The sequence below is a fragment of the Vitis riparia genome, chromosome 18 (genome assembly GCF_004353265.1).
Source record: "Vitis riparia cultivar Riparia Gloire de Montpellier isolate 1030 chromosome 18, EGFV_Vit.rip_1.0, whole genome shotgun sequence".
NCBI classification, from domain to species: Eukaryota; Viridiplantae; Streptophyta; class Magnoliopsida; order Vitales; family Vitaceae; genus Vitis; species Vitis riparia.
In genome coordinates, this window is record NC_048448.1 from 39089296 (window position 1) to 39233474 (window position 144179).

Sequence of the window (144179 nt, forward strand, 5' to 3'; positions counted from 1 at the left end):
ATTTTCGCCTTGAAATATGTTGCTTGGTACCAAACAAATCCACAAATAATTATTAGCTTTTCTATAAATTAAGTCAATTACCCTAGTTGGAATTGGAGAACCACATGTGCACATGGATAACCGCAGACACAAACACACACACAAAGTGAGGGAACTATCCATTGATGACATCCCCACTCACATGGAAAAATAAAGCTATAAAAAATGCAACCGACCATAGTCACCAAATCTCTCTAAGTTGAAACTTTTTTCATTTCTTTAGACTTATTTTTCATTTTGGGAAAAGGGGTCAAAAGAAGGACTTCATCTTGGTGGGATCAAAAGAAGCAAGAAAGATGGTTGGTAGCTAGGCAGCCCCTTTATGTTTATTTGCTTGCTTTCAAATTCTTCTCTCCCAAACTTCTTTTTGTTTCTTTATTTTTAGAGTTCTTAATTATTAGTCATTGAGGACATTCAACCAAGAATTAGATAAGATCATATGCAGAGGTTAAGGATATGTTTGATTTTTTAAAACTATTAAGTAAAATAGTTTCTTACATTTAGTTTCAATATAAAAAATATATATATAAAATAAAAAATTTTGGATTTTTAAACTATTTAATCTTTATATAATAAAATATATTTATTTTAAATAATTTTTTTTATCTTTCTTTTTATTTTTATTTTTCCTTTCATTTTTCTTCAAACTTTTCTACCCAAATATAGACTAGTCCCATTTGTGGCGTGCTCTCATCTTAATCACTCAAAAAACTAAAGGATACTAAGGCCCCCCTAGCTCTTGCACTGAGATCTGCAATTACCAATGGTGCAGTCCATGTGTCTTCTCTCCATTTGTGAGTATGCTTGTAAGTGGGAGACAGCCAAGCGATTTGCATGGAGAAGAAGAAGAGGAAGAAGATGATGATGATGATGATGATATTGTTTCACGCATTTATATATATATATATATATGCATATTCATTCTTGGATGTGGAGGTGTTTGATCAGGTAGTGCTAGTGTGGTCCAGTCAGATTCCACAGGAAGGTACCCTGAACTTAGAAGAATGAGGACCTAGTTCATTATCATCAGACTGTGTGACATAAAGACGTAAAGTCTGCATCACATAAAAGGTCTCATGAACAATGAAAATGATCAGCATGTATATGCAGATTGTGCTATCAATATAATGCAAAAAGTTGGCTATATACTTCTGTAGTATCAGATAGACACAAAAACAATGTTCTTATCCCATCAAAATGCATCATCTCAAATCTCACTTTTCATTAATTATCCAATAATGGGCTAGGTCTAATTATTTTATACTTAAATCTCATTTATCAGACTTGTTTCTTGATGCGCTGAGATTCATTTTTTGTTTTTGTACCTCTCTTCAATAAATAAATTTAGTCATACGCTCATAAACGACCTAAATTATTTGCTCAATATGGTATTACTCAGTGCCATGAGAGATTCCTTAAAATCTAAATCTTAACCATTAAAATATATGGTGAGATCTAAATTATTGAATGAGTCTAAAAACAAATAGAACAATATATAAGTATACAAACAAATGAAACAAGGGTACAAAAAATGATATTTAGAAGTGTACTTTCGATGTCTATATATAGTCATTTGTTTTTTTACCTAGATTTCGTTTATTTATATAAGTGTACTCATTTCTTTAAATCGAGTCTCATTTTTTTTTTTTAAGTTCATTCAGATCTTAAGATTTAGCCATACATAAAAAATCTAAATTATTTGTTGAATATGATACTACTTGGTGACATGGAATTTTCATTTAGAGTTTATCTCTTCATGTCTGTGCCTAACTTGAGATATTCCAACTTCCACTTCACTACTCAAAAGTTGGGGGTTGAGGGTGTGACGACCCCTAATTGTCCTCATCTTCAGGCACCCTTTGTCCCTATAGAGAAAGGACTAGTTGATGTAACTTTCTTTCTTTCAGGCCAACTTTTGGCCTGCATAAGAGAGCTAGGGATTCCTTTCCGGAAAGTTTACTGTCCTCTACTTGGTAGACATAGTCTGATAAATGATCTACACTTTATATATGTATACTTTAGAGTGCTATGCTTTTTTCCCCTCTAAATCAACCTAGACCGACTGTAGTGCAAATTGAATTTTTACCCAATAGGAATTTCAACCTAGTGTTTGAGACATGGAAATCCATCAAGACAACTTCAACCAAAATGTCACACCTAGGAATGTTAATTGCAAATGAAGGTTTTTCTATGCCATTGAAAAACGCCTTTTGGTATTATATCCAATCAAGGATCATATTAATGATCACAAAGTTACAGGACTATTTTTAGAGGTCATATTTGGTTTTCAAAAAGTATTAAACAAAGAAAAAGAAGCGTAAAGAAAAAAATGATTTTTTTTCATATTTAATTTCACGATAAAAAAATCAAATATTATTAAAATTAATTAAAATTTTATACATTTTAAAATTATTTAATCTTTATTATGATTAAAGAAAATGAATGAAGTGGACGTGACAAAGCATATAAAAATATTGTATTGATTTTAACTCTTTTTTTTTATTTTTTTTTCTCTCTATTTTCTTTCCCTCATATATATATATTTTAATTTTTCAGAAACCAAACATAACCTTATAATTTGAGAATGATATCATTTTTCTTATCATAGACATATATAATTTTTTTCACAAATATAATTTATAAGAATGAGAAGATTAGGAAATTTGGGTCTAAAATAAATTAAGGATCAAAACATTTGGATGGCCATGTGCTTGGTGGCCGCACCCAGCTCCCACTTACTAAGAATGATTATATCAGTCTGCGCAAAAAGGTATATACGTGTGGTTGTATGCTCTAGTTAAAATATTTGCCTTATGATGCTGCATTAGCACATAAATGGAGTGATGGAATAATGGCTAAGGCAAATTCTAGTGCTATAATAAAGTCATAAAGAGAGAAGATTATGAAGATGATCATGATTAAAGCTTCTTTAATATTTTGACTATGATTTACCAATTAAAAAGAAAATAAATTAAGCATTTTGACTTGATCTTAGTCTCAACCAGATTCTGTTATCTCAAAAATCAAAAAGTGCAGACAAAATTGAGTGATTATTTGGGGGCATAAACTATACAATCCTTGAAACTAAGGTCCACAATTCATAATGCAATGACTAGGAGGCACATCTAGATACAAGTGGGTCAAGATTTGAGGTTTTGGTCACCATGATTAAGCTTGGGTTTGACTTTTTTATTCCTTTGAGGTCATTCAAAATTTGGCAAAGAAAAAAAAATTGTAGAAAATTTCAACCTTGTGACACTTGTTTAACTTCAACTCATTCTTCTTGCAATTTTGGTCATAGGAATGTAGTGAATTGCTTCAATGAATGGTATTTAGGATTTTTGAAGTTAAGTGATTTTGATAGATCAAGGGGTAGGGATGTCTATTTAAAATTGACCAAAAATTTATTTGACTCGAGATGATGAAGAGAAGGTTCATAGTTGATCCAACGTGGCAAACACTTATGATTATAATAGACTACGAGTGGTCATGTTATAATTATAATAGACAACGACATCAAATAATGTAATTTCATTAAAAAATAAAAAATATGCAAGCATACAGAAAGGGAGATCTTTGAAATTCTTATGGAAATAAGAAATACATTCCATTTTTCATTCATTGTCATGTTAGAATATAATTAAAATAAAAAATTAATTATCATAAAAATCAAATCACATTTTTTGTTTGAATTTTGACTCTCCTCTTCTACCTATTATTTTTATTTACTTCTATTCTCATTCTTAAATATATTATTATAAATGTCGACATAAAAAAGTGAAGTTGATGACAAGATAAAAGGCATACCAAATATCTAGAGGGGGTCTTAAAATTCCTATTGAATTTTCTAGGGCATGTTTGAAATGTTAGAATAATATACGGGAATTGAATGACAACTTTATTCAATTTTCCATTTGAATCACTTGTTAGAAGTTAGAATAAAAAATCTATTCTCACAAAAATTAAATCATATTTTCACATACCTAAATTTTGATTCCTCTTTCTCACGGAACAATTTTACTTCATAGATGAAAGAATTTCAAAGCAAATGAAATATATATCCTTCACCTTTCATGAGGCTACATAGGAAAGTGGGATAAGATCAGAAGTAGAAGCTTACACTTAGTGCTAAGAACTTAGAATTACCAATGCCAACAGGAAACCAAAAATGGAAATTGGCTACTGCATGCCACATATCTGACTAAAAGGGTTAGAGTGAGGAAACAATCATAGGCATATTTGAAAAACATGAAAAACAAATAATGGTGAAAATCAAAATTCATTTGGACCACATGGATGGATAATGCTTTGGAGATTTCTTGTCTGCTTAGCTGCTTTTGTGCTTTTCATTGCATGCCACGATGCAGTGACATAAAACATGGTACTTATTATTGTATTAGTTTAAGTTGACAATTTTGTTATAAAGATTACGTGTTTAAAATTACTTCATTATCACTAAGATATGTATTCGAGAGCAAGATTGAAGAATCAAGGAAGTAGAACAAATTACAGTAATCATATAGTCCTAGGTTTAATTAATTAATAATTGAATTTAATATAAAAAGAATTTTTTTAAGAAAATAAAACATAGTTCCTTATTGATTTTCACTTCTTAATTTTACTAGACATTTCATTAAAATTATTTTTCATAATCTAACTTATTTAAGGAGAGCAAATACATAGAGGAAAAAAAAAACTATTTCGCCATCATTTAACCATTGATCCTAAACTCTCAAAATCAATATTTTAACTAGAAAATGAAGAAACACAGAAGTCATTGATTTGATAATTAGTGGGTATTTCTATAGTTGATAAAAAAAAACTTTATAATTAGTGTAAGAGTATGTTTTGATCATTGCAATAAAGAATGAGAATGGAAATATTTGGATTACTTTGAGAAATAAGAATTAAAAAATAAATAAATTATTTCATGGAAGCCAAAACTTGCTCGCTAAAGCTCTGATTCCTCTCTTTTACACACTCTACAATTTACCTTCATTTTCATTGTATTTGGATCCCAAGTCCTATGTATTGAGTGCATTTATGAAAAAAAAAAAAAAGTTAATACTAAAATTTTTTCAATTAAACTCTCTCTAAACAAATCGGCCCTCAATATGAGAACTAGATCAAAGAAGCAATTGCCATATGCATGGTTGCTTAAAACCATATTAAAGCAAGCATGTGATGGTCTACTCTCCATTTTAATGCTCTTTCTTTTCCTTCTTTTCCTATATACCACTCCATGTTAATTTAGCTCTATCCGGAAGAGGATCAAAGTGGAAATAACTATAGATATATAGAGAGACCGAGAGACAGAGATAGAGAGCTTGTGAATGACTATGTTGTGTGGTTTTGCATCAACAAATGACAATAAATGCTATTATTGTATGTCCCAATAACTGCAATAGTGTCATTAGGAATTGACCCATAACCATAGCCCGGCCCTTAGAACTGTGGCCACTTCAATTTGCAGCATAAGTGGCCATTGTTTGGTGGGATATAATGGCAAGCAAGTATTATCATTCAATCTCAACCTCTCCCTCTCTTCATCTTTTCCCAAACTCGGGAAAAATTCCTCAAGAAAGAAGAAACTGTTACATCTTCATAATTTCAAATCACTATTTCTTGAAGATGACAACACTATACATACAAAGAGATCATGTATGGAACATAGAATCTCACAAGATTTTGTTTTTGGTCAGGAGATCATGTTGGAGAACATTGTTTGAAAATTTTATACATATATGTTCCTTGGTTCAAGGAGAGTGCTACATTATGTTATCATAATCCACTCTACTTGATGTTAATTTTCACTCTAGTGGGGGCTTTTAGATTGAGCTCTACCAGCATATGCTTTATTAGGATCATCATCACCATCATTGCCGTATTAGTTTATCGTATAATTAGTTAGTAGTCGCAAATAATATTTGATACAAATTTTGTCTGATAAAATATATATATATATATATATATCATGCCAATTTACTTGGACTAGAGTCCAACCGAGTTTTCAATGGACTTATAAATAAGCTCAATAAATCAAGGAAATAAACCAAGGGCAAAGCCAAAAAAATGCTCGAGAGAGGGCAAATCTAATTATTAATTTCAGGGGACCGAAAATTAAACAAAAAGTATGTATAGTCTAATGGTAACAAATGACTCTACATATACACAAAAAAATTCAATCAAGGCATTGGATGCACTCCTAAAATAAATGGATTGTAAGGTTTGAATGGATTACAACTTCGGGACCTCTAAAAATATAATTGAACGTATTTTTAAAAATGATTTTTCATTTTTCTTTTAAAAAAAATAAAATTTCTCTAAAGCCGAAAACATGTATGATAATTTTTTGACAATAATTTTTTTTAAAATATTTTTCTAAAAATAGGATGTTTTCTAAAAACATATTTTAAGTGTTTTTAGTTACTTTCATTTCTCTTTCGAGGCTGATTTGAAAAATAATTATATGAATATAGAGAATAATTGAAAATAAAGCATTATATATAGGAATTATTATTAATAAATATTTGAAAATAAAAATAACCAATTGAGAATATTTTAAGCTTTCAAACAGATTTTTATTCTAAAAAACATAAGAGAACTATTTTTGAAAACGTTATCAAACAAGCACTAAGGTTGAGATATATATCATATTAAGCTACTAATAAACCAAAAAACTCAAGCTGATAGATAGTAAACCAACTATATATATTGCATGTCAACTTACTTAAACCATAGCCCTACCAAAACTCACCATAACAGCCTTGGATGGATGATAAGTATATGATTTTCCTCAAACTGTGGCCGGTACTATATTGTGGGGTTTTGATTTGTGCCCAGTATAGTAATCATCTGCAGCTTGTGAGTGAATGGGTGGCAACTTCAGAACTAGGCCAATGTCGGTGGGCTGATTTTGAAGTGGACTCAAACTTGTTCCCAAGCCCAAGGGCTATGAATGTGTGTTGGGCTAGTGTCGGATAGCTAATTGTACAGGTCCAAGCTACAAAGGAACTGACTTCACCTTAATAATTGTGGGTCAGAAAGAATGTGTATTGGGCCGCTATGAATCACCTTAGGCCCATTTTCCATATCCAGAACTTCAAAGTTTGAGTGGCGTTTGGGTTGCTGCTTGGTCGCATATTGGCATATAGTGATTTGACTATCGCTCTTTAATTCAAAAAAAAAAAAAAAAGAAGGAAATATTGGTATATATTATTAGTTCATTCTATAATTTCTTCCCTTCCTTAATCCAAAATTCAAATAAATTATTAGAAAATCTTTCACATTCTTGTGCCGGATAAAAGAATATTGTATAAAATATTTTACATATTATTACGTTTTTTATAAGTAATTTCCTTGTAAAATAAGAAAAAAAATGTTTAAAATGTCTTTATTAATATTTTAGGATATAGAAAAGAAAAAAAAAAAATTGTTATGAAAATTAACATGTAAGATTTATATTGGATATGTGAATAAAAAAAAGTAAAAACCATGCAATAAGACTTGTTTGGTAATTATTTTTTAATAATGTTCTAAAAAATAGTTTTTTGAATAATTTTTTTAAATCATTCTCTAATGTTTTATAGAATAAAAATATATTTAAAAACATAAATGATTTTAATTTATTTTTAACATTTAAAAATATACATCTAATGTTTTATTTTTAATCATTCTATATGTTTACATAATTATTTTTTAAAACAATCCTAAGAAAAATAAATTAAAAAAATTAAAACTCATTTTATGAAAGCACCCTAAGAACAAATTTTTTTTTTTTTTTTTTTTTTGAGGAATAGAAAACTATTCCAAAAAATAGTTATCAAATGACCCTGAATATTTATTTTATTTATTGTTTTTCAAGTAAATATAACCACTTTGTTATGTCATCATGTACTTTTTTTGTACTTTTTTTTGTACTTTTTTTGTATACGTTTTCTCATTTTCACATACCATAAATCATAATTAAAATTTCAATAAAATTGACATAATATTCTCAATTATTCACTCCCAATCTTTGCCCTTTCTTCTCTCATTCCCAAGTCTTCGAATTAAGGGTCAAAATAGCCTTCCCCTCAAACATAATGTTCAAAATGGCCTCCTGTTCAAACAATTGTTCAAAATAGCCCTTTTGAGTCCACGTCAGCATACAAAATAATTTTTTATTCTTTTTATTTTTTACTTTCCCAAACTTCAGCTGCATTTTTTCTTTCCCAATCCCAAGCTTCCATCCGAGCTGCCGTCTTCCCTCGTGCTCTGCGTGTGGTTTTTTTGTTAAAAACCCTAGCCCCACCAGTGGGCCACAAGGAGACATTGGAGCTACAACTTCCATCCGAGCTGCTCTCTATTCCCAACCCGTGCTCATTTTTCCTTAAAAATCCTAGCCCCACCAGTGGGCCACTGAGGGAGAAGTTGGAGGTTGAGGTTAGTGTTAATTTTTTTCAGATCTGAGCTTTTTTTTATCATGTGTTGTTAGCATTTTTATTTTTCCCGTTGGATGCTGAGAAAAGTGGAAAACGAGAATGAAAACAGAAAGAATTTTTTTTTTTTTTTTTCCCATTTCTCAGTTTTGATTTAGGGTTCTTGAAATTTAAATCCAATGGCACAACAGCAAAGAGACCCCTAAAACGGATCCAGAAAACACAGAGAGTAAAAGAAAAGCAATTTTTTTGGTTTTCCTTGGGGGTTTTGCATGGATTTTCTCGGAAATCAAACGAGGATGAATTTTTGCGGAAATCGAATGGGGCATGGATTTTCTCAGAAATCAAACAAGGATGAATTTTCCCGGAAAATGAGGATGAATTTTTGCAGAAATTGAATGGGGCATGGATTTTCTCGGAAATCAAACAAGGATGAATTTTCCCGGAAATCGAATGGGGCATGGATTTTCTCGGAAATCAAACAAGGATGAAAATGGGGCATGGATTTTCTCGGAAATCAAACAAGGATGAATTCCCGGAAATCGAATGGGGCATGGATTTTATTGGGAATCAAAGGGGGTTGCAAAAAAAAAAAATAATAAGATGATTAGATTAGTACCTGTGAGAATTGAGAGTGGTAGAGTGTGGCTTTAGGATTGAGAGTGGCAGAGTGTGGCTTTAGGATTGAGAGTAGCAGAGTGTGGCTTTTTTAGGGATTCTCCCGCTGGATGGCAACTTCAGAAAATGGGTTCTTCATGCCCGAGTGAGAGAAGCGGGTAGCTTTTGATTTTTAGATTTAATAGAGTTAAAAAAAAAAAAAAAATCATGAGAACAATTTTATCTCATCTTAATAGAATATATTATAATTTTTAATAAAATTAAAGATTAAATAAAAAAGATATTAATAAAAATAATTTTATCATATTATTATTATGAAATTTTCCTGTGGAATTATTATTATGGGTTTGCTTTGGTATTGGTACATAAGCTTATCACTTTTCCTATGGAATTAACTGAATTTACTAAATTTATATTAATATTACTAAATTTTCCTATTGATATTAAGTAAATTACTAAATTTATAAAATATTTATATATTTGAATATTTAAATGAATAAATGAATATAAGAATTAAAGTTTGAAGGTGTAGTAGAGTCATTTTTATAAATATATCATATTTAAATACTTCACTTTTAAATAAATTTTATAAAATATAGTGTTATTTATTTTTATTTTTATATTTTCAATTGCTAATTTACTTAATATCTTGTTTTTGTTAAAAAATATTATTTAATTTCATAACAAGTCAACATAATACCACAGTTATGCGTGATGTTCATTAATTAATTATCAAATTTCAAATATTACTACTAAACTGGCTCTAACTTTTTTTAAAAACATTTTATTAAGCTAAAAGTACTCCTTATAATCAATTATTTCTTATCATTTTCAAATATTAAAAATATTAGAAACACTTCTTATTATCGTTCCACTCGCACTCTTCTAACAACATTCATTAGTATTAGCTCACGTGTGCACTCTAATCAAAAGGCTAGCATAGCAGCCCACCCTTTTGGGCCAAAATAAATAATACTTGGCCCATCTGATTGTTGGGTAAAATTGAATGCCCAATTGAGTCTTATATTTTGAGAACTTTTGGCGCGATTAATTGTAACGAATTGGCTTACATTTTACCTTTTCTAAGGTCTTGTTTGTTTAAACTGCTTTTTTCTTTATTATTATTTTCAAAGAAAATAAAAATTAGGGTCAAAAAATATGTTTGGATAGTATTTTTTTTTCATTTTCCAAATCCCAATTTAGCATTTTCAAATTTTTTTTAAGGAAAAGTGAAAATTGTTTACTTTTAAAGCCGTCCATATCTTTTGGTTCACTTTTATAAATACCCATATCATTAGATTCGTTTTTTAAAAACACCTATGGCCCTTGATTTGTGTGAAGTCTTGTTATTCTACCTAGGTATATACCTAAGAAGGGAGAGGGAGAGGGAAATTGGGAGTTGATCAATTTTAATAAATTGTAGTAAGTAATAATGCAAATGACACAATTACCAATAACAAAAGAAATGTAAATTAAAGAGAGTAAAGTAGAATAATGAAAAAACATATTTTATAGTGGCCGGTGATATCCCGACCTACATCCACTCTCTTCAAACTCTAAGTACAAGTTGGTTGGTTTGAAATTTGAAACTTTGGAATTAGAATAGTTGTTTTATTGTTTGTTTTTTATATTGATTGGAAAAGTCAAAGTAAATACTTAATAATGGATGATAAAATTATAATAGTAGGGAAAAAATAAAATAAAAAATAGGAAAAAAAAATAAAGAAGCAATCTTACAAACTTACATAGGCCCTAGGAGTCTCACTTAGACGTAAAATAATTAAGTCCTACCATGAAAATTGCAAAATTTGCACCCATAAAAAAATAAAAATAAAAATCTTTGGATCATCAATCATCATCCCCTTTTACATCCATTAGCCTTATTTATAAAGTTTTAGAACCCTTAAAACTAAAAAAAAAGTATGGAAAGCAAACCTAACCTATGTAGCAACTTGTTAGGACTATTGTTCATTTTTGAGAACTCCTAAATCTTTGAAAAATAAAAAAAAAATAAAAAAAAATAAAAAAAGACAAAAACTCCCTTTTTAGAATTAACATCCTACTTTATAGAAATACCTTCGAATAAAATTTCTAATAACAAAGACTTCAAAATTCTGAAGACTCAAACTAGAAACTTAAGAGAAAAGAGATTAATTTATAAAATAGAAAGTTTAGAAATATTGACACTTCTTTTAAGAAGAAAGTTTCAATAAAAAAACTTTTCAAATTATGAATACAATTCAAGTACCAATTTTTGACTAATAACATTAAAAAACGCCAAATCTGCAAAATTACCTAAATGCACTTTATAGAGTAATTTAGGATTTCATTTAATTCCTTTCTTTAGCAGGTATTGTCAATTCATCCACGTCACTGTTTCACTTTCTTTGTATCATTTCTTATCCTCAACCTAAATTTCAGAATATTTGTATCTTCATATTAGGTAGTTCTCGTATTGGTTGATTTTTTTTCTCATTACACATTTGATTTTGTGGGGATCCTAATCTATGGTTGATTGTGTGGTTAGGAGGTACTAGAGTTCACTATTCAAAATCTGTATATTCTAAAAATTATTCCTTAGCTTGTGGACTAGGGTGGATTTCTTGCAATTACTAAAATCTCATTTTTTATTTAAAATAACATATTTAACATATATTTATTTTAAAAAATATATTTAACAGATAATTTTGAGTTGTAAAAGAATTAACATAATTAACACATATTTATTTTAAAATTTAATTTTTAATATAAAAATATTAATTTCATTTTATCAAAAAAATATTAAAAGTTAATCTCATCCTAATTATGAAATTAGAAAAATAAATTAAACGTGTTTGTAACCCAAACACATGTAAAACATTTTATTGGATCACAAAAATAATATTAATTCATAATATCATCATACTCTTTACTTATACACTTATTTGCTTATACATTGCTTTCATTTGAGTTGAACTTGGTATTTAGACATGAAGCTTTGTTACATTCCAGTATTTATTAGGTTTATTATTGTATTTTATGAATCATTGACCATAAAGTATTATTTTTTACTTAAATAAATATAATTTTTTTATGTAATAACCTTTTGTTATTATTTATGTGAAGGCGATTATGACTGATTCCACAGTAGAAGTGCTATGTTATTGGAATGGAACAATTTTGAGGACAGAAACGGACTTGAGATATATTGGAAATAATGTAGAGATTGAGCCTATAGATGTGCCCATTCATACGACCTTTGTGGAGTTGTTGAAGATGATATATGATATCATTGGTGTTGACAGAGACGATCAATTAGTCTTGAAATGTCGTCATCCAACTGAAATGAACAAATTTCAACCATTAGTGGTGAGAAATGATCGGACAGTTGCACGTATGCTACTGGTGCCATCAAAGTATGGAATGTCTTCAGTTCAATTATTCATAGAGCAAACTCCCAACCATTATCATTTGAGTAATGAAATGGGTCATTTGACACGATTATCAACAGGTGATACTGATGTTGATGACGAAAATGAGAGAGATGAGGAAGATGATAGAGATTATGCAATCGACACAGATGAGATTCATTTACCTAATGATGATGAAAATTGTTGTCAAGCAGAAAATATTGATTTGGTGATGGTCCAACAAGTTGTGGAATGTGAAAGCACAAGATTTGTGAACCTTGAAGTTGGTGATAGGTCTAATAATCCTAAGGTTGAGTTTGAGGTTGAAAACACATCACTAGTTGCCTCTCCACATGGTACCCAATTCAATATCTCTAATGACAACCTACAGGAAACATTTGTACCCGTTTCATACCATATGCCACCTACACCACAATTTTTAAATATGGACGTGGCAATTAATTGTGTTGTAAGTGATTGGACTCCATGGAAAAAGCCAACTTTAGGAAATGTTGATGGAGAATTATCAATTGGCCAAATATTTTCCTCAAAATCAGATTTGCAACATGCTGTGAAGATGTTTTCCATAAAGGCGCACCAAGAGTTTACTGTTTATAGATCAAATGCAAGTGTGTTAGTTCTTCAATGTAAAAAAGCACCAGAGTGCCAATGGCGACTAAGGGCAATGACAGTGAAAGATACGGGTATGTTTAGAATCACAAAGTACAAAGGTCCTCATACATGTGTCAATCCATGTATTAATCAAGATCATTCACAGTTGGATTCTAGCTTTATATCTAAGTATATTGAAACATTGGTGAAGGCAGAAATGACCATTACAGTTGCTGCAATTCAAGCTGTTGTTGCGGAACAATTTGGTTACCAAATTTCTTATCAAAAAGCAATGAAGGCAAAAAGGAAAGCAATGACTCGATTATTTGGTGATTGGTACAAGTCTTATGCAGAGTTGCCTCGTTTCTTCCTTGCCTTGGAGCAGTCAAATCCTGGATGCATTATGTATTCCAAAATGGTTCCTGGAAACAATCCGAATGAAGAAATATTTCATCGTGTTTTTTGGGCATTCGCTCCATCTATTACAGGGTTTGCACACTGTCGACCAGTTCTCAGTATTGATGGGACACATTTGTATGGAAAATATAAAGGGACTTTGTTGATTGCTATGGGATGTGATGGTAATAACCAATTGTTTCCACTTGCATTTGCCATTACAGAAGGAGAGAATACAGATAGTTGGAGTTGGTTTTTGGCATGTATCCAAGTTGGAGTAACACAAAGGAAAGGGTTGTGTCTGATTTCTGATCGTCATCCTGGCATTATAGCTGCTGTCAATGAAACATATTCGGGATAGACTCAGCCAGATGCTTGTCATAGATTTTGCATGCGTCATTTAGCGAGTAATTTCAACACAAAGTTCAAAGATAAGACTTTAAAGGATCTCATGTGTAGGGCTGCTATGGAGAGTAAAGTTAAAAAATTTATTTCTCACATGGATACAATTGGCCGGATAAATGCCGAGGCTAGAAATTGGTTGGAGCAAATTCCTCTTGAAAAATGGGCACTCTCATATGATGGTGGGCGGAGATATGGGATTATGACAACTAATATGTCTGAAGTTTTTAATGGTGTCCTTAAGGGTGCTCGTAACTTACCAATAATAGCTTTAGTCCAGTTAACTTTTTATCGGGTTAACAGTTACTTCACAGTCAGGCGGGAGCATGGTGCCAATCGGCTCGCTTCAGGTGAAGAATTCACTTCACATATTGACGCCAAGATAAAGGCTAAAGTTGTTAAGGCGGGTGCACATGAGGTTCTTTTGTATGATCATGTGGCGGGACGTTTTCATGTTAAAACTAGACACTCTATTAGAAGCAGTAATAGGAAACCTCGCACATATTATGTTACCCTTCAAACGGGGTCTTGCACATGTAACAAAACACTTTTGTTAGGATTCCCATGTTCGCACATTCTTGCTGCTTGTCATTGTCGAGCAATTGATTTTCGACAATTTGTACAAGGTTATTACACCACATGTGTTTACCTATCAACATGGGCTCCCTTGTTTTATCCCATATTTGATGAGTTGGAGTGGCCTCAATATAATGGACCGATAATTGTGCCTTCAGACTCAATGAAACGGCTAACTCTTGGTCGACCAAAATCAAGTCGTTTGCATAATGAGATGGATGCAAGGGAAACTAGGACTCCACAAACATGTGGACTTTGCAAGCAATCAGGTCACAATCGGCGTTCTTGTCCTAATAGAGAAACCAATGATAGGAGGAGTTGATGTACTTCATGAACATCTTATTGTACTGTTTTTTTAAAAAAAAAATTTACTAGTATTGACCTTAATCGTTTTAAGATATATGTAGAAACTATCTTATTGAACATCTTATTGACGTTTGTTTGTTTGAAATTATTATTTTTTGTCAATTCATTCTTATTTTGCTTATATCAGGTTACATGAAAAAAATATTAATCTCTATTATTTAGGGGAGATGCTGTTCAAATTTTTAAAATTTTAATAATGAAATTAATGTTGTTAGAAATTGTTGTTTTTTTTCAATTCATTCATATTTTACTTATATCAAGTTACATTGAAAAATTTTGAATCTCTACTGTTTAGGGGAAATGCTGTTCAAATTTTTACAATTTATTTGGGATGAAATTCATGTTGTTAGATATTATTGTTTCTTGTCAATTCATTCATATTTTGTTTATATCATGTATTGATGTACATGCAGACATGGATACTCCGTTGTTTCGTGCTCGTCCTGACCCTAAGGATACATCTGTGCTTACTCTTCAGCATCGACATCGATCATCCACCATTCGTGTTGATCCAGATATGGGTAGTGTTTTGACTTGCCGACATAGGATGCTTCGAAAGTGGGTTTTGGATGATCGTGTTCGGCCATACATTATATAGTCAGGATTTTATGTCTTTCATCGAGTAGGTCATGTTAAGGTTGATTGGCCTTTAATTACTGCACTGGTAGAGAGATGGCGCCCAGAGATGCACACATTCCACATGCCAGTTGGTGAGATGACCATCACATTGCAAGACATAGCCATCTTATTCGGATTACGTGTACATGGCCATCCTGTCACTGGTTCTACAGATATTGATTGGCATGCACTTTGTGAGGAGTTATTGGGTGTTCGACCAGCAAAGACTGATATTCGTGGAGCATCCCTTACAATTCGTTTTATTACTACCCATTTCTCCCGCTTACCACCAGGGGTTGTAGATGAGGTTACGTTATAGCGCCATGCTAGAGCTTATCTTTTATTGTTAGTTAGTGGTTCATTATTTACAGATAAGAAAGGGGTTTACATCCAATTAGCAATTCTACCCATGTTAAGAGATTTTGGTGAGACTGCACAGTATAGTTGGGGGAGTGCGACACTAGCACATCTTTATCGGGAGTTATGTCGAGCTAGCTTAGATAGTGCAGAATCTATTGTAGGACCATTACATTTGTTGCAGGTATAACTACTAATCTTATTAATTATGTAATTTTGTCATAATTATGTGCACTTAAACATAATTTTATTTCATTTTTAGCTATGGTCATGGGAGCGATTACATGTGGGTCGTCCTAGTAGATCACTTCCCCATGCACCAGTGCCTATAGATGAGATATTCCCACCAGATGCACTAGGGAGTAGGTGGAGAGTTCCCTTATCTCATACAGACACTCCTCATCATGTGTTGGTCACATACAAAGATGAGTTTGATAGACAGCGATCTGATCAGGTTTGGGCTAAATATTAGTATTCTTTAACATGAACATCTTAATATTAATAATATAATTTATACTTTATTAAATACATACTCATCTATGAATATATCAGGTATTATGGCAGCCTTACACAGATGATATACTAGCGTTACTTCCAAACATTTGTTTAGCCGATCAAGATATTTGGCAGACGATGTCACCATTTATTTTTTTTGATATTGTTGAGTGGCATCGTCTTAAGCGTGTGTTGCGACAGTTTGGACTCATACAGGGTATTCCTTCGACACCCCCTATAGATTCTGACCTTCACTCCATAGATCGACGTGGTCGACCTCAGTTTGATTGGAGGTTGTATCATGAGCGCTACGTGGCATTATGGGAGGCTAGGGGGGACCACATTGTCACTGCGGCGCCTATAGGGCCTCATATGGACTACCATGCTCCGTACATGACATGGTATCGTCGTATTACATGTCGTTTTATTACACCTATGAGTGATTTTGGACCTATGCGGTACCAGGCTACTGCTTTATCTGCCCACTTATTGGTTCGTATCACTTTAATATTATGTACATATTCTGTATAATATTTATTCCAACAAATAATTATATATCATTTTATGTGACAGATTGAGACTGTGACATCTATCATATCTCGAGGAGGTCATGCATTGGAGGACTCTGATACTGATGCTTGCCGCACTAGTATTGTTGATATTATTCGTATGGCCACTGATGTTATGTGCATTATTCGAGAGGATTATCGTCTCCCACATGTAGAGCATGGAGGAGATAGGTCACCAGCTCAGTCGACAGTTGCTCGACCACCACTTGTTCGAGGTCGGTCGACATCTCAAGGGAGAGGTAGATATAGTAGTTGTCAGCCCATCACATCGTCAGTATCAGCATCATTACAGCCCCCTACCTTTTTATCCTCACGATTAGTACAATCACCCATCTCTTCAGACGTACCATCAGTGCAACACCCTACTTCTTCAGACCCACCATCAGCCCAACCCCTTACCTCTTCAGACCCACCATCAGTACAACCCCCTACCTCTTTAGACCTACCTCCATCACAACCTCTTACCTCTTCAGACCCACCATTAGTGTAGATTGACACATCTACTCAGCTAGATTTACCGCCAGTCATTCCAAGGGGTAGGCGGGGCTTACGTCGACCTAGATTGCTACCTCCACCACCACCTCTATTTCCAGCTCTAGCCCCATCACAGACAGATGTTCTTCATGTGTCACATGCAGTACCTGCTACAGTTAGAGAGGGGCGTCCAAAAAGGAAGAGAGTACCAATTACACATAGGTTCTCTCCTTGTGAAGGCATGTGAGATTATATATGTTTTTTATTTTCCACTATATTAATGTTTAGTGGATATTTTTTGTGACTTTAATTAAACTATTAAAAATTACATTTTGTAGTAGACTTTTTGTAATTAATTTCATTAACTAATTTTATAAAAAAAATCTATATATGACAACTACGGCTTAAGAGTATGTTATTATTTTGTTAAAGATAAATTTGTCATAATACAAATAAATTAATATCTTAAAAATTAACAAATTAAATATCTTAAATTAATAAATTATACAATTTTATATATTATTTATATGTTATATAAATTTATTATTTTAAGATTATTAATTTATTAATAAATAAAACATTCATTTATAATATCTTCTATTTATCAATTTATGTTTGTTGAAGTAATATTAGAATTTTAAATTTAAATATAAATAATTTATTATTTAAGTATATTTTTAAATTTCATTCATAAATTATAATTTAATAATTTTTTAATTAAATTTTAAATTTAAATAAAAATGAACTAAAGCCGCAGTTGCCAACCGCGGCTTTAGTTAAAAAATGAAGCCGCGTTTCCCAACTGCGGCTTTAGTGGAAAAATGAAGCCGCGTTTCCCAACTGCGGCTTTAGTGTAAAAATAAAGCCGCGTTTCTCAACTGCGGCTTTCACTATAATGACGAAAAAAAAATATTTTTTTTAATGATGTGGCGCCTACGTGGCATCAAAGAGGCCATTTTGAACAATAGTTTCAAACTATGCCCGTTTTCAACATTAAGTTTAAAAAATGGGTCATTTTGACCCAAAACTCCTCTCTCGACCTCTCCCCTTCTCTCGCCGGCGTCAGCTACAGGTAAATCACTGCTTTTTAGACCTTTTTTTTGTTTGTTTTTTTTTTCTGCCCTGACAGTTAGATTTCCCCACTTCTCTTGCCCCTTCAGTTTAATTTCTCATCTGGTTCGGATCATTCCGCTGTTTATTTTCTTTGATTTTTACGAGATCGAAGCTTCATTCCTTTTATTATTATTATTATTATTATCATTATTATTATTATTATTATTATTATTATTATGTAATTGGATGTTGCCTGATCTCCAGTTAGCTTGATGTAATTGGATGTTGCCCCATTAGTTTGGAATATACTTCGGATAGTGATGGATACAATATGAGGCTGGGGACTGTTTCAGAAATTTGATCCTGTCCGCCATAAGTAAACCACTCTCAATTTTTCATTCCCTCGTATGGAGGGATGCAAATGGGAGGAGTGGAATAGGGACTGTTTGGTGAATGTGATTTGGAAAGTGGGAATAGAATCGATGTGGGATGTTCCCTCTGTATGCAAGTCTATGTAGTTGAATTTCTGGGTGGATTTGATTCGGAATGCAATATGTTAAGAATGTGGTTTAGTTTGAATGAAAAGCTATATCCTTTCACTGCAGGTTGTATCAGTTTATTCCCACAGATAAAGTTTGAAATAGAATTAAAAAAGACGGTAAACTTGCTTGAAAATGAAAATTAACACAATACAGTTTAGCACAGAAATTTGGATTGAAGAGAGAGCTCAAGGGAGAAAGAGGAACAGCTGCCGGTGTTCTCCGGCCCTAAAATAGAAAATTTTGGTTTAAATAAATAGTCGAACCCTTAATCCAATGCCTGAAAATGGATCGATCCTACATAAAACTAGATTGATCTTGAAACAGGGTACAAAAACACTGCTATCCAAGTCTCCCTAAGCTTCTTAAAAAAATACCCAAGAAAACCGATAATTTGAAAGCGCAGTTGATTCAATTTCATGCATCTACAACCTCAACTACATATTTTAGTCTCTAAGCACTTTCAACATCTTGATCTTCATTGGGCAAGTAGTTCAAAGAAGGATTCAAAAGATCCGAGTTGGGAGACCGTTAAAAATTTTTGTTTGAAATTGTCAACCTTGCTAAAACACTCACAACACTAAACTTGCTTGAAAACCACATTCACATAATACAATTTGGCATCAAAAAACTCAATAGAAATTTTGTGAATAATTTGACATCATGGATATATTCATACAGTGCAAAATTCTTTTGATTTTTGCACCGGATTAACATTTTAAAGTCTTATAATGTCTAACAGGCTTAGGCCTTACCCCATCACATCAGTCTTATAATGTCTAAACCCATACTCATGAACACCTCGTGTGAATGATTGGGGAAAGATCAAAGGTAGGAGAAGATCATTTCATGCCATGAATCCACTAGATCGGACCTGTAATATGTTATATTTTATATCTCATGGTAAACAAAAAAAATCTGAACCTGTCATTATTTGCTCAGATGGATCCACAAACACAGCCGTATATGCACAGGGAATTTGGGAAATCAACAGGTTTGATGGGAATGTTGTATGCTGTAATATATCTGGCATTCGAACAAATCACTGAGTGGCTATACACGCTGCTATTGAAACAAATCAATGAGCGGCTATACACGCTGCTATTCAAACATCCGAAAAAGGTTATTGGCTGAGTGTTACAGACGAAAATGTGAGAAGCTATGCTTGCAGTTTCGGGAAGTGTTATTGGCTGGGATTGACAGACTACCCCTGAAGAAGATATACAGAGAATTTAAGAAAATGTTACTTGCTCTGGGAAGACCAAAGTGGGAGGAGCTAGACAGGGACTGTTTGGCGATCGTGCTTCAAAAAGCGGGACTGAAGTCATTAGTGTCCAGTGCTCCCTATGTCTGCAAAACATGGCATGAAGCAAGCCTTGATCCTAAGTGCTGGGAAGATCTTGCTTTTCCTGAACATATTGACTTAATGATGGAACGGCTAGCTGGCATTTCAAGGACTGCATTCATGAGGGCCATAGTTGATCATAGTGGTGGACATGCTACTTCAATTATGCTGTCCAATGACTTCTCCATAGAAGCATTGGAGTATGTCGGTAACCAGTAAGTTTTGAAATTTTTCTATGAGAGGAAAATTGAGTCTTCCTTGCAATTTATTAATTAAGCGTTGTACCATTTTCCAGGTGCCCTGCCTTGAAGTCTTTGGCTCTGCATCATCCTATGGCTCTCCAGAAAGCAGTTGTTATTTCAAACCAGATAAGCAAATGGGGAAATCTTGAAACAGTAACCCTCATGAGGGGCTGTCATATGAAGAAAATAGTACCCCAAATCAGTCTTCATTGCAAGAACTTTACTGATATGAGGGCTCCCCAATCCTACATTGGGGAAGATGAAGCATCACTCGTTGTCACCCATCTGCCAAAGATTAAGCACTTGAGTTTAAAAGGATCAACCATTGAGGGGGAGACTCTAGTGATGATAATACTGGGATGCAAAGAGCTTGCGAGTTTAGACGCCAGGGACTGCACTGGTTTTAAGGCTGATGATGCTGGGATACTGCAACTTGCTTCACATATTCCTGCATTCAAGTGTGAAGGTTCCAGGGATTTTAAGAATTACAGACACAGGCTAGTCAATGGTGTTCCACAACAAGAACTTGAAGAGGGCCATATTAATATTGAATGGGATCGCCTTTTTCATAAGTTTGGATAGCTTGATGGGCTGAGTTCAGCAGGGCTTGGTAACCAGAGCTGCCATAAGAAATTCCCACATGTATACACAAATAATGTAAGATGAACTATCCATACGCCAATGCTTTTGCCATCCTAAACTCTTCAAAACATGTCCTAAATTCTCCAAAACATGTTGCCATTGTCTGAGCCTTTTGTAGTCTACCTGTTGATATAGCTTTGGCCAATAAAGAGCGTTTATGAGTGTTTTTCTCTTCCAAGTATTTTTAGTTATAAAAAGTAATACAAGTAATTTTGTAATTTTTTGAAAATGTTTTTCTAAATATATTATTGTTGTTGTAGTAATAAGGCTGAGACTTTTTGTTGAAATCATGGCATTTGGGGGATAGGAGAAAAGCTTGCCAAAACAAGAAGCATCGTCCATGTTATTGTGTTTAGCATTATAACATGCTGGAAACAAGCTATCTAGGTTTATATACAAGACAAAAAGTATGTTTTCATATATACATTTGAAAAAAAAATATATCATAAAATAAAAACTCACGAAAAATAATTCAAATTTTATACATTTTTAAATCAAAAGTAATACCCGGATGGATGATGAAAGGTAATTAATTACCTATATCATTAAAAGGTAGTAATTGTGTAGGTAAAAGTAATGCTTTTGATATATAAAATCTTAATTATATTTAAATAAATATATTAAGTTTGGATTTTATAAATTTGGGTTTTTTTTTTTTTTTTCATACGTATTTGTGAAAATGGTGATTTTGAGCTGGTATTGGACTGGCTGCTTGTACAAGTCCAAGCAACAAAGAAAATGATCATTTTGGGCTAGCAAGATTTTGGGCTGGTATTGGACTCACAGGAGTTTGGCTTTTACCTGATCTAATAATTAATAAATTAATGTGGCTTAAGAAACAAAGGAAACAAACAAGCCATGAGTTTAGCATTTGTTTGGGCACATTTTTAAAGAGAGAATTGAAAATTTATTTTTAAGAAAAAAATATTCTATTTGGGAATGTAAATATAAAAAACAATATTCTCAATTTATCTTTTCTGCAAAGGCACTATACACTTATATAACACTTGGGACATATTTAAATTATTTTTAAAGCCACCAATTTGTAGAATAAAGTCTCAAGAATTTGCTTTTAATAAAATTTTTGTCAAATATGTTTTCTAAGTTAAAAAATTATTTTTTATTCTAAAGAATAAAAAACTATTTTTAAGAACAATTACTAAGCAAATCTCATAATCTTTTATAAAACAAGGAAGTATATCGTGATAAGTTCAGTTTTTTAGGGCTTATTTAGGAATTTTTTTCAAAAAAAAAGTTCTTAAAAATATTGAGAATAATTTTCAAAAATAATTCTTTGATTTTTTTTTTTAAATAAAAATCTATTTGAAAATTTTGAATACTCTTAACATGTTTTCTACATTTTTAAATAATTTTTTTTATCGGACTTTATTTTCAATCCTTTCCTATATTTATATGATTATTTTTAAAATAATCCTTAAAAAACAAATAAAAATAACCCAAACAATATTTAAAATATATTCTCAAAAAACAATTTAACTTCAAAACAAACTCCCAAAAATTTGTCTTTTATAAAAATGTTACAGACGTGTTTTCAAGTTTGGAATAACTTTCTATTTTTAAGATTAAAAAACTGTTTATAAAATTAATTCCCAAACATATTCTAATTTACTTAAAAGTTTAAATTATTAAATAACGAATCAACAAATCAAACTTATTTAATCTCTTATTTGCATGTGTTAGCCTAAGCAAATTATCACTACCCCACTTAGGTGTGGTGTTAGTGTTTCATGTGGAATTGAAAGATAAGAAAAATTGTTTAAAGAAAATGTGAAAGTGTGGGAAGTATTTTATATTGTTTAGTAATTAATTGACCTACAGAGGATAAGTTCAAGAATAAATTAGGAAATAAAAAATTTAAAATTAAAAAAAAAAAAAAAAAAAAAAAAAAAAAAGTCTTACTACCTTCATTTTTAAATTTTTTATTTTTAAAATTATAAAAACTTAAAAAATAATAATTTTAAAAACTATTTAAAATTTTAAGATATCAAAAAAAAAAATTACTACCTTCAATTTTAAAAATTGTAAAATAATTTATAAGAAGTTTTTTATTTTAAAAGCAAAAAAATAGAAAGTATATTCAAGTTAAGTAGTAAAATAAATAAAATTATCAAAGTTAAAAAAAATCACATGATTTGCACAGCTATCTCTCTGCATGCTTTAGTCAAGAGTCAGCAAAGTAAGAAAATGTGTGCTCCATAAAACACAAAAAGAAAACTTTCACTGACTTCAGACACTTTACTGTCTCTCTCAAAAGAGTTGCTTCAGTTGGTCATCAGCTTCAGGTAATTATTCCACTGTATCACAATTCTTCTTTCTCTTCATTCATCAAAATTTTGCTGCATTCACCCAATTTCTTTAACTTGGCTGCTTTCTTACCTTCTCTATTTTTTTTTCTTTTTCTTTTTTTTCTGTTTTTTTCTTTTTCACTGATTTTGAAATTTTGAATCCCTAGTGTTAAGATCAGTTAGATATAGATGGGGTCCAAGCATCAATCCACCAACCTGATCATCTTTAAGGATGAAAAATGAAAATCTGAAAAAATACAATATACATATTAATCAGAAAATGCCCAACAGAAATGGGTTTGAGAACCCAGGAGAGACTGGGTTAGGAATCTTTGAAATCTTCGGTTTACAAGTGGAATATGATACATAATTTCATTATTTCAAGCATAATTTCTTTATATGTTTGAAGTGTATGCATGGTTGTGTCTAAATCAATCACCTTAGGGATACGGTTGTTTTATTCTAATTTTGTGGCTGTGAATGGTAGATTATGACTGCAACTGGTGTGGCAGTGCATTGTTATTGGAACGGGCGAGTGAAAAAGGAAAAGGGCGATGTTGATTATGAAGGTGACAATGTCAACATCATGCCTGTTAAGCTCAACTATGGAACTACCTATGCTGAATTGTTGGATAAAATCTATACAATCACAGGCATTGACAGATGGGGTTTTGAGTTGAACATCATATGCAGATATCCTATATCTTCACGGGAATATAAACAGATCCCAATAAAGAATGATGAGGCTGTGGAACTGATGTTGGAGGTCCCAATCAGATCAGGGGTGTTCTGTGTAGAAATATATTTGGAGACTAATGCAGTCAATAAACCATTTCATGTTGAAGCAAATGCACCAGCAAATGTGCAAATATCTCCTTTGAGTCATTTGCTAAAAGGAGAGTGTAATGCGGTCTATTCAAACGATTGGGAGACATCATCCAAGCATTCAAATCATTCTCCTAAAAAAGACGATAATCAGGTATATCGCTAATTGTGGTTCTTATTAGTTCATTCTATATAGAACAACGTTTAATTTGTGCATACAATTTTTTCTCAGGGGAGAATAATCCCAAAAACAAATGAATTTAAAATCTGAAGGTGCCTTAGGCCTTGACTGATCACATCACTCTTGTGATCTGGTGCCTAGGCAAAATGACTTGTTCCATGAATGACTTTGGAAAATTAAGAGGTGGGGGAAGATCCTTTTATGCCATGAATCTGAGTACATAGGACCTATCATATGTTAATTTTAAGTCCATAATAAATATACAACTCTGAATTATTCATTGCTCAGATGGAGGGACGAAAGTGGGAGGAGTTAAACAGGGACTGTTTGGTGAATGTGTTTCAAAAAGTGGGAATGGAGTCAATGTTGTTGGATGTTCCCCTTGTATGCAAGTCATGGCATAAAGCGAGCCTCGATCCTAAGTGCTGGGAGTTTCTCATTTTTCCTGAATATATCCAGCCTGATGATATATGGGGGAGGGGCCCCTTTGCAGAAAGGTTTATGCTGGAATTTCAATTCTTTGTCACTGCATTCATAAAGTCTGTAATCGACCGTAGCTGTGGACATGCCACTGCACTTAGCCTCCCCATCTGCTGCACCGAAGAGGCATTCAAGTATGCTGCTAACAAGTAAGTTATCTAATGAAAATACTGACAGATACAATCTATACAGACGTGTATTTGATATAGGAGCAACTATTTATCTGCAATTTCGTTGTGATTGCCTCTAAGCATTTCCTCCTTATTCTCTAAGTAACCTTTGTGTAGCTAAGTGCCCACTGGCTTGGTTGATATCTTTCTTTCATTTGAGTATGCATAGTGATTTTGGATACTTCTTTAAAACAACCCCACTACTGGGGAATTGCAAGGGATTGAGAACAAGACTCAGGTTGGTTTTCATACCTTTAACCAGTATTCACACAGGCATCATATATGTTTCCAGGTTAATTAGGTTTTGTCTAGTGATGCCATGAAGAGAGAGCATTGGTGATCAACTACCATTTCTCGGCTTTTTACATGCATTGTATTGCCAATCAAATACAATGAGTTTTCCTTGCAGTGTAGGATTCTAACTGAACCATTATTTCCAGGTGTCCTAAACTAGAGCTTTTGGGATTGAATGCTGTTCTACTTCACAAGCATTCCAGTATTATCCCAAAATTGATATCCAGGTGGAAAAATCTGCAATCGTTGGTACTTAGGAGCAGCCATGGCATGGAGGAAATCCTCGCCCCAATTCGTCTTTTCTGCAGAAACTTCACAAGGCTATCCGCTCCAAAAACGAATGTTGGCAACAAGGAAGCATAAGCCATTGTCACCTCGCTGCCAAACCTTAGGTATTTGGTTCTAAATGGAGCATCCATTGAGCGGGAAAGTTTAGTGATGATATTGCAGGGCTGCAAACAGCTTATCAAGATAGATGTGAGGGAATGTGATGGTTTTGATGAGGATGATGCTGAGATATTGAAGCTTGCTTCTCATATTCCTTCATTCATGTGCAAAGGTTCGTTCCTTTATGACCCCTTCGATGACTATGAGCATACCCAAATTGATCACAATTACCGTGTTTATGGTTATGGTTGCTGTTATGATTATGATTGAGACTCGGTGAATCTACTTCAGTTTTGACTTGTTGATTAGCCTATAGCTGCTATGAGAAGCTCCCTTGTGTGCCTTCACATATATGTAATGTAAGACTCAAAATATGTTAATATTGTTTGAGCCTTTTGCAACGTATGTTTATAAATACCTCCTCCAACTATAGAATGTAATTAAATATATAAATTCTGTTGTGATTGTGTGCATTAAAGCGATTGGTAGTTACCTACTTACCTAAATGCAAAAATTTGTTTTTTCTTTCTCAAGTTTTATCAATGATTCCATGTCATTATGTTCACATAGAGGTGATGGACATTGAGCATCGAAGGCAAGTTTTCATGGGTTCAATGTGTTGAAAGGTAATGCAATGTGAGTTTGATTTGTGTGGATGAAGGTTGTATCAAGCAAGCATTATTTATTGTGCATATTTGATCATTAGGAGTGGGTTTTGTCGTTTTTTTCCATATCATAATCTTCTTGAAAGAGCTTTGGGAGAAAATTTATAGGGTTAGGGTTTCATTTTGTGATCATCTATCCATTGTTTGATTTGATCTTCATCCATACATTTCAAGAGATCCAATTTGGATATATAATCTTCATGATTTGGTCTAAAGCTTAGGAGTCTTGAGATGGGAATGATAGGATGGAAGAGGCATGAAATTTTTTTATTATTGACCATAAAGAGTTTGTTTGATAATGTTTTTATTCAAAGTGTTTTTAATGAAAACATTTTTTCTGAAAGTGTTTTTCTTTAAAAGTCTTTTTAACCCTCTTAAATTTTCTCTTCAACGGGCTTTTAATGTCAAAAGAGGAATTTTCACATAAAATCATTGTTAAGACAATCAAGTAGAGCAAACTCAAATGGCCGAAGTAAGAACAATTTACATGGACAAAAATTTGTTTTAATTGCATGCATGATATAAGGAATTCAAGGAATTACTTCAAATGTAGCATCCAAAAATTATTATTTACGCAACTTCAGTACCATATGCTTATTATGTAAATGACATTTGATGCATGTAATAGTTCTCGCTACTTTTCTTAGATTTTATGACCGTATTATGCAAAAAGCAAGATATGTGTTTAATACATACCATGTATCTTGTCAATAACTTTCAATCAAGAACAAATCCCACTCTTCAAATTAGGCAAGTAGGACCAACGGGATTTCTTGTAAGAGTCATTCTAAAAATAATAAATGCACCCAACTTTCATTCCAAAGTTTTCTTTTCCGATTTGGATACTACTTCGGCTACTCCCCAACATGATGATACATTGATCTAACTTACAAGACTATGAATAGGTGAAAACATGATGTGGGTTCTACATTATGGATATGCACTCTCCATACCCCATCTCACTGAAAATGCTTTAAAAGAAAAAAAATTAAAATTAATTAATTAATAAATAAATAGGTGTAGAGAGATAAAAGACCAATTATTCAATATCATCCTCCTATCTAAGGGGACAAAATCCAACACCACCTTCGTGGATATCTAGTTACTAGATGATCATTTATTGTTCTTCTCTATTTTTTTCTTTCACATTTTCTCATAAATTTTATAGAAATCAAATATGACCTAAATATTTATATTTGGCATAAGTACTTTAATATTTTGTCATAACTAAAACCATTAAATGATAAAAAAGAAAGAAAATCAAAGACAATACAATAATTTCAAGTCAAATTGTCTATTTGTAGTTTTTGGATGTCCTCACAATAATCCAATCTACTTATATACTATATGAAAAATCTATGATACCGATATGGTATCATATCAAAATTTGAATTTGAAACATTGTTTAAGTATATGATAAATCTAGATCATTGAATGATGGTATAAGTAGTGATATTAAAAATAATATGCTTTCTTAACAAATTTAGGAGTTTATATTTTTATTTTGCAATATTTTGTCAGTAGTGCTTTCATTATAAAGGCTTTGAAGGGAATATCACTTGGTATTAATAAACCCAGTAAAACCGTTTTAACAGTGTTTTTTGATAATGTATTATATAATAAAAACATGATTTTTGGAAGAATCAGTTCAAGTGATTGTCTAATAATCACTTCAAGTGATCCTCACAAATTTTAAAAGCTTGTAAAATATTTAGGTTTTATTTGGAAAGTATTTTCAAAAACAGTTCTCAAAAATAGTTTTTAAAAAATGTTTTATGATATTTTGTAAAATGGAAGTCTATTTGAAAATTTAAAATATTTTTAACTTGTTTTTATGTTTTGAAAACAACTTTTATATGTAGTGTTTTATTTTTAATCATTATTCATATTTGTATTATTATTTTTAAAACATTCCTAAAAAAAATAAGTTATTTAAAAGCATCATAATTTTTTGTTTTTTTACCACGTGTTTTCCTTTTTTTTTTTTCTATCGAGATAACTGAAAACCATTTTAATTTATGTAAGAGAGTGATTCTATGTAATAGAAATAATTCTATTTTAAAATCACTTGCAACGAGCTTTTTAGTATTGGGATTTTGATCAAAAATGTACTTTTGACAACGTTTCTTTTCATAATAGAGTCATATAACCAAAAAATTGGATTTTTAAAATAATTATCTAACTTATGATAGAGTGGTATATCTTTCAAATTTGGATTTGGGTACAAAAGGGGGTAAGGCATGCTTTTGGGCTTCAGCATGGGATATAAAGGTCCACTAATTAGCAATTTTATTTTCATTTTCAATATATTTATATTTATCTATTATTTAATTTGAAAATATCAAATATAAAAAATAAATATTATTAATTTTAAGTTTCTTCTTACATATTTTAGATTTTTTATAATTATTTTTAATTTTTATAAAATACAAATTATATATTTATAAAATCACTTATTTGACTATGATCCAACCATCAATCCAAACATTGAAATGTGAATAATAACCTTTTTAATTCAATTATCAATTCAATTTAATACCACTAATCTTCTAGATTTTTAAAACTTTAGTAAACATCTCATTTTTGTTTGGAATAAAGTTTTTTTAACCCTCTTAAATTTTCTCTTCAACAAGCTTTTAATCTCAAAAGAGGAATTTTCACATAAAATCATTGTTAAGGCAATCAAGTAGAGCAAACTCAAATAGCCGAAGTAAAACAATTTATATGGGCAAAAACTTGTTTTAATTGCATGCATGCTATAAGGAATTCAAGGAATTACTTCAAATGTAGCATCCGAAAAATATTTACGCAACTTCAATACCATAAGTTTATTAGGTATATGACATTTGACACATGTAATAAAGGATATGTGTTTGATACATACCATGTATCTTGCCAATAATTTTCAATCGAGAACAAATCCCACTCTTTAAATTAGGCAAGTAGGACCGATGGGGTTTCTTGCAAGACTCATTCTAAAAATAATGTACCCAACTTTCATTCCAAAAATGATGTGCCCAACTTTCATTCCAAAGTTTTCTTTTCAAATTTGGATACTACTTCGGCTACTCCCCAACATGATAATACATTGATCTAACTTATGGGACTATGAACATGTGAAAAAGTGATGTGGGTTCTACATTATGGATATGCACTCTCCATATCCCATCTCACTGAAAATGTTTTAAAAGAAAAAAAAATTAAAATTAAAATTAATTAATAAATAAATAAGTGTAGAGAGATAAAAGACCAATTATTCAATATCATCCTTCTATCCAAGGGGACAAAATTTAACATCACTCTCGTGGATATCTAGTCACTAGATAATCATATCAGATCATATCAAATATTCGTTCCTTTTACTGTTCTTCTTTATTTTTTTCTTTCACATTTTCTCATAAAATTTATAGAAATCAAATGTGACCTAAATATCTATATTTGACATAAGAACTTTAATATTTTGTCATAACTAAAACCATCAAAGGATAAAAAGGAAAGAAAATCAAAGATAATACAATGATTTCAAGTCAAATTTTCTGTTTGTAGTTTTTGGATGTCCTCACAATAATCCAATCTACTTATATACTATATGAAAAATCTATGATACCGATACGGTATCATATCAAAATTTGAATTTGAATTGTTTAAGTATATGATAAAATCTAAATCATTGAATGATGATATAAGTAGTGATATTAAAAATAATGTGCTTTCATAACAAATTCTCAAAAAATATAATTAATAATTTATTAAACATATTTTTAAAATTAAAAAAAATTAAAACAATTTTTAAATAGACCCTAAGTCAGCTCGACTATTAAGTTTGACATAGCATTCAGGTAATTGAACTTGAATAATTTAGAAAAATACCTACTCATAATAGGCCAATAGTCAGTCACCTCGTTAGATAAAAACTCGATTATTATTATTATGTGAGAATGATAATACCCTTTTCATAAATTTCGGATTATAAAACTTTTGAATGAATATCATGGATGAGAGGCTTAATGCTTCAAATTAGAGGACTTTTTTTTTTTTTTTTGGAAATGGGGATGTAATATGAGTAGTTAGGTTTCACTACAAGTTCAATTTTCTTCCACCACAACAACTAAGCAAAAACAATAACAAACCAAGGAAATATCAACAAAAATCCACCTAAGTGAGATAAAATATCTAGAAACAATTTCTTCTTTTTCAATAAAAATAATAATGCAAGTTTTTGTTAACTCCTTTAACACTAGAGACTATTAGAAATACATTAATATTTAAGATGAAAACCTTCTCATATTAGATATACAAAGAAGAAGAGAAGAGAAGAGAGTGGAGAGAGTACTTTACAAAATTTTTCACAAGGCCAAAGTAGAAGTTGAAGGGATTCACCCCAAATCTTCACATTCACACTTGGATTAACCCCATTGACTCGTACAAAATGCCTTAGAAAAAAAAAAGTTATGGTTTTTCTCCCTTTTTCTCTTCTTTTCTTGACCGACTCAAATAGGCTCCTTTCAATAGTAAGGAAAAAAAGAAATAAGAAGAAGAAGAAAAACGACCCTAACTAGTGTCATTATTGGACTTAAAAACCAACCATGAGAGTAGCCCAAACTGTGGGCTTTGTAATAAAAGTAACCATTGCTTTTGAAATATTTTACCAAGCTAATTCTTTTTTATCACATCAACATTCATATATTTTTATTTTTTATTTTTTATTTTTTATTTTTTATGCCAAAACCACATTCGGTAATCACGGTTTTAGCTATAATAGTCATTAGTTGAGGTTTTAAAAACCACATATGGTCATGGTGGTTTTAATCTTAAGTTAAAATGATAGTTATCAATAATAAAAATCAGTGATAAAGTGGATGATGATGTGTCAGAAGACTACTGGTCAATGATTTGAAAGGTAACGTGGATCAATAATTTTCCTTTTTCATTTTTTTTTTATTAAAAGAATGGTTTTGCCACCTTAAAAACAACATATCATTGATTGGAACTCATTAGTCGGTAGTCCAACATTTTTTTCTTTTTAATATATATATGCCAATTTAGAAATTGTCTCGAGATAATTTGGTAATTGTAAAGTAATTTTAAAATTTAAAATTATTTTAAAAACATGACTTCAAAATTCAGAACATGACCTAAAAATATCCCTTTCGATATAAATTTCTATTTGACTTTTCACAAACCATGATGACTTAAAAATAATTTTCTAATTACCAAAACTGAAAAAAAAAATTTCCAAAATTACTTTACCAAAAACCCCTAAATTAGGCAAGCACAAAGACCATTCCGGACTTTGTTGCCCAACTCATGCTAAAATATCTGTCCGAAGTTTCTTTTCAAATTTGGACTCCTTAAGATATTTTGATTATAATAATAATATATATACATTAACACACAGGTGTGAGGCTATCCACAGTTGAAAATGAGAGAGAGTCAAAGAGTGTGCGATGTCAAGTAAAATGTGTCAAAATTCATGTTAACAGCTGGCCTTTGCGCGTTCTCTTCATTGTCATTCATGCACTTCTTTTTTAGGTATGAATATCTACTCAACGTCGTATTACCAATTTCTCCTTTGTTTTATTCTTTTTCTTTTGCTTTTCTTATTCATATAATTTGGGATTTACTATGCCATGAGTCTGTCTAATGGAATTATTTATTATATTTCAAAGAAAGTGGACTTTTTGTCGGATAAATTGGTCTCAAAATATGAGAAAAAAATCAATCAATAAATTATATACACCCACTTTCGTAATTATTTTTGAAACATGTTTAATAATAAAAAAATAATAATAATTTTATATTGTTAAATATTGAAATTGGATTATTTTTAAATAATATTTTTTAGTTGTTTTTAATTATTTTTACTTATTTTATAGGGATTGTTTTAAAAAATAATTATATATAATAATTGAAAGTAAAATATTATATATAAAATTGTTTTTAAAAACCTCACTTTTAACTTACAATTATCTCAATTCTTATTTAAATTTTACTTCTTTGTATTTAAGGTTTTTTATTCAATTTTTATATTTTTATTTAGTAATCAAAATTTAATGATATATATTGAAGGCGCAAATTCAAATTTTGGTATAATAATAAATGGGTAACGGGTAACTTATCATTAAAAAAAAAAATCATATCATCAAGATGAATTAAAATAAAAATAATTTGAAAAAAAAAAGGAGAAAATTTAAGAAAAAGAAAAAGAAAGATTAAGGGTAATATAGAAATTTCAAATGGGATTGTCCTCATGTACTTTTTGAGTGTCCTTCCAAGAATCGGCCCGACCCCACACGTTGCCAGCTATTTTGCCCTTCCCAAGGACACCATCTCCTTCTCTACTTATTCTCTCATCTGGGCCATCGCTCCACAGCCTTTATGTCTTCTTCACAGCCACGCCCCTCTCCTTCTTCTCAGCTCAAACCCAAACGCCAATCCGATTCTCCCTTTCGAGGTGTCCGGAAACGCAGCTGGGGCCGGTACGTTTCAGAAATTCGCCTTCCGGGGAAGAAGACCCGGGTCTGGCTGGGATCTTTCGGGTCGCCGGAGATGGCCGCTCGGGCCTACGACGCCGCTGCGTTCTTCCTCAGGGGCGACTCGGCCTGCCTCAACTTCCCCGAATCGGCCGAGTCTCTGCCCCGCCCAGAGTCGTCTTCTAGAAGGGACATCCAGGTGGCTGCTGCAAAGGCGGCAGCGGAAAACTCTGCTGCTGGAACGGATACCAGCGCTGGGGTTCGGGACCTGAGCTTGGAGGACTGGTGTGGGTTTGAGGTTGGTGATGAAACGACGCCATTTGGAGGGCCGGTACACAGTCCTCTCAGTTTTGAGTCGTTTGAGTGCTTGTTTGATGATGTAACGACGTCGTTTGGCGATGAAGTTACGTTTACTAACTACCCCTGGTAATTTTCACAATCGAGTGGATGAAGCTGAGCTTGTGGTGGTTAATGTGTATATATATGTAAATGGAAGAGTGAGAAATGGAATGGTTTTATTTTCTATCATTTTTCGTCTTTTGGCTATGTTTGGTTCCGAAAATTTGGTTATGGAAAATTTGAAGGAAAATGCACGGGTTTCCAACATTTGGTTATGAAAAATTTGATTGGTTATGAAAAATATGAAGAAAAATGCATGGGAAGAAAATATAAAGGAAAAAGGGGATGGAAATACGAAGAAAATAGAAAGAAAAAATACATAAAAATTTGATAAATTATTTTTTTTGTTATTTTAAATTTATTTTATTTATTTTAAAATAATTTAAAAATATATAAATTTTTAATTAATTATAATTATATTTAATTTTTTTATTTTTTATTATAACATAATCAAATATAAAAAAAATAAAAAAATATATATTTTTTTTTAGCATTTTTCGAGAATCAAATCTAACCTTTAACTATAAATTCTAAGTGAATTATTAGACAAAAACGAGGAGAAAGAGAAATTTTCTTAGTGGATGAAGAACAAAGGGGAAATTTTCTCAAATTCATCAATGACTTGTCACGACAATATATAGCAAAAAATGACTTGTCATCATATCACATAACAAGACCATAAGTAGTGGATGCCTATTTTTCCAAAATTTTGATTTTTCTTCTCAAGGAATGACCAATGGACCCACCTTATCTAGATAAACCTTCCTTTGACAAGGTCGCATTCGGGGAGACAACTGAAAAATAGTAATCATTAGTAGAATTATTTTATTCACTCTCGTGGACTTGGTACACGATAAAATCATTATTAAAACAATTTAATTATAACACATCAATCCAATGTAATGTACAACTGTACAAGTAAACCATAATTTAATAAGTTTGTCATGTCCTAAAATGGTAAAAAAAAAAAAAATTATTAAAAAATATTACAATATTAATATATTTAGTCCTTGCATTAATACATCGCTCCATTGTATTAATAAAAAATAATTCAATAAATTTATTCTATTCTAAACGGAATAGTAGTACTAGATATTTATTTTTATACTCTAATAACATCTAACACATCATATTAATGTATTAATATCAACAATTCAATGCATTAAAATTATTAATTTATTTTTACATATAAAATGTATTTAAGCTCCATAAAAATAAATAAATAAATAAATAAAGCCAACCTTTTTAATAGCTTACCGCGAAAGCCATTTATAGGACTTAATGAAGTATTAATAATGCTAAATCATGGTATCTTTAAAGTCAAGCCTTCAACTTTATCTTAATTTCGAAGTGAAGGCAAAAAAGTAAACCGATATTACAAACTACACCTACATGATATTTTCTATGGGTTAAGCCTATTGAAAAAGCAAATAAACGAAATTAGATTTATTGCCACAAAAATTAAGAATATTTACACCATGTGGCTGATCAGATACTCATTTAATCCATCTCAATGGCATTCTTCATTGTAAAACCAGTTGCTTTTTTTTTTTCATCTTCATTTTTACAATTAAAAAATTATGAATAATTCAACAATCATATTGGGTAAACATTTTTTACCATCTATTTTTAAAATTTGATAGCAATTTTTTTAAAGGTACCAAAAAATTTTTATGCCCAATTTTTTATTTTTTTTTTTAAAAAAAAACAGGTCTTATACTTCTTTACCAAACAAACAACTTCCGTTCATTACCTATATTTGAAAAATATTTGAATTTGTTGTAAAATCTTCAAGAAATATTTTTTCTAAAAAAAATTCCCTTAATTACCCGGTGTGTGTCTATATATATATATATATATATATATATATAAAAGTTGTTTTCACATCTGAGAAAACAATCAAGTATATAGCTTTTAAGTATAATTTAACTGATTGGATTATTTTAAACCCTAATTTTCAAATTAAGTTTATTAAAGGAGAAAGTTTCATTCCTAATCACTCAACTCGTGGAATTTGCAGGGTTCACGAGACCATGGCCCCTAAAAAGAATACCCAAACTCCTAACCAGAAAACCCAACTCAGTCAAGCTCCTTCTCCCCATAAAATGCTATGGAGCCAATAAATTGAAGAAGAAGAAGCAATGCTTCATTCTTCTAACCCTATGCCTAACAAGATGATGACCTTGTATTATGATCATTCTGATTCAGTTAATCCAGTCAAGGCCACCTAGTACCCAACCATTTCTGGGTCCCAGACCTTCAAGCAAGTCATTAAGGCTAATCCCTCTCAAAAGTTGCACCTGAATCAATTAAAGCAATAATATCAAGAATAAATTTATTCTTAATTACTATAGTAAGGGAGACTTCCCACCTTTGGAAGATAACTTTACTAATAGTATTTAAGTATGTATTTATCTTATCATTATTGTCTTGTGAAGATTCAAGAACTTCTTCAAAGTCTTCTTTTTTAGGATTACTGTGGTAAAAACCTACCCTATTGATATAATCATGAGGGATAGGGAATTCTGAGTTTGTAGGTTGTCTTAGGTTCTTAATATCCTTCTTATACTGCCCTATTTCTTCTTGAAGATTTTTAATAGTCAGGGTATTAAGGATTTTCTCTTGTTTATCACTATGATCCTTAAAAGGGTTTTGGATAGAAGGTTCTCTGGTTAACCTAATTAGTCCATTATCCTTTGCTTTTGGACTAATATCCCTTTTAACCAAAAGGATTCTCCTATGGGAAGGCATAGGTGTTTCAGGGATAACAAGATTATCTTTAACCTTTTTGCTTATTCTATCAATGAAAGCTTGATCAATTTGAGGATTTTCCTGGAATTTCTTAGATAATTCAAAAGGCTTAAACAAAGGCTTATTATCATTCTTAACAAAAGACTTCTTAAGGTGATCCTGAGTTTCAATAATCTCCTCAACTCTGTTGACTTGATTTCTAAGGGTTATGAGAAACATATTAGTATAATTGATTTGTTCCATAATCCTTCTAACATCGGTTGCACTAGCAGTTCCTTTATCCTCTGGCTTAGTCTTAAAAGGTGAAGCTGTGACTATGGTTTCATTAATATTCTTTTCTATCTTAGCTTCAGGAGGATGGATGGATTCTATAACAGTATTGTCACTGGTTTTCCATATCTTAGCTTTTGTAGAGGTGTTATTAATACGCTTACAAGGATAATCTGGATATTCCTCTTGTTTGAAGAGTTCAAACCAAATCCAAAACTTAATATTTTTCTTTTCTTATCCTAAGTAGGCATAGAATTCTTCTTGGTAAATGGTTCTAATGACCTTAGGAACAGTGCTAACGAACCAATCATTTCTTTGCTTATTGACTTCATAATAGAAGTCATTTCTTAAAAGATCCTTGTTGATCTCAAAGTCCTCATCACTTAGGCTTATTGTGTTAATCATCTGAGAATAGGTAGGAGACATTACAAGGGACTCATCTTGTTGGGATTCCTGAGTAGACTCATTTTCCTCAGTGTAAAATGGTCTAGCCACGTTGGTGTGACTTCTGACACCTGTCAGCTTAATATTCTTAGAATTTCCTAAGTTGGAACCTTCTTCTTCCCTAGTGGTTCTAATTGGGATGGAAGAGCTTGAAGCTCTAGAGGGTTCATAAACAGAAACTCTAGGGCTGCTAGAATGTCTAAAAGAGTTTGAGAAAACCAGTTCTCCTCCTCCATCAGGATATTGAACAATTTGTTCAATACTTTTAGATCGCTATGCAATGGCTGGAACAACATTAGCAAAATGCCAATTTTCAGGAAACTCAACATCTTTCCATAAGATCTTCTTGGGGATGATGAAATCTGACTTATCAAGCATATCTGAGTGAAAGTAAGTGGTCTCACCTTTAGGACTGGTGCAAAGAGCCCCAGATCCAACGCTTGTGTTCATACTCTTATAGGCAAACCTGGTTATGATTGAAACAGGACTGTTTCCTAGTTTGATCTTAAAGTCATGGGTCTTAATATGCAGGACAACGGAATCTAAGATGTCTGCATCTCTTATTTAAACTGTGAAGTTAGGATAGCACTGGAAATAAACTGGGCCATCATTCAGTCCAGTTTGGACTGCGCCTATAATAGAATCTCGATATTCGAGATGCCTATTATCCCTTAAACACATGACAATAGAGGTGTTTAACCCTAATCTTGTCAAAGGCTTAGCTGCTACTTGAATCATACCAAAGTGTATGAAATTATAGCCATCTCTCTTATGCTTTTCAATGGATCTGTTATCTAGAAGTCTTATGACTTGGTCGTCTTGTTCTAAGCTGACTGACATTTCAGAGGTCTTGATGGTATAATCTGTGAAGAACTTAAAGGTTCCTTTCTTATAAATTTCTTGATTAGACACCTTAGGTAACTTCCAATCATCTAAATCATTTTAGATCTTAGGATAATTGATCTCTTCACTGTTTACAACAGTATCTTGAGAATCACTGGATCTCCTAGACATGGTTCTGAAAATTGAACTCATTTTAGGGTTTTGATCTAGAGCCTAATAGCAAATTGACAAACCTTATGAGATGTCACCCCAACCTTCTCACAGCCTAACAAACGCCTATCCACGGCTAACAACGGCTCAACCGGCAGGGCTCGCGCTCCTAGGTACACTGCTACCTATCCTAGGTTCAGAAAATTCCCTTGAAAGATTAGGATTTCCGCTAGGCATAATTCCTGTTTTCATTGCATATGACCTTATCCTGGGTGTCTATGTGTTAGGCTGTAAGAGGGTTGGGGTGACGTCTCATAAGATTTGTCAATCTGCTATTAGGTTCTAGATCAAAACCCTAAAATGAGTTCAATTTTCAGAACCATGTCTAGGAGATCCAATGATTCTCAAGATACTATTGTAAACAGTGAAGAGATCAATTATCCTAAGATCCAAAATGATTTAGATGATTGGAAGTTACCCAAGGTATTTAATCAAGAAATTTATAAGAAAGGAACATTTAAGTTCTTCACAGATTATACCATCAAGACCTTTGAAATGTCAGTCAGCTTAAAACAAGACGACCAAGTCATAAGACTTCTAGATAACATATCCATTGAAAAGCATAAGAGAGATGGCTATAATTTCATACACTTTGGTATGATTCAAGTAGCAGTTAAGCCTTGTGTAATATATATATATATATATATATATATATATATATATATATATATACATATATATAATTTTTTTAAAAAAATCAATAAAAAATTATGGGTACATTACAAAAATGCTCTTAATTCTTTCAATTTCCAAAAAATATCAATGGAGAAATTCATATAACAAAAATATATGCATATTGGCATGAATTTTATATGATATCTTTAGATGTATCTAATTTATTAAATCTTAATAGAATGACCTATTCAAGAATATTCGGACACATATAGTTTAGGGTTAGTATTGGTTCAAAAAAGAAAAAGAATTTAATAGTTAAATTGGGGTAGAGCTTAAAAATAAATAATAAATAAATAAATAAAAACATTTTTGTAATTTCCCAAAAATTTATTCATATTTTCTACCATAAAAATTATAAAAACACCTCAATAATTAAGCACCAAACATAATTAAAAAAAAAAAATTTATGCATCAAACATCTGAATCTAGGTTTATGTTGCCATCAAACATTGAAGTTAGAAATTAATGAATGAGTATATCATGCATGATGACATGCTCTCTCAGTCACACACACTGATCGGTTGAGAGCATTCTAACTCAAATAATGCTGATTTAATGAGGCGCCGCATTCGACTTAGGAAGCTATTTGCTGTTATTAGTATAAAGTCTGTTGAGCCATGAAACCCACATGATTCAACTGCCAACCCTACGAACCAAAACCCTAGCTTCATCCTCTTTAGACTTGTTGCACTGCTAGCCACCCCATGAACTTAAGAAGAAAACTTCCATTCTAGGGATTTTCTGTCTTAAAGTTTTAAGCAGTTTTGGTAAAAATGATCATCATCGCATCTCAGTGAGCATCCTCAAAAAGGTATTTAGTGGCCTATTTTTAGTTCACTTACCAACTAACCAAAGAATTTGTTATTTTTAGGTGAGAATGTAGAATTTTTCTCTTTGAAGTTTATTGTATTTTCAAGTTCATTCAACCTAAATTATGATAATATTGTAGGACATTTCTTGTGTTAAAATTTTAAGCATTTTCGATTGATAATTAATTGTCTATTTTTTTGTATACTTAGCAACCTATAAGGATTAGTTATTTTCCCATGAGCACGTATAATTTTAATTAATTTCTTTTCAAATCTTGTTGCACTTTAATCTCATTAATCCGATTGAGATTATGATAAACCCTAGGCTCGATATTAGTTAGGTTTAAAAACTAATATCATTTATCTTATTTAGGAAAAATTTAGAATCTATTTGATGGTGATTTTAAGAATTAATGCTTTTAACCTTTGAAGCACTAAAAATTTTTTATCAAAAAAGTTGAAGTACTAGAAATGTTAGAAGCTATTCCTAGAATTACCTTTAATCAAAGTCTTACTCAAATTAAATTCAATCTTTAACGTGATCATCTTCCTAATCTTGTTGACATAGACTTGACGGGATTTGCTCTCCTCTTGAATGCTAAAGAAAAGGAAAATTTTCAACTTCCCCCCTCCCTCCATTGGAATCACCAAGAACATTGATTTTTGCATTCAAGGAATCATTTTCAATCGTTTTCACCTAAAAATCTCGTATCCCTGAACATGATGTGTTCGACCACACAGCATTTTTCATGGCTGAAATTGCTTGAACCCTAAGATTAACTACCCACCCTACCCATCTTTCATATCTATATGTATAAGACCCTCTCAACTTAGCTCAAATGCCATTTAATCTTTTGTTGTTTCCTTCATGAAGCTCTTCTTCGCTAAGACAGCAAAGGACAGGGTCCAGCAGCCAGAGAAAAGAAACCTAAGAGCTTATTTCCCTCATTCGAATCTAGCTTTGTGGCCTGGGAAGCTTGGGGAGAAGAAGATGAGGGGAAAACTGGTTCCGGGAAAAGCCATTTTCATTCTATGCATGGCTAGCTTTCTTGCAGGGTCGCTCTTCACTACCCGGACATGGACACACCGTTCCTATTCCTGTAACAATGACCGTCAACTTCAATTCATCCCCAACAAGGTGGCCTTGTCCAGAACAGGATGCGATCAGAATCGGGTAACATTCTATCGTTTCGGAAATAATGAATAAGTTGCTATTTGATTTTGAGCAGATAAGTGAAGTTGTGTTCATGTGATACAGAAGCTGATACAAGGAGATGATCACTCAGAAGATATAATGGGAGAAGTCACAAAGACGCATCAAGCTATTCAGTAAGCTAAAACTCTCTTATGATCAATTATTTTTCTACACATTTTGCTGATATTTTTTCTGATTATATGGAAGTGAAGATCGCTGGATAAGACAGTTTCAAAGGTAGAAATGGAACTAGCAGTGGGCCGCACCAGCCAGACCGGCCACCAGGTTTCCCAAGACACCCCACAGAATCTGCGGAAAGCTTTTGTTGTGATAGGGATTAACACTGCGTTCAGCAGCAGGAAACGCCGGGACTCGCTCCGAGAAACATGGATGCCGAGAGGTGGTGGTGGTTGTTCTATACTATATATATCGTTTTAGGGATTTTATTTCGCCTATTAATTCAGTTTCATCATCTTCCAGGAGCGAAGCGCGCAAGATTGGAGAAGGAAAAAGGGGTGATTATCCGGTTTGTGATCGGACACAGCGCGACGCCGGGCGGGGTTCTGGACAGGGCCATAGACGCGGAGGAGGAGGAGAACAAGGACTTTCTTAGGCTGAACCATGTGGAGGGATACCATGAGCTCTCAAGCAAGACCCGGTTGTATTTTTCCACTGCGGTTTCGATGTGGGATGCAGATTTTTATGTTAAAATAGATGATGATGTGCACCTAAACGTGGGTAAGCTCAAGCATTTCTTTACGAGATATGTTAGATTATTTTCTTTTCTTTTCTTTTTTTTTATTTATTTATTATTAATTTTTTATTTTATTTTTATGTGTGTAGGTATGCTAAGATTTTTTTTTTTTTTTTTTTTTTTATGGGTGTAGGTATGCTAGTGAGAACACTTGCAAGGTATAGGTACAAACCTAGGATCTACATTGGATGCATGAAGTCAGGACCAGTTCTCTCTCAAAAGTGAGCTTTTTTTTTTTAATTCTGAATTTAAATTTTCAATATTGGATAGAATAATTAAATGGTACTAGAATATGATTGATTGAAGTGGTATGAATAATTTATAAAATTAAGGATATTAGTAATGGGTAGGCATGCTCATATTTTATTGTTTGATTAAGGGATGTTTTAAAAGAAAAGGATAATTTGGTCCTAATTGTACAACCACGTAGCGGGGAATATGCTTTGGTGTTATACCAACTAATCATAAGACTACCAATGGTGCAATTTTAGAGCACGCTTGTGCTTTGGTACTTGTATTTGGAATAGCTTCTAGTGAAAAGGGTAATTTGGTCCTACTAATACAGGTAAGGTCAGGGACTCAGGGCTCATGCTTTGGTTGTTGTACTTAGAATAGTCTAGTGAAAAGGGTAATTCGGTCCTAATAATACAAGCACTTTGTGGACTCAATACTTGCATTGTTATGCTAAGAAAGTAGTAGAAAAAAACCAATGAAGGGTAATTTAGTACCGATAGTACAATCTACAATTGCATCATTTGGCTGTGGTACTTGAAAAAATTTAAATGAAAAAGGGTAATTTGGTCCATATAATAGAATACCACACGTTTTCTATTCAATATCTAATGAAATTATTAAGATTTGAAAAAATCATAATTTAAATTAATTGTTATATATTATAATTTGTAGATATCCACAAAATATGAAATTAAAAAATTAATGAGCGAAATGACGAAAATGACCTTGTTGTGCAGAGGGGTGAAATATTACGAGCCAGAGTTCTGGAAATTTGGAGAGGAAGGGAACAAGTATTTCAGGCATGCCACTGGTCAAATCTACGCAATTTCGAAGGATCTAGCGGCCTACATTTCTATCAACGCGTGAGTTCATCATCTGTCTTACACGTGTCCTCAGGAACGTGGATCTAGCATGAAGCTGATACACAAAAATTGTTTGACTTGCAGGCCCATTCTACATAGATATGCCAATGAAGATGTTTCTCTGGGGTCATGGTTCATTGGCTTGGAAGTAGAGCACGTTGATGACCGTATGATGTGTTGTGGGACCCCTCCAGGTAAATTCTGACCGTTGGATTCTCTCATGTGCCTGTGGATCTTAAAGACCGTTTATGAATGGGCGGCCCAGCCCATAACACAAACCCATGCGTGATAAGACCATATTTTGCCCTACTTAGGATTTATTTAACTTTTTGAGTATAAAAAAAATCATATTATAATTATAATTATATTTATATTATATAGGGTTTGATTTTGCTAGAATTATATATATATATAATGAAAGTTACTACTTTTTGATGTTTTTTTTTTTTTTTCTAAGATAACGTTGGATGTGAATGTTTAGATTGCGAATGGAAGACACAAGTTGGAAATGTATGTGTGGCATCCTTTGATTGGTCGTGCAGTGGAATATGCAAGTCTGTGGAGAGGATGAAGGATGTGCACAACACTTGTGGAGAAGGAGACGGGTTTGTTTGGAATGTTGAGCTCTAAGTCTCTAACCTACTCAATCGCTGCTCTAATTTTGTACCGAATAACAAGCTTCTGGTTCTCTTTTTCTTGTAGGTTTTTCACAGTTATATCAATGAAATAAAACAATTTTCATGCTACAATTTCTCTCAAGTGTATCTCTTTACGGTTGGGGTTTATTTATTTATTTATTTTATGTTTATTTCTTGAAATTAAAAAAAATGAAAAAAGAAAAAGAAAAAAAATTACCTTTAATATTAACAAATTATTTTATATATTTCTTAAACTTATTTTAATTATTTTTCTTTGAATAAATAATAAAATTTTATTATTATATATAATGGAAAACTTAAAAAAGGTAAAGAAAAAAAGAAGAAAAGAAACGATATAATAAAGCAATAAATAAATAATTAATTAATTAAAATGAAACTTTTACCATAAAATTTATTTTTTAAAATTTTAAAGATATAAAGATTTTTGTTTAATATGAATTTATAAATTTGATTTATAATTTTTTTTTTTTACGTACGCAAGTTAAATTCTTACCTTTTTTTTATTTTTTGAATTTTTCATGTAATATAGTTATAATTTGTATGTTATTACTACTACACAAATTTTATAATAATTAATTAATTCAATTCAATTCAAATTAAACTTAACAATCAAGATAAGTAAAAAGAAAGAATTTTTATTTTTTTTATAAAATATATTTTTAGATATTAAAAAATACTTTTAAACTTCCTATAATTACTCGATGACTCTTTATGGTAATGTTTTAATTTTAAAATAAATATTGTAAAAAATAATCTTGTTCTATTAATAATAATAATAATAATAATAAAAAGTAGGAGAAAATTCTAGAGAATATCGAGAAACCGACTCGAAATTGTGAAGGAAAATCAGAAAATATATATAATTAAGAAAAGAAACCAATCGGATAAAGGGTAGGATACGAACCCGAAAGGAAACGGTAGCAGCGGAACCAAACCCTATTTCACCCAACCTTCTTCCTTCGCCTTCTGTAACTTTTTTCCTACACAGATCTCCACCACTGTAAATTGTTCCTTCCAAACGTCGTCGTTTAATTGGATCCTTAATCTTAATCCATCGCAGCCATGGTTGTGAACGAGAGCAGGCCATTCAAGAGGGCCAAGAGGAGAAGCGCCTCAGATCTCTGCGATTTTCTCAGTTTTCCCTCCGTTTCCGGCGACGGGGACGGTGACTGCTTCATCGAGCAGCCGTTTTGGTCAGCGGTACAGAGTTTCTTGAAGCAGTATGGGCATTCGAGGTTTCCGCCGTCTCTGTTTCCGTCGCTGGTGACGTGGCAGATATTGTTGCGAGTCGGTGATCCGGCAGATGGCGCCGGGGTTGTGTCGCTTGATGTTGTTGAAGAGGACGTTGCCAGATCTAGATCTGTGTACTGCGATCAGTGCCGTGTTGTTGGTGAGTTAGTTGTTCTGTTTGGTTTCCGAGAAAGTGTTAAGAAAAGCAAGATTAGAATTATGAACGTGGGGAGAAACTTTACTGGTTTAGGTTTGTTTGGATACGTAGATTTGTTGAATGTATGTTCGAATTCTATATTGTTTTCTGTGCTGCCAAACATGACAATGATTGAGCTAATATAAGAAAAGGAATTAAAGCTACAAGAAAACGCAGTAAAACTAGTTGTGTCTTAGTTAAGATAGTTAAAATTTTGAATTATTCTGTCTTTTCTTGAGAGAATTAAGGAAAGGAATTGAAAAAATTAATGAATATAGACAAAAAACAAATACAAGTGAAGGAATTAAAACTAATGAACATAAAGACTGTAATATATATGAATCCGAACATTAGGTTTGTATATGACTCCGAACATTAGGTTTGGTTGAGATACTTAAAATATATGAGTTTTGAGTTTGGAATTTTCTGTTGTTTTCCTAGCAGCCAAACATGGTTAGCAGTGTTAATTTTTGCAACAAAGTGTCTAAATGTTTTTGGTTTTGAAAAGGTTGGAGTGGTCATCCAGTCTGCCGAAAGCGATACCATTTCATAATAAGAGCAAATAGTAATCCTATAAAAGGATCCCACAGGGCATGCACGAAGTGTGGGAATATGACATATTTGTCCGATTCAAGGTGAGAAATTCAAATTTATAATCTATGTACATACCATATATTACATACATGTATGCTTACACACACATGATGCATGCATGATTATATAGCATCATATTTATATTGATATTTGATTAACAAGAATAACTATAGAATTATTAATTAAATATATCTTTAATAACTACTTTAAATGCAAGTCCCTTTTTGTTATGTTTGTAATATTGAAACAAGGGTATGCAATTGGATCACCATTAGTTAATAATACTAATTTATGTAAAGCAACTTGTTAGGTTTGGGATTTACTTTGTTTGGAATCTCCTTGTAATTGTGGATATGCTATCTTTGTGTGCTGCAAGATGAAATTTGAATTAATAACATATACGCATAGCATATATGCATGCACATGATGTTTGTCTGATGGTATAATATTATGCTTATATTGATATTCAATTAGGGAGGATATTTGTATGATTATGAAATTGAATAAGTTTGTATTAACTACTTTAAATGCATGTGTCCATGTCCCATGTTTGAAATATTGAAACACAGGCATGCAATCAAATTACTATAAGTTACATTACGTAAAGTGACTTGTTAGGCATGGTTGGTGATTACTCAGTTTTAGTTCTCCTTGTAATAGTGGGCTAGAACTTAAAAAACCATCCTCAAGACGTATAAGGTGGCAGATGGAACATCCCTTGGTGGGTTAGGCTTATGAGAAACACACTACGTACCATGCCTATATGGTGATTGAAAAGTATACTTTTGGAATATAGTTTTCCTGCATGTATTTATTTGACACGTTTGTGCATCCTTTAATGTTACATTTCTAAAGATGATTGATTTGACACCCCCCACCTCTTCTCAGGTGCAAGTTGTGCAACACTGCACTTACTGTAGATGATCTTGAAGATTGGGTTTATCATCAATTTGAGGATACAACCCATCTGTTACATGGTGTAGTTCATTCAAATGGCTATGGTCACCTTCTTAGAGTCAATGGCAGAGAAGGCGGCGCTGACATTCTTTCTGGATTTGATATCATGAACTTCTGGGATAGGCTGTGTAAAAGGCTAGCTGTCAGGTTTGAATGCTTATTCATCCTTGCCACATTGGTTTTCACTAGATTTATGGGGAAAATGACATGCAAATATTTTAAAACATCCATGACAACTAATTCTATTGTTTTGACTACTTCTCGGTATGATTATCTGGTGTTTCTTCTCTTATCTATTTGCAACCATTGTTGCTCGTTAATCATCTTTTGAGATCAAGATTCCCGGTTTTTTCTTTCTTTTATTGCTTTTCCATTCTTTATCTGGTCCACAGTGGTTCATATTCAAGTTACTAAACAAGGCATACTTCTTCAAATCCCTGAAATTATTGTTTCTTTCCTAATCTCTTTTAATGCTGGACCAACAAGGGTTGGACATTGTATACTATTGTACGGTTGCAATGCTACTACAACAATACTATAGATTGTAAAGAATTATTTTGCTGAGTGATGAAAAATCCAAAATAAGAAGGGGAAAAAATCTCCCAAAAATATGGGGAAAAAGAGTTGAACAGAGGTGGAGTGGCAAGAAGAAAAGAACGGAAAAAAGAAAGAAAAAAGGGAGTCAAACAGAGTTGGAAGAAAGAAAAAATATACAAAAGTATGAATGAAAGAAAAGAAGGAGAGAGAGAGAGAGAGGAGAGGAGAGGAGAGAGGGAGACAGAAAGAATGAAAGTTAAACAGCATTGTTGGAAGATACCATACCCTGACCCTTGCTGGGGAGACTTACCATTCTCTTATTTAGAAAATCATGGTCTCCTGCAATGATCAGACAGAGTTTCAGTTTTTTGAAATAAGAGGGACAACGTTCCATAGTGAATCGGCAATTGTATCCTTTGATTCATGTAACCTGACCCAATTATTTTTAATTCTTTTGTTTTCCATAAAACTAGGACATGACCTAGTTTGGAGTGTTCAAGTAATTCTTTTTTTTTTCCTCCTGATGTTGTAAAAGCATCTGACCCTTAGGTTTGGGTTTGGAGTTAGACTGTTGGTTTGCTCCATTAATTAGTGGTAGTACCACTGGCTTACAAGACTTAACCCTAAAGAGATATATTTTTCTTTCATTCAAAAATATTTTGTCACTCCTTGCTATGTTTATTTATTTTATATTTGTGGGTTGTTTGTTGCGTTAGAGTCTCTGGATGGTGGTTTTGGGTTTGGTTTGATTTTCTTCTTGTGTTAGTGGCCTGGTTTATTTTTAGAGAACACTTCCACTTGGGAATGTCATGCCTGTGTAGTGGCAGAACCAAAAGGTGATGTTTACAGAAGAATTGCCTAGTGTTATGGAGCAAAGTGGGGATCCAAGCAAGACGATAGTTTTGATCCAGAATAATTTTCTAAACAGGAAAGATAGAGTAGTGGAACACTTGTGTTGTCAATGGCAGGAGTGTTTAGGCAACTAGGTGAAGTGTAGTTCCCTCTCGACAGACTATTGCCTCCTTGACTAAAGTTAATAGTATTACTCTTAAGATGGATTTTTGAGGACAAGTGGGAGAGTTCAGAGATGATATGGAACCTTATTTATTTCTATTTCTCCTTTTTGGCCTCTACTATTATAACTTTCAAGGGCACTTCTCAGTGTTATTATTGGAATTTGGTGTGTAGATCAAAAAGATTAAAGAAGCTAAGCAAAGTGCAATGCTTCTGGTGTCCTTTTTGTAGGAGATGTATTGACCCCTATACAGTGTAGTCTCACTTTTCTTTATATAGTTTCATGCGGTGCTACATCAATGTACATGTCTAGTTAGTGTTTTGGAGAAATCTTATCCATCTCTTCTTTAGATCTGATTATGTATATTCCTCATCCTTTACCTCTATCACACCGCTGAACGGAGTGGAGATGAAATCAGATGATAATTATTGATCCAGAATAATTTTCCAAGGTCTAAATATAGACCTTGGAACATCTGTGTAGAACCCTAAATTTGACCGGTCTGATATGATGTGCGCCTATTTACATGACCTTTGTTTTTAATTTTGCTGTTATTATTATTATTATCATAACAATTTGAAGGATTCTCAAGTGATACACACCTGTCTTATGAATGGGGTTAGACAATAAGTGACGTGTAACCGCCTCTCGGGAGATTATTGCCTCTTTGATGGGAAGTTAATAGAATTGCTTAAAAAGTCTGGGTCTTTTTTGGGTTAGAAGATGGTTAGAATCCTAAAATTTTAAAATATGCTGGGGTGCTAGGGGTCGCTTTTCCTTGGTTTTCTGTGTACTTTTTAAGATTTTTTTTTTTAATGGGTCTGTTTGGCTGTGCTCTTCGTCCTGCTTCCTTTTCCCAATTCAGCATCTCAAATTTAAAAATTGCTACAATACCAAATTGGTAAATTGATTTCCCCTTTTATATAATGTCATACTTAATAGTTTTATTTTTATTTTTCTCAATTTAGTCCAAATTTATTTCTTACCACTGTGTTGCTGGAACTTTCTGCCTTGGGTTTGAAGGTTTTAACTATCTACTGTTACTGTGTTGGTTTGTTACTACTGTTTTTAAAAATATTATTAAATTTTTTGTATGTAACTTCTGACCAAACTGCAACCTATGCGGAGTATGCGTCTGATTGAATCTTCTGACATTTGTTTAATTAGTATTAAAAATGGTCATTATCATGTTATGCCAAATGTGATTATGAAAAATGAAAATTAAAAAATTATTAAAGCATGTTCGCCCGAAAAAATCTTTGATAATTTTTATCATGTGATGGCCATGCTTTTGCCCTCCATACTAAAGACAAAGCAATTTATTGATGCTCCACCACCCCTTCTACCTGCTTTAGAAAACACTTAATGTGTCACCAACTTATTTTCCTTTCCCTTTTGACTGTTTCAATCGCTCATTGCAATTCATATGCGTGCACCAATTAGATAAAGGAATATTTACTATGATTTGAGTATAATTTTTCTATTAATATATTTTGTTTGAAAATCTGTTATAATAAAAACAGTATAATTTGTTAGAATTAATTTGAAGAACTTTGAGGAGTTTTTATGTTTTGAGCTAATTCTTACAAACTGTTCTCAAAGATAAATTAAAAACTTTTGTAATAATAAGATTGATAGATAAAGATAAAAAAGTTGATTTCAAAAATTGATTTTGAAAACCTTATTATTTTTTTCTTATAGTTTATTTGTTATTTTTTATTTCAACATATAATTATAAAAAATTGAGAAAAATGAGGTAGGAAAAGTTGTTAAGCTTGAAAATGCTTATTATTGTTTGTATAGCGCGTTCTTTTAGCGTGTGATTAGGGGAAAGAAAATTAAAATCAAGTGTGTAAAAATTTATATTTATGAATTTGTTGGATCCAAACCCAATCCTAATTGGGTTTCACCACTATCATTTTTTCAATTGATTGGCCAGTGGATATTTTTACATGCTGATCGATTGACATACATTATTTAAGCTTTAAATAAACAAGTATTGTTTGGAATTCATCACGACCCAAGCCTCCAAATATAAATTGTAAAATTTGTAATAATACTGGCAATTCGTTCATGCATATTTCTCCATTTTTTGAGTTTGGCTTGAGGATTAAAACCTACTTCATTTGAGCAGGAAAGTAAGCGTGATGGACTTATCAAAAAAATATGGAACCGAGTACCGCCTACTTCACACGGTTGCCAAAGGCCAAGTGTGGTACGGCCACTGGGGCTATCAATTTGGAACCGGGAGCTATGCTCTCACCTCAGACGCTTACCAGAATGCAATCCACACCCTCTCCAATATCCCCCTATCCACATTCTTTTTCCAAGGCCGAGGTCCCCGAACCCACCTCCATACTCTAATCGCATTCTACCAGTCCTTAGCCGAAACCGAACTCCGAACATTGAAGGACCTCTTCTCCTTTTTGTTGAACCGCATCAGCGAACTCAATACAGCAAAATCTGAGGACCAAACATCGAGCCATTGTAAGAACCTGCTATGTGCTTGGACAAGGAATGATGTGGAAAGGGTGGAGCAGTGTATGGTTAAGGTGCTAGTAACGTCAGCCACTGCTGAAAAGGGCAAGTGGGTGAGTCGGCGCACTCTCAAGGGCGCTCTTTACAAGGCGGCCTCTCCCGAGCTTATCGATTACTGCCTTAAACATCTAGGAGGAAGGGTGACAGGCGATGGCATGGTAGTTCGCACCCGTTACAATCCTAATTCTAATGCGGTCGAGTTCAGGTAAAAGCCGGATGATGATCTTTCTCTTTTCCACTCTTTACCGCAATATTTTTTCGCTAATCATTATCTCCCTAATGGTAACAGGATTGAGCCACAGAGCTGCATAAACAACAGCATTAGGGTAGACGGCTTGGACTCAAACTCAAGCCTTCCATCCAAAGGGCAAGTTATTGATGATCTAAGATATTTATACAATTCCATACTCAACCCCCAGACCATGGTGACCTACAGACCTAAGGCGACAAGGGAATTGGTGGTTGAATCGGCTAAGAAGCTTCTAGACTGCAAGCAGTTCATTAAGGACTACAAGGTCGAACGAGTATCAGTTAAAAACCCCTTTGCAATCCACCTCTGGTGTCACGTGGAGCTTGAAGATTACTCCCAAGATTACCACTTCCCTCCTCCGGAACTTCTTGTACTACCAACAAACGCTACCATAACTGATCTAAAACGTGAAGCTACAAAAGCCTTTAAGGAAGTTTACGTTGTCTTTAAGAGGTTTTATATTCAAGAACTCCCTGACTTTGGCCGCATAGAAGGCAGTGTGACTTTGAACCTTTTGTTTGGATCAAGAGGGTCTGTCCGGATCCGAGGAAGATGCAATGCAAAATATGGCCTTGGCCGGTTTCAGGCAGAGAGGGGTACAGAGACCTGGATAGTTGACTGCATCTGTGGGACTAAGGATGATGACGGTGAAAGAATGTTGGCATGTGACAAGTGCAGTGTATGGCAGCATACGAGGTGTGTAGGGATTGAGAATTCCGATGAAATCCCTGCAAAATTTCTATGCGAGAGATGTTTGGGCTCTTGTTGCGCGGAAACCAAGTGTTCCAGTGGAAGTAGTAGTCCTAGGGGGGAGGGGGTGGAGGCAGAGTATGAGTGTCTCATTGACGGGGTGGAATCCAGGATTTTGAAAAATGAGGCTAATACTATTTTACCATCTGGAAGAACTTGCAGAGATGAAGTCAAAGCAAAGGGTCTAGGACTCGTATCCAGGATGTGTATGACATTTGGTGTTCAGTAATTGTGTACATCGTAGCCTAGTTTTGTTTTGCATGTGTTCAGGACTAGTCATCCTGGGATTTTGTTTTGTATGTTTTGTATATACAACAAAAGATTTAAAAAAGGGAAAATTTCATCATAGCTGGGGATTGTTGTCTTATTATTTTGTTAATATTGGCTAATATACAAGTGATCGGTGTAATAAGTAATTATGCATTCTAGGTTTTTATCTAATTAAGCAGCTGAGAAATCAAGAAATTTAAAGCAAATAAACTATAAAATTGTGACTTACAAATTTGTACCAGTCTCTATTCTCCTCTTTTGTCATTGACATTTGTAGTTCTTCCTTCTGGCTGAGGTGGAGAGGTATGGGTCCCTTCTGAAAGGGGAACCAAAACTGGGGTTTCTGTTTTGGACATAGAAAGGCGTTTAACAGCCCTGCACAGATTAGTGTACTTTGTAACAACATCCTTGTACAAACTGAGCAATGTCTCTACATCTCCCACAGTGAGTTCACCAGCCTCTGCTTCCATAAAAGGATAGTTTGACGTACCTGCCATCATCAAGTGATTCACCGATATACCTATCCAAATGATGTATAATGAAAGCTTGCATAAATATTCAAGGCTATGTTTGATTTTTGGAAAGTTCTAAAAGGGAAAACAATGCTAAAGAAAAATATTTCTTTAAAGAAAATGATTTTCTCATATTTAGTTTTTCATGAAACATATGAAAAAAAAAAAAAACAAATATAATTCAAATTAGTTAGAAGTTTAGATATTTTTTAATTATTTATTCTTTATATAGATGGGCAAAGTAGGTGAAATTTATTTGAAAAAGCATATAAAATAATTTATTACCTACAAATCCATTTTTTTTTTATTTTACTTCATTTTTCTTTTCTTTTCTTTTTCCCCTATTTTTTTCTGAACTTTCCAAGAACCAAGATAGGGTTAAATACTCCTAAATCATTGGAAAAGCTTGATATAGAAAGATGTTTTTAGATGAGAGAAAGCAATAACATTTTGGCAAGCTTGAAACTCACCTCTTGTGTCAGTTTCTCTAAACCACATTCTTCTTGAAGGACCAGGATCCATCTGCCCTGCCAAGGTTGCAGTTCGATCCAATGCTGGTAAGGGTTTAACTCCAGCTGCTTTATGGGCCTCTCTTGCTGCTTCCATGCTCTCCTGAAATTCAACTGCATCCATGGAAAGAGACTTTGCATCTAGGTCAACAATAAATGACTTGGCAGAGACCAGATTTGTGAAATAATAAGCCACTTCTGACACAAGCTTCTCCTGCCTCCGATACAGCTGGATGAATTTGAGGTTTGAATGCAGCTGAGGAGGATTCGCCTATCAATGTGGTTTCAATAATTTAGCAAAATTTAAAAGGGACTTGTAATTAATTAAATATTCTTCAATTATTAAATTGCATGACATGAGAGGGGGGAAAAATTAAGGGTTTTTGGTGAGAAAAAGGTGAGAAAAAGGTGACATTACAATCTATAATATAACAAAAATTAATGCAAAATAGGAATATATATATACATATGTGACAGAAGTTCATTGTTTTAAAGATCTACGAAAAATAAGATTTGAAAATTGATGATCAGCAGAAGAGCTTATTACCAATGAGAGCTTGCCTTGATCGTGACATATATTAGAACAGGAAGAAAATCATCAGCTCCAGCTAGAATATGATTTTCTGACATTGCTGCGTTAAGCAGCAAATTGTTTATGACCCTGCAGCAATTCAAAATGCAAAGAAGCTTCTCCCGAGGAGCCTTGAAAGCATTGACTTTCTGCAATTCTTTCTCTGCAAGCTGGGGGAAAGAGGAAAAAAGAACAAAGAAAATGGCTACTCTTTTAGACACAGATATCTTGATTATAAACAATTTTCAACAAACAAGGATGGAAACTTCACATTGGAAAATACAATCAAGAGATCACAATACATAAAGGGATTGCCTAAAGCACTTCAGCCACATACATGACCTCTGTCAAATAGAATTTTCTGGATTGGTAGCAACAAGTACATGAATATGTCCTCAAAAGCATTGCACCATACAAAAGGAGACAACCAGGATAAAGTAACGGAACCATCCAAGACTCTAAGGTCTTTAGAAAGTGTTAGTTGATTATTTTATAAGTTGTTTTCCCCTTGATGAAGCTCTGAATAACTGAATTATATTAGATAATTTATCATCTCAGATCTAAAGCAGTTGAATAGATACAACTGAGAAAGGTAAAAAACAAAACTAGGTTACTTTGAGTGATGTTATATTTATAACACTAGAGAGAGAGTGGAAAATGGTTAAACCATGGTAGTGGAGCAAGTTAGAAATATCTTTGCTCTGTCCTTTACATTAAATTATTTTTTTCTAATTAGTGATTAATAACAGTGTAGTAGATAAGGCAGAAAGGAAAAGCAGTCCAACGACTAATAAATCCAACCATCACTTAGAATGTATATCATGCTCCAACAGTAACTACCTCTAACTTCAAGAATAAATTATGTCAGCCAAATCTCCACATAAATGGTGGTGGTTCATGAAATTTAACTTTGTATATGCTATAAGCTTATGCAAAGGAATAGCAGTCCTATAACTAATAAATCCAACCATCACTCAGAATGTATATCATGCTCCAACAGGAACTACCTCTAATTTCGAGAACAAATTATGTTGGCCAAAACCTTGACATAAATGATGGTGATTCATGAAGTTAAACTTCGTATAAGCTTATAGAAGGGACTAAAAAGCCCTAGCATCTATCACATAGCTCCATATCATCTTTCTTCAATTTTCTTTCATTACATTTTACAAAATTTCTTTTCAAGAAGATTGCTCAGGATAAGCTAACAGGGGGGGCTAGGCACCGAGGAAGAGCATGAGATGAGCTGAGAGCAAGAGTTCTGTGCAACTGTGCCTTCGTGTATGAAGCAAAAGAATGAGAAGAACTTTTATGGTTTCTACTAGTTGAAACTTCAGTTAAAAAATAGTTCATGAACTCTTTATTTGAGTAGTTCGTAGATCAATAAGAAATGGGAGGCCATCCTTTCTAGGTTTCATCAAGTTCTAAGGAACTCCTTTTCCTTTTTCTGTTGTTTCTAAGCGATCCTTGTATAAATCCCACTATCCCAGGCTTGTGCCCACTTTTAGCACTTGTTTTTATAACATCCTCTTTACTCATTAAAGGAAATAGTAAAATAAAATAAGCTGAGAGTGAAGAGCTATTCACCTTGTGAAAGCTCAAGATGAGCTAAGAGGGAAGAAGTCAACCCACTGGGAGAGCTTGGGATGAGCTGAGAATGGAGAGCTTAGCACCTCCAGAGAGCCAAGGAAAAGCTGAGAGGGGAGAGCTTGACACCTTGGAAGAGCTAAAGAACAAAAGCTCAAATCTTATTGCCTCTTCCCTATCCAAGTTCTTGGGAACTTGAGTTCCTGCCACCTATTCCCCAACCAAGCTCTTGGGAGCTCAAACTTCAACTAACCCTTGCCTAGAAGAGATCCTAGGAGCTTATTTTGGAGCTAAGAGGTTTACTTTGGAGGTAAGATCTCTAAAAGAAATGAGAATAAAGAACTGGGAGAGCTCAAAGACATCTGGAAATTCTGTGTATGAAGCTCACCTTCTTGTTCCCAATTCTCCATGCTTTGGTTAATAAGCCTACACATTAAAAAGGGCTCAGGATGATCTAAGAAGGGAGAGCTAAGTACCTCAAGAGAGCTTAAGATGAGCTCAGAAAGGAAAGTTACTGCAACTGTGGAGAGTGCAAGATGAGCTTAGGAAGGAAAGTTCAGTATCTTGATGAAGCTCAGAATGAGCTGAGAAGAGAAGAGAGCTTGACGCCTTGGAGAGCTCAGGATAAGCTGCGAAAGGGGAGCTTGACACTTCCAGATGAGTTCAGGAGGGAGAGCTTAGCAACCCTAGATAGCTTGGACATTCAATCTGGGGTTAAGTGCTTTGACTGGAGTCTTAGTGCTTGGAGCTTGGGCCAACCATCATAAGTTGTATATTGCTACCCCAAACTTAGGCGGTCCAACAAATTGAACACCTAGACATGCACACAAGCACCCAACATTACACCAGTTCATGTCACATTAAAGAATTAATATCATCTTTTCAAGAGTATAGCTATCTGCAGAATTGTAAACAAAGAATTTAATCATACCATCATAGGGCTAAATAATTTCCTACATTAACTTAGTTGATTATGTGGATGCAAGTAATGACAGGAGTAATTTTGTCAATTCTTACAACAAAAAAATTGCATGATTGAATGTACAATCTTAACCATACACTAAGTATATGGATTAAACAGACAAAAATATACAAAACTTAACTGCACACTAACCCCACCATCAACCAGATAAAACAGAACTACTGAGAAAAATACAGCATCACAGTTAAACAAACTTTTCAAGGAAAACAGAGGAAGCACACATACCAGCCATGAAGCTTCATTCTGAAGTACTGCAGGTATATCCAAATGCTCAGGCCTCAAGAAGTTTTGTAGCAAGCTTATTTTTTCTGAAATTTCCTGGTCAGCCTTAGCATCCTCAGGAGAAGCCGCAAATGTGCGAGAGAACAATTTTGTCATAACATACTTCTCCAAACCCTGCAGTATAGGTAGAGAATATGATATGCAAATTTCACATAATAAACAAATTTAAATTTGCAGAGTAATCATTATATTTCCACAAGCCCTTTGTACCATGCCAAAATAAGCATACTTCCTCTCAAATGCCAATATCTTCCCTTATATGGAAACCTAAAGGATAGCATTCCATGGATTTCCAAAAAAGGGAAAAGTTGAGAAAAAAAAAGAAGAAGAAGAAGAAGAACATCTTCTCATGTCTTTAGTACTGCTCACTATTCTATCTTGACAAGGCCAATACATCGATCACATCAGCATGCCAATGTTGTACTACCACTCTCCAATCATCTTATGCTATATCCATACTTACTACTCGCCTATTAAAAGTTAAAATAAGTATGTTTTATTCACGAAAGGAAAACTTTAAATTCATATCACTTTTAGGAAGTTCCCTTGCTTTGTATGTAAAATTAAGACAACTTTCACCCTTTCCCTCTATCAAATTATTTCAACAGTTTATTCCAACCAAAATCTCCAATGAAACTCTTCATCAAGGAAAAGCTTTTAGTCCATCTCGATTTAACTTGAGTAAGAAATACTTTTCTTTAGAGATTCTCAAATTGAAGATTTCTAATTATCATATTTCAACACCTTCATCTACTTTATTTGCATTCTTATCAAGGATCATGCATGCATCATGGGTAATGAAGAATTGTCAACGAGAACATTTAGCATATTGAGAGAGATTCACCCATGAAGATAAGAGAGAGAGTGAAAACTGTTTGAATGGAAGTTTTTAGTTATTAAAAATTTAAATTCTCCTTTAACAAAATATTACCATGTCAGGGAGATTTGTCAATCCATAGGAAATGGAGAGAGAACTTATTGGAATGGAAATTTTTAGCTATTAAAATTTTAGAACTTTTCTATAGTTAAATAACTTACTATTTTATATACCTTTATAGTTAACTGATTTATTGCAAGGTGGCACAACTTGTGTGGATGGTTTATCCATAAGTAGCCTAGAGGTGACAGATTTCAGAGGCCTAAAAAGTTTGCAGACCAGGAAAGGCCAGGCCTGGAACATTTGAAAACTGGGCTGTGGGTGCAGCCCTGCTACCTTAGCCAGCATTGGCTCGAGGCCCACTTGGGCCATGCCAGGCCAGGTTGGGTCAGCCCACTGCCCAGCCTTTCCTTTTTAGAATTTTTTTGAATTTCATTTTTTTGGGCTTTTTTTTATTTAAGATAGTAAATTTTGAAATCTAAATTAAATTTTGAGACAAACTAGGCCGTAGGCATTGGAAACATGCTTTCCTTTGTAATCTATGGAATTGGCCTAGGTTGTTTTCAATTTCTGGTCCGTCTTAGGTTGTAGATTTTGTGGATTGGGTGGGTTCATTCTGAGGGGGACATAGTTTTTTTGTTAGACCATCTCCTTTCGTTTGCACTTTTAAGCATTTGTTGTATACTCCCTGTATACTTCAAAGTGCTGTTTTGGCACTTTTTGTTTATATTACACTTTTGCTTTACTCACCAAAAAAAATATTTCCACTATTTTAAACAAGCTCCGAGCAGACCACTTTCTGTCATGCCAATAATAATATCATACATGATCAACAAGATTAAAGAAATGTGCCCTAAATGCATAGTCCATGTGAACCACAGAATATAAATACCTCAATTGCAGAGTCTATTTCTTCCTCAGTTGCCCCAACCCATAACGGATGGTCCCTTATAACATCTTCCATTGTTAAAAGGAAGTCTTGCAGCCTCTTGCCATCATTTTCTGGGCTGGGCGCATAGAATGAAAAAGAAACAATAAAACTGCAAGAGAGTATTTTTTCACCAGTTATTACCGTCATACCTAATGTATGAAAAATTCAAAAGCTTACAATACAAAAATAAATAAATAAACTGATAATAGGCATGAAAACAATTGGGTATCTATCTGTTCATAATACCTATCACACTACAGTATCAATTTCCTTTGAAATCAAAACATTTTGTACAATGTGTGTTGCCTATCTTGCAGTGGTGGATATCTATAACATCATTATTTTCTCACCACAGATGTCATCATAAATTTGTCTTCCCACTCAATATCTAAACATCAAAAACTGAAAACTTCTCTCTTCTCTACGATTTAAATAAAAGCAAATAAAAAATAAAAAATAAAAACAGAAATTCAAGAAATCAAATCATACACAATAACATTGCAGAGAGAGACTTAAAAAACATTGCCTAGTTGAGTCATGATCTTTGACCAAACAAAAGAATGGTCAAACGAAATCTCAATGAAAGATCAACCTTGTATCCATCCAACAAGCATGTGATAATCAACACTCAATCTTCAGTATCTGAATCAATCCAATAAGGCTATCCAAAACCCATTCAATCTGGTGTATGCTGAAAAAATTTAAAAATACAAAACATTGACTGCGAGAAACAAGGTTGAGATACCAGATTTTCCAAAACCACTACCCTTGGTTTTGCCACTGAGGGAAGTGAACAAAACGAGACTGTGAATCAAAAATGCCTCATGTTGTTTTTCTCCTCAAACAACGATGAGAAATCAAGTTAGATCAAATTAGGGCACTGGAAAATGGAGACTAGAAAATCACAGATTCACAAAAGATTTTTTCTACAACCAAACAGAATATAAGCAAGATAACAGTGCTGAGGCAAGCTTGACACAACAGATTTTCCAAAATTATAACCTTCAGTTACACTGAATAAGTGTAGAAAACAAGACTCCCAAACTAACACAATCATTGCTGTTTTACTCTTCTAACCATGATGTCAGATCAACTGATAAACGGAGACTAGAAAATCAGAATTCATGAAACCTTTTATTTTCTTCTCTATTTCTATCCTTTTCTCCGCAACCAAACACAAGATAAACAAGATAAAAGTGAACAAACAAAATTCCGAATCTAACATGCTTCATGCTCTTTACTCTTCAAACAGAGACGTCAAATCAAATCACATTAGGGCACTGGAAAACGGAGACTAGAACATCAAAGACCTAAAATTCACAAAATCTTTTTTCTTCTCTCTTCCTAACTTTTTCTCCGCACCCAAACAGAACATAAGCACAAGATAAAAGCGCACAAAACAAAACTCCGAATTAACATGCCTCGTGCAGTTTTACTCTTCAAAAAAACGGCGTCAATTTAAATCAATTCAGGACACCGGCATAATGGATACAGAAAAGTAAAAACTAAATAAGAAAAAAAAGAAACAAAAAAAACTTTCTCTTCTCCTTTCTTTGCTTCTCCTGACATTTTCTTAGAAACCAAACGCATAAGTATAAAAAAAATAAAAAATAAAAAAAAGATACAGAGGAACAGAAGGCATTTTCTTCACCTTTTGATGGACCGAACCAGATCGAGAGAAGCTGGATTCCGCATTCTGTCCAGAAAATCATAGAACGTTAACGGCTGAGACGAGGACGCATCCATGAATCGAAACCCTAACCCTAGGCTGTAGAACTCTTTTTCTCTCTAGAATGGAGGCAGTTTCTCTCCCTAGAGATCCTCAGGGAGAAAATTCAAGGACGAAGGAGAAAGAGCTAGAAGACCCGAAGAAGGGAAATAAGAATGTTAGGTTCCGCACGTGACCGCACGTGCCTTTCCCCCAACACCAACCAACCCACCTCACTTCTTTTGCAAGAAAAATCTAATGAAATTTGAACGATTTAATAATGGAACAAACATATGGGACTCTGCTCCAAAAAAATGAGATGAAATACCAAAAAAATGAAACCTCATATGAAATAAAAAATATGAAAATTTATATTTATATATCAATTAAATTCAATTAAAAAGAAGTGAGACTTTATCAAACTTTTTATTTACTTTAAAAAAATAAAAAATAAAAAATAAAAAGATAAAAAGAATTTGTGGGTATGTTTAGAAATTGATAGTGAAAATAATTTTAACATAGAAAATATTTTTCTAATTTCAGAATGGGTTAACCAAATTTTGAATTAAAAATAGTTTTTTAAGAATTTATTTTGAAAATGTAATGTTTTTTAAAAATAAATGTGAGATTTTTTTAGTTATTTTTTATAAAGTGTTCTAAAAAATAATTGAAAATATGGAAATATCATAACTAAAAACATAGTATCTTTGTAAGTAATAATAATAATAATATTTGACGTCATAAAATGTTGTCCAACTTCCAACAATTAAGGTAAAGCCAATTCCATTTCCATACTAAAGAGTGAATTGCCAACAAACGCTGTTGTGGAATGATTTTGGGTAGGCCAACATTGGGCTTGGGCCTAACTTTGGGTTGGCCATCCAAAATTTCACAAAACTTTGAGTCCAATTAAGGTTTTGTTTAATAAGTAAAACAATTCTAAAAAATTGTTTTTGAAAACCGTGTTTTAATGCTTTGTAAAATAAAAATTTATTTAGGAATCTAAAACGTTTTTAACCTATTTTCTACGTTTTTAAATATATTTTAGAAATAACTTTTATATATATAATTATTTTTTAAAACAACTTTACAACTAAAAACGTTTTTTGAAAATACATTTTCTTCTGTTTTTAAGAATAAAAAACTATTTTTCAAATTTGTGGTTGTGTTTTTCAAAGAACCATCAATCAAGTGCTTATCCAAGAAGCACTTGATTTTTCAATGTTTTATTAAAAAAAAATGCATTTTTAAGTTGAAAGTGTTTTTTAACGGACTTTTTACCTACGGGAATCTAACCTATCAACCCAAAATAAAAATATATATATATATAAAAAATAAAAAATAAAAATTGATGATTGAACACATCAAATTAGAGGAGATGAGTGGGGTGGGTAGCCCAAGTTATAGCATTATTGTTCACCATCATCAACGAAATCCACGAATCTATTATGATCAAATTCTCCACTTCTTTGCAAATTTTCAATGTCAAATGGTATAATATGGCTATTTTTTAACCTTCATTTTTTCCTTTTTCCTCTGAGAACAAGAACACAACTAAACAAGTCCATATTTTTCACATAACAATTATGTAACAAAGAGAAATAACAGGGCCTCTGCCTCATGGGTCCTCCTCTTCGAACAAGTCCAGTAATGCAAGTGCCTGCAGTAATACAATTCAAAACATCAAAACCAGCCCAAGAAGGCTTACCTCAGAGTGTCTCAGTATAAACCAAAAAAAGAGATAAAAGTAAACAGCCAAATCCTAGTTTAAAATTCACTTTTTCGGTACAAAATTTACCTCAGGCACAGAGAGCTGCAATCTGAACTTGGGGCCATCATAGTGGTACAAAATGGGCCTAAATGCATCCTCGTCTAGTGGTTTGCATTTCTTCTTGGTTCGAATTCTAACCTGAAATCATTCCATTATTATCACCCTTCATTCACTGTAAGTCTTTCAAAAAATTGAAAATTGGTGAAAATATTTGGATGGGTGAATGGATAAATTTTCCTACCTGGGCTGGAAATCTGGATTCTCCTCTGCACTTCTTGTCTTCCCATGCTGTTGGGTCTATATTTGAGCCCCCAAAGCTCATGGCCTTTGGTTTTTTCACATTAAATATGGTTAGATTCTAGGGCCTATTTGCAAACTATTATCAAAAACACTTTTATATTTTTTTTTTAGAGTAAAAAAAAATAGTTTTTTAACTTTAAAATATGTTTCACAAATTTTAGATTGAAAATAGTTTTGAGAATTTGTTTTAAAAATAAGATTATTTTTTGAAAATACATTAAGTTGATTTTATGTGTTTTCTATAAAGCAATTTGGAAAAAAGAATCACATTGTGAACTTTATATTGTATGTGGAATAGTTCATATTTGAGCTTTCAAAATAAATCTTTCCTATCAATCATGCTAAACACTTTTCAAACACATGGATGGTAACTCGTGGGGTTTTGATTGGACTGCTCAAATTAAGGGACGTTGAATTTAGTTTAAGTTTTAGAGCTCATCTTATAGTGATTTTGGGAAAGCATTAAAAGTATTTTTGAAAAAAAAAAATTAGGTATTTTGATAAAATTTGGAAAACACTTTTGAAAATCTAAAAAGTCACTTGTGTAATTGAAAATTTACTTATAATATTTTTTGAAAAAACACTTTATAAATAAAGTGTTTTTTATAAAAATGCTTTTAAATAAAACATTTTGACTAAAAATGCTTCAAGTAAAAATACTAACATACACACTCTTAATTCGAGATGCTCAACAAGTCGAGGTCTACTCGATTGAATTACATTATGATTGATCTAATTAATTGGCTAATTTGAGTTGTATAAGATTGATGTAGTTGATTTTATCTATGATATTTTTAACTTTAGTTTATACCCAAATTAAAATAGTAAATAAGAGAATAATTCAAAAGATAAATTTCTTTTTCAAAATGAAAAAAAAAATGATAATAGTTACACTCTTGACAATTTTTTTTCTTAAAATTATTTAAAATAGCATATAAGATGAATATTATAATACATGATGATATAAATTATAAATATTATAAAAATATTATATCAAAATTTTCGAATAATTTTTATCAAATATCTGCATTAAAAATAATTACCAAGTCTGTATCCTATAATTAACCTACCCTTTGAAAAGAGAAAAGTCGATAATGTTCAAAAACTCCTTCAATTATTCAGAAAATTGTCAAGGAGGCCACAAATTAAGTTCGAATTTAGTAAGATACAGTATAAATTAACATTTCTCCATCCATGATTGGAAATGGGGGGAAATCAACCCCATTTTCCTGAGAAAATTGCAGAAAGTAAGAAGAAAGGTACCTGGTATACCCCATGCAACTGATGGGCTGTGTAGTTATAGAGGAAAAGTGGTAGTCCTGGGGTTATTGCCCTAACTGAGTCCTTATACTTCTGTGGCAGCCCTGGAAAGAAAAACGAAGCATTAGTTGGAGGAGAAAAATCAGGTGTGTTGCAAATTTTGCATTGAAACTAGTTTTTAAAGAATTTTTATTGAAAACAAGTTGTTTTTTAAAACAAATTTAAGGTGTTTTCGGTTTTTTAAGTGTTGTGAGAAATAAATAAAAATAAAAAATTAATATTTTGAGAACTTTTGTCATCAAGAGAAATCACCAAAGAGCTGGCGGCGAAGATCCTCTTGCATGGTGTCATTGTTGCACACAAAGATGTAGCCCCCAAGGGCCTCATTTCTGGGAAGCATCTCAGATGGGGGCAGTGTCCTGTACCACCTATCAGGCTGGTGAAGATGGAAGTAATGCTGAAGTTTTGTGTCCCAATTCCTCATTGGTTCGTCGATGGGCCGTGTCAGTCGATGGTGATCGTCGTCCGGCCACTGCGTTTGGCCGTTGTGTGCTACCCTGGTGGCCGGAATCCGCCATGTCTGGTACTGACTTGCAGCAGTAGCACCCATGATCAGCTGGTGCGCCATGGGGAGAGAGGCATTGAGAGGGGTGGTACTTATAACTTTAGGCACATTTTTTTGTGGGGTACCCTACAAAAATGGGGAACCTTTTTGGAGTTTGGATTTGAATCAAAGAGACCGCCAATTCTATCCATAAAGGAAGGGTATGGCTCTTAATTTGATTTTGAATTTGGGCTTTTCTCATTGTCCTCATGATTAGTTTTTGTTCATGGAATCTAGCCCAATATCCCCATTTGGTCAATCTATTGCTTTACTTTAGGGCTAAAGAAATAATGGCCCTTAATTTGGGCTAGAATAAGCTTTATTTAGTATTTATGTTAAAATTATATCGTTATCCATGAAAATATTGATATCATTGATGGTTGGATTTTACGGAAATATCTATAAAAATCTTGGTATTGAAGGAAATTTTCATGAAAATTTAAAAGTCGTGAAAAGTTTAATGGATAATTCAATTTTATGGAAATATCCATATAAATATTGACGTGGAAGGAAATTTTTATAAAAATTTGAAAGTCATTAAAATGGTCAGATTTTATGAAAATATTGATAAAAATATTAATATTTTGAAGGAAATTTCTATTAAAAAAAAAAATTAGACTTCATGAAAAGTTCCACCAAGGTTCGATTTTATGAAAATATTGATATTAAATAAAATTTCCATAAAAAAATTAAAAGTTATGAAAATCCATTAAAATGCATACCTTTTTTTTTAAAAAAAAAAAAACTTTGATAAGTGATAAATCGACTAATAATATACATACTAACCTAAATTCTTTTAAAAAAATATTATAAATATGAATTGGAAAATAAAATAAAAATATGTTTGTTAGCCATGTCATGAAATAAAGCTTATAGATGATATTTATAGAGGAGGATAATCAAATATTAGTGAAATATTTGTATCATGTTTTCATCTTTGGCTGCAATTAGGATGATTAGGTCCAACCCAAGTTATCAATTTGACCCCAATGAAATCTTATGATGAAGAAATTCTGAAAGAAAATTGCACAGAAATTAATGAAAAATATCTAATTAATGTTTTATCTAGTTCACATACGAGCTGATTTAAAATGTCTAGAAGACGACATTATGATTTTTTTTTTCTAATTTTTATTTGTTAAAAGTATAATTAATTTGCTCTTGTGGCTACAAATTTTGGTGTAGGTGGGCTTCAATTTGTACTAGAAAACTTGGGCCCATTAGATTTGTGATAACATGAAGCATGCAGAGATTGAAAACATCTCCCTGCATAGGGAATTAGTATTCTTTATTTACGTCGTCATTACTACATAGTATTCTTTACCTGCAAGAATGGCCTACATTATCCTTTTCTTCTTCAACCAAGTAGCAACCTCCATGAAAATGAACAAGAAATTCACGATCCAAATAAGCCATACTGCCTTCTCCACCAGAGCAACCTTCAACAATAAAAGGAAAAAAAAACATCAGAACCAAGAAAAGAATGAATCAAAGAATGTGAGAATGAAAGAAAAATGAAGAAGGGGAAACCTCATGCCAGATGATGATGATGATCATCATCATCATCACTGTCCAGGGAGTCTAACAACTCGATAACGAACACAAACAGATTAACAGCAAGAAGAAGAGCGAGGCAGTGATAGAGTAGCTTCAAGAGAGCAAATTCACTGAGACGAACTCCTCTTTCATTCTCTTCTCGTTCCACCTCCTCTCTAAAGATTAGCACGAAGCTATTTCCCATTTTCAGTATCTGTTTCTTGGTCAACACAAATTATTTTCACTCACTTCCGGGGCAACCAAACAAAGGACCACAGAATAAAGATAACTTTGCTTCTCCAACATTTTCTTGGCAACCAAACAAAGCATTTTGCGGGGCATAATAGTTGAAGAATGTAATTCAAACTTGGAACAGAGAATCAAGAAAGAATTTACTTGATAAAAAATGAGATGATGATAAAATTTTCTTGGAAACCAAACATGGGTATTAGAATTCCAATGGTTCACAGAAATCTTAACGTACCCACGCCAAACATACAATTCGACTCTTTTCGCCATCAACAGAACTGAATTACAAAGACAAGAAGGTATTAAGAAAGATCTTGGCAAAGAGATGAATTTGAGAATGCTTGCACCAAAAGAAAAAAGGAAAAGGTTATCACAGTTTTTCAAGAAAATGTAAAATTGTTGCATTTTCTTGGCAAACAAACAAAGAAAACGGACTTGGTCGCACACAAATTATAATTCAAAAAGATCAATTTAATGATAATTTATTTCACTAAAAATTTTAATGTTTACGGTAAGCTAAGAATTTTGAGATAATAATAATTTTTTGTTCTTTTCTTATGATCTTGTAGACCAAATCTAATCGCAAAGAAATTAATAGATGGTAAGTTCATCAAATCATCATAATGAAGTGTTGCTAAAAAAAATAAAAAATAAAAATGTTATAAGATGAGTATTGGAGGATACTATATTAAAGAACTCTTAATGGCCATTTTTGATATATCTAAACAATAATTTTGATTCCTTCCTAGGATAAAGTTGCTGGATTTTTATTGCAAATAAATTCAATACAAATCTACGTAGTTATATTTTCAAAAATCATCAGAAAAAAAAAAATCTTCATTATGATCTAAGCTAGACTGCACACATTATATTTTCATTTAAGTTTGACTCTTTTCGAAGGATTTGATAGCAAAATTCAATTTCAAAAGAAATTAATAAATAATGTCTGCCAAAATCATTATAATGAAGTGTCATGTGTCAAAAAATAAATTTGTGTAACAAATGAATGTCAGAGGATACAACATTAAAGAACTTTTAATGGTCATTTTTATATACTCAAAAAATAAAATGACAATAAAGAACTTTTAACATTCTGCTTCAAATGATAGGATTGTCGAAATTTGTTAATATAAATGTAATTATATTCCTTAAAATCTTCATAATGAGTTTTCATATGAAAAATATCTATTTGCTTCCTAATTTGTGTTAGACCATAAAACATTAAATTTCTATCAATGATCAATTTTTATATAGCGATAAATTTGATTCTCTCAAATGATTGGGTTAATCCCTTATTGCAAAAAAATTCAATAAATAGTCATGTTCATCAAAATCATCATAATGAATTATCGTGTGAAAAATAAATAAAGTTGTTAACAAATGAGTGTTAGACGATACTCTATTAAAGAACTTTCAACTGTCATTTTTTTATAAAGTCAAACAAAAACATTTCTCTGAAACCGATTTTGATTAAAAAGAAAAATAATATAGATATAGTTATATTCCCCAAAATCAGCATCATTAATTTTCATATAAAAGAAAAAATCAATTTACTTCAAGATGTGAGCTTGAATACAAAACATTAAATTTTTATCAATTACCAATTTTTATATAGCAATAAATGTGATTCTTTTGAATAATTAGGTTTAACCAAACGCAAAGAAATTTAATAAGTAGTTATGTTTGACAAAATCGTCATAATGAAGGGTTGTGAAAAAAAATGCTAACAAATGAGTGTTGAATGATGTTACATTATAGAACTTTTAAATTGTCATTTTTGATATAGCTAAACAACTATTTTAGTTATTTCGAATGATAGGACTTAAGGTTTAGGGTTTAAAATTTGAGGTTTAGAATTTTGAGTTTAGACACTTTAATATACATATAAGATTACTCAATATCCAAGTTAGATTTCATTGATTAGATAAGCTCTAAATGTGTAAAATGTATTATTTTTTGTATTTTTCTTTAGCATTGTTTTGGCCTGTTAGTGTCTTTGATTCACCATATATACTTTTGTGCACTCTTTTGCTAGGTGCTTTTAATAGAATCAATCTTTGCCAATCCAAAAATTAGCATAAGGAGAAATTTGAAGAACCACAAATTGATAACAAAACCAACCCATTTCAATTTGATTTCAAGTTCACTCTCCATCAGCTAAGTAATAATTTACTCATCAATCATTTAAGCAAAGCTTAAATGAACATTGCAGGTTACGCCTATCAGATTTGAACAAGCCCAGGTGCACCAGTCATTGGAAAAATGAGAAACATGCATAGAAAAGTTTTTATCATGCATGAATTGCACGTAATGAGAGTTTTATAAATCACAAATCACTATCCACGCCTCTTTCGTATTAGACAAAAGGTATATATAAAGATGCAAAACACCTGCAATCATATTAAAAATCATAGTCTCAATTTACATTCAGTGCATGCCTTCACCGGAGCTTTATTTGCAGCACGATATAGTCACTCTGAGCACCAACCTTCATGAAAAGAACAAAAATTCAAAATCCAAAATCAAAAAAAAAAAAAAATTGTTTTGCTTCAAAAGAATATGCCGGAACTAAAAAAAGGAAGAATGGATCTCATGCGCAGTTGGAAACAAGCATCAAAGTCGAAACTCGAAAGTCATAACTACCCGCAACATGACCACCTTATGTGCATCTGCCTTCTTGTCCAGCTAAATGACGCCAGAAAATACAAGTATAAAGATTCAAAACATGTTCATCATCATATTAGCAATCTGCATCAAATTCCATTCAATTCAGTATAAAGATTCAAAACATCTTCATTATTCAGACTAGAAATCTGCCCCAAATTTCATTCAACCATAGCTTGTCCCTGTTCAGTTGATGATAAGTCTCATGGGAATGGAAAGGAAGGAAAAAAAATGGAGTGAAACCATTGCTTTATTTACATCACAATATAGTAATCTTTTTCTGCTTTATTTCATGTTTGGCGGACCCTTTCAAAATCCAAAATCCAAAAAAAGGCAGTTCTGCTTTTCCCTCTCCTTCTCCACCCGAGCAGCCTTTAATAAAACGGGGAAAAAACATCAAAATCCTGAAAATAAGAAATTTAAAAAAATGCCCGAACTAAAGAAAAATGAAAAAATGGATACCTCAGTCCACATGATTCTCATCATCTCTGCGAGGAGGATTCCTAAAGTAATAGTCCCGCAACCGGTCAACCAGATACGGCACAAGAACAAATCCACAGACTAGAAACAACAACCCAAATGGTCCAAGTTTATTGAGCTGAGCCAGACGAATTTCTCTTTCTATTCGTTGCATAGCCAAATGGCGCTCTAGGTCTTGTTCCAGCACCTCTCTTACAGCTCGAGTGAAGTTATTCCCCATTTTCAGTAACTGTTCATTGGTCAACAAAAATTATTTTCACTGAGTTTCACGGCAACGAAACAGAAGCAAACAAAATACAGATATCTGTTTGTTTGGTTGCCAAAAAACTTAACTTTTCGGCCCAAATATAAGATATAATGCTTTGGATTCCTTAACAGCCAAACAGACATTAGGTAGATAGGAAATCGTAAATCAAACAGAGATGCACGATACGAAGGGATCTTGGTTTTGAAAATGATTTAAGTAGAGCGTAATTTCGTACCTTTCAATTTTCTGAAATTAATTTTCACTGAAGCCAAACAAAGCATTTGCGAAGTACAACAAATGCAATGCAAAATTAGAACAGAGAATCTACAAAGATTTTACTTGAAAAAATAATATGAAATTAAAAGAACTAGCAACCAATTTACAAATCTAAAGGATCTAGACAAGTAAAGAGGTTAGAATAAGAGTGAAGATTGCCAAGAAAATTTCTCCACAGCCACAGCAACAACAGTGCTTACTCAACTCTTCCAAAGAACTGGACTACGAAGACTGCAAGTATTAGGGAAGATCTAGGCAATGAGATGAGATCGAGATTCACCAGAAAAAAAGCAAGGAAAATTTTTAATAGTTTTCCAAGAAAATGTAAAATTGATGCATCTTCTCGGCAAGCAAACAAGGAAATCGAAGGAAACGATCCTCATGCCAAGAAAGTGACAGGTTCTTGAATTTTCTTAGCAACCAAACGGGTTAAACAGTTAGTTCTAGAAGATTCAAGTTACTGTATACTCACCGAACAATGAACTCTCACGTCCTGCGATGCACTCTGTTCCGAACTGAATTAACTAAAATAATGCAAGAGGCGGGAACCTGACTCTTTTGTATTTGGGGCTGACCCTCAGCTCGGGTCTTGACTTGGGCTACTCAGCCCAAACCCGGCTTTGGATCGTGTTCGACGGGCCCATCTTTGACATGATAACACTGTTCAAGTTTTGGAATTGAAAATGACGATGGTAGAAGAATATGTGTCATTAAAAATTAATTTAACATAAAAATAAAATATTTTAAAAAAATTAAAAGTATAATAATGACAACAATATAAAGAAAATTATATTTTTATTTCAGTGATCTAAAAGTATAATAATGAGTTACCCTGAGTCGGACCAACTGAACTACCCTCGGAGTTACAACTTGAATATCTTCTTGTTACTCCTCAAAAATTAATTAGCATATTTTAACCATTATCAAAACCTCTCATTATCTTATGTTTGCAAATAGCTTAAATTAAAAAATACGCAACCACAGGAGATTTTTAAAAACAAAAAACAATAAAGAAAAAAAATGAAAAGACAATCAAATATAATTTTTGATATTGACTCATTTTCATAATTTGCTGTAGAAATGACATATGTGAATCTTCAACTAAACCCTGAATCCTATACTAGATGTATTAGTCCATCTGCTAGAAGGATATGAGATGCTATTTATAACGAGAATTATCTTAATTGTAAATTCTCATTCTTCTTCTATAACATAATGGATAATGTTGTTTTTTATTTCTAGTTACGAATGTATTTAATTTATTTTTTTAGTTATTTCGATTTATTTTTTTAGTTATTTTATTTATTTATTCGTCATTTCAATTTAGTTGTTTTTAGAAATAGTTATTTGTATGATATTTTGGAAAACAAAAATTTGTTTAGAAACCTAAAATATTTTTAACCTATTTTTAATATTTTAAAATATGTTTTAAAAATAATTTTTATTTTTTAATTATTCTACATATCTATATAATTAATTTTTAAAACAATTCTTAAAAAAAAAAAACAATATAAAATAACTAAAAAATGTTCTCAAAAAACACTAAAAAATAGAAAATAAAAAACAATTTTTGATTCATATTTGGCCAAACTTGAAGTTGCATTTTGTCCTATACATGTGCAATTATCGATGCCTTGACATTGACCTACACAATTGAGACACTGAGTTATTTTATAGTTAATATTCGATTTCTTGGATGAAATTGTTCCTAAACCAATTGTGCTTATAGGAACTCCATTGGGAGTTTGCTTGTGTAATCGCTGCCTCAATCCTCAACCCTAAAACCCTATTAATATACAAAATCTAATTAGCTATTATTTGGATATAAATCTAATAAAATCATTCGTTATCATATTTTTATTTAAAGGGAATATATGTATAAAGAAAATTATTGTTAATATTAACATCAAATTAATTAGGTGCATAAAAAAGGGGTTAGATGAGTAATTTAGAAGCATGGATGATGTGGTTAAATTTTTGCATATATTTTTAGTGGGAATCATGTAATAATGCATCATTTAAAAAAAAAAAAAACTTTTTGTAGAACTTTGACTTTTTAATTTCAAAAAATATGTGTTTTGGAGAAAATAACCCTCAAAACATGTATTGAAACAGTAAAATTAATCAATATTTCAAACTTACTGTCAAGTCCTCTTCTCTGGTATCTCCGTCAACTACCATTTTTTTTGTTTGCTTTCTTCCTTTTTCTTTTTAATTATTTTAACAAGACAAATGAGTTATCATTACTATTATTATTAAAAAGAAAAAAAAAAAAAACATAAATTTGACACATGAGAATCACCATACCACAAGATTTTTCTTTTTATTTTTCCCCACTATAATATCCCTATCTTCTTTTTTGCTTTTGTTTTTTAAAATATGTTATCTTTATGAAATCTTTTTAATTTCAAATTTTTAATATTTCATATTTTTATATTTATTAATTTTAATTCTTAATGGACATTTTTAAATATAAAATAATAATATATAATATAAAAATAAATATATGATAAATAAATTTAGAGATTTAGAATATAAAATTTTCTATATATGTGATAAATAAAATATTTATTTATTTTATAAATATTATTATATTGTCATATTATTTTATTATTGATATTTTTAAATTTTTAAATTTTCATGTGAAAATCATAATTAATGATTATGGTTTTAGCTTTTTATTTATAAATTTAACGACCCAAATCACAATTGAGATTTAGGATATAATTTTTTTTCTTTGCTAAAATGTTTAATATTTTTAATTAAAGAAGATGAAAATTTGGTTGTGATTCTAACATTTTGTTTTATTAAAATTTTTAATTTTTAATTTTTCATAAAAAGTTGTATTTAATAATTTATATTAATTTTTTTTAATTTTATTAAAAATTAAAATTTTTGTATACCAACATTGCGCATTGATGAATATAACCATAAAAAAAAAGTATAATTTTTTTTAATGAAAAAGTAACACTAAAGCGGGTTACTTTTAACACACTTTCATGATACTTTTAATATATTGTAGTGTTATTTTATTTATGAAAGAGTGATATTTTCTTTTTCGAAAGTTATGTTTATTAATGTGCAATTTCATTGTATAAAATTTTTTAATTTTTAATAAATTTAAAATAAATTTAACATAAATGATTAAATACAATTTTTATGAAAAATATATTTTAATTTTATTTTATTTGGATAATTTTTTTTTTAATAAAGCAAAATGTTAGAACCACAACTAAGTTTTTATCTTTTTTAAATAAAAATATTGAATGTTTTAATTACAAAAAAAGGTTAAAATTGCATTCAAGTAAGAATTGTAAACAAAAAGTTAAAAAATTATGATAATTGATTTTGATTTTCATATGAAAATTTAACAATTTAAAAAAAAATAGAAACAATAAAATAATATGATAAAGGTATTTTTATTTAATCTACAATAAGATTTATTAAATAAATAAATATTTTACTTAATATGATATATAAAATCTTATATTCTAAACCTCTTTGAATATTAATTTTTTCTCATTAATTATTTATTATATATTATTATTGTTATTATTATTATTATTATTATAATATGTTTAAAGTATCTCTAAATAATTAAAATCAATAACTATGAAAAGGTGAAAGAGTGAAAAAAAATGAAATTTGAAAAAGGGTTGATTATTTTTTAGGTAAAATGAAGAAAAAAGAAAAATAATGTGACAAGTTGACTAGCCACGTGTCAACCTTAAAAGTAATTGACATTTTTGACTTGTCAATGTTAAGAAAAAAAAAAAAAAAACAAATGAGTAAATCGACTTAGGAAGAAAAGAATAAAGGACAATTTTAGACTTTTAATGAAGTTATTATTTGAATGCATGCTTTTATGAAATTACTTTTTAAAAGTTTTTAAAAATTCTATATTTTATAAACAATGTACCTTTGCATAGTTTACCCATTTTTTTATTACTTGGTTTTCTTTGTAATTTTCCTAAATGGCCTTTTTTTTATAATAATCTTTAAAGCTTGATGAATTTATCATTAGTCCTTTTAAAGTTGTTTTAATATCCAATGCAATCGGTAAAATATCTATAAGGATTTGTTTATTATTTTTAGGAATTTTAATCTTATAGTTTCAGTATATATTTAAAACTTAAATACTCTTATTAGATAATTTTATGTTAAAAGATAAAATTTTATTCTTTAAAATATATATTGCTATTTTAATTCCAGCTTGAAAAACACAACCTACCTCATGGATAATAATAATTTCCAAAATAAAATTAAAGAAAAAAAGAACTACCATGCTAGATATGTGATGTTTTTATTTTATTTTTATTTTTTTAAATCTAAAAATATAAATTAATCCAATATTTATAAATTTAATTTTTTTTAATTTTACTTAAATATTTTTACTATTTGACTTATTTTTATTGATTACTTGTACAAGAAATATATCAAAATAATATTTTTATAAAACAACAATTGCTTTTATATCGAAATATGTGGAGGATTTTGATTCATTATAAAGAATATTTTTATAAACTATAAATTGTTTTTAGATTGAAATATGTGGGGGATTTGATTCATTATTTTACCTTTATTAAATAAGAAAGTGAAGATTCATGATGATGTTCGAATTCTAATCCGAGTTGGCAATTCGTCTTGCAGAACAACCTTAGTCATCACAAAATCATAATGCTTTGTTGGAGTCCTGGTAGCTGAAACATTAAGACTATGTTTGATTTTAGGAAAATTTAAGAAAAAAAAAATTGAAAAAAGAAGTAGAAGAAAACAAAAAAAATGAGGAAAAATAAAAAATAGATTTAAAATTAATAAATTATTTTTATATGCTTTTTTCGAATTCATTTCACTTATTTTATTTATTATATAAAAATTAAATAATTTTAAAATATATAAAATTTTAAATAATTTTAATTATATTAAATTTTCTTCAAAAGAATTTATGGTGAAACCAAATGCGATAATTTTTTTTAATATTATTATTTTTTAATATTTTATGGAACCAAACATAATGTCATTGGGAAAGTAATATTATATTGTTTTATGAAAAAAATGATTTGCACTAGATAAATTACAGTCATGACATAATTAAAACTTTAAAGCTTAAAGAAAAGAGTACTTGTCAGACTATTCAATGAATAAATTCACGAGAGACGGGGTTAATTAGGAAATAAAAAGAAATATATACTCCTAAAATTAGAAAACGTTATTGTGAATTTTTCATTGCGAGAGATTGGAAAGAGAGAGGAGAGCGAGAGAACGCTCTCCGGATTCGAGCGTAGTCGGCGAGGGAGATTATGCCGTTTTCGTTTCCGGTAATCTCTCTATTTACTCCGGTTCTGATTTCGTCCCCGTCGATTGCGCTGCTTCTTTCTGAATTGGATTTTTATGGGAGGGCTCGGGCTTGACTTCTGGTTTAGAATATATAAAGATTGAATATGGGAAGGTTTAGATTGATAAATTTGAGATTATTTAAGGACTAATCGATTAAAAAGATGAAATCACCGTCACTTTGAAAAATTAATATTTCACTTTTTTTCAATTTAAAAAACCGCCATTTCAAGTTCAAAAATAGAAATGGTTAGTTTTATAAATTTAGCATCTTTTCATTCTTTTAATCAATTAATTAATCCATTATTTAATCCCGTGATGAAATACGCAACTGAAATCTGATTTTATTTTCAAAATATATCGTACAAATTATATTTGATTGATCTACAGTCTTTCACAGTCCAAGAAGGATTCGAGACTGACGGCCAACTATCACAGCCTTTCCAACAGCATTGGTGAAGAAAGAAGCAAGTCTGATAGCGCAAGAGTAAGTGCAATTATGGAGTCCTCTACTCCTCATTCATCTGACTTTTTTTCCCTCTTCAGTTTTTCAATGGAATTTTCAACTTTTTCTTGTTACTCCTAGTCGACTTGGGAGCCAACAATGATTTGGTTGAGTTGCATGATTCCAATCGGAGTTGGCAATAAATTCAAGATTGAATCGCAACTTGTGTAGTGGAATCGTCTTGGCCATGGCTGAATCAGAATGTCTTGGCCGGTAGTTGGAACATTGATTGTTTCGCGGGCCTTTTTTCTAGTTGAAATTCAGAAACCAAACCCAAAACCCCGTCTTTCTGCGGATCTCTGTAGGGCTGTTTATCTTTGCAGGAGAGACTTGAAGAATTAAAAAATAGAAATGTCAGGGGCAAGTGTTGGGTCTCAACTGGATGGGGACAGATCGAATTTCTCACGCACTTTCAAGTATCTAATGGGTTGGTTGTTATTATTGTCGTTATTATTATTATTATTTTCCTGCATTGTTTGCATTGCTACAACAAAAGATTGATGCTGTATATTTTATTTTTTATTTTCTTAAACTTTCCCAGCTGCGCAGTTGTTTTCACGGATAATAACATATGCATTCAATACATGGGTCCTGAGGCAACTCACTAAAGAGGAGTTTGCAGTAAGAATTTCCCATTGTATCTTTGTTATTTTGCATCTCTCTCTCTCTCTCTCTCTCTCTCTCTTCCCTATTAATGATGAATTTTGATTTCTGGATCGTTGCAATTTTCCCTCACAAAAGGAGTGAATTTCTTGTTGGATTTTTGTCTGAACAAATCATTGGCCATGTTTGAAATTTTCAATTCTTCTGAATTGAGTGTGATTTCTTTTTGATCATCAAATGCTTGAAACTGGAAATTGTATTGGGGATTACATTAATTCTCGAAAGATTCCCTGGGTATCCTTGGTATGGAGGATGTTTAGCGGACTATTTCTGAGATTCTGGATTATCATCTTGGAGGATAAGGCTCCTGCTACCTTTTAGGACTGAAGAATCAATTGGACTTCTATTTCGTCAAATATTTGTTGACAACAGATATCAGAGGAATAGAAACATTCCTTATGAGCTTAAGTCTTTGCCATAATTCTAATGCTATTGAGTAATGAAGGAAGAGACGATCTATAATGTCACCATTGCCCAAGCTATTTGTTTGTCATAAGCCATGCAAAGGCCATGCAAAAACCCTAAACCTTTAAATCTGGAAAGACTTTGTGCAATAACTTTCCCTGGACAATGATGTGACCATTTGACCAAGTGTTAGCATCCTAACCATTAGAGTGCAGCCCATAAATGATTCTTGCTAGGAAATCTTGTTAGTCACATGCCCAAAAGGCCTTTATTCCTGAAGGCAACCTATTAAATCCCCAAACTCCTTCACTTTCTGGTTTGCTCATTTGATTCCTATTTATCAAGTGGTCTTTCTAACCCTCCCCATGACCTCACCACTAGAAATTCCTTTGGATTCTCTAAATATGCTCCTCTAACTTGACTTTGTTCTACAACATTGATAAAAAGTAAGTAGAAATGTGGGCCAAACAAGGCTAAAACATGGTAAGCCTCCATTGGGGATAAATAAGCTCTTTTCTACCCATCCTATATTTTGGAAACTTTTGCCAAAACTAGGTTAAAAAATTATGGGGTCATGGGATTTCCATCGAAGGGGAGTCCTATGTAGCATAGAGGCTGCTTAGAGGTCAAACAACCTGATGTGGTAGCAAACAAGTCAAGGTTACTAGGACTAACATTAATCTCTAAGGATAGTTGTTCTTGTTAAGATTAACCTTAAACCTATTCACCCATCATGAGAAGAGTGAGCTGGATGTTTGAAATATCCTTTACCTTGGCTCTAGAGAAGAAAATAGTACCATTAGTAAATTGGAAATGGGTCTGCCTTAAACCCCCTTATTATTTTTTCTATCCTCTACTCTGTCTCTTATATTAATCATTTTACTTGGGAAACAAAACTGGGAGGGGGGTTGGTATTAGTGTTAGCCTGATATATATGCTAGGCTCATTACCAAATAATTTAAAACTTTTGGGTTAATTGGGTGGCTGAATGAGAGGGATCCATTCTTCAAGGATGATTGATGGAGATAGAGTTAATTCTCCTGACTTTAGAGATTGATTACCTTTGAGAATGATTCGTGGAGATAAAATATACTCTTGTGAATTTGGAGATTGACCTATTGCCTCATTCTTTGACCACCTAAATGAAATGGTACTCAAGACAAAGAATCCATTAAGCTTCAAACTGAAAAGAGGTGTGTTAGAGAATCAAGCTCTTGCATATTGAAGGAGTAAAGTGATTGGATCTTTTCCTTGGCATCTACCTGAGGCTGATATTGTCTTGTGGGCAGTAAAGGAGTATGGATTTCAATTTAGAGTTTAGTCATCTAGGTTTGTGGTCATGCTGCCCTCCATTAGCACACATGGAGATTAACTCTAGGAGATCTTAGGTAGATGTGCTGATCACCATTTCAGCAGCTCTAGGACAATTTTGAAAGGTCCAGATGTGCTTTGGCACAGGGGTTTCCTGGTGCAATGATGCTTGTTTGTCGAATAGAAGCCATTCCCACCTTTCATGACCTTTGCTTTGTAAAGTTAACAACTTAATTGCTTGTGTTTCTGCAAAGCTTTAACTGGTTATGTTAATAAATTTTCTTTTACAAATTGTTATTGTACTATTCTTTTATTTTGAATTCTTTTTTTGCTTTGTGAGTTTTTGTGCTTCAATTGATAGTAACATTTATTTCCTGTTCAAATGCAGAATGTAATGGATTTTGATCTTATCACCATCTTTGCCTTGGTTATTATTAGGGAGGGATTTCAACGTGCTTGCATTCGGGATAATATTAGTTGGTACTTCCTCTTGCTAATCTTAACGGTATATATGTTCCTATTATTTGTTATGATTTTTCTGAAAGCATTTACTCTAGATTTTATAGCATTTTCATACTATTTTCCCTAGTTGAAAATCAAAGTGTTGATGTGGATTAAAGAATAAGACTTATGATTGCCCTTCTATAATTTGTTTCTTTGATTTGTTATAAGCTATGGAGTTAATCAACAATAGTAAGTAATAGCGTAATTTGTTCCAATGTATGGTAAGCTACTTGGCGCCAACCATCAGTTTGATTACATTGCAATATTGCATTCAGTTCAACCTAGGCGATGATAAAATATTGATTCATATCCGACCTATAATTTGATCTTCTTTTGTATGAATTTTATTCTCTGTTTTCTGATTCAGAATATACTGCATCTAGATTTTAGTTGTTTGTTTTATTTTTTTATTTCTTATATTTATTTTTTGTGCATGCATATAACATAGATGACATTATTTTGTTGCAGTTCTTGTTTATCAGAGGGTGAACGAGCAGCAAAACTATTGAAAATAACATGGGTGATTTTCCCATTTGGAGTAGTTGCGACAATTGCAGCATGCCTTGTGATCTTTTGTTCCCAAGCTCTGAGTTATTCTGATCCTTGCGCAAAAGCTATTTTGATATATGGTAATCTTTGTTCTAGTTCCAATTTTTTACATGCTGTTATTAAGCTACGTGCTTTTTCTGTGTTTGAAGGTTGTCTGCTTGTAATTGTATTACCCGTGGCAAGTGGATGTAGTCTCTACAGAGTTTATTTGAAAACATGGAAAGAGGCTAAGTAGCCTACCATATAACAAATATTGTGGGCAACTCTTTTTGAGTAAGGATCAATTGTACTTAATAGTAATAGTTACTATTATTGTTGGTATTATTGTCGTTGATGATGTAAATATATTTAGTAAGAGAGTTGGTGAATAGAAAGTAGACAAAAGAGGGAGGGTGCATATGGGCCTTCCATGCTTCTCTAAATGATGCATAAAACCCACCTTGAGACTATGTTTGGTATGTGGGAATGGGGAATGAAAATGAATATTTTGTTTCTATTTTGTTTCCATTCCTATTTCTCCTTGAATAGGAATGAATTTAGTGATTTCAATTCTTGTATTTGGATGCACTAGGAATGCAAGATTAGAATGATTATTTGTTTCCATTTCAACATTTAATAACAATGAGAGTATAAATGAAAAAAATAAATTGATAATAATACCCTTACATTTAGTTTAAAATATTTTTTATTTTTATTTTAAAAGAATTTCTTCTCGACTAAATAATAAGATTAAAAAAAATAATATTTAATTAATAAACAAAAATTAATCATAAAAAATCTTAAAAGCCTAATGGAATTGTAGGGATAAAATGGTAGTTTTGAGATATTATATATTATTTCCTATACCAAGGGAATCAAAATACAGAGTTGTGGGAGTGGGGAAATAATCCGATTTTGGGAAGATCTATAGTGGGATGACCAACCTTTGTGTTAACAATCCCCAAGGCTCTATAGAGTTATCTCAGTGAAAAATCTCACTATCACAACTGTCCTTGGTAATTCGTATTTGCTCTCTTGGAATTTTAACTTTCATTGCAATCTCACTGATACAGTAATTGAAATTCTTGAAAGACTCATGCCTTCCCTTAATTTAGTGCACTTGTCTCCGTCTGTTATAGATTCAAAAGCTTGGTCTTTATCCTCCTCAAGTCTATTCACAATAATTTTTTTTTCTTAGTTTTGTCCAATTTCTCAAATCATATCCTGTTCTTTTTGGGCAATTTTTTTTTTTTTTTTTGGAAATTAAAAGCCCCTTCAAAGGACAAGGCCTTTGCTTGATTAGTAGCACATAGGACGGTAAACATCAATGATATAGTACATTTGAGAAGACCTTACAAATCTCTTAGTCCTTATTGGTGCATTTTATGCAAAGAAAACGGAGAATTGATCGATTATCTTTTTCTACATTGTTCATTAACTTTGGGGTTATGACACAAACTCTTCAGTCTAGCAAGGATGGATTAGGTTCCGCTTAGGAGTATTGGAGATATGATGATTATTATTTTTTTTTTTAGAGGATTGAGGAATTCAATCAAAGGCAAGACTCGTTGGCAAATTGCTTGCCTCACTTTATGTGGATTATGTGGCCAGAGAGAAATGTTAGGATTTTTTAGAAAAAATGGAGATTAGGAGAGGTGTTGTGGGATTCATTTCACTTCTACTCCTCTCTATGGGCCTCTTGTATTGTCGCTTTTAAAGGAGTTCCACTTAATGTTATTCAACTCTGTTGGCTTTCGGTTTGTGATTCAAAAGTTTGAGATGGTTGGTGGATTCATTTATGCATAGTTTTTTTTTAAATAGGGGGTGTCTAGTCTTATTTTGATCAAGATTTGTATTTTGAGGGAAGGACCTTTATTATTATTATTATTTTTGATAGGAGGGAAGGTCCTTTATTATTACCAATATATGTTTTGTTTCTGATAAAAAAAAAAAAAAAAAACCTACTCTTGGAGATCATTTGAAATCCCACTTGTGAGTGGGATTTCATTCCTATTGGAATCATTTTTTATTCCATTTCCATTGTCATTTAAGTTATCCTAATATAGGAATGAATGATAAAAGGAATGAAACGTCCATTCCCACTCTTCATTCCCTTGTGTCAAAACATGGCCTAAGGGTTTGTTTGTTTGGTCGTAATGAAATGGCAAAATGGGATTCCCATTGTTTTGGTGTTTATTCTTATGTGTAAGAACAAACTTTTCGCACCATTACTTTCTATATATGTGATTTCCATTCCTCTGCACCCCTTAGGTATTCTTTCCTCTTCCAAGTAGGGAAAAACACAAATTAAGTGGTAAATTACCCAAAAAAGTAAGGATTAAAAAAAAAAAAAAAAAACTCGTTCTTATAATATTTCTTGTTTCATTTTATTTTGTTTGGTGCCAAAATGAGGATTTTCTGTTTAGTTTCCAGAAGCTTTTATTGTTTAAATTTTATATTTTTGTACTTTTTTGGTGAATGAGAAAGTTCATTATTTTTATTAATTATCAAGACACTAGTGGAAAAGAAAGATTTTTTTTTCTCTCAATGTCATGTTTTATGTAGATTTTTGGGTGATAAAAAGTGAGGTTTTTCTGTTTTGTTATAGAGAAAGTGGTGGAAAGGAATAGAAAAGTGATCAATTTTTTATTTTTCTAAATTCATGTTTTGCATTATCGTGGCTGATGAAAAAGTGAAAATTTTGGTTTTTGAGAAACTGAAGAAAAGGATGAGAATTGATTTTTTTTCCCCAATATTTTTGTGTTATTTTTGTTTATAAGAAAGTGAATATTATTTTGGTTGATAATAGAGTGGAAACATTTTGTTTGATTGTGGGAAAACTGAAGTAAATGTTGAAAAGGGTACCATTGGAAATATATTTCTTTCGTGATTGAATATTACTGCTCCCAAATCTGAAATGAAACGAAAAGTTATTCCTATCTTTTGAAAGCCATTCTGGTCACCAGAAAGGGCCTAAACTAGTAATTTGTTGATACTCCTTTAACCAATATGTAAAGCCATTTGTAATTTGTTATTCCTTTAACCAATATGTATTAGAACTCAAAGCCATTTGTAAAGCCTTTTAACTTGTCTCTTCTTCTGTTTGTTCTTCTTTTTCTTCTTCCTTTTTTTTTAAGGAGGGAAAACTTCTATTAGGACCAAACTACTCGTCATATTGTGCCTATTACTGATCCACCTTGAAAGTTCATGATACTGTGTTTTTTGAGAATAAAACCATAGATAGCACGCATAAAACATCATCTGAAGAACTGTGCCATTCAGATCTCATTCTGATTTAAGTGGAAATGGGTCAGTCTTCTATTTCACTTTAAAGGTTATTATTGAAGTCCATTCTTTCTATGTTGCAGGTTGTGCATGTCTTTTGGAGCTACTAGCCGAACCCCTGCATATTTTTTTCAAGAACTTGCATTTCCTTAAGCTGCGGTTAATTGTCGAAACTGCAGCAACATTTTTTCGTTGTCTAACTACCTATATTTTGATTGTCAAGCAAACTGGCATGGTAAAAGAATTCTGATTGAACTATGTGTCATCAAACTTTATGGCTCTCATTGTTACATACTTGAACCTTAGGACTGGAATTATTGCAAAGCTGGTTTGACAATTTATAAATCTTCAATGACTTCTTGATTTTGTGTTGAAATAGGGTGAGTTTCCTTTTTCCCTCTAGATATAGGCCTAAATGCACCTTGGAATAGGATAATTTCCAACGCAAATGAATTAGTGAGTAAGTTATGGGGGAAAATCAATTCAGATGGTTTACTAAATCAAACTGTTTTTTCATACACTTTTAGAAACAGGGACTGGTAGATGGTGGGTCCCAATCTTTCTCTTTTTTCTTTTTCATTCTTTCTTTTTAAAAGATTTTTTCAATGTTTGGATTGCATGATTTTCGCAATAAATTTTGTCATAGCATAGTTTTACTGGTAATTGGACTTTTTTTTTTTGTATTTTTTTTTTCATTTGACATGGCAATCATTATCTGTAATATTGAAAATCAGATGGTTATTATTGAAACTGAAACTGATTTTGGTACACATAATTTACTAACTAGGAGTTATCAGATGTGTCCCATAATTTATTTTGTTCTCTGCTTCTCTATCTTATTGTCTGAGTTAAACTTTTGAACTCAACTTTAGGGGCTTGGCACTCCTGTTTGGTTTTTGATGATATATAGGGCTTTGTAAAAATTCTCTTTGTCTGAGGTGATGAACTAAATGACGAAATAAGCTTAGTTGCTGAGTATCAATAATCCACTGATTGCTTGCAGGAGAAAGGGATCGTTTTAGCCATTTCGCAAGTTGCTTATGGAGCTTGCTTGTTCTTCGGTTATTTGGGCTATTTCTTTTATTGCCACTTTAAAAATTCTGGTCTTTTCCCCTTAAGGTATAATTTCTTTGCTGTTGTGCATCATTTTCTATTGATCCATGAATATGATCTGATTGTTAGACACTGAAAGAGGAGAAGGATATCCGCTATTTTATTTTCTTTTTTCCATGTATTTCTATGTTCTGCTCTTTTCTCTTTTCTGTGATAGATTTTATCATGATCATGTATGTCCTTCAATTAATAGACCATAAAAAAGGAATGAAAATGTTTTAGTTGATATGGAGTTATTAAACTGTGGTTGAAGGGCTAAATTCTCATGTGTGTATATAATACTTCAGATGTTGGACACAACCATATATGCATGTCTGAGACCACTACTTTGTTTTCTTCCCTCCCTTGATAAAGGAATTAAGTTAGATAGTGACAAAAAGTGTGCAATCCATGTACTTGGGAAATGTTTTGTGAACAATCTCAGAATGAGATTATGCATAAAAACAAAAGAAAATACCACTCTTTATTCTGAAGTAAAACCTATACCACTAATGGGATCCACATGGAAGCACCTCATGTTGAAAAAACCACCTGTTTCTAAAGACTACAGAGAGTGCAACATAGCTTCTTTAATCTTAAGATTGGAGAGACCAACCATTCAGAGGTCCTCTGATGCATCTCTTTCTAGTTGTGCTAGGGCAAACAAAGGGGTTTGTTCTTCACACCTATCTCTTATTTTTCTTAATAGTTTTTCCATGGTAACTATGAAGTGCATCTTTGAAAGAAAGAGGAAGCAGCTAAAAAATCTGAGGTAATATACCATAGCTCCTAAACAATTATGATATTGGATTGACAAATGATTCCTCATTCTTCTTATGTAGAGACAATGGTGTCTACATAAAAACTTTCTCACACAGTTCAACACCCATTCAGCCTTTCAAGGAGTGGTAGACTCGAGTGAAAAATGGACCACCTAATGGATTAATTGGTGCGTCTTCATAGCTAAGTTTTTAGTGCTTGTTAATGGTAGCACTTTCAGGTTCTTTTTTTTTGGAGCTCACGGGGGTTGAGACTCGGGGACCTGCTCTTGTCATATATATTCATGTTGGCCCTAGAGGCGTTGAGCCATCTTTTGGTGAGGGCTAGGGAGGGTGGTTATTTGTTGGGCTTCATGGTGAGGGGCAAGGGCAGTGAGGGAGTGGAGGTGTCACACCTTTTGTTTATACATTGGTCTTTTGTGAGGATACTCAATGTTAGATGGTTCATTTATGTTGGCTACTCATGTGGTTTGAAGTAATTTCAAGGCTGAAAATAAACTTGGAAAAGGCTGAAAGGATCCTAATAACGGGGCTAGCTAGTGTGGAAGAGTTATTGATGAAGTTGAGTTGCAGCGTGGGAGAGCTTCCTTCTACCTACCTAGGTTTGACTTTGAGTGCTTCTTTCAGATAAGTTTTGGCATGGGATGGGGTGGAGAGAGGTTTTACAAAGGATTATCAAAAGATTATTAATGTGGAAGAGGCAATATATCATTATGGGACGAGACTCATGTTGATTTGAGTTAAACTATCTATTACCTATTTACTACATGTCCTTATTTGTAAATCCTAGAAATGTAAGGTTAAGATTAGAGAAGATTCAAAGAAATTTCCTATGAAGAGGTGGGGCTTTGGAGAACAAGCCACATCTTCTAAGATGGGCAATTGTTTGCATGAATAGGGGTAAAAGGGGAAGAGGGGGGTAGGCATTAGAAGCCTTTCATCTCTTAGTTAGACTCTTCTTAAAAAGCGGAGTTGGAGATTGGCTTCTTAAGGGGAAGTTTTTTGGACGCAAGTCATCAGAGGGAAGTATGGGAAGGAGGAAGGGGGATGACGGTCTTGCGAAGTGAGAGATAGGTATGAGGTTGGAGTTTGGATAGTTATCAGGAAAGGATGGAACTTTTTTTAATAGTAGGGTCACATTTGAAGTGGCTAATGGATTAAGAGTGAAGTTTTAGAAGGACGCATGGTGTGGGGAGGAGCCTTTGCGTGTGTCCATTCCTTCCTTATATGCTTTAGGTTTGTTCTTGGGTGGTGGATGATAGTCATGCAAAGTGAGAGATAAGTATGAGGTTGGAGTTTGGACAATTATTAGGAAAGGTTGGAACCTTTTTAATAGTAGGGTTGCGTTTGAAGTGGCTAATGGATTGAGAGTGAAGTTTCAAAAGGACACATGGTGTTGGGAGGAGCCTTTGTGTGTGTCCATTCCTTATATGCTTTAGCTTTGTTGAAAGACACTTGGGTGATGGATTTATAAGATGAGACAAGTGTGGAGGTTATTGGAATCTGTGTTTCTCTAGGCACTTAAATGATTCGGAGTTGGGCACTATTGGGACTTTTCTCTCAACATTGCAAAATAAGTCGGTGAGGAGGAAAAATATCAATAGGATGATTTGGAAGGAGTTGAAGAATGGGGTTTCTTTTCAGTGAGATCCCTTTATTATGCTTTAGAGTTGAGGAGTTCAATCCCCTTCCCATCGGGCATCATTTGGAATTTTTGGGTTTCAAATAAAATGACCCTTTTTGCTTGAAAAGCCAGTTGGGAAAAAGTATTGGCATTAGATCAGCTCCAAAGATGAGGGTGGTTGTTGGTGAACATATGTCAGCTGTGCAAAATTGAAGGAGAATCATTTAATTGCATTTTTCTTCATCTCATCAAATCAAGGGTTTTATGGTAGTTGTTTTTCCTGTTTGGTGTAGTTTGGGTGCTCCCTTGCATGGTTAAAGATATTCTTCTAAGTTAGCATGACTCCTCTACAAGGAGAAAATAGAAGGTTTTGGAGCAACTAAACTAAACATTTTTTGGACATTGCAGGAGAGAAATTGAAAAGTGTTTGGAAATGAGGAACAATATGATTATAAGTTGTAATGGTTGTTCCTAAGTAATCTGTTAGCTTAGGTTTGGATGTGCATAAAAGTAGGCTCAATGCCTTTGATTGATTCAGTAGATTGGCTGGGATCTCTTCAAGAGAGAGAGAGAGTTGCTTTTTGTTTCTCTCTTTTGTGGCTTTGCCTCTTTGTACCTGTTTTACATGATCTATGTATTCTAGTGTTCATCTTTCCTTTTCCATATATATACAACTTTTATTGCCTATCAAAGAAAAAAAAAGGGAAATAAAAAGCCACTCGGTCATCCCCTTTGATCTTCCATCCCCCAGCTCCCCACCAAGCAATTTGTCTACCCATGTGTCGACCACATTTAACTCTCTACCTACACCGAATCACCAACCACTTCACTTATCTTCATCCATGAACTTAGGCTCTTTTGAAGTGAAGCTTCCTTGGTGAAACTATCTATTTGCTTAATTATTTCTGATTTCAGCATCGGCCACCTTTCATCACCTTCAGTTCATCCATGAACAGTTTTGGACTCTTTCCAGCTGTAACAACTAAAAAGTGGTCCAGAACCATGCAAGTAACTTTCCACCCAACTTAATCTGCCTTGAGTTGCTGCTGCTCCTTTCCATGATCTTCCCTGTGACACCACCATTGGCAGTGGAGGTCATGGTGTTAAAAAGTCTTGGAATGTAAAGCAATCTAGCACGTTCTGGTTTCAACACTCTGTTGACTAAGAAGTGCTCAAGTTGAATAGAATATGTGGTTCTAATAATGCAAAAAGATGACTTGTGAAGGATGGGGCATCCTTTGAAACCCTTCTATGCATTTTCTAAAATCTCCATTCTACCAGAAAAAAGAAAAAAAAAAAAACCCCAACTCTAATACTTCTCTAATCCTAATCTTCCTTTTCTTTTATGTCTTTTTGATCAGCAGTATTCATGGAGCAAGATCATGACCGTTAAGGATGGTTTTCCCGTTTGTCTTTACCATTAGCAACTGCCATGGAGCAAGACCATGGCTGCTGAGGTTGGGCAGATCATGGAAGGGTGCCATGTGAGTAGCCATGGTTAGATTAATGTTAGGCTTTTTCCTCCTTTTTTTTCTATTTCCTTTATGATTTTGGTATTCAAAGGGTAAAACTGACTTTTCATAACAAAGCTTCTCTATTTCAATTATTTTTACATGCAGGCACATTTGACCAATGAGTGGATATGAGCTATTTTGCAAAATAACTTTTATACCTAGCACCCTTTATCATAGTTCTTCCTTTCAAATATGAATGTTTTGGCTATGTGTGCCCCCTCTGAAATGCATGGCCGGAAGTGCATCAGGTTGATGTTGCAAGGGGTCACTGTTATCCTCGACATGGTGCACTAAACATTTGGATTCCTCCATCCAAAAGCTGCCTAGTAGTCTATTCTCCAATCCTGCTCATGGAAGTCTATTCATCTCCTTTACCCACACAGGACCTCAGCTTTAGTAGCCTGTAAACCAAAAATTTCACTTCCCAACAGAGGCTTGTGTTCTGCCCAAATAGAGATCACAAATGATCGTACCCAACAAGAAATCGCCCAAAATGTTGACAACATCTTCTTTTACAAGCATTCTTGCCCGCCTAAGATTTATTCTCCATGTCGTAGCCTCATCAATGGCCACAAAACTACTACAAAAATATTGACCAACCATAAAAAGATCTCTACACCATCAGTGGATGGGAGAACTGTCGATTTTGATCTCAAAAAAACATGTTCCTACTTTGTGGCAACCAAACAGAGTCCCTCAACCTTCTAATACCTAGTATTTACCCTTAAAATATTGCTGTTCCATCTGAAGAATTCACTTGAAAGTGGTAGTGGAAGGTAAAATGTAAAGAAAGTAAGCTCCTTGTGTGGCAAACTCCTTCACCACCTACCCATATTTTAGGAGGATGATGACTAGGACTTCACAGTCCCAGCATCTGGAGCAGGGCCTAGCAGGTCCACCAAGCAGCTCTTCAACTGCAAGGCTCTATCCAGGCAGGATTCAAGCATGAGACCATGTTTACACTCATTGCCTTGCCCCAGATGTCTTGTAAGCCAAACCCTAATTATTTGAACTCCCTTGTCACCTTGGTGAAGCTTCAATAGCCTAGGGTGGGGCCTCCCTGCGTAGATGAATCTCCCTCTAACTTTCTTTTTTAGTTTTTGGACCACTTTCCCTTGATATTCAAAGCTTCTGATGTCCAACCAAGGGTACCCCATCCTTTAAGAAAATTAAGATGTATCTTTTACCTTTGTCGCAAAATGTTTTAAAAGGAGTTAGCACCCTTCATTCTTTCCCAACTCCAATCTGTACAACCAACCCCTTCTATAAGGCTGCAGATAAGAGGTTCCTGATTGTTCCATCTACAATCTTTCAAAAACCTTAACTAACCACCCAACCCGTCTTTGCCCAGATTAATTTATCTGGAGACCTCTAGAAGGCATGGTAATAACAAATCACACATCTTGAAGTAAAAAATGGTGTGTATGAGGTGGCAGCCAGATATGTTCAACATTTACAGTGTAATATCTTCTCTTGATATTGAACTTGTTCACCTTTCTGAGCACTAGATATTTGTCTTTCCAATAATCCCACTGGCCACCAAGTGCGGAGTTCCTTTAGGTAATAGTTTTGGTGAAGTGCCTTCCAGATCCTAGACTTCTCTGACAGTAGTCTAGACACTCTGGTACTTCCTTACTCGACCCACTTCCTCCTGAATGTAAATGGTGTTCCCTAATGGCTGGTTACAATTTTGTAGTTGATTACAAAAATATCGCTTTTATTATCCTCATCACTTTTGTCATTATTATTGTTATCATTATTGAATAATTAAATTATTCAGTAATAGTTTGTTCTTTTTGCATTTTTTGAAGTGAATGTGATCTGATTTCAAAGTTTGGCTCTCCAAAATTTTCTGTATTTTGAATTTTCGATCTTATGTGTGTGTTAGAAGACTTGATAATTGGCAGCTCTAAATCTTTGAAGTGAATGTGATCTGATTTCATAGTTTGGCTCTTCAAAATTTTCCATATTGTGAATTTTTCGATCTTATTCATGTGTTAAAAGACTTTATAATTGGCAGCTCTAGTGGAAATGGTATATGAGCATGGTCAAACCATTCTGTGGTCTCAAAAGTTCATAACTGTCTAATTGGGACCTTTAGGGACTGTCTTCAAGTTGTAAAGGTTTTTGATGATTCAAATATAGAAGTGAAATGGAGAGGATAACAAGACTCTTGACCATTATGCTGTTTACATAAATTAAATTTACAATAAGAACCCAATGTCACAAGCACTTATGCTGGGTCCTGTGGATACAATACTCTCAACACTAACTACTTAAGCTTGTAAACTGGTTGGATCTGGATGGAATCAGGGATGATATGATCTGATCTGATCTGCTATACGAACAATTAATCTGGTCCTGTCTGATAACCTGATGGATCGACAAAGTACAAGTTCAAATTCAAAATGATTATCATTAATTTGATAATGTTTTTGATGATTCAAATATACAAGTGAAATGGAGAGAATAACAGGACTCTCGACCATTATCCTGTTCACATAAATTAAATTTACAATAAGAACCCAATGTCACAAGTACTTATGCTGAGTCCTATGGACACAATACTCTCAACACTAACTACTCATGCTTGTAAACTGGTCAGATCTGGATGGAATGATGGATGATATGATCTGATCTGCTATTCAAACAACTAATCAGATCCTACGTGATAACCTGATGGATCAACAAAGTACAAGTTCAAATTTGAAATGGTTATCATTCATTGGATATCTGATTTAATAATTTGGTATGTTCCGAGAATATTACAAGCAAATAATGGATATTAATCATGCCATTGTCATTTTATGTATAAATCCAGTACTATAACGCTCACTTTATTTTAGAAAATAGGCCTCTGATACATCCCATTCAGTTTCTTGGTTAATGAATCACCTGCATTCCTTTTATTATTGGATTTGTATATGCAATCTCCCATAATAAATATAAACGTTTGGAACAAATAGGGATGGAAATTCAATTCATAGGCTTGCTGCTTACCCAAACACTTCAAGGTTTGGATTTGCTTTATGTTAGTCAAAATCATCTGTGGTTCCACCCCTGGTTCTTTTACAAATTATTCATCAGATTGCTTTTATGTGTTTTCTTATCGGTAATGTTTCAAAAATTACTCATGTTGTTTTTTCAATTACTTTATAATGACTTGCTTATTGCAGTTTTTATATTTATATCAGTGTGTGTTGGGAAATAACACATAATTTTACAGAGTAGGAAGCATGATGGACTATGATGGGAAGCTCTTAGTAATGTGTATGTGGTTCTCCTTTATAAAGTGCATTTTTCAAAGAGGAGAAAAGATGGTCCTTCTATGGTTTTTAACACCACATAGCAAAGCAGCATATGGGTTTGTAGACAGATTAGGCAAGTATTTGGTGAAATTATCCCATGCCTTAGATTTATTACTTTTGATTAGAATAGTAGTGTTTACTTTTAGTAACTTTGATTGATTTTGATTTGGTACTATCTTAATTGAGAAGGACACAATAATTTATTCTATTTCTTTTTCTGAGATACTTGCTTAGATAAATGAGTTGTCCCTTTTCAGGTAGCTTGGTGGTGAGGTTGGTGTTTTCTCCTTTTGAAGAAATTTCATATGCTACTTTTGCAAGAGGTGCATCAGGTTTTTGTTTCTCCATCCTTTTTTGTTCTGTTTCTTGGATGTACAAAACCTATGAACTTTTCATTGCAGTTTTAATTGTTTATTTTATTTAGCTCTACTTTGTCAGCTAGCCAATATTTCTTATCAGTAAATGAAGACATAGGTGTGGTGATTCCTGATCCAACCTGTAAAGAACTTTAGGCCAATCAGCTTGCTTGGGGGTTTGTATAAACTTTTAGCCAAAGTCCTAGCTAATAGGCTAAAAAAAGTGCTGGATAAGGTGGTTTCAGTCGACCAAAATGCTTTTGTGAGAGGGAGGCAGATTTTGGATGCTTCCCTAGTAGCTAATGAGGTGATTGATTATTGGTATAAAAGAAAAGAGAAAGGCTTGTTATGCAAGTTGGACATCGAAAAAGCCTATGATAGCGTCAATTGGAAATTTCTTATGAAGGTTCTTCGGAAGATGGGGTTTGGGGCTCGTTGGATGGAATGGATGTGGTGGTGTATTTCTACTGCTAAATTCTCTATTTTAATCAACGGGGTTCCAGCTGGGTTTTTTTCAAACTCAAAGGGGTTGAGGCAAGGAGACCCCCTCTCTCCTTACCTTTTCGTATTGGGAATGGAAGTGCTTAGTAATATAATTAGACGGGCTGGTGAGGGGGGTTTTATAAGCCCATTCTCTGATTTCAGGATGTAAGATGAGGGGGAGAGGGGGGGAAGAGCTGTCTGTTAGTCATCTTCTCTTTGCTGACGACACTCTCATTTTTTGCAAAGCTGAAAGAGAACAATTGACCTATTTGAGTTGGATTTTAGCTTGGTTTGAGGCTGCATCTGGCCTTAAAATTAACCTAGCTAAGAGTGCTGTTTTTCCGGTGGGGGAAGTGGATGAGGCGGAGGAGCTGGCGGCTGAGCTAGGCTGCAGTTTGGGGGCTCTTCCCACTGTGTACCTAGGGCTGCCCCTTGGAGCCCGTCACAAAAATTCCTCTTCTTGGGATGGGGTGGAGGAGAGAATGAGAAGACGACTAACTCAGTGGAAAAGGCAATATATATCGAAGGGGGGAAGAATTACTCTCATAAAGAGCACTTTGGCCAACATACCCATCTACCTCCTTTCCCTTATTCGTATTCCTAAGGCTGTGGCAAGAAGGATTGAAAAGATTCAAAGAGATTTTTTGTGGGGGGGAGGAAGATTAGAGGGAAAAGCTCACTTGATTAATTGGAAGGTGGTGTGTAGGCCTAAGGAGGAGGGGGGTTTAGGCATCCGAAAGATAGATGTATGGAACAAAACTCTTTTGGGTAAATGGGTTTGGAGATATGCCTATGAAAAGGATAACCTTTGGAAAATGGTGATAGGGATGAAATATGGTCAAGAGGAATGTGGGTGGAGGACTAAGGAAGTTAGTGGGCCTTATGGGATGGGGTTATGGAGGGAGATCATGAAGGAGGCGGACTGGTGTTGGGAGAGCATGGCTTTTAAGGTGGGGAATGGGACTAGAGTTTTGTTTTGGACGGACAAGTGGTGTGGCAATGAGGCGTTTTCTCAAACCTATCCTCAGTTATTTACCTTGGCGGGCCATAAGAATGCTAAAGTCTGTGAAGTGTGGGATTCTAGTATGGGTCAAGGAGGTTGGAATCTCAGATTGGTTAGAGATCTCAATGATTGGGAGATGGAGCAGATAGGTGGCTTGTTGTATCTTCTGAAGGATTTCAGGATAGCTCCTGAGGAGGACTCTGTGAGCTGGAAGCGGGAAGGCAATGGTGTGTTTGGGGCCAAAGGGGCCTACATAAGTTTGAGTGGCCCCTCAGCCGGTGCTTTTCCAAATAGACGCATTTGGTTGGATAAAGTTCCAACAAAGGTGTCTTTTTTTGCTTGGGAGGCATCATGGGGGAAGATCCTCACCTTGGACAAGCTTCAAAGAAGGGGATGGCAGCTCCCTAATCGGTGCTACCTATGCGGATGCGAAGAGGAGAATGCAAATCATATTTTATTACATTGTATAGTGGTTAAAACTATTTGGGAAATCTCCCTTGCCATTTTTGGAGTTCAATGGGTATTCCCAGAGTCAGTTATAGAGGTGTTACGTAGTTGGGGGGGTTCTTTTGTGGGGAAAAAAAGAAAAAAGATATGGAATTCCATCCCGTTGTGCATATTTTGGACGGTTTGGAAAGAAAGGAATAGGATAGTATTCAGGGGAGGGTCCTTAGATATTCAGAAATTTAAGAATTCTTTTGTATGTAACTTGTGGAGTTGGGCTAGGGTGTACATTGGTGAGGAAACTCACACTCTGTTAGGCTTTTTGGAATGGCTTGGGACCACTTGAGGGTGGGTGAGGTTGGTCAGATTTTTTTGTTTTTCCAGCCTTGATTGGGGTTGGTCAGTATACTCCCTGTATACATGTGGCTTTTTAGCCTTTTCTATTATATATGATTGCTCATTTATCAAAAAAAATTGTATGGTTGCAAGAGCATAACTAATCTATACAGTGGTTTTTTTTCTAGGTCTGTGAACCAATCCTTATGAATAATGACATTACCAAAATGGTCTAAAAGCAACCTTCACCCCTTTTGAAGCCAGAAATTCTTCTCTTTTTCTTGGATATGGAGGCTTCAATTGAAATTTGAAAGAACTCTGGCTCTCTAAGTAAGCTTTTCTCAATATGCTTTACACAACGCTGTTGTAGTTGGTATGACAAGTGACATGAACATTGTGAAACATTAGAATTAGTAGTGGAACTTCATAGCTTTTTCAGTAAGAGCTTCAAGAGGGAAACACTGAAAGGATGGAAGTCTTGGTTTGCTGTGGAGGCGAAGGCCTTTGAGATCTCCATTGAGGAGGTTTCTGGTAAGCTGAGAGGTGTTATTGTGGAGAGGGGAAGAGGATTTTTCAATTGGATCAAGTTTGGGGAGGCGAGTCTAAGATGCTTGCTTGGAGGAGTAGAGGCTTGTTGTAGGGAAGAGGATTCATCAGTTTGCAATAAGGTGTGAAAGGAAAATTGAAGGGCCTACAAGCTTCAGAGGTGTGTTAATGGAGCAGGGAGCTTTATCCTTTGCTCAGTCTATGATGTGGAGGCAAAGAGATTTAACCTAATTTTCCCAGAAGGAAGAGGATTGCCGGGGGGCTGGTCCACTTTGGCCAGGAAGCTTCGTTCCTTGGGGGTGCGGCTTATGCCACTTCCTATGGGGCAATCTAGTTTTGTGGGGAAGAAGGGGCCGATGGAAGACAGCAGAGGGTCCCTTATGGAGGAAGAATTTTTTGTGGTGAAGGTTGCAAGTTCGCAAAAGGATATCGGTGGAAAAGTGTGGGTCCAACTAGATGAGACAGGAGTGAAGGGGTGAGAACTCCTTTGGAATCTTTGTTTGGTGGGGAAGTGGGGGAAAGTATCTAGCTTGGAACTTTGGTTACCTACATTGAGGAAGTGGGTGAACAGAAGTTGGGATGTAAAGAAAAGGGCTAGAGTTTCTTCCTTGGGAACTTCTTTTTGCTATTTCGAGTTCGAGAATGAAGAGAATTTGGACTAGTCCTATCAAGGGGTTCAAGGAATTTTGAAGATAAACTTTTTGGACCTGGTGAGATGGAATCCTAAAGTTGGTTGTTTGAGGAAGGGAAGGGCAGTGAGAGAGGAGTGGGTGAGATTAGTAGGACTTCCTCTGAATGACTCCTCAAGAACTTGCAGGTGAGTATCAAAACCTTCAATCGGTCTATCAACTAACAGGAAGGAATTGTTAGCATGGTCTCAACTGGTCTGAACCTTCTTGAAGGGGAAAGGCAAACTGGGCCACTTGACCAATCCAAGGCCTAACCATGATGATCACAAATTCAATTTCAGGATGTGAAAGTTTCCATGGTAATGTCTTGGCTATGAAACACCATGCAACCCAAGATTTGTGTAACTTGTATGTTTTTTACCACAGCAAAGGAAGTCTAGAGAGCAGTGCGACAGACTTATTCAAAGGTCTAAGATGCTTCACAGATCTATGGGATCAAGATGAAAATTTTAGGAACCAAACAAGGTACTGTGTCAATAATAGAATATTATAACACAATGAAAAGATTGTGGCGGGAATTAGATCATTATCAGAACTTCAAAATGATAATGCCATGCTGAAGATGAAGTACCTACGAAGTCAAGGAGATCATACTGTTTTTATCAAGCACTAAACAAATGGAAAGTCATGGCTTTAATCGTTTATGTAGTTGCAACTGAGGATGATTTAGAAGAGATTGAATGGCTTAAAGAATGTCTTGCTAGGGAATTTGACATTAAAGATTTAGGGAGGTTGAGGTACTTCTTGGGTATTGGGGTTGATCATATTCAAATAAGGGTATCTTTATTTTATAGCAAAACATGATCTCCTAAAGGAAACTGGGACATTAGGTAGTAATTCAATCAATACTCCCATTAAACAGAATCGTAGACCTGTGGATGACAACAATGAGGCAGCAGTGGACCAAGGTATGTATCAAAGACTAGTGGGAAAACTGCTTTATTATCACATGGTAAGCTTGATATAGCGTGAAAAAAGTAGTGTGGACAGTTGGTTCATGCATTCACCAAAGAATAGCCATCTAGAGGTAGTCAATAGGAGTCTTAGATATTTGAAACTCAGTTTTGAAAAGGGCATTTTGTTTAAAAAGAATATGGAACTGAATTTGGAAGTATACACTAATGCAAACCGGGCGAGGTCAATTATAGACCAAGATCTACCCCAGGTTACTGCACATTCCTAGGAGGATACCTAGTTACTTGGAGAAGCAAAAAGAAAGGTGTTGTGGCTAGGTCAAGCGCAAAGGCAAAATTCTGGATTATAGCACAATGAATATGTGAACTTCTTTGATTAAAACTCATTCTTGATGATCTCAAGATTAAATGGGAAAGAACAATGAAGTTGTACTATACAAACAGTCACCTATTAACATTGCGAATAATCCCATCCGACATGATCATAGAAAGTACATATAGATTGATAGACACTTCACCAAAGAGAAATTGGACAGTAGCCTAATTTACACTCCTTATGTTTAAACAGAAGGACAGATAGCAGATGTCTAAGGGACTTTGAAGTTGGATTTTTCAGATAATTACTATGAAGTTAGGAATGGAAAACAATTATGCACCAACTTGAGGGGGAGGGTTAACTAATTAGCCTATATGACCCTTATTTAATAGGGAAATAATGGTTGGTATTTGGCCTCTTAATAGGAAAATCAATAGTTGTTGTATATATCAATTTTTAGGAAGTCAAAATTAGAATTTTCATGAATTTTGGGACAAATTTGTATTTCATTGTATAATTGCCTATAAGATGTACAATTTTTTCCTCAAATGAATATACGATTATTCTCACATGTACTTACACTACCATTTAATTTCAAAAATTTAAGTTGTTAGGAAATAAGTCCACAATGTATGTATATCAAGTCTACTTGAACAAGTTCAAACATCCGTATTCTTTTTTCCTCTCGACTAAACCATGGAAAGTACAAGTCAAACCCCTGCAAGGACGAGATTCAAGATTCTTAGTTTGGTGGGAAGAATGCAGTTGTTTACTTGAAATCGAATATCTGCCTACTTCGGCACATGCTCTACTAGACTGGCGCCCTTTTCTTGTCTCTTACCTTGGCTTCAACCTAACCTAATACCCTCATTAAAGAATCAATGGTTCAACCAAGGTATCCTACCTCCAATTGCAAAATTTGGTAATCATTTGCACTACAAAAACTACAAAGAACAATTTTCATTTATATAATTACTACTTAAACACTTCAGATGTTTCTCCACATTGATTTATTTAATGAAAGCACATCTATAAAGGAGAATGGACAAACATTGAGAAGAAATTAATTTCACTGGATTCTCTTCATGTGTCATCAGACAATTTAGGGTGGTGCAAAGCAACAATTTGAGAGCTCAATCAAAATATGGGAGCATGTATAAAATAAATTTGCTTGAAATCATAGAATTGTGACAATGGAGAGGAAACAATACCAAGGTCATACAAATACACAGGTCTGAAAGTACCACAAAAGTTGGTAATGCCTCTTCATAGGGTTCACAATGTGTCAACTTTAGATGAGATTAACTTGGTTCAAGCAAATGAGTTACCATGTATATGACCAACCTGGTCATTGATTGGGATGAAAATCTTAATCTTGAAGAATCCCATTAAACATTGTTTCAGCCCAAACCAACCCAGCTAACCCATAAGTTATTTTATAAATTTATCATCCAGGCATTAAGAACACTAGAAAACCCTAGTGCTTTATGTAGGAACCGCTTCACAATGTTCATTTTTTTTTTTAATAAGTAAGAAATTGTATTGAGAAATGCCAAAAGCTCACAAGAGTACGTGGGCCGTATACAAGGAAAATCAAGCAAAAACAAAACAGAGGATACCAAAAAATACTCCCTCTCTCATCCACAACCCAACCAATCTATGAAATCAACCAAATGTGAATATCCTTCATCATATATACATTCTAACCCACACAAAGAAATTGTTAAGGAAAATATTTTTTAGCCATTGATCTAACAATTCTTCACAATCAAAGTATCTCCCATTTCTTTCCTTCCAAATCGTTAAGAAAATACAAGATGGAGCAGTTGTCCAAGCCTTAATATGCCTTCTATCTACAAAAGAATCATGCCAACCTATGAGAGTCTCCCAAACGGACTCTATTATAACCCATTGAATACTAAAAATAAAGAACACTAGCTATCATAAAAGTCTCGCCTTATCACAATGAAGGAGGATATAATCAATGGATTCTGACTTCTTTTTGCACAAGACACACCTATTTAGAAAGGAATTGCTCCATGACACCCACCTCCCAATCATTTAGGTTCCTAATGAAATGGAAATTCCAATTTCCTCCTTCCTATGTTCCCAAAAATCAGCTACCACGCCTCTTCAGAATTAGATAAGGCAAACAAGGACTGGAAACTCTCACATAAGGGTTCCTCACTACAACACCTATCTTTCCAAAACTTCACCCTACTCCTATTACCCACCACAAAGGAAATCTTTGAGTTAAAAAAGTCCAACTACTTCCCGATCTACTTCTAAACCCTACTCCATAGGAATCTCTCACCACTCCTAACCTCCATCCTCCTTCTTCCTCCCAAGCTTTCCCTTTGTGATTTTCTTCCATAGCGAATCTCTTTCACTAGAGAAACGCCAACACCATTTGCAAAGAAGGGCCTTATTAAGCAAAGAAAGAGAACGAACAACTAGCCCTCCTTTTGATTTTGCTTCACAAACAGTTAACCACTTGACTAAGTGTATTTTGTTGTCTAATGCCCCTCCTCCCCATAGAAACTCTTTTTGTATCTTCTCTAATCTCAATCTTACATTTCTTGGAATGGTGAACAAAGACATACTCTAGAACTAGCTAGAGTACTACGAAGTAAAGTGAGTCTTCCCCCATTGGAGAGATGTTGTCTCTTCCATAACGAAAGCATCTTACAAAACCGTTCTTTAATCCCATCCTTGTATGAGGCCCCCAGTGGAAGCCTAAGGTAAGAAGAAGGTAGTTTTCTCACCTTACACCCGATTTCACAAGCCAACTCTTCCAAGTATTCCACCTCCCCCACTAGAATCATCTCACTCTTATCCAAGTTAATCTTCAACCCCGACATAACTTCAAACCACTAGAGCAACCAACACAAGAAAGTGACTTGTTCTTGAGAGGCCTTACAAAAAACGATAGTGTCATCGGCAAAAAGGAGATAAGAAATCTCCTCACCCCCACCCCCTTCTTCCCTTGATCTAGAGACCTCAAATAAAACCACCTTCCCATGCCTTCAAAATCAATCTACTAAGGGCCTCCATAGCAATCACAAACAGGTAGGGAGAAATAAGATTCCCTTGTCTCAATTCCCTTGAGCTTTGATAAAAAAAACTGGTCAGGGAGTCGTTAATTAAAATAGAGAAGTTGGCTGAAGATATACACCATTTTATTCAATTTATCTATTTTTGCCCGAACCCCATGTTGCCAAGAATTGTTAACAAAAAGGCCCAATTCACATGATCAAAAGCCTTCTCAATGTCAAGTTTGCATATTAACCCACTACCTCTCTTCTTTAGTACTGAATAAATTGTCTCATTTGCTACAAACACTGCATCCAAAATTTGTCTTCCCTCCACAAAGGCGTTTTGAAACTTGGAGACCACTTTACCCATCACTTTCTTGAGTCTATTGGCCAATACTTTTTTCAACAACTTATAAAGATCTCCAACCAAACATATTGGCCTAAAATCCTTTTGTTCAGTGCTCATGATGGAACTCATTAAAAAAATTCAGCACTTTTCCTTTCACAAACTCCCAATTGAAATGTCAAAAAGTCATCAAAAAACCATTCGGACTTGGAGCTTTGTCACCATTCAACTTCAATAACACATCCCAGACTTCTTCCTTTGTGAAAACCCCCTCTAATTTCCTGGCCTCTCAATCTTCCAACACCTCAAAGGATACAGCATCAACTCCAAGCCTCTAGCCCCATCTTCAAAGAGAAGGGTTTTAAAGGCACCCACCACTCCCTCTTTCAGCTCTCTATCTCCCGTAAGCCACTTCCCGTGCATTTTGATCTTGGCAAGGAAGTTACTTCTTTTGTGCGCATTAGCCATCTTATGGAAGAACTTAGAGTTTCTATTCCCTTAAGCCAAATTTCTCTCAATTTTTGTCTCTAAGATGCTTCTTCCATCAAAGCCCATTTTTGGTAATCCTACCTTGCAGAATTCCTTGCTTTTGCCTTACCAATAGACAAAACTCTTTCCCTTTCCTTAGTGTCCCAAAAGCCTATTTGATTAAAAGCCTCCTCCTTCCTCTTTCAGCCACATTCTCAAACCTGAATGGACTAGGCCCCTTTCTAAACCCCCTCCCTCAAACAAAAGAGGGGAACGATCAATAAAAGGCTTTGGTAAGTCTGGTTAATCACCTCTGAACTTTTTGACATGGTTGACTACAAAAGAATTTAGGTGGTTTTACAAATCAGGGTGGTTTTTCATCACTAACAGAAAATAACCATCAGTTGTAGAAGTTCTTGAACCTGAATGATTATTCAGAAAAACACTTAATGCTTTGATACCATGTGGTCATATGTGAGAATAATTGTATTTTGATTTGATGAAAAATGGTATATCTTATTGGCAACTATACAATAAAAACTGAAACAAATTAACTCCTAGAAATCTGTCCCAAAAATCATCGGATTTCTAGTTTTGACATCCTAATTCATATTGATATATACTACAATTATTGACTTTCCTATTAAGATGCTGAATAACAACCATTATTTCCCTATTAAATAAGGGTCATAGACGCTAATTGGTCAATGGGTAGCTTAACATGGTATCAAACCTAAATATTGTGAAGGTCAAAAGATTGAGCCTCACCAGTTGTTTATTTACCCTATTTATTAAGCCTAGGTGCAAGCTCTAAGAAGCTTGCCTGTGAGAGGGGGTGGCGGTTGTTTATGGTTAAGGCCTAAGCAAGCTTGATATATCTCATGGACCATTACCTAACTGCACAAGTTTTTAGGATTATCAGTAGCTTACCAAAGTAGTAAAAATTAAAGCTTTCTTGTGATTTTATAAATGAACTTTATGTTTCCTTATGTTTGTTGAGTCTCTTTTTGTGTCCTTTTTTGACTCTAAAGTTGGAGTCTAATGCTAGTGGCAAAATTGTGTATTAAACTTTACAACTTGTTTTTCATATTTGTATTGCACATCATCCTATATTCACATGCCAATTGAGAAGTTTTGCCCTTCTCTTTCAAAGTTAATTTAAAAATTTTTCTTTCCATGCAAAGTGGAACCTCATTATTTTATGAATCTAATTTGTTTAGGCATGGGTTGGCTATGTACTAAATCATGCATGATTTATTTATTTTTATAAGTAATTAATCTTATCTAGGTTTCTTAGCAGGTAAAGACCCACAAAAGGGCATATGGTTGGGAAGCTCCCTCACAGAGGCTTTGAAGCTTGTTTTGTTAGTTGGTATGGTTTGAATCTATTATACATATCTTTCTAATATTCTATGTTCATACTTCAAAATATTTAGTTGTTAGTTCCATTTATGCTTAAGGGGTGTTGAATACTATGAAGTACCGGATAGTGTAATAAATAAATAGATAAATATATCCTTGAGATATGAAATAAAATAGTACATACAAGATGTTAGGATACTAATTAAAATCTTTTCTCTTGCCTCTCTTAATCCTATCTTGTCTCTTTTATCCCTAAATCTTTTCCACAAACTCTTCTCCTCATTGTCTCTCTTTTCTCTCGTATCCACTTTTTTCTCCATTATCCTTACATAAAGGATCACATATCCCCACTCATGTTATGTTGTGTTGATAGGGACACATTTGAAGATGTAGAGTGCATGCATTTTAGGTGCTAACATGTAAAGCTAGTGGAACCCTCCTTATTGCTCTAAAATCTATCAATATCGTGGCTCGTTTTTAATGATAATATTTTTTAGTGAATTTTAGTACCATAGTGGACTTTAATTGTGAACAAGATAGAAAATGGTGTATGATGTAATCAAGGTGGGAAGACCTGTCATATTTTCTAGAGATTGAATTGTAAATTCATCCTTACAAAATTGTAATCAGGTCCTTCTCTCTTTCTCTCTCTCTCTCTCTCTCTCTCTCTCCACATGCACACACACATGCATAGCAAATTTTGCATGCAAAATTTGAATCCTGTAATACCAAAAACTATCAGCATCACCTCACCAATTGTCTATATGGGGTAGGACTTCAAATCGCAATGAACAACCTAGATTACACTAGCAAGTGTGAGTGACATAGAAAGAATTGGGTGGAAGAGCAGAGGGGTGTTATGAGGGTCTCCTTCGACTTTCTTGTGCTAGAAGTGAAATGTATTTATACAAATATTTTTTCTAACTAATGAAAAGTGTCTCAAATTGGTTGCTGATATCTTGTTTGTAATGGATGCTTTTGTAGTTCTTGTTGTGTATATGTGCCTTGCCTCCTGTCCTTTTTAATATAATCTTGCTGACTTACTAAAGAATAACTGTCGAGTGTGATATGGTTGAAATCATGAGAAAATGGGGGTTGCTCAGAAAAATACAAGCCTAGGTAGATCAGCATGGGAAAATACGATCCATGTTGGTGATCTAACTAATTGGGATAAGGCTTTGGTAAGTTGAATTGTAATCATGTTATGGTGATGGTAAGACCATATTTATTTTGTGCATTTTGTTTTCTTCTAATTATATTTTCAGTTGGTATAAATTCATGACATTAAGAGAGTTCCATCCTTTTAACAAGCCTTCAGACTGTAGCATTCACTGGTTTTCATTCCTTTTTCATTTTTCTTTTTTGGGTTTCAATTTTCATGTTATTTGTGACTTCTTTTAGGTTTTGTGGTCATGACATTTGGTCCAAGCTACTCTTACTCGCTCATCAGAATGTATGATCGGAGATGGATTGATGGAGAAGCTCCTAAAGCCCTCCAATACTATTGCCTTTATGTCTTTCTTTTGGCTGTGAATGGTTAGTAATCTTTTGTTTATCATGTTTTTCTTTTACTGTTAAAAGATAAGCATGTAGTTTATGTATCAGGGGAAAAAACACTATAAATGTAACTGACCATAGTGCTGACCTTTCTTTCGTTCTCATTATCCCTCTTGGAAGTGAAAAAGACTCCTGGTATTATGGAAGAAACTATGAAAACAATCTTTGTTTTGATTGTTAGTATCATGCAAATTTTTCACTACATTATATTTTGCTTCCTTTTGGATAACCATAAGTTCTTTGATGATACTACTGTCTTCAATACTACTTTTGTCAGGTCATGTCACTGGAGTTCTAAAATTTTTGTCCTCTGATTTTGAATCAGGAACAGTTGAAGCATTTATGTATTCTGTTGCAACCGAAGAACAACTCCAGCGTGCAAATGTCTTATCATTTATATTCTCTATGATTTACCTCGGTCAGAATGCACTACTGAGACAATCTGCTGGTGCGGTTGGTTTGGTGGTTGCAAATTCTTTAAGTATCCTTTCAGATTTTGTGCATTTTCCCTGTAGCCCTTCCCTAATTCTCATGTAGGACAGAAATTGCAGTGTGGAGTGCTGTTGTTGAACACAGCACAATACAGATACACATGGAATGTCTGACACACTAACCTTCCCTACCTAACATTCTTAATTATTCTTTTCTTACATGCATATTTTATAATGTGTGTAGTACCTGCACAGTATATCACATCACTGGACTGAAGGTGGCTCTATAAGGGAGACAGTTTTTAGTCTCCTGAACACAATGATTTGTCATTCACAGAGAGGAGTGATGGAGGTTTTTTTTGGGGTTTGGGGTGGGGTTTTGGATTGTGATCCTTGTATAATTACAAATCTGTTAGTTTTAATGGAGTTGCAGAATCAGTTATTTATTGTTTCTTGACTGTTAAAAAGCTATAACCTTGAGGATTGCATACTCGATCAACTTCATTAATCGTTATTTCCAGGTGTGCACTTGTCCCAGTTACTTTGCTTCAACAGCTATCAGAACTTGATTTAGCCATAATTTAAATTTTGCACGTCTGGATTCTGATTTGGGTCTTCTCCCCACTTCCCATTCAGGGTTCTCCCTCGTTTTCTTTTCTGAGCTGCTTGCCATCAGGTTGGACATATCTGTTGTTGTCGGGTGTGATAACTCGAATTTCTGAGAGAAAATTTCTGGACCCAGAAAACTTCCGGCAAACATTCTTCATTCATTTCTCTATCGGATTGACCTGCTTCTGCATGTCTTCCATTATCATGTAAGTGATATACTATGTTCAGTTCCTTGTAGAGCTTGTTACTGTTTTTAGAAGCTGCTTTTATCTGTTTAAATGTAGTTCTGATCTATCATATTCATTCATGTTCATGGTTGTTTTATTAGCTTTGACATAGCAAAAAAATACTCATAACGCTGTGGTTTTTTTTCCCTATCAATAGCTATCGCCGAGAGAGGCCTCTCATCAACAAAATTATCGGTTTTCATGACCACTCAGACTAAGTAGGAATGGACTTTGTCCTCACCCCCTTGAAGGTAATCCTAGTCTATCTTCACCTATTCATATGTCTATGCAGATTTGATTCATTAAGTACTTTTCTCATGCAGACGAAACAATAGGAGGAAGGGATAGCAGCCATGGAACCAAACTATAATCACGGTGGAGTTTTTTCATGTTCCTTGTTAATAGTTGGGCTCCTAATTTCATGTTTTCTCCATCGTAATCTTAACCTTTTTTTAATGCTCAAGGAGCACTTAATTGGTTTCCTTTTGGCATATACATCATCTATTGCTTATTAGAAAAAGTTTAGTCTATGGTGGTGTGTTTCATGTTGCATCAACTTTGATAATATGAATGGGTTCGAAAAATTTGATGGTCATTTGCTAACGAAAAATTTCAACAAATCAAAATGTTTGATTTATTGAATTCACTCCATCGACACCTTTGTTAGTTTTTGAGAGGAGGTTTGGACGAGTCTTGATTTAATAGAGCACTTTTAATTAGTCAAATACTTAATTTTCATTTTTGGAAGCTTCTTTCGCATGAAGAGAGATTTACATCCCGACAAAAGCACTTTCAAATGGGCTTTTGGTGAGGTATAATTTATATTATTTAATGATAAGACATTTAAATTAGATCTCGTTTATTATTTTTCGTTTCTAAAAATAAAAAATAAAAATAAATTTTATATAATAAAATAGAAACTTTTATACAAACAATATAGATAGAAAATTTATTTATTTTGGTTGATATCCATTTAGTTAGATTAAATCTCGCCCTTCCTTTTATGTTCGCATCCCCACCTTCCATTTTAATAAATCCAATGTTTGGTTCCCAAAAAATTTGGGAGAAAATGTAAAGAAAATAAAATAAAAAGAAAAAGTAGGAAAAAATAAAAATCAAAAAGAAATAAAATATAAATTTAAAATTAATAAATTATTTCTATTTGATATTTTAAATTTATTTTACTTATTTTAACTCATCCATATATATTAAAGATTATTATTATTTTGATTAAACTCTTATTTATGTGATATTAAAAATATATATTTCAATAACAAAAATATATATATATTAAAACTTATTAAAAATAATAATAGATTATTATTTTATTTATCAATAAATTAATAATCTTAAACAACATATAATATTATTTGTACTTGTAACATATAAATTTATCTTTTAACATATGAGTATATAAAATTTGTATATTAAGGATTATTTTTTTCAATTAATAATCTTATTAATAAGATATTAAAAATATATGAAAATTCTATATATTTAAACTTAAGTCTAATATTTTGATAACTTTTTTAAAACAATAATAAGTTATTATTTCATTTATCAATAAATTAAATTACTCTGTAGCATAGCAAAGGAATTAATGATCAATTAATTTGTGGAAGTGCGTTGAATTGATTTTTTCTCTCTCACTATTTTGGCCCAAAACCCTAGAATGCATTCAAAGGAAAGTTGGCTTGGGGGCATGCAAGGGTTTCCTATCAATTGTTTGGAATTTATTTATTTTTAAATTATGGACCTACATATTAATATCTATCATCAGTCTATCAAATATATTTTTTTACTTTTAAATAAATTACAAATTTTTTAAATTTGGGATTTTATATTTATGGTTTTAAATTTCTAAATTTTGATTTAAATTTTCTAAATTTTGATTTAAATAAGCTTATTCATTTAAAATATATTGAACTCTGTATCATCTTATTAATTTACTATTATTTTTTAGGAATCAAACCTAACCCAAATCCTTTTTTATTTTTATTTTTCCTTTAGGTAATTTTCATCCCATTTCCTTTTTTTCTTAAATTTTTTGAGAACTAAAAATAACCTTTAACATTCAAATAAATTCTCTTCATGCAAATGAAAACACACGAATTTGCATTTATTTTTGTGGGTCAAACCCCAAAATCACAACCAAAGGACCATGCAATTAAATCTTAATATCTTGTACAATCATGTGAATAGGTATATGACAATTGAGATTTGTCAACTCCCCCACAAAGAAAAATAATAATAAAAGAAAAAAAAAAGAAAAAAAAGAAAAGAAAACGTAGAAATGAATCAAGAAAATTAATCTGATCAAGCCTCTCATGGTCATCTCCACATGTACAGAGCCCCTCCAACTGTACTTATTAGGACTAGTCTCTTATTAATAATAATATTAATATTATTAAATATTATAATTATAATAAAATCCAATTAATAAATATTAGTGTGAATAATGGATATATAAAATATGAGCCGTCCAATCCAATGTGAAAATCCCAAGAAGGTATAGTAGCTGTTTTTTGCAAGCCTTGCTTTGGGAACAATCAAATATCCATTATTTTTATTATTTCTTATTTTCTTGGGATCATTTATTTCTTTTAATATTTTGAATAGACTAGTTCAATTGCATTTGACAATGGGTGGTTCTAAGCGTTTCACAAGCGCGTGGATCCTAATAATTAAAAATGCTTATTCATTTACATTATAAAATTTAATTTATTATTATAAATAATATTAAAAATAGTAATTAATGACCTTAATGATATTATTTAGGGCGTTTACTTTTTTCCTTAAATTATTCATATTATTTGTATTTGGTCAATTTTTACTTTACATATTTTAAAAAATAATAGCATTTGAAATGAAAATATTTTTTTTTTATTTTTTAATATTGACTAGTAATTTGTAAAAATAATAATTGAAATAAATAAAGAGAGATAATATTTTTATATGTTTATATGAAGTAAACCCCATGAAAACATTTTATAGATATTTTTAAAATGCGTTTGATAGTAATTTTACGAAGTATTTTTAATATTTGAAGGAAAAATTTTTTAAAGTGTTAAAAACACTACAAACACTTCCTAAAATTACTATCAAATACATATTTAAAATACATTTGAGAATGACTCTGGAAAACGTTTATAATATTTTTAAAGTTTGAATGATAAAAAATCACTACCACAATAATTAGTCGGAGGAAGTGCTTCTAATCTTTCTTCGTAGTATGTGCTATAACTTTAACAACAATTCCAAAGAAAATTGAAACACAAAAATTCAACTTGAATTATTAAGTAATGTATTTGGAAAAAATCTCAATGTACTTGGAAAAAGAATATGCATGCTATTAGGTCTTCCAAGAAAACTTGTTTAATAGACTCGTGATAATTTAGGGTTTATTTAGTAAGGTAGTGTTTATTTTTTGGTTGAATAGAAAAATTCAAAATATTTGATTTTTTCTATTAAGGTAAAAGTAATTTGTTGACATTGTTCAATATAACTAAAGTGAACTTGTTATCAATAGGTTTACTTTAATTATGTTGGACGATGTCAATAGGTTACTTTTACTTGAATATAAAAAACTAAATATTTTGAATTTTTTCTATTCGACCGAAAAACAAACATCACCTAAGTTTTTGTAATATATTTTTAGGAAATCGGTTTTTAAGAATTGTTTTCAAATATATGTTTTATTTGTTTGTAGAAGCAAAATTTTATTTAATAACTCAAACATAAAAAACAGTTTTCAATACTTACTATTCATAAAAGAAGTTTTTGACATATTCTTTATTTTCTTCATTAACATGTTTCAAAATTATTCTTAAAAATCATCTTATTTTTCAAAATAAATTCTCAAAAGTTTTTTTTTTAATTTAAAAATTGTGAAATATATTTTTTGAGTTGAAAGATTATCTTTTATTCTAAAGATCAAATAATTGAGTTTAAGAACACTTTCTAAATTAGTCCTTATGTTGTTGTGTTTTATATGTTTTTATTTCTTTTTTTAAGTTTTAGCTAAAAATTGAAGTTTAAATTAAAGTTATAATTTTAAATTTTTAATAGATAAATAATATTTTTCCAATTTTTATATTAAGTTCTTTCTTGTAAAAAAAGTTTTAATTAACAAAATTATCTTTATACTTCCATGGAGAGTGCACCCACGCTCCATGGAAGCACGTGGAAATAGCACCGAGCTAGGGTAAACTACACCAGAAATTCCCCCAGAGTCTCCTTCCTTATACTTCCTTTTTACGATAGCTTTAACCTTCCCCGCCGGCGTAGTCACCGCCCGTCAACTTCCTCACACCACCATTCTTGCTCCACACTCTTCACATATATAACTCCATTCCATCTCCCCACGCAGAAATGATTGCTCAAAAAATCAAACTGAATTTAATTCAAAGTAAAGAAAAAAAGGGTGGTATCTAGTGTTTGTTGTTGATTCAACTCCACAGAGTTTGATCAGTTAGATAGTTGTTGGCAATGACTTCATCCAGCGGCGGCGTTCCTCCTGGGTTCCGGTTCCACCCGACGGACGAAGAGCTTCTGCACTACTACTTGAAGAAGAAGGTGTCCTATCAGAAGTTTGATATGGAGGTGATCAGAGAGGTTGATTTGAATAAGATGGAGCCATGGGAACTCCAAGGTAAGAAACATATAGTTTAAGACTAACCCATGTTTAATTTACTTGTAAATATTGAGTTGATATTGGAGTTGGGTCTTGGTAAGTTGAAAACTTGGAAATAGTTTGTTTGTTTGCCAAGAATGTGAAGGAAAAAGGGTAATAATATGATCCAAGCTAATAAATACATGGTTTAAGATTAACCCATGTTTAATTTGCTTCTAAATATTAAGTTGGTATTGGAGTTGAGCCTTGGTAAGTTGGAAATAGTTTGTTTGTTTGTTTGTTTGTTTGCCAAGAAAGTAAAGGAAAAAGGGTAATAAGGTGCTCCAAGGTAATAATTATATGGTTTAAGATTAACCCATGTTGAATGTATTTGTAAATTATGAGATGATATTAGAGTTGGGTCTTGGTAAGTTGGAAATAATCTGTTTGGTTGCCAAGAAATTAAAGGGAAAAGGGTAATAAGGTGGAGCCATGGGAACTCCAAGGTGATAAATGTATAGTTTAAGCTCGACCCATATGTAATTTACTTGTAAATATTGAGTTGATGTTAGAGTTGGGCCCTGGTAAGTTGGAAATAATCTGTTTGATTTCCAAGAAATTAAAGGAAAAAAGGTTGATAAGGTGGTGTCATGGGAACTCTAAGGTGATAAATATGTGGTTTAAGGTTAACTGGTATTTAATTTACTTGTAAATATTAGTTGATAATTGGAGTTGGATCTTGGTAAGTAGGAAATAGCCTGTTTGGTTGTCGAGAAAATTAAGGAAAAAGGTAAAAAAATTGGGTAACATACAATGAATGTTGGTTGAACTTGCATGCATGCACACAAATAGAAAATGAAATTAGTTGAGAGCTCCAATAAGCACTTGTTACTAGGATTTGGAATTTGATACAAATATTTTGGTGGATTTATTATGAAATAGAGAGTAATTTAATAATATCTTGTGATGAAGAAATTCTGAATGGAAATTGCACAGAAATTAATGAAATCCAATTAATGTTTTATCTACTTCACATATGAGCTAATTTATAAATGTCTAGAAGACGAAATTATGTTTTTTTTTTTTTTTTTTTTTTTTCTAATTTTTTTTTTTATTTGTTAAAGGTATAATTAATTTGCTCTTATGGCCATAAATTTCGGTGCAGTTGGGCTTCAATTTGGGCTAGAAAAGTCAGGCCCATTAGATTTATGCTAACCTGAGGGAGTGGTTAGACCCAACCACAGCCCTAAGCTACTTTGAGCTTAATAAATTAAAGTTTATTAAATACAATTTTAATGACTAAATAATTAAATTTCATTTCTTATCATATTATATGAATTTGAGTCTATATCCAAATTCTAAAACCATGTTTAGTATTTAGAAAGTATTAAAGAAAATATAAGAAAAGAACGTATTAACATGGAAAATTTGAGGAAAAATAGAAGAAAATAAAAAAATAAAAAATAGATTTAAAGTTAATAAATTATTTTTATATTATTATTTAAATTCATTTAATTTAGTTATCCTCTTTTGTGTAAAGATAAAATAATTTAAAAAGTATAAGTTTTTAATTAATTTTATAAATCATATATGTTTTTTTTTTTTAATATTCTTTTATAGTAAACCAAACCTGAGAAACCCATTTTTCTTAGTATCTTTTTTAATTTTCTTTCCTTTCCTGAGTATTTATGAGGAATCGCACATAACCTCTAGGAGTCAAACATATTAGTATTTCCATTTTTCTTAGACCATATTTGGACGTTGGAAAGTTAGACGGAAAATGCAGGGGAAAAAAATAAAGAGGAAAGTAGAAGGAAAAGAAAAGTGAAAAAAGAAAAACTTTTTACTTATTTAACTTTTTTATATAAATATTAAATAATTCTAAAATATATAAATTTCTTAATAATTTTAACAGTTTTTTCCAGTGTTTTTCATCAGCCAAACATATCCCTAGTATTTATTGGCAATACTTTTGTTGATGAATTATTATTTTGATGTTGTAACTTAGTTGATTTTGTGTATATGTATGCAGAGAGATGTAGGATTGGGTCCACACCACAAAATGAGTGGTACTTCTTCAGCCACAAGGATAGGAAGTATCCAACAGGGTCAAGGACTAATAGAGCCACAAATGCAGGGTTTTGGAAGGCAACAGGGAGGGACAAATGCATAAGAAATAGCTTCAAGAAAATTGGAATGAGGAAAACCCTTGTTTTCTACAGAGGAAGGGCCCCTCATGGCCAAAAGACTGATTGGATCATGCATGAGTATAGGCTTGAAGATGCTGATGATTCTCCAGGAAACCCTAGTGTAAGTTTTACAATATGCTTAAGGGGGGCCATAATATTTTCCATGAGGTTAATCTACATAGTTTCCAAATGGGTTTTTACTTTCTAACTTGTATGTATGTGCAGGAGGATGGATGGGTGGTGTGCAGGGTTTTCAAGAAGAAGAACCTATTCAAGCTTGGAACCGAAGGCGGAGGAAGCAGCAGCGCCAGCATGGCCGGCTCAGACCAACAACTCAACATTAACACATCATCCACCACCGACCATCCCCGACCCTTCACCCACAGAGACACCCAATACTTACCACGCCCACAATCCTTGCCCTTCCACTACTCCCACATCCCCACCCCTCAATACTCCCACAATCTCCAATCCCAAACCCTTCTCCCTCCCCACAAGCCCATTGCCTACGACTTTTCACCTCTCCCTTCCGACTCCCCCGTCATGATCAAGCAGCTCATGTCCAACCCCCGAGACTGTGAGAGCGCCGGCAGTGAGAGCCTCCGGTACCAGCCCTGCGAGCCGGGGATGGAGGTGAATACATGTGAGCCGGGGGCTCATCATCATCAGCATATGGTGGGTCCCGGGAGAGAAGAAAGCTTGAGTGAGTGGAGCATGCTTGATAGGTTGGTGACCTCTCATCTTAGCCATGAGGATTCATCGTCGAAGGGAGTGAGGTTTGAGGATGGGAATGGTTCGTCGGTTCAGCAAATGAATCAGCTGTCCTTGCGTGGAGAAATGGACTTCTGGGGGTATGGGAAGTAGGGAAGTCGCAGGAGGGTGGCTATGGATCTCTTCCTTGATTGGCATATTGATACTAAGTAGATGCATGGATTGGAGCCTATAATACAAAATGGGTTCTAACCATTTACCATCTGAATTGTTATAGTAATTGAAAGATTTATTGTTTGTTGCGTTGGACTTACGCATTCTATTGAACTTATCCATTATTCATTTCATGTGACTTTTCATACCTTTGGTATGTTTGGTTCCGGGATCCATGAAGAAAGAAATTAATATTAAAAAAAATGATTTTATTATATTTAATTTAATATAAAATAATTAAATATAATTAAAAGTAGTTAAGAATTTATACCTTTTCAAATTATTTAGTTTTTATATCTCTATGAACAAGAAAAATAAGTTAAAAGGAGTTGGAATGTAAATGTAAAACTTATTTATTAATTTCAAATTTATTTTTGAGTTAAATACATTTTTACTCCTCAACATCTTTTACATTTTCTCTTCTCATATTCCAAATTCAATATTTTATCCCTCCAAATTGTTGAAGAACAATATTTTGCCTTTAATTACAATCTCTCTATAAAATTATAAAAGATATCACTCTTTTTTGCACATGGACTTGAACACTATTTATCAACTTTGAATAAGTAACTTTTAAGTGGAATTTCTTAAATATCTTTAAAATATAGTAGTATACCAATTTTGATTTTTGGTTTAAAATAAATGTTCACATGACTATTTGCAATTTTTACATACTGTTGTGAAGTTTGACAACAACAAAATTAGCCAATAAATATTTTTTATGTTGCCTTTTAGCTTTAAAAATAAGCGGGGAAAAAATTATTAAGAAAAAGAGGGCCCAAAATGGTATAAGGTTTTCTTCCACTTATCTTTTTTGGATTAATTCCATGTGCATGCGTGGAGTAGAGCTTACCACCCAAGATGACTAACGATGCTAAAGAACTATATATCTAAATTATTATTGAAATTGAAGATCATCTTTCAATTGATCCAGTTATTCATTTCTAAGTATCTCTTTGTGTATAGACTTCTTCTCAACATTGAATGCATTTGATAAATTTATTTGTGACAAATTTGAACAGAAAAAAAATGTAGACAGGAATAAATAGAAGAGAAGGGAAAAATAAAGAAAATAATAATATAAAACTATCAAATATTAATGCACTTTTCCCAAATTTACCTCAATTTTTTTTTTTTAAGAAAAGAGGGTGGAAATTTTTAGACATTTTCATTTTATTTTTCTTGGAATTTTTTTTTTTTACCTTTTTCCTCCATATTAAACATAAGAAAATAATTTTATATGATAGTATTTTTTTTCTTTTCTTCTGATTTTCTAACAACCAAGCGTAACATAAATAAAGAAACACTTGAAAGAAAAACAAAACAAAAAGCCAAAGCCAATACACTTTATATGTTTACATAATAGATCATTTTCTCTTCTTTTTCCACCCGAGCCTTCAATGAAAAATGGAAGGAAAAAAAAAATCCAGAAATGAGTGAATGAAAGAAAATGCCAAAATTAAATAAAAATGAGAGATTTTAATACACATGTTCATTCTCATAGGTTTGGTCTTTATTGAATTGGGGTAAGAATGATGTGATTATCTTAATGTTGCAATTTGCTCAAATGACCCTCCCTTGGGTTAGGAGCAATAAGCATTTAGAATCTCTTCGAGCAATTACACTTGTGCACTAGTGGAGTGTTAAAGATTTTAGAAAAGTCTAAAAACATCCACGCATCTCTACACAAGGGTAGAAGACAAGGGAAGTGTATGGGGTATTATAGAGAATTATATAAATTGTGCCTATAGTTTTTGTAAAAAGAATTCTAGATAATTTTAGAGTAGGAGGGAACCTTTGTGGTTCCAAAGAGTTTTTTGGGTGCCTATAAATAGGGGATGACCTTATTTTGCCAGACACCAAACAAGTTGAGAGCTTCCTTGTAAAATGTTCTAGTGCATTACAAACTTCATTTCTTTAAGTATTGTCTTTGTCGCATTTTCTAACTTTTGAGTCATGTAGCATTGCTTAGCATAGCGAGTTAAGAGGAAGGTGAAGCTAACTTAGCAACATCAAAGAGTCTCAGTGAATTTTCACTCTTGAAGCTACTGTATCTGGGAACCAATTTCAAGTCTAACGAATCTTGACATTAAAAGGTAAAATATACTCTTAAAGATCACCCTCAGTTTGCCAAGAAAATTTCTTGACAACTAATCAAAGAGAAGATCATCGACCAAATGTTGTTTAGAGAAATTTCAATTCACAGCAACAGTATTGATTCAACTCTTCCCTTGGTTGAAAGATGTGTTGTCTAGGCAAGCAAGCAGAGAGAAAAAAAAGTTGTCTGCACACGAAGTAGAAAGCAAAGATGGTCATGCCAAGAAAATGAGAGATTCTTGCATTTTCTTTAAGAGCCAAACAAGGGTAGATTGTGAAGTGTAGAAGATTTGAGTTGCGTATACTCACTGAACACTGAACACTGAACACGGCCTGAGATTCAACTCTGTTATCATTATCATGCAAGAGGCAGGGACCGAGACTTTAATATTTGGGGCTTGTCTCTCTGTTCAGTCCGTCACTTGGGCTTCTCAGCTTAGCCCATAAACAAAGCAGGTGGAGCCCATATATGTAAACGTGTTGGAGGAAAATTAATTTTTATGATTGATTTTGAATTAATTTGGATAGCAAACGAGTTTTTGGGTTATATGACAACATATTAACAGTGAGTAGCATCCGAAGGTGGTTAATTTCTCGGTCCCATTTGGATTATACTCAAGCCTAAACACCCATTTGCCCGTTAGTAACATGTTAGTAACATTGAAATGGTAGCAATTGTTGACTCAATGAGGTCCAAGATAGTTAAAAAACCCTAAAGGACTAATAAACATTTTACAAAAATAATTAAAATTAGATTGATTTAAAAATTTAACATTTGTCACAATATGATCTAAATAATTGTAAAAGCATGTCTTGCAATTAGTTTATTATAATGTTAAGAATTATTATTATTATTTTTTAAAAAAACACTACCATAATCCTTTTTATACTAGTACCAATTTTTAATAATGAATTGGTTTTTTGTGTTATAATTTTGAGTTGTATTATAAGTTGGTCAAGTGATTCAAATTTGAATTAAAACTAAAAATATATTTGATAGTGTTTTAGAAAACACTTCTTGTATAAAAAGTATTTTTTTTAAATGAGATATTTGACAAAATTTAGAAAACACTTATAAAAAATTAAAAAAAAAATCACTTATAGTTTTTACTGGAGAAACACTTGAAAGGTAATTCTTTTAAAAACTTTTCAAAAGAAAATAGTTGCTTTAAAATACTTGTATAAAAATAATATGAAACGTAGTCTAGGTTAAATAACAACATATCCACAGATACTTTAACCATGGTGACATGGGCTTGGTGCGGAGACTTGTCGGGTTCAGTAAAAGCTAGGTGGTTAGTAATACATGAAGCAAAAAATACATGCAGTACAAAGATTGGAAACATCTACATTTTCATATTAGAAGTATCAAGGTATAGAGACGTTGTATTCTTTATTGACATCATCACTATATAGTATTCTTTATTTGCATACTAAAATGGCTAGAATGACATACATTCCCCCTTTTCTTCTTCAACAGAAAATGAACAAAAATTTAGAACCCAGAAAAAGCCATATTGCCTTTTCACCAGTGAGACTTCTTTTTTCTCCACTAGAGTAACCTTCAATAAAAGAAAAAGATATCAAAACCCAAAAAAGAAACTATTAGAGCTTGGTGACCCCCTTTTTTTTTGGTCCAACCCAAAATCTTCATGGTGCGATATATATGGTGAAGAAAAAATTATGGATTCCTTTTTTGCTTTATTTATTTTTCTCTCCTATATATATATATATATATGGGATGATGTATAGGTTTTCAAGGATTTTATTGTAACCGCTTGATATTCTCAATTTCTATATCAATTTTTGACATAATGGATTATTTTTCTCCTCTGTTTGTGGTTTTTCCTATCTAGGGTTTTTCACGTAAATCTGTGTGTGTTCTTATTTTTCTTGTTGTCTATTCTTGTTTTCATAACAAACTAGTATCAAAGCGAGGTTTGATTTTCTCGACAATGTCACGTAACCTGACATTTGCTATGGTAGGTTAAAATGTGGGTTGTGCTTGTGTAGATGGATTTGGATGATGCACTATTAGGATTTGATAAGATGCCCTCGTCATGGACACAGGAGGAAAACCAACATAAGGATCAAAAGACTATTTCAAATTCATCTTCATCTGTCAAATCAAATTCTATAGGATGTTCTAAAGGAGAAAACTACTGCTGCATTATGGTTAAAGTTGGAGCAATTGTGCATGATGAAAAGTCTAACTAGCAAGTTGCATCTGAAGCAGCGATTGTATTCTCACCGTATGGCAAATGGTATGTCTTTAGAAGATCACTTAACTGTCTTTAAGGAAATTGTTTCTGATTTAGAGACCATGGAGGTTAAGTATGATGAAGAAAATTTAGGGTTGATTTTATTATGTTTGTTGTCATCTTCATATGCGACTTTCAGAGATACTATTTTGTATAGTTGTGACACCCTTACCTTGGAAGAAGTTTTTGATGCTTTATTTTCTAAGGAGAAGATGAAGCGACTTGTGATTAGATCTGAGGCTCAAGTAGAAGACCTTGTATTCGAGGGAGGACACAGGAAAGAAATTTTGGTGGTGATGCGAAGGGCAGATTGAAATCCAGAAATAAAGACAAAACCTATATGTACTGTAAGAAAAAGGGGCACACCAAATTTGGATGCTATAAGTTGCAGAATAAGAATAAGAGAGTTGTTGCAAATCAAAAAGGAAAACAATAAGAAAAATCCATTGAAGCCAGTGTTGTAGAAGATGAGTATAGTGATGAAGAACTCCTTCTTGTTTCTGATGGCTACTCCAAACCTTGCGAGGATTGAATTTTTTATTCAGGTTGCACGTTCATATGTGTCTTAATCGGAATTGGTTTTCAACATATGAAATAGTGTCCAAAGGTGTTGTGTTAAAGGGAAATAATGCATCTTGTAAGATAACTGGTATTGGAACGGTCATAATCAAAATATTTGATGGGATTGTCAAGACACTTGGTGATGTGAGACATGTTCCATATCTAAGAAGGAATCTTATCTCGTTAAGTACTCTTGATTATTGGGATCAAGCCTTAGAAAGTATGACATTATGTAACGGATATAGATTTATTTATAAATTTATTTATTTATGTTTATAAATTTCCCATTTATTATCCATTTTGCATTAATTAGTTATTTGAGCATACACGCCCCATATCACTTGTATTGCACATGACTTAGGTGTATTAGGAGTTGTATAAAATATATAAGTCATGAGTTCTTTGCAGAGTGATGAGTAGTTCACAATTGATTCATGGAATTGGGCAATCAATCAATTCATGGAATTGGGCCACTACTTTCTAATTGAAAGGATGACTTATTTTGGTCGGTAGGATAACTATTTTTCTCATGATGAGTGTACTAGTGTATGTGATGCATATTGGATGAAACCTATGATCAACCATGATGGAAGACTATTAATTATCATGATTCATTAAGCTACTTGTTAGGACATTGAGTTTTGTTTAAATATTGATAATTTTTTTTCAATTTATGTTTAATCATAGAAGCACATAGCTTGGCTTAATAACAAGAAAAAGTGGAGAAGGATGCAACACTAAACAAAATTGAAGATAAGGAGTGTACGTGAGGAGTGATTGTCGAGTATGGTGATGGGGAACAAACCGATGGCAGCAGGCTTGGTGATGTTTGGCTTGGGATTTGGATTTGATGGGGGAGGGATCTTGGTGGAGGGTTTCACAAAATGTTTTGGCTGGCCATGTATGGCCATGCATAGGTGGGGTCCCGTGGTGCAAAATAGCAAAGTGAATCATTGCTGAACTTCAATGTGACTAATTGAGGCGAATTCCCGTCTTGTTGAGTACGTGGCGCATTTATGTCTTGCTTAAGTGCCTGAACCTGCTCCTTCATTAACTGGTGCCAAGGGCTTCTGCAAAGTGACCAACGCATGCATCAAAATCTTCCCAATATAATCTACGTATAATTGCATTTGTTCCTTCGCCAGGCTAAAAATTGGTCAACGTGACATGTCCATTCATGTCCAGTAAGACACTTCCAGGTTTCAAATCCCTATGTCTTATTCCATTTGCATGAAGATGAGAAACTGCAGAAACAATCTCAGCAGGATATATACGTGTTAAGTCCTCTCTGGGAAGATCGTGGTTGTAAAGCCAAAACCTCGACTTCCATATCCAGTAGCGGCACTTGGAGGTTGACCCATCGATCTAGAAACACCAGCATCACCCGGAACATTCCAAGGACCTGTAACTCCATAGGCTGCATTTGAACCATAACCTGAAGCACCACTTCCAGAAGGAGTTCTACTGCCCCAATGGTTTTTCATAGCACCAGGTGGGCCACTCACATTACCAGCACTAGGAGCATTCGGTGCTTTTCTGAAAACTTCACAAATGTGTTTTTCATCATCTTTCAGAACAGACACTGGAGTTTTCTGCTACAGCCGTCCCTTGCACAATAAGAATTATCTTGCAGCCTTTCATCATCATCCAAGCTCTTGGTAGGACCAATGTCGAACCCCCTCATTTGCATCTTCTGAACATCATCTTTGCTAAGCTCTTCCATACCCAAAGTGGCAATAATATCCTGAAGATTCTTATAATTCTGGAGAACTTTCTGAACCACTACAAGAGAATATATTTATAGCTGCGGCCAAAACCCGCAGCCAAAAGGTAAACAAAAGCGTGAATGTAATCTACAGGTGCAGATGCAGAAGACCGCAGCTAAGCGTCACCATAGGGAGCGCAGATAAATCTAATAGCTGCGGCCTCGTGCAATTGCGCGAGCATAATGTTCAAGTCACAGGTGAGCCAACATTTTTCCACCATTTTTCAGTGTTTTAACTTTTTTAATATTTAAAAAGTAAAATTTTTTATATATTAAAAAAAAATTAAATACACTTCCTAAAATCACTCTGCTGCTCCTTTTGCCCACGGCCATAAGGTTGCTACACACATATGATCTGGATTTTGTAGTGGTTGAAACTATGCATCCTCGTATAGCCATGGGAACTGAAAAGGAAAGCAAAATAATATTTAATTGTGAATTCTTTCAATCCGGAGTCTTTATATAATTCCACACGGAAATTTAATGTTTCATATAAACACCATACATTGTGACACTAGTTGGCATCCTTGTTGCATGCTCAACATGATTGAATTCCATAGGAGCCTCCACATTCCTTCCAAAGATTAAACTTCCAACCTGTATGAGATCATGAATTTAGAATAATTCATCTCCTAAATCTGGGCAGAATTGCATCAAAACAGTCCCATACTAAGTCGATGATGGTATCATCAACTCTTGTTCAATCTAAATTGTCTAATGTTTCTAAAGGAAAGGTTTAGTTTGTACCATAGACATTAATAGATCGGTAGCCATAGGAAGATAATGCATACCAAACGACCATATACAGCTGAGCTTTCCAGTCAATTCATTTCATCATCATAAATCAATGTAACTGTAAACAAGTAAATTTTCCAGGCGGATTGATAGTTTCTTGATTATTTCAAACTTCCCGATGCCAGCTAAAAGAAATACAATTCACGCACCATTTGAGGTTAACATTCTAGATAAAAGTCTTTCCTCAAGAGACCATCGGCTCAGGACTGGATGATGATAAAATGTCCAACTTACACTAATTTGTTTCAAATGGCCAGAGAAGATAGGCAAAGATTGGGATAGTGACTGCTCATCACCGATATCAGCAAAAACAGAATCAAACCAAGAAAATCGTACGGGTTCAGAAGCTAAAACATGAAGGCTTGCAATGGTGGAGAATTATTCAAGGGGTATGCAATAGAATAAAGGAATTTATTAAGATCGTAAAGTAAAAAGTAGAAATCTTTATGGATAAGTTGGATAAATAAAAACTGAAAAAGATGAAAGATGAAGAACAGTTAGGATTTGTTTAGAATTCTTCCACAAATCAGGTTTTTTATTTTTTCTCAATAACAAATTAGTAGTATGTTAAATCATATATTTTGAGAAAATAAATAAAACATATTTAATACTTATATTTATTATTATTATTTTTCTTCTTATCCTAACCTATTTTTCATTTCTTCAATGAAATAAATTATTTTTTTTTTTTAAATTACATAAAACTTTTTACTTTTTACTTTTTATAATTGTAATAGTGATTTTCATTCATTTTGATATATTTAAATCTTTTAAATTTTTATATTTAATTAAATAATAGTGAATTAATAATAACACTTATTATATTATAGTTATCGAATAAAATGTTTCATCACTCTGTTTAAACAAATTTAAATTTTATTAAGAAAAATATTACATTATTTTTAAAATATTAAGATTTTGATATAAAATTTATCAAACTAATGAATTTTTTTATTGAGATTTTAATTCTTTTGATTTTTTAAAAATAGTTTTAGAATAAAACTTGTTTTTCCTTTATATTACTTTTTTTAGTTGATTGAATAATTTGATATATTATATATATTTTTAAATAAAATTATTTAATTTAATTTGGATTCTATTTTCTATTTTTACAAACAAAAAATAATAATAAGTTTTATAAAATATAGAATGGTTTTTAAAAACGAATTAAAAATATAATTTTTAAAAATAATTTTGAACAACATAATATAAGTCAATAATTTTCTTCATAAGAATATTTAAATTTAATATAAATTTTTTATTTTGAAAATATATTGTATTAAAACCAATCATTAATTTTTTATTTACTCTTCACCTTTTTTAAAAAAAAATTCCAAAAGTTTCTTAAAGTTATAAATTTCATTCTCTTTAAAACCACACTATTAATATAATTAATGTTATAAAAAATTATCATTAAAAGTTTGAAAACTTTTTAAATTTCCCATTCATTATAAATTTTATTCTCTTTAAAGTTTAAAAATTTTTCTCTTTTTTTTTGTCATTTTTAGGGATGGCAACGGGGAGGGTTCGAAACGGATTGCCCCCATTCCAACCCTGTCCCGTTAATTTGAAACAATTTTATCCCCGTCCCATTTAAAAAATTAAATGGGGCGGGGCGGGGCGGTGGGTAAGGGTCTCCAAAAAGCCCGTGGCCTGCGGCCCGGCATGGCCCGAGCCCATACCTAGATGGGCCAGGCCATGGGCCCCAAATTAGGTCCGGCCCGGCGGGCTGGCCCGCCCAAAGGCCCGCTCATAGGCCTGCCACTAAAAATATATATATATATATAAAAAAAATCATACAACATTTCTAATATATATATAACTAATGCAAAATAATTACACAAAAGAGGGTTAGCTCAGTTGGTGGCTAGCTCTCCTTATGGATTCATAAGGAAAAGGGTTCTAATCCCCTTCCCTTCAAAACTAAAAAATACTTCAATTTTTACCCAGCCTGGCCCGCCCCGGGCTGGGGCCATGGGCCTTACTCCTCCGGGCCGGCCCGTTTAACTTTTTATTTTAATTTCTTTTTTTAAAAATTACTTTAAAATTTTTTAATTATATCAAAATAAATATGTTTTATAAATAATTAAATTATTATATTTTTTATTAAAAATATTTTATTATTATCTATATATTAAAAGTAGTAAAATAAAAATTAAATTAAATTAATTTTAAATTCTAAATTAAATTTTATATATAATCGGGGCGAGACAGGCAATACTCGAACCCGCCTCAGGTTTTTAAAAAAATTCTCAAATCCATCCCAAACCTATTTATTAAAATAAAACCCCATCCCATTAGGAGCGGGACGGGTATCCGAAAAGACCCGCCCCATTGCCATCCTTAGTCATTTTATATTTTTTTCAAAATTTTCACTTCTAACTATTTTGGGTTTTGTTTGAGAATTCTATCTGTTTGAAATTTTTCTCTTTTCCAAAGATTTTTTTAAATCCACAAATTTCTTGCTCAAAATAATTCATATTTGTTTTTTTTTTCTTTTTTTCATTAAAAAACTCTTATGTAAAAGACAAAAAAAAGTATTTAAACATATATAAAATAATTAACACAATTTTTTTTTTCAAATTTGGTGTCAAAGAAATAAACAATGTATTTAATTTAAAATTGGTATACCGTTATGGCCAATCATCAAGGTGATATTTATTTTTTTAATCTAAGAAAGTTGATTAAAAAATAATTTTATTATCATAAAATTTGGTCCCCAAGTTTGGTTTCATGTTTAATTTAATTATTTGATTTCAAATATCTACTTGATTTCTATACAAGACTTTAAGGAATAAATTTATATATTAATTTTTTTATTGAACTTTTTTCATATTCTCTCACTTGCTTTGGTACATGTACTCTGGCTAGTATTCATAGACGTCTCAACTTTCATGCTTAACTTTGATACCATTTAATAGAAAATTATGATTAAAGTATATATATATATATATATATATATATTTTGAGTATTATAAAAGTTATAAATCATATTTGAATAAGATTATTATTTTACTTTTCAAAATTCTATAAATAATAAAATATGCTTGTTTATTAAATAGTAAAGGATAAATTAAATTAAGTATAGTTATATTCATTATGATTAATTAATTTAATAAGAAATACTTAATTACTTATTATAAAATATCTTCTTTTTTTTCAAAATATTAATATTAGAACATATGCATGGACATATGGTAACCCTTCTAATTTCAATATTTTTAAGAACAAATATAGAAAATAAATAATAAATTTATTGAATTATTATAAGACTTAATTTCAATTTTAAACCAAATTAAACATTAATAAAAATAAATATAAGAGATAAACAAATAATTTATTAATTTATTATAAAACTTATTTTTAATTTTGATATAGATAGTAGGTTATTAAATTACAATTTGAAATATTAAAATTTTTAAACAATAAATAAAATTTAATCTTATCTTCTCTTCAATAAAATAAATATGATTTTACTTATTAATATAATAATTTAATAAATATAAATATTTTTTAAATCAAATATATTTAAACACAACCATAGGTGGAAATTAATTTTTTTATAATTTTTTATTAAATAACTAGAATAAAATTTAAACATTAAAAAATACGCTACCTTTGACATGTGGGAAGATGGGAAGTTCGGATGAAACTTCTGGAAACCTCTGTCGGAAAAAGAAAAGAAAAGAAATAAATAAATAAAGAAGAAGAAAATAAACTTTCAAAGTAAGAAATCAAAAAATCAAAGTTGACTAATCCCATTTGTGAATCAAATTTGGTAGTAATTAACTTAGTACATAGAAGTGCGTGAAAGTATTGAAAAGTAAGAATATTCCGTTAACGAAAGGATGGGAAAGTCACATGGTACCTTTATTTTGTCTGTGACGATGCTGGTCGCCACAAATTTCCACAAATTTTCAACGTTTGTCCCTCTCATTTTTCTTTTAAATATTGGGTTTTTGGTAAATTTTCAACGTTTCCCTTAACGAAAGTATGGAAAACTCTTAAGTATCAACGTGGAATGACGTTAGTGGATGAAATAGTCTGTATTTTTTTTAAAAAAAAACAAAACTGTAAGTGGTAGACCTCGAGAGACCTGTACGGAGATGACGTGGCCGTTTGATTGGCTTTGTTACATCGGAGAAAAGAGGTCATGGATTGGGATTGTCCTTTTTAGGGAAAAGAATAATATTATTTGTCAAAATTTTAATAAAATGTCAATTTAAATATTATTTTATTAATATTATAAAAATTAACTATTGCCTGTTAACTTTCAAAAATTCAAAATTAAGTATATTTTATATAAACTTTAAGTCCTTAATAATAGGAATGACACGTGTCCAATGCGCAAAGGTTAGCATGCTCCCAACTTGTAGTTAAATTGATTTCACTTATTGTATCTAATTATTAAATCATTATGTTACCAACTTATTGAGAATTTTGTCTGTTTCCATAGATTGGTTGGTAAATTGGGAGAATCGTGCTCCAGGTCAGATGGGCCTGTCCTGTCACCAGTGCCCTACACGTGTTCATATCTCAACGGACAAGAGGCTTCTTCTCGTCGACGGCTGCCTTGAAGGTTATACACATAATATAAACCCATGAGGCTCACTCCTCACCAGCCACCAGTGCTTGAATTAACAGTCGATAGGGTGAGAGAAAAACAGAGGGATGGAGGCACGGCAGAAGCCAGGTGAGGAAATGGCCACAAAGCCTCCCATCTTCAAACCCAAAAATACAGGGAGTCTCATCCCTAAAAAGAGGAAGCTTGTGAAGACGATGATGCTGGAGTACGTGCTGGATTCCATTGCTACCCTGCTCCCAAATTGCTGCGAAGAGCACCGCCCCATCAAGGGTGGTGGAGGGGCTGAACCACCCAAACCCACCGCAGACAAGAATAAGAAAAAGATCTTCCCTCTCCAACCATGATACGTTTCTCTATCTATTTGTAGCTGTAACTTGTGATCCACCCACTGTTCTACTTGTTTATGGTTTATGTGTATTATCCCAACCCACTGTTCTATGATGGGGTGGGTTGGGATGAGGTGTGTAATGTGTATCTTTCAGTTTTCAGCATCATTTTCCGGCTTCTTTATGTTTTTTTTGTTTGGATGATTCCATTGAATTATGGTTTCTGTGTGGCTCTGAGGCTATCCTCTCTGTTCACACCTCGTTCTTTTTCCTCTCCCCTGTTACAAACTCAAATCCGAAAACCACCGGCTTATACCGGATTCTTTTCACCGGTTCCACCCAGAAGGGGTCACGATTGCCCATGTCCAAAAAAGTTGCCGGAATACCTTTTTATTCCGAGGCCTGTTCATGGGCTCTTAGGTCATCCTCTCTGTTCAGAACTCGTTCTTTTTCCTCTCCCCTGTTACAAACTCAAATCCGAAACCCACCGGCTTAGACCGGATTCTTTTCACCGGTTCCACTCAGAAGCGGTCACAATTGGCCACTTCCAAAAAAGTTTCCGACAAACCATCTTTTACCCGCCGAGTTGCCGGATTTTTTCATTGGTTCATTTTGGCAGTGCGTGGCATTACAGAGATTTTATTTTACATTTTTTTTGGGGGGTTGGCCGTTTTCATCTTTCATTGTTTTTTAATTTTATTTTTAAAATTTTTTATTACACTTTTCAAGTCCAGGCTCTTAATTCAAATTAATAATTTAACACCGTACCAATATTTTCTCTCTCAGATTTTAAAAGTAAATATAATTTTTATCTAAAATATAAATAAAGGATTTTATTTTCACTATGTTGTGTATTATGAGTAATTTAATATAATATTTGGGTGTTAAAAAGTTTGAAGAAACAAATTAGAAGACAAAAAATGGTGAATAAAATTTCTTTTAATTTGTTATCCAGATAAATAAAATTAAATGGTAAAGAAAAGAAAAGAACTTTCCCAAAATTAAATTTTGCCAAATTTTTTTTTCAAACTTTTCAACCTAATTTGTATTAGACATTCTAATAGTTTTATTAATATTTAATTGCATACTTACCTTATCCAAATCCAAATCTCTACATTGATCTTGACACCAATTAAACACAAGTCACCTCTGACGAGTGACGACAAAAACAAAATTATACACAAATACTTAAAAAAATAATAAAAAAAAAAATAAAAATAAAATAAAAACGTGATACCTTCTCCACGTCCTTCAAATAGAGTGGAATGATTTTCTTTATTATTATTTTCCCCTTTTTTTTTTTTTTTTTTTTTTTTTTTTAACATCATTCAAAAAGAATCAAAACCCAAAATTCTCTAAATGCGGGCCGAGTGGACCGCCACCACTACCAGCCGGTCCATGTCCAACCTTTGTGTTTTTTTTGCCTTTTTCAACATAGATTGACTTAGGGTAGTAAAATTTTGAACATTTATAAAATTTCAGCTCCAGTTACATATGTAGGTGGTGTTTTTGTTTTAATTCTAAATAGGACTTTAATATTTAAAGTGTTAAGTATTATATCGTTGGTTTTATAATATTTTATTTTTATTAAGCATTGAAAGGTAAATAAATAAATAAATATATATGTTATTTTTTAATTTAGAAAATTTTAAAATATTTGGTTTTTTCTATTTAACAAAAACTTTATAATAAGTACTAAAAAAATAAAAAAACCAAATGACCTAAAGCTTAAAAACAAATTACTTTTAACAATTTATTTTTTTCTTTTTTAACCCAAACTAACTTAATTATTTATACCAAAATTTTGATTTATAAGAGATTAGTGTAAGTTTTAATTTCTCTCAAACAAAAATTTTGATTTTTTTTTTCATAGTACGGAGTGGTTAGCTAATCCTTTTAAATTTGATTCTCAAGTCTCAACGATCTTAGATTTTATATTAAAAACTTAGAACATTGTGTTTTGAGATGGATGTAAAAAATTCTAAATAATTTTATTATTTATATTAAATTATTGAAGCAGTTGATGTAGTATTTAGATATATTCATTTTTAAATATGTTTTAAAAAATAAAAATATATATCATAAAAAGGAATTTATTTTAGTTAAAGGATAACAAGACAAAATTTATATGATAAATGAGATTATATTATGTCATTTCTTTTTAGGTTGCATACATGATTTTCAATTTTAAAATGCAAATCAAGCCCATACTCTTTTTGTTGTCAATGTGACATGATAGTAGTGATTGAAATAAAAAATCTCGAAAGAGATGATCTCTGCGTTGGATGGTGGCTAGATGACGTGGGCATGTGTTTTTTCTTCCTTTTTTTTCCTTGGATTTATACGTCATGTTTCTAATTTCTTCCTCAATTTTTTATAATGGAAAAACATAGCCAAAAACCTTAGGATGGGTCAAACACGTTGTGGACCCCGCATTTCAACTCATGCGTTTCCCACTCGATGGCGAGCTTGATTTTTATTTAATTTGAAAAATGATTTTTATTGTTTGAAAAATGACTTGGAGTCGCCACTTATTTTTGTTTTATTTTTAAAAGGGTAAACAAAATAAAAAAGAAAAACTCTAAGTGTGACTCCTTATTTTGGAAAAGGTGGTCTGTGAAAAACCGGGTCGGGTTCGGGGGTCAGGTTACTCATCGGGAAGGTACGATAAAGGCCGTACTAAGTCCCTAAAGTCGGGTCTCTACTAATAAAATGAAGCAATCATGGCAATTGATGAGGGAATCAATGAATACTCAGAGTGATCATGTACATGTGAGAATCTAAACATGCATATAGAAAATGACCCGAGCGGATGTGGATGCGTACCTGGGCAGTAATCCATAAAGCGCTATCAAGAAGTGAGGTTAGTGCACAATTAAGGAATAATTTCGAACATGTCATAAAGCAGAATAAAATCAATCATGTATGACAATTAAATCAAACAAACAATCAATCAATCATAAGGAAATCACATATGTTGGGCCCCCACCAAAGCCCGATCCATCTTGCACGAATTAATCTCACAAATTCCATTATTCTAGAATTATGAAAATTGCATTCATGCTTATGTAAAATCAAAAGGAACAAAAGATTATTCGAAACCCGAATGGAATTAAAAATAGTTAGAGAGGAAACTGGATTTTTGAAATTTATTTGAAAATTGAAGTTTTGGAAATTAAATTTAAGAGTTGGAATTTTGGGAATTGAATTAGAAAGAAATTTAGAATTTTGGGAATTGGAAATTAAGTTTAGAAGTTGGAATTTTAAAAAATGGTTTAAAATGGAATTTCAGAATAAATAAATAAGATAATAATAATTAAATGGACTAATGTGAATATTGAAATTTTAGAATTAGAAATTAAATCGGAAGTTGGAAATTTTAATGAATTGTTTACGAATGGAATTTTAGAATAAATAAGTAAAAATAATAATAATTAAATAGATTAATGTGAATGTTGGGATTTTTGGAATTGGAAATTAAAATCGGAAGTCGAAAATTTTAATGAATTGTTTAAAATGAAATTTTAGAATAAATAAATAAAATAATAATTAAATAGATTAATGTGAATATCGGAATTTTCAGAAATAGAAATTTGATTCGGAAATCGGAAGTTTTAAATGAATTGTTTAAAATGGAATTTTAGAATAAATAAATAAAGTAATAATAATTAAATAGATTAATGTGAATATTGGAATTTTTAGAAATAGAAATTTAATTCGAAAATGGAAAGTTTAAATTAATTGTTTAAAATGGAATTTTAGAAAAAATAAATAAAGTAATAATAATTAAATAGATTAATGTGAATATTGGAATTTTCAAAAATAGAAATTTAATTCGGAAATCGGAAGTTTTAAATGAATTGTTTAAAATGGAATTTTAGAATAAATAAATAAAGTAATAATAATTAAAACAACAATAACACAATACTAATAATAAATAAAACCCCTACTCCTCTATGCTGACATCTTTGGCTCACACGTGGCTCCATTAAAACTCCCTTAAAAAAATAAAAAAATAAAATAAAAAAAACTTTTCTTCCACACTTTCTTCCTGCAACTCCCCACTAACCCATTCTCAGAAAATGCCTCAAGCTTCAGTTCTTGAACACAAACACCAATGACCCCTTCTCACAACCAAAATATTAAAATAGCCTAATTTTTCTGCAAATCTCATACCGAGCATCCACGTTTTCCTCCACAAAACTCCCCAAATCAAAACCCACAAAAACCCTTTTCAAATCATCAAACAAATGCACCAGCATCAAGGCCTAAATCACCCTTCCCACCCAAAACAAACGAAAAAGCCAAACGAAATCCAAAAACAGAATACATTATTAAGCCCAAAAACCCTAAACCGACACAACCTACGGGATAAAATCGTCATGAGCTTATTCCATGGAAGCCCGAAACCCGAAAGCGCACCAACCACATTCAAGATCCTTCCATCATCCGCAAAGAAGAATTTATTAGGAGACAAAAACCCAAAAATTTCTTTATGGGTTATCCCAATGAGAATAATGAAGAGAAACAAAAACCAGAAATGAAAAAAAAAATTTCGTGGCCATACCTGGGCTTCTTCCCGCAAATCTCTCCCAGCTTTTCCACCTTTTTTTCCTCTTCCCTCATCCCCCCTTCCCTTCTCTAAAATATCTCATTTTTTGAAGCCCCTCTCTGCTCCACCGTTTCTTGTCCCGGGAGCATGTCACCATTGTCCACCAACCACCATGGCAAACCATTCCCTTGGCCACCTGTCCATGTATGCTAATCTTCAAGGCATGAAGGGGTCCCCCCCTCCCATTTCAAAAAAACAACTTCCCCCGGGTGATCTCCACAAAAGGGGGTCTACAAATATGCCCCTCTTCGGTAGAGCTCATGAGCGTAAGGAAGATGAGCACTGGAGTGAAAAGTAAGTGTGAGTAATGAGTGGAATGAAATGAGCTCTATCGAAGAACAAAGGAGACCCCCAAAAGGAACACTAGTGAAACACGGACTTACTCATGTCAATGGACGAACATAAAGGCCCTAGTCCTAAAAGAGAAGGAAGTCTCAAAATGACTCCGAAGTCTCACTCAGGACCTAGACTCCCTCTAAAACGTCTCCGAGAGTGACTCAAAGATCGATGTCAAAGATGAGTAACGGTCGAACCACCTTGAAGTACGAGAAAGAACGTGCCCAAAGGAGACTCCTTATGTGACCTACATGAGAATGATAGGTGTAGAGTGCCTAACAACATGACATAAATACGTGTCGTGATCTCAAAAGACCGTGTCATGTGTAGTGAAAGGGGAAATCTAGAAGAGCATGATGAATAAGCAATAAGCACCAGAGTAGCCAGGTGAGGAAAGTGACTCTAAATGCCCAAAATGGATTATACATGGTGACCCAAAAATGCCTGGATGAGTATGCACAATGGCTCTGAATGCCAAAACTGAAGATGTGACTCTGAATGTCATACTGAACAAAGACCTTGGACGTCGAACTGAACTGATAAGATGAATGATCGATCGATATGGGTACGGTCCCGACTCAAACTAAACACAAACTGATAGGAAAATGACCGATCGATATAGGTGCGGTCCCGAAAACACAAACTGACACGGAAGATGATAGGAACATGGCCGATCGATATAGGTGCGGCCCCGACTCGAAGTGAACTAAAACTGACAGGATGAATGACCGATCGATATAGGTGCGGTCCCGACTCAAACTAAACTCGAACTGACAAGATGATGACCGATTGATATAGGTGCGGCCCCGACTCAAACTAAACTCGAATTGACAAGATGATGACCGATTGATATAGGTGCGGCCCCGACTCGAACTGAACTGAAACTGACAGGAAGATGACTGATCGATATAGGTGCGGCCCCGACTCGAAGTGAACTGAAACTGACAGGATGAATGACCGATCGATATAGGTGCGGTCCCAACTCGAACTGAACTGACAATGACAGGAAGATGGCCGATCGATATAGGTGCGGCCCTGACTCGAAGTGAACTGAAACTGACAGGATGAATGACCGATCGATATAGGTGCGGTCCCGACTTGAACTGACACGAAAAGTGATAGGAACATGGCCGATCGATATAGGTGCGGCCCCGACTCAAACTGACATGACGAATGACCGATCAATATAGGTGCGGTCCCAGAAACTGAACTAACATGACAAGGAGATGGCCGATCGATATAGGTGCGGCCCCGAATCAGACTAACACGACGAATGACCGATTGATATAAGTACGGTCCCGACTCGAACTGAACTGATAGGAAGATGACCGATCGATATAGGTGCGGTCTCAGAAACATAAACTGATATGACAAGGAAATGGCCGATCAATATAGGTGCGGCCCCGAAAACTAAAACGACGAATGACCGATCGATATAGGTGCGGTCCTGACTCGAACAGAACTGAAACTGACAGGAAGATGGCCGATCGATATAGGTGCGGTCCCGACTCGAACTGAACTGACAATGACAGGAAGATGACCGATTGATATAGGTACGACCCCGACTCGAAGTGAACTGAAACTGACAGGATGAATGACCGATCGATATAGGTGCGGTCCCGACTCAAACTAAACTCGAACTGACAAGATGATGACCGATTGATATAGGTGCGGCCTCGACTCAAACTAAACTCGAACTGACAAGATGATGACCGATTGATATAGGTGCGGCCTCGACTCGAACTGAACTGAAACTGACAGGAAGATGGCCGATCGATATAGGTGCGACCCCGACTCAAAGTGAACTGAAACTGACAGGATGAATGAGCGATCGATATAGGTGCGTGTAGACCCTCAATTTTGTCCCTTTAGCACATGTCTTTAAAATTCGTTTTCAATGCTCCACAATAGTTCCTTGGTGGCCCATGGCTACTCATACCACTTACCTTTTTCTGAGTCACCTCGGAGATTTTGGTTGAGGGATTATTTGATCCCTTATTGTGACCCTTAGCAGCCCTAACTTAGACTTAGGCTTTTCTTGTTTCTTTTTTAGGATAGCTTTTAGACACACTTGGCCCATTAGGCAGCACCCTAGGCCCACTTAGTCTCATCATAGGTTGTTTAGGCACACTTGGCCTATTTGGACATTTTTAGCGTGACTTGTATGACTTGCATGGTTACATGGCTTTTGGGCTCGGCTTTTGTTTATTGGTTTATTTTTATTTTATTTTATTTTATTTTTTAGTTTTAGTTTTATGATTATCATTCACTTTTTATTGGTTATCTTCCCCTTTATATTATTTTCCTTAACTTATTTATTATTTTTATTTATTTATTTATTTATTTATTTTTACCGTTTCCTAATTTATTTACTTGCTTATCCGTTCATTCAATTATTTAACTTCAAAAATTTCATGTTTTTGCAAGGAAACTTACTATTGGAGTTTAAGGAAGATGGGACTCTCTTTGGAAGGTTTTGGAGAGGAATTTGAAATTGGGAAGATTGCTTTTGAATTAGGAGATTTAAAAAAAGAATAAGGAGAAAAGAAGAGAGAAAATAAGAGAATTTTCCTTTTTGGAAACAAAATTTAGGTCTTGAGGGGTGATATATATAGGTGAGAAAAGGAAAGGAAAGAAAGGTGGAAGCACGCATTGGAGGATTGGGAGAAATTAAAAGGGATTTTTTTTAGAGAACACGCAAGAGAGAATTTTTGGAGCAAAGGGTCGTGATATTCTTTTCGAAATAGAGAGGAACAGAGGATTTTCAAGGAGGGGCTACTTTAACGCATCAAAGACGGATTTTTTCCATAACACAGGTTAGTTTTTTAAAGAGTTTTCATTTTTTTATTAGATATCTTTTTTTTCCTTTTTTTTAATTCCAATTTAATTTAGTATTAATTTATTTGTTAGTTTGACTTGAATGAGTTTGTGTGTTTTAATTTTGATTCATATATATATTAGAAAAAAAAGAGAATGATTTGATCCCTATTTTTGATTGATTGCATCAGATTGAAAACATTTGAGTTTTATTTATTCATTTATTCATGTATTTGCTACTCTTTTAATTACTTGTATTTCATTTATTTATTTATTGATAAAGTTGATCCCATATTTGAAAGTTCATATTTTTAGTATTCTTTGATTTAATGTGATTCATTTTAATTAGTTTAGATACTTTTATAATTTTAGTTCGTTAATAAAATTGATTCTATATTAAAAGTTCATGTTTTTAGTTTACTTTTGATTTAGTTTAATTCATCTATTTAGTTCAAATACATTTATAGTTTTAGTTCATTGATAAAATTGATTCCACGTTTGAAAGTTTGCATTTTTAGGTTACTTTAATTGAATTTGATTCATTATAGTTAGTTTAGATATTTTTTATAGTTTAGTTCATTAATAAAATTGATCCCATGTTTGAAAGTTTCAGTTTTTTTTTTTAGTTTGCTTTGATTTAATAATTTATATTCATTATTTTAGGTGTTTTTATAGTTTTAGTTTATTAATAAAATTGATTTCATGTTTGGAGGTTCATATTTTTAGTATCCCATGTTTGGAAGTTCATATTTTTAGTATTCTTTGATTTAGTGTGATTCATTTTAATTAGTTTAGATATTTTTATAATTTTAGTTCGTTAATAAAATTGATTCTATATTAAAAGTTCATGTCTTTAGTTTACTTTTGATTTAGTTTAATTCATCTATTTAGTTCAAATACATTTATAGTTTTAGTTCATTGATAAAATTGATTCCATGTTTGAAAGTTTGCGTTTTTAGGTTACTTTAATTTAATTTGATTCATTATAGTTAGTTTAGATATTTTTTTGTAGTTTAGTTCATTAATAAAATTGATCCCATGTTTGAAAGTTTCAGTTTTTTTAGTTTGCTTTGATTTAATAATTTATATTCATTATTTTAGGTGTTTTATAGTTTTAGTTTATTAATAAAATTGATTTCATGTTTGGAAGTTCATATTTTTAGTATCCCATATTTGGAAGTTCATATTTTTAGTATTCTTTGATTTAATGTGATTCATTTTAATTAGTTTAGATACTTTTATAATTTTAGTTCGTTAATAAAATTGATTCTATATTAAAATTTCATGTTTTTAGTTTACTTTTGATTTAGTTTAATTCATCTATTTAGTTCAAATACATTTATAGTTTTAGTTCATTGATAAAATTGATTCCACGTTTGAAAGTTTGCATTTTTAGGTTACTTTAATTTAATTTGATTCATTATAGTTAGTTTAGATATTTTTTATAGTTTAGTTCATTAATAAAATTGATCCCATGTTTGAAAGTTTCAGTTTTTTTTTTAGTTTGCTTTGATTTAATAATTTATATTCATTATTTTAGGTGTTTTATAGTTTTAGTTTATTAATAAAGTTGATTTCATGTTTGGAAGTTCATATTTTTAGTATTCTTTGATTTAATTTGGTTCCTTTTAATTAGTTTATGTGCTTTTATAGTTTTATTTATTTATTGACAAAATTGATTATTTATTTAAAAGTTCATGTTTTTAGTGTACTTTGATTTAATTTAATTCATCTATTTAGATTAGACACTTTTATAATTTTTGGTTCATCAATAAAATTAATTCTATGCTTGAAAGTACATATCTTTAGTTTGCTTTGATTTAGTTTGACTCATTTTAATTAGCTTAAGCACTTTTATAATTGTAGTTCATTAGTAAAATTAATTCTATGTTTGAAAGTTCACGTTTTTAGTTTAATTTAGTCAAACTCGTTTTAATTAGTTTAGGTACTTATATAATTTTAGTTCCTTACCCGAATTGATCATTTTTTAGTTTTTTTATTTCAAAATCATTAATGTTAGTTCCTGATCATCCCTATCTTAGCTTATATGCTTTTAAAATCCTACCTGTTAGTTCATGAATTGATACTTTGTTAGTTTGTCTAATTTAGAATGTCTTGCCTGTTAGTGATCCTTCACTTAATTTAATTTCTTTTTCTGAGGCTTTTGGAAACTCATGAAGATTAGCCTCCATTATCACCTTCAATTTTATTGGTTGTCAAAAATTCTACTTTGTGATTTTGTTCTCTTTTGTTTTGCTTGGTATTTTGATTCATACACTTTATTGCTTTCAAATTAATTTCTTTTTTATTTTTAAAATATAACACTATTCTCAAAATCTCATTTTCCTTAAAAATCCATTTCAAAAATTCATTTAGAGTTCTTAGAATCAAAATCTCATTTTTTTAAAATAATGTGCAACCATGTTTTGATCGGTTCACATCTTTCAAATAAAATTACGGTTTTGAATAAAACACGAATCAAAGCTTGTGATCCCAAATAAATGGGATAATTCTAAGCTAAATTCGTGTATATCAATTGGGGAATTGGTGAAACCCCTACACAAGAAAATCTTTTCAAAATTTATGTTTTGTTGCCACATTTGACACTTGTTGAAATCATGTCTATCTATTTTTTTTTTTTTTTAGGAATTATATACAAGATGTATGTGATAATTGATGATTCTATATACTTTGATCACTTTTGTTATGCTAATTAGATAATGAGCATGCTAGGATTTCTATATTTTTTATTATTTGTTATCTAACCCCTTACAACTTGAGAAAGCACGTTACAAATTATCTATGCTATCCAGGTATGTCCTCTATCACCTATTTTCTGAATTATGTGAATATGCTTGTCATTGTGAAATAATGCTTATGTCTAATAATGCTTGAGTGTTCTGATATACATGTTTCATTGTTTGATTATTTCTAATAAAATACATGCTGGATGATATATTGTTTAAATTAACCTTTGATGTCTTGTGATAGCGCTTAAGAAGCAGTCCAGGTACGTACCCTAAATCTTTTTTTCATGATTGTGATTAGTTTTCCTGATAAGCATGCTATTTTTCGAAATCACCCTAACTCACTTAAGTATCCATGATTAACCATTTAATTGCCACGTTTCCCTCAACTTAGTCAATAGAGACCTTTTTAGGGCTTAGAGGGGTGCTACCTCCTAGAGGTACCTTCCCAATAAGTAACCTGATCCCCGGACTTAGACTCGGGTTTTTCAAAGACATGCCTTTTTTCCAAAAATTATGGAGTCACATTTTAGGGTTTTCTTTCTTGTTTTATTTTCCCTTTAAAATAAAAATAAAATAAGTGGCGACTCCAACTTTTCTAAAAATTAATTTTTCACAAATAAAAAAGCGAGTCTCGCCGATCGAGTGGGGACGCACGTGAAAAATGCGGGTCCACAGTGCGGTCCCAACTCGAACTGAAATGACAATGATAGGAAGATGGCCGATCGATATAGGTGCGACCCCGACTCGAAGTGAACTGAAACTGACAGGATGAATGACCGATCGATATAGGTGCGGTCCCGACTCGAACTGACACGAAAAGTGATAGGAACATGGCCGATCGATATAGGTGTGGCCCCGACTCAAACTGACACGACGAATGACCGATCAATATAGGTGCGGTCCCAGAAACTGAACTAACATGACAAGGAGATGGCTGATCGATATAGGTGCAGCCCCGACTCAGACTGACACGACGAATGACCGATTGATATAGGTGCGGTCCCGACTCGAACTGAACTGATAGGAAGATGACCGATCGATATAGGTGCGGTCCTAGAAACACAAACTGATATAACAAGGAAATGGTCGATCAATATAGGTGCGGCCCCGAAAACTAAAACGACGAATGACCGATCGATATAGGTGCGGTCCTGACTCGAATTGAACTGAAACTGACAAGAAGATGACCGATCGATATAAGTGCGGTCTCGACTCGAACTGAACTGACAATGACAGGAAGATGGCTGATCGATATAGGTGCGGCCCCGACTCGAAGTGAACTGAAACTGACAGGATGAATGACCGATCGATATAGGTGCGGTCCCGACTCAAACTAAACTCGAACTGACAAGATGGTGATCGATTGATATAGGTGCGGCCCCGAATGTGTGGAAAAGAAAATGATATTTTGTTACCATGCATGGATCAAACTGTTTTGCACTAAATATTATGTTGGCATATTTTGTTTTATTTATGACACAAAATATGAAGATATTATGTTGTGTAAATTTGAATACTTGAACAAAAACATCACTCTGGTTTATTTGACCCTTGTCAACGGGATATAATAGTTGACTATTCGGCCCTGTCAACGGGATATAATAGTTGACATTTACATTTCATGGTGGGAATGTAATTGATTTGGACCCCAGCCTCTAGGGGTTTGGTTAGAGGTTACTAGTACTAGTAGCGTTTGGTTCCTTCCACCAGGAACAATTTGAGGCTAGCCACCCATTTGAAAAGTCCCACCTAATTGGGCATTTGATATTTGATAACCAGAGTAATGAAAATTGAATGGATTTGATTGAATCTTATGTGAAAGTGTTTGAATTTGATATGAAAATGGTTGGTTGAATTTTGAATATATTAGTATTGTTGAAACTCTGATATTTGATGAGAAAAAAAAAATGATATCTCCTATTTGAAATGAAAATATTTGATCCATGAACTGCATTAATATTCCTTATTGAGCTGTGAGCTCATTCCCAATTGTTGAAAAATTTTCAGGTACTCTTAGTTCGGGTGAGGAGTGATGGCTAGGCTGAGGAATAGTCATCATTAGAATTTGACTTAGGATTTTATATTAGATTTTGTTTAACTGTTAGTTGTGTTTATTTGGATCTTTTGGTATTTGGAAGTTATTTGGATATTGATCCTTCAAATTTTATGTTAGATCAAAGTTGAGTTTTGGAGATTTTGAAATTTGTTCTAGTACCTGAATTGTTTAAGTTTGCAAATATTTGGACAATGGATTTTGGATAGTGGATGTTTTTAGTTTTGAAATTGAATTTTGAGGATTTTAGATTGGTTCCGCTACTCTGAACAGGTACTTGGTAATTGGTAACTTCCGATTACAAGATAAGTGTTTGGGTCAAGTTACACTGTAAGCCTTCGGGTTTGAAGTGTGAAATGACCATCACGCCCTTGGAGTGGGTCTTGGGGCGTGACACATCTTCTCCAACATTACTTTATATTTTTATATTATTAATCATCTTTATAAAAATCATATTTGAAATATTTTAAAATATCCAAGAAATCAATGAACTCACTTTACGCGTTGAAGCAAGTCATAAATGATAAAAAATGTCGCGTATCCTGATGTTGATTTCATTTAATATGCTACATATTTGAATGTATGTCACATGGAAAAACTTCAACTAACTGGGTGGTGGTTGGGGCACTAGTTAAAGTTTGGATTTTGATTTTGGTGTGCCCAAAGATAGGATGCTTGACGGTGATAAATCATCCTTATAACTGTTTTGTTATTATTTTCAATAATTCCCTTATTTTATATTATATAAATTTATTCTTATTTCAGAAATTTTTGCTCTGCGGTGTGGTGGTGGGGGTGGGAGTAGAGGGGGCACGTGTTGGAGTGGGGTCATGTGGAGTTCACACCTGTTTGGAATTTGAAAGTCGGGAGGATTTCCAGGAAACTCCCAGAAGTCAGAGCAGGAGTTACTTGTGTTTCAGAATACAAAATCCAGTTGGTAAATGACTAAAAAAGCAGAGAAGAATACTGGCAAAGCAGTTAGAATAAATGTTAAAAAGAATCAACCATAGACAAGCCCAAAAATATGATTGAAGAGGAGGACAGGCGATAAAAGACGAGCAGTCCTTGGTACATTTGTATGGATTTAAAGACAAAAGAGAAGTGTTATTTTTTTGGGTGGTTCCTAAAGGATAGGCAGTGTTGTACTGTGTACCCACCAATCCCATCTCATGTACCAATCCTGTTTTTCTGGGGGTTAGGCAACGAAGATTCACTGTTTCCATAAAATACTAAAATCAACATGGGCGGATCACACATCCACTTCCCTTTCTAAAATGGTTCAGACAGATCCGCTTCCCTTTTCTAAAATGGTTCAGACATTCTGATCGAAAAATTGAGGTCATTACTGATTGGAAGTGAAGTAGTGAAAATTAGGGGGGAAAATGGTATGTAATAGGAATTGTCAACTTATATTTTAAGTTATTAATGGTTTCCTCATGTCCGCATTGCCGAGTCATGCCGTCTTTGTCCATCAAAGGAGGGTTTCTAGGAAACTACCTTGTGCTTGGTGCCTCCATTTGCATCCTATAAATAGGAAATAGGTCACATGCCCATTTTTGTATGCAAGAAAACACTTCTAAAAACATGGGGGTGGAGGGAGCCAAGGCGGAGCAACCACCGAAGATGGTGGTGGAACTGGTGGCCCAGCCATGGATCAAACGGCCCAAAATAAATGGGAGTTTGGCACCAGCAAAGAGGGGCCTCGTGAAAATGCTGATCTTTGATTCTCTTGCATCCATGTTTGGTTCTGAATACAACCCTGTTTCTTCTGAAGCTCCCATCCCTAGCAAGGTTGCGGTTACAGCACCCACTCCTGATGCAGAGAAGAGTAACTATTAATGTACTAGCATCTTCTTCTTCATCTTATGCTCATGTCCCAGAAAGATTATGCTTTTGTAAGTACTGTCGAGTCCTATGTGAGTGTTGTGTGTTGGATCAATGAAGAAGTCATACATAATTATGTGAAATGGGTTATCCAAGCTTTGTTACACTTGTTAATTTTATGGGTTTTTAAATAACACATGCTTAAGATTATGAGTTTTGCTTGTAATTTGGGCATTTTTTCTCTTTCTTCCATTTCCCCATGAAACAAACATGGTTTAAAGTTATCAGTGGAAACTCATCTAGAAATCAGGGATCCGGCATCAAATGTCACATGGACTAATCCCAATATCGTAGAACTGACCCTATGTTTGTTTCGACTATAATTTACTTCCCACTTTCCTCTGTGTCTCTTCAACCCATCCATCATCATGAACCCGTCGGACCTATTCCCGGTCGAAGATTGATAACCACAACCGCGAACCGGTGATTATCTACACCGTCTCGCTTAAGGTTAACCACACCACCGTCAGCAACTTCTTCTCGATGGTCCAACGAGGAACTAGGCCACGTCACCTTCAACCAACAACCTCTCCGCCTCCGGTGCCAGCGATCTCTCCCCTGCTGTGCTGCCGGCTTCCATGGAGAAAATGAACCCCTGAAAGAGAGACCGAGGAGGCGGTGGTGACAGAGGCGTTGGCGTTATGGGTATGGTGGATGGGTTGAGATGGGCCGGATACAGGGATTTTGTCGCAGGTGCAGGCGACAGTCTCGTGACCTTGCTAGCTTCTTCTCTCTGTTTGGTGGATTCCTTTCCCTCTTTCTATGTCTAAGATGCTTAATTTTCAAGATGTTTCCCTTTTTTCCGCCGGGAAACATCCTTGCCCCGTCGGCGTTTTGCCGTTTTCTGGTTTATTTGAGTGAAAAGGAATGAATTATCCCCAATATTGTAAAAGACTATATTTGATTAAAAAGGGATGAATTATTTCGTAATTTCATTCTGAGTTTTGAAGGAGGGTAGCTTTCAATTTCTCCGTTCAACCCAACCTCTTATCCAGTCACTTTGCGACCATTTCTCCCTCCTCCCACCATTCTCTTCTTCGGTTCTCATAAAAAAGTTCGCCCCTTTTCCCCTAAAGTTAATCCCTTTCTCTCTAAAGCTCGCAACTTTTTCCCACCCTAAGAAATCATTTTCCTCTCAAATAAACAAGTTCTCTCCTTTTTGGCTTTCTGGCTTTCCGGGGTTTTGATATTTTAAATAGGGTCGTTCTTTATGTGCACACTTGGATTGGGAGAGAGAGAGAGAGAGAAAAAAAAAAAAAAACATTAGTGCATTTTCGCTTGCCATTCTTGTTTGCTTTCAGGGGGAAATTTTATGAGTTTTTATGAAATATTTTAGGGCTTAAAAACTTCAGATTTCTTGTTTGGCAATGCAGAAAATAGATTTTGAGACATTCATTCCAGCTAATCTTTCCATAGGCATATATGAACAAGAAAAAGGAGTAAGAAAGGTTGGCGTCAACCTAATCTTGCCATCCTTCATATAAATAGAAATATCATTGCAGCTAATCCAACTGTCTTTAAGCAAAAATACGCTACCGTCTAATTTGGAATTCCTATTTATATTATGTCTAAACTTTCTTAACTCACATTAAATTCTATAAACTTATTCCAATTCCAATGTGGTTAAAATTGAACCAAAGTTGGATTTTCTTCAATCTTCTATCTCAATTTGTTATAATAGTGGTTTCTCAACTAAATGTCACTATCAACATGGTTTGAGGACTAGGACAATCACTTCTAGCGATCAAAGTTCATGAAAGACAAATTGAATATTTCTTCTCGATAGATAGGTCAAGCCTTGTTTGATCTTTTAGAAAAAATGAGAATATATTACGTTTTCGAAGTGAGAACAAATGGACCATGGTGTTATTCAAGTTATTTGAATGCCGAACTTAAATTGATAATGATAGATGAAATATTTATGTGTGTTAAATAACTCAAAAGTCGGGAGTTTCGCTAACAATATAATAAAGATATGAATACTAAATATTATGTATGGCTAATGTGTTTGGAGAATATTATATATTTAACAATCAAATTTTTTTTTAAATGATTTTTGGTAACTTTATGCTATAAACTTGTCTTTCTTTTTGTATCATTTTATCACTTCTAATGATAAGGTATGATCTTCTTTAATAGTGACCACTACAGTATTAGAAGTTATTTTATATCATGCATGCATTATGATTGTGATCACACCCTGTTTTGTCCACATTTTTGGTTAGTTGTTTTCACTTCAAGGACTAATGGTGACCTAGTTCGACATGATATGATTTTCCTTAAAAGAACATTATTCCTAAGTACATCCTATTATAGTGAGCTTTGGGAGAATCATAGTATGTTGGTGGTTATATATCACTTTCAATTATTCCATAATGAATGAAACAACTATTTAGGGTTGTTTGGGAACCTTTTTCAAAATATGAAACACTTACATTATAAACATACTGATAATCATTATAAACTAAATGGACTTGGAATGTTCTCAATTTATTTTCTATATATCTTTCCATATGTTCTTTAAAAATAAATTTTGCATATAGTGTTTTATTTTCAATTATTCTATATATTTTTCCTATTATTACTTTTTTAAAAACCCTTAGAAAACGAGAGAAAATAGTTAAAAAAAAACTAAAATATATTCTTCAAAATAGTTTTTTTTTTTAAACAGTTAACAAACAAGCCTTGATACTTTTAGGTATATGGTAAGAATGTAATAGTTTTCTTCCTTAATTGTCTATAACAATTTAGGTATGAGATGTCAAGAATTTATGAATTCAAATTTGTATAATATTTATGATATTTAGACATGTGACTAAATAATATACTGATAATCATTATCAACTAAATGGACTTAAAAGAAAATAATGGGCCATTTGATATTATCACATTATAAATTAAACAAGCATTGTATTTTAATAAAAATTATATGCAATAAGATACCAATCAAAAACTAAAAATATTTAAGTAAAATTTAAAATATGAAACACTTACAACTATGAATTTTGGTGAATGGAATGGTTTATATATGCTATTGTATTGTTTCATTTTTTCAAAGTATTTACTTTTTTTTTTTTGCAACCTAAACATCTGTATTAACATATTAGTAATCTCAGACTCTAATTCCATTGAGTCTATGCTTTTTCCTAGTTTAGTTAGGTGGTGTTTGTTTTTTTTTTTTTTTTTTTTTACTGAAAACAATTTGTTTTTAGAATTTAGGTAGTTTGTTTTTTTTTATTTTTTTATAACTTATTATAAACTTTTTACTAAATAGAAAAAGTCAAAATATATAACTTTTTCTAAATAGAAAAAATAACATATTAATTTTTTTACTTTTTAATACTTAATAGAAATAAAATACTAAAAAAAACAAATAACCTAATATTTAACATTATTAAGCATTAAGGTTCTATTTAGAATTAAGTAAAAAAACAAACATCACCTTACTAAAAGTTTAAAAATAAATAAATAAAATCAAGCAAAGCCAATATTGCTTTATTTACCACTGCATTACTTCATTCTTGAGAGATCCTTTTCTCTCCTTTCTTGCCCTCACTCGAGTTGAAACCTTCATCAAAAGAAACAAAAATTCAAATTCTCATTCTCCACCTGAGCAGCCTTCAATGAAAAGGGGAAGAAAACATCAAATTCAAGAATGGGAAACCTCAGTCCTCGTGATCATCATCCTCATATTCCCAAAGTAATAGCCCAATAGCAACAAAATACCCAACACAAGCACCTGATGAAGAGTATATATAAAGTAATAGCCACGCAGGAACTTGATTAGATAGATCCTCATAAGCTTCTCTATACCTTCCTGTTCAAGGCAAATGTTTGGTTTCCGAGAATTATAATGCTTTCGATCCCTGACAGCCAAAACAGATATTAGCTAGTTTTCCAAGAAAATTTCTTGACAACTAATTAAAGAGATGAAAAAAAATGTTAAAATTTTCTTTGCTAGCCAACAGTAGTATTACAATATTGGAGTTAGGCTTTACTCAAGAGGAAGATCGGCAAAAGGTTGTTCACAGAAATCCCAATCCACAGCAACTGCACTGATCCGACTCTTCCTTTGGTTGAGAGGACTGTATTCCCTTGATTGCGTTCCCACCTCTTCCATTATTTCAGACCATTCAGTTGGTAACGGAGTTGAAACTCAACTAAATGTCACTATTAACATGGTTTGAGGACTAGGGCAATTAATCACTTCTAGTGATCAAAGTTCATGAAAGACAATTGTATATTTATCCTGGATAGATAGGTCAAGCCTTGTTTGATCTTCTAGAAAAAAATGAGAATATGTTACCTTTTCGAAGTGGGAACAAATGGACCATGGTGTTATTCAAATTATTTGAATGTCGAACTTAAATTGATAATGATAAATGAAATATTTATGTGTGTCAAATAACCCAAAAGTGGGGAGTTTCACTAACAATATAATAAAGATATGAATACTAAATATTTATGTATGGCTAATGTGTCTATATATGAAAGAGATCGGAGAATATTACATATTGGTGTCCTACTAATTCATAGTATTATATTTAGGAAAAGTGGAACAAAGGTATACATGTGATAAATTGGCCTAAATATGCAAAATAATTTTAATATAACTTGGGATCTCTAATCGACTCCAATTGCAAGGAGTCTGGCAGAAATCTTTTCCCTCGATGTATGTTCCCTGCAAACAGATGAATCTACCAAACTTGGAAACATCGGAACCCACACATGAAAGAATAATGGCTTGGAGGCCATTACAATTCTTGGAAATCAAACATTATAGGATTAGAAATCTCAGTCTCAAATTCCATTCCTTCTCCTGGTTCAGTTAATTAGTCTCATGGACAGAAAAAAAAAGAAAAAAAAAAAAAAAAAGCATCACACCATTCTTGAGGTATCCTCTTCTCTCCTTTCTCCACCCGATCAGCCTTCAATAAAAAGCGGAAAAAAAAAACATCAAAATCCAGAAATGAGTGAATGAAAGAAAATGCCAGAATTAAAGAAAAATGAAGAATGGGGAACCTCAGTCCACATGCTCATTCTCATCATCTTTGCCCAGATCTTTCTCAATGCCTTCTTGCCTTTGTAATTCAGTTCTTCCAATGGCGGAAAAAGAGTACGGTTGAGATTTCTGTGAACCTTTGGCCGATCTTTCCTAGAGTAAAGAAATATCAACCCACGCCAACCCCACAGATTCAGCTCCTTCCGCGGTTGAAAGAACTGAGTTGGGAATGTCTGCACCAAAAGAAAAAATGAAAAAGATAATCTCAGTCTTTCAAGAAAATGTAAAATTGATGCATTTTCTCGGCAAGCAAACAGAGAACACGAACTTGCTTGCACACAAATTAGAATCCAAAAAAAAGTCACAGATTCTTTAATTTTCTTGGGAACCAAACAGGGTTAAATCGTAAAGGTTATAGGATTAGAGTTAGGCCTTACTCACCGAATACCGGAGTCAGCATGCTCTACCATTCAACTCAGTTACCAACTGAATTAACAGAAAGGGTCATGCTTTGTTAAGGGAAAATTCTAGGTACCTCCTTCGGTACCGTACCGAAAGTTTTTAAGCCATTGGATGTCCAAGATGTAATTACATCTTGTACATCCATTTTAAATTTGAAATAAAAATTTCACTTGACCGATTAAGGAAAGAACTGGTTGTTGCCTTCCAAAAACTAAAAATCAATGTGAAAAATATGATGAAAGTACCAAACATGCCTTTATCACACTTTTTATTTCGTTCTCATACCATAAATTATTTATATTTTTAAAATTTCAAATTTACTTTTTAACTTGAAATGACAATAACATAGTTTAATAATAATAATAATAATAATAATATTATTATTATTTTGATAGGTAAAGTTTAATAATATTATTTTCAGTTAATATTGATAGAATTGTTACAAAAAATAAGAATTTAAAAAATTTTAAATTGGAAATGATGTAAATTATCCTAAAAAAAATTAGAAAATTAAAACACTAAAAAACTAGAGAAGAAAAAAAAAAAAGAAAAAAGAGAAAAGGTATGAAGATTAGGAGGAATCTTTAGATTCTCTATATCCCTCATCTTGTTTATTGATACTAATTAAGCTTAGAAATGATAAAAATTATTTTTAAAAAAATTTAAAACAGTTAAGTACTAGTAGAGGGTACGAAGAATGTGAACAATCCTTACATTCTTCATATCCTACCTCACATTCTTCATACCCTGAAATTTAATAATTTTTTGAATTTTTTCAATTTTTTTCACTTAAAAATACAAATAATATTGTTTATGATACTAATCAAGCTTAGAAATGATGGAAAGTATTTTCAAAAAAAAAAATTAAAACACTAAATAATTGTAAAAGGTACGAATAATGTGAGGAATAATACAAAAATGTAAGGAATCCTCACATTCTTTGCACCCTTCGTCACATTCAAAAAAATCAAAAGTGACTTTAGTTATATTAAATTAATTTTGTGGATCCATTTTTTTTTACGTATATACCAATTAATCTTAGAAATGATGGAAATTACCCTTAAAAGAAATTTAAAAAATTAAAACATTAAAAATTGGAGATGGTACGAAGAATGTGAGGAAGTGTACGAAGAATGTAAGGAATCCTCACATTTTTCGCACAATTTCTCACATTTTTTGTACCCTCAAAATTTTACAATTTTGTCAATTTTTTTTTCCACTTAAAAATACAATAATATTGTCTATCAATACTAATTAAGCTTAGAAATTATGGAAATTATCCTAAAAAAATTAAAACACTAAAAAATTAGGAGAGTATGAAGAATGTGAGAAATCTTCATATTTTTCATACAATTCTTCACATTCTTTTTCCCCTTGAAATTTTACAATTTTTTTATATTTTTTGAATTTTTTTTCACTTGAAAATATAATAATATTCTTTATTGATATTAA

General features: G+C 32.8%; 10 protein-coding genes across 18 annotated transcripts; 8 read left to right on the top strand and 2 right to left on the bottom strand.

Moving 5' to 3' along the window:
* Positions 1 to 12539: 12539 nt before the first annotated feature.
* On the top strand, positions 12540 to 13835 carry LOC117905866. Its single transcript, XM_034818724.1, has one exon. It carries the CDS (start codon positions 12540 to 12542, stop codon positions 13833 to 13835), a length of 1296 nt encoding a protein of 431 aa, XP_034674615.1.
* A 6037-nt stretch (positions 13836 to 19872) lies between these two features.
* Positions 19873 to 21296, top strand: LOC117907745 (F-box/LRR-repeat protein At3g48880-like). Its single transcript, XM_034821392.1, has 2 exons — positions 19873 to 20483; positions 20564 to 21296. The coding sequence occupies exons 1-2, from the start codon at positions 20005 to 20007 to the stop codon at positions 21090 to 21092; spliced, it is 1008 nt and encodes a 335-aa protein (XP_034677283.1). The 5' UTR covers positions 19873 to 20004; the 3' UTR covers positions 21093 to 21296.
* A 2104-nt stretch (positions 21297 to 23400) lies between these two features.
* On the top strand, positions 23401 to 26273 carry LOC117906351. The gene is made up of 4 exons (XM_034819347.1): positions 23401 to 23455; positions 23946 to 24437; positions 24753 to 25093; positions 25555 to 26273. The coding sequence occupies exons 2-4, from the start codon at positions 23949 to 23951 to the stop codon at positions 25769 to 25771; spliced, it is 1047 nt and encodes a 348-aa protein (XP_034675238.1). The 5' UTR covers positions 23401 to 23455; positions 23946 to 23948; the 3' UTR covers positions 25772 to 26273.
* Positions 26274 to 32823: 6550 nt separating this feature from the next.
* LOC117907145 (ethylene-responsive transcription factor ERF023-like) lies at positions 32824 to 33461 on the top strand. Its single transcript, XM_034820561.1, has one exon. It carries the CDS (start codon positions 32839 to 32841, stop codon positions 33361 to 33363), a length of 525 nt encoding a protein of 174 aa, XP_034676452.1. The 5' UTR covers positions 32824 to 32838; the 3' UTR covers positions 33364 to 33461.
* A 5755-nt stretch (positions 33462 to 39216) lies between these two features.
* LOC117907436 (probable beta-1,3-galactosyltransferase 8) lies at positions 39217 to 43139 on the top strand. Its single transcript, XM_034820972.1, has 9 exons — positions 39217 to 39336; positions 40209 to 40508; positions 40593 to 40663; positions 40742 to 40929; positions 41010 to 41267; positions 41417 to 41504; positions 42255 to 42380; positions 42465 to 42574; positions 42862 to 43139. The coding sequence occupies exons 2-9, from the start codon at positions 40326 to 40328 to the stop codon at positions 43008 to 43010; spliced, it is 1173 nt and encodes a 390-aa protein (XP_034676863.1). The 5' UTR covers positions 39217 to 39336; positions 40209 to 40325; the 3' UTR covers positions 43011 to 43139.
* A 781-nt stretch (positions 43140 to 43920) lies between these two features.
* On the top strand, positions 43921 to 51452 carry LOC117906538 (PHD finger protein At1g33420). Its single transcript, XM_034819581.1, has 5 exons — positions 43921 to 44429; positions 44974 to 45100; positions 45948 to 46163; positions 49703 to 50311; positions 50396 to 51452. The coding sequence occupies exons 1-5, from the start codon at positions 44102 to 44104 to the stop codon at positions 51333 to 51335; spliced, it is 2220 nt and encodes a 739-aa protein (XP_034675472.1). The 5' UTR covers positions 43921 to 44101; the 3' UTR covers positions 51336 to 51452.
* LOC117906539 (vacuolar protein sorting-associated protein 9A-like) lies at positions 44345 to 59478 on the bottom strand. 5 transcript variants are annotated; one of them, XM_034819584.1, is made up of 7 exons: positions 59279 to 59458; positions 57589 to 57776; positions 55763 to 55933; positions 52959 to 53138; positions 52359 to 52668; positions 51606 to 51896; positions 44345 to 44443 (listed from the first exon to the last, which is right to left on the bottom strand). In XM_034819584.1, the coding sequence occupies exons 1-6, from the start codon at positions 59337 to 59339 to the stop codon at positions 51622 to 51624; spliced, it is 1185 nt and encodes a 394-aa protein (XP_034675475.1). In that variant the 5' UTR covers positions 59340 to 59458; the 3' UTR covers positions 44345 to 44443; positions 51606 to 51621. The 5 variants fall into 5 exon arrangements, with proteins under 5 accessions (XP_034675475.1, XP_034675474.1, XP_034675476.1 ...); XM_034819583.1 differs by lacking the exon at positions 44345 to 44443 and adding an exon at positions 49584 to 50031; XM_034819585.1 differs by lacking the exon at positions 44345 to 44443 and having other exon boundaries at positions 51564 to 51896; positions 57589 to 57736; positions 59279 to 59478.
* Positions 59479 to 60760: 1282 nt separating this feature from the next.
* On the bottom strand, positions 60761 to 63294 carry LOC117905867 (B2 protein-like). Its single transcript, XM_034818725.1, has 5 exons — positions 62979 to 63294; positions 62670 to 62770; positions 61348 to 61431; positions 61134 to 61244; positions 60761 to 60995 (listed from the first exon to the last, which is right to left on the bottom strand). The coding sequence occupies exons 1-5, from the start codon at positions 63292 to 63294 to the stop codon at positions 60954 to 60956; spliced, it is 654 nt and encodes a 217-aa protein (XP_034674616.1). The 3' UTR covers positions 60761 to 60953.
* Positions 63295 to 73961: 10667 nt separating this feature from the next.
* On the top strand, positions 73962 to 103187 carry LOC117907412 (protein RFT1 homolog). Of its 5 annotated transcripts, none has more exons than XM_034820946.1 (17): positions 73962 to 74040; positions 74447 to 74543; positions 74885 to 74988; positions 75103 to 75182; positions 77329 to 77420; positions 77913 to 78073; positions 81341 to 81492; positions 82261 to 82376; positions 89493 to 89647; positions 89832 to 89906; positions 99808 to 99882; positions 101274 to 101408; positions 101755 to 101910; positions 102329 to 102381; positions 102497 to 102675; positions 102854 to 102947; positions 103020 to 103187. In XM_034820946.1, exons 3-16 carry the CDS (start codon positions 74913 to 74915, stop codon positions 102912 to 102914), a joined length of 1566 nt encoding a protein of 521 aa, XP_034676837.1. In that variant the 5' UTR covers positions 73962 to 74040; positions 74447 to 74543; positions 74885 to 74912; the 3' UTR covers positions 102915 to 102947; positions 103020 to 103187. The 5 variants fall into 5 exon arrangements, with proteins under 5 accessions (XP_034676837.1, XP_034676838.1, XP_034676839.1 ...); XM_034820947.1 differs by having other exon boundaries at positions 99811 to 99882; XM_034820948.1 differs by having other exon boundaries at positions 89832 to 89897; positions 99811 to 99882.
* A 3907-nt stretch (positions 103188 to 107094) lies between these two features.
* On the top strand, positions 107095 to 110550 carry LOC117907553 (protein BEARSKIN2-like). The gene is made up of 3 exons (XM_034821135.1): positions 107095 to 107347; positions 109341 to 109618; positions 109723 to 110550. The coding sequence occupies exons 1-3, from the start codon at positions 107185 to 107187 to the stop codon at positions 110359 to 110361; spliced, it is 1080 nt and encodes a 359-aa protein (XP_034677026.1). The 5' UTR covers positions 107095 to 107184; the 3' UTR covers positions 110362 to 110550.
* Positions 110551 to 144179: the final 33629 nt, after the last annotated feature.

Coding starts and splice junctions, on each gene's coding strand:
- LOC117907553 (XM_034821135.1), top strand. CDS start 107,185: ATGACTTCATCCAGCGGCGGCGTTCCTCCTGGGTTCCGGTTCCACCCG. Junction 107,348..109,340: donor GGAGCCATGGGAACTCCAAG/GTAAGAAACATA, acceptor ATATGTATGCAG/AGAGATGTAGGATTGGGTCC. Junction 109,619..109,722: donor ATTCTCCAGGAAACCCTAGT/GTAAGTTTTACA, acceptor ATGTATGTGCAG/GAGGATGGATGGGTGGTGTG.
- LOC117906539 (XM_034819584.1), bottom strand. CDS start 59,339: ATGATTTTCTGGACAGAATGCGGAATCCAGCTTCTCTCGATCTGGTTC. Junction 57,777..59,278: donor CTGGTTCGGTCCATCAAAAG/GTGAAGAAAATG, acceptor TTCATACATTAG/GTATGACGGTAATAACTGGT. Junction 51,897..52,358: donor TAGAGAAACTGACACAAGAG/GTGAGTTTCAAG, acceptor TCATTTGGATAG/GTATATCGGTGAATCACTTG.
- LOC117907745 (XM_034821392.1), top strand. CDS start 20,005: ATGAGCGGCTATACACGCTGCTATTCAAACATCCGAAAAAGGTTATTG. Junction 20,484..20,563: donor TTGGAGTATGTCGGTAACCA/GTAAGTTTTGAA, acceptor ACCATTTTCCAG/GTGCCCTGCCTTGAAGTCTT.
- LOC117906538 (XM_034819581.1), top strand. CDS start 44,102: ATGGTTGTGAACGAGAGCAGGCCATTCAAGAGGGCCAAGAGGAGAAGC. Junction 46,164..49,702: donor TGTAAAAGGCTAGCTGTCAG/GTTTGAATGCTT, acceptor TCATTTGAGCAG/GAAAGTAAGCGTGATGGACT. Junction 50,312..50,395: donor TCTAATGCGGTCGAGTTCAG/GTAAAAGCCGGA, acceptor TAATGGTAACAG/GATTGAGCCACAGAGCTGCA.
- LOC117907412 (XM_034820946.1), top strand. CDS start 74,913: ATGTCAGGGGCAAGTGTTGGGTCTCAACTGGATGGGGACAGATCGAAT. Junction 78,074..81,340: donor AAAAGCTATTTTGATATATG/GTAATCTTTGTT, acceptor TCTATGTTGCAG/GTTGTGCATGTCTTTTGGAG. Junction 89,907..99,807: donor TTTTGCAAGAGGTGCATCAG/GTTTTTGTTTCT, acceptor TAGGTTTCTTAG/CAGGTAAAGACCCACAAAAG.
- LOC117907436 (XM_034820972.1), top strand. CDS start 40,326: ATGAGGGGAAAACTGGTTCCGGGAAAAGCCATTTTCATTCTATGCATG. Junction 40,664..40,741: donor AAGACGCATCAAGCTATTCA/GTAAGCTAAAAC, acceptor ATGGAAGTGAAG/ATCGCTGGATAAGACAGTTT. Junction 42,575..42,861: donor GTGTTGTGGGACCCCTCCAG/GTAAATTCTGAC, acceptor GTGAATGTTTAG/ATTGCGAATGGAAGACACAA.
- LOC117907145 (XM_034820561.1), top strand. CDS start 32,839: ATGTCTTCTTCACAGCCACGCCCCTCTCCTTCTTCTCAGCTCAAACCC.
- LOC117905866 (XM_034818724.1), top strand. CDS start 12,540: ATGGGTCATTTGACACGATTATCAACAGGTGATACTGATGTTGATGAC.
- LOC117905867 (XM_034818725.1), bottom strand. CDS start 63,294: ATGGCGCACCAGCTGATCATGGGTGCTACTGCTGCAAGTCAGTACCAG. Junction 62,771..62,978: donor TCTTCGCCGCCAGCTCTTTG/GTGATTTCTCTT, acceptor TTTTCTTTCCAG/GGCTGCCACAGAAGTATAAG. Junction 60,996..61,133: donor TGCAGCTCTCTGTGCCTGAG/GTAAATTTTGTA, acceptor GTATTACTGCAG/GCACTTGCATTACTGGACTT.
- LOC117906351 (XM_034819347.1), top strand. CDS start 23,949: ATGACTGCAACTGGTGTGGCAGTGCATTGTTATTGGAACGGGCGAGTG. Junction 24,438..24,752: donor CTAAAAAAGACGATAATCAG/GTATATCGCTAA, acceptor TTCATTGCTCAG/ATGGAGGGACGAAAGTGGGA. Junction 25,094..25,554: donor TTCAAGTATGCTGCTAACAA/GTAAGTTATCTA, acceptor CATTATTTCCAG/GTGTCCTAAACTAGAGCTTT.